Here is a 133,095-nt window from a genome sequence, read left to right on the forward strand (position 1 = left end):
TCAATATTGGGTTATAAAAATATGAAAGCTTTTAGAAGTTCCTTCGTTTGTATCTTTTTTCATGCGGTGCGGTTCAAGAATTGTCGCAATTTGTATTATATCTATAACTGCTGGAAATTTTGCATTTCAATTCTTGCAAACATGTTGGGAGAATAAGGGAGAATATGCTTCCAGCTTTGTCATGTTTGGGTTTCACGGTTACGCGGTTTCGGCCCGTATTTCGGCTCGGTTTTCGGTTTCTGCATCAAAATCTGTACAGGTTTTGCGGTGTTGAATATTGCTTCAGTGAAAAGTTTTTGACGTTATTTGGGTCAGTTTTCCGGTCTGTATTGCAAAAATGTGCGGTTTTTGGATCATGGTCTTGACGAATTTGCATGTTTCTCGTACATAAAGAAAGGTGACGAGGATACAGTAAAAACCCGCGTAAAAGAAACTGGTTTTTTCAATTAGCCTAAACAGGTTCTTATATGAATCGTACTTGAAATTAACAGTGGCGTCGCCACGGGGTGGACTGGGGTGGACATGTCCACCCCAGTTTTCCCAGAAGTGGATTTTCAAATTTCTCGAAATCCGTTCAAAAAGCTTTGGTGGGTAGTTGGGCTGATCAGATCGATATTGATTTTTGCACTGGCAAAAAAGCCACCGTTAGTCTACCAAAGTTCTTGAAATAGGTTCTTACATTTATGTAGCAAAATGTTAATTTTCATATCATCCAATAAAATTGTACCTAAAGACAGAACAGACTTAACAAATCAAATATATACTCAAACGAACTCACTTAAAAGACAAGGCTTACTGTAAGATGGATCAATTTATTGGAATGATGGAAACAATAGACACTGTGTTGTACTTTGGCTTCAAAGAAAAATTGTTTTGCCAAGTTAATTTTATATATAAGCAGATAATGAAACTTTATTCAACAGTTCCATCTAGAAACTTTTACAGCAATTTTGCTGGTAAGAACCTAACTTTAAATTTTAGCCTGAAAAGGTCATTATGGGGAGGAGGCTTAAATTTGAAACTTTGGCCTAACAGACTCTTAAAATCAAGGTTCTTATAAGCGGGTTTTTACTGTACAATTTGAAAAAGCGAGCGACACAGACGTAAATGAAGACGAGTCTGATCAAAAAAGTCACGAAGGAGAGGATGATGGGGGATTAGAATGTCCACAAGCCAATCCAACACGGTGAATTTGGTAAATCAACAGACAATCTTTTGGTGGTACAAAACTTGAAAATGGCTTTGAAAAAAACAAACATTTAGTAAACTAAATCTTTTCGTCTGACAGTTCGTAAAACGTCAGAACATAGACCGAAAACTCGACGTTAGGAAATATATATACCCAGTTGTGGATCGAAATAGGCCAATCAGAAACACGAGCACATGACTGTTGAGGTTGAAGGTGAAAACGAACTCCTCTTATCTACACAGTAGCGGTTTTTTCGTGCTTATGTAGATAGATTCCAAAACTGCTAGGTGGAACGACGATCGGGCTTTACTAAAAATCCGAAACATGTCGCCATTATAGCTTTATGCACAATTTCAAGTTTTGTGCCACCAAAAGATTGTTTGCATATTTCAAGCAGAGGTACAAAAAAGATGAGATTGAGGATCTCAACGCATTGGTTAAGCTTAGAAGTAAGCTGAGGTCGGCCAGGTTCTCTTTATCCTTTCTCAGTTTGTGTTTGACTAATCGGGTTGCACCTAAATTTATCACCGCTCGTATTTCTAGGTCTGGTGTTAGACACAACCATTGAGCGCGCTTTTCTACAAGATGAAATTTAGAAAACTAAAACTAATATTCTGAATCTAAAACGTTTATATACACGCCAATGGTCTAAAACGCGTCCGTTTCTCACATTCTTTGATAATTTTCGACTTTGCCGCTACATTTCTGAAATTGACCAGCGAAAACAGACTACGGAAAAACATGATAGGAACATTGTGAACAATTTTTTTGCGGTACAGAATTTGAAAATGGCTTTGAAGAATACAAACATTTTACGACATACTAAAAGCTTTTTCGTCTGACACTCCTCAGAGCATAAAACGTCAGAATAAGGTTCCGAAAGAACACGATGGAAAATATATACCCAGTTGTGGGTATATATCTGCCAGTGTGATTCTGGCTACGTAGGACGCACTACCCAAAGATTGGAGGATGGAATAAAACAACATGTTCCGCTTAGTCTTAGAAACAAAACTCGTCCCCGAAGAGAACAGCCACCTCGGTCTTGCAGATTTTAAAGTACAACTAATACCTGCGATTCTGCTATCGGGCAGCATTTACTGGAAAACCCAGATTGTGCAAAAAACTATAATAGCGACATGTTTCGGATTATTGGTAAAGCCCGATCGTCGTTCCACCTAGCAGTTTTGGAATCTATCTACATACGCTACTGTGTAGACATAAGGAGTTCGTTTTCACCTTAGGACTCCATTGGTAACATTCTCAATGGGCAAGTGGCACTGATTGGTTAACCTCAACAGTGATGTGCTCGTGTTTCTGATTGGCCTATTTCGATCCACAACTGGGTATATATATTTCCTAGCGTAGAGTTTTCGATCTATGTTCTGACGTTTTAAACTCTGAAGAGTGTCAGACGAAAAGCTTTAGTTTACTAAATGTTTGCTCTTTTAAAGCCATTTTTAAATCAACCGACTTCTCTTGGGTGCACTATCCCGATATGGAATACCCTGGGTACCAAAGTCACATGAATTCGAGCGCAGAAATCTGGACGCTCCTCTGCTTGGATTTTGTGGCTTTGGTACCCAGGGTAGATATGGAAGGACAGTAAAATTCAACAACAAGTTGCTTTTACGGCAACCGCAAATCTATTTTTCGAGTTGTAGGTAATTTTAATTATATTTTTTGGGTTTAACATCCTAAACTCTACAACTTGCATGCATGAAAGAACAATCTACACATTAAACGTATTTATGATGATGTTCAAGGTGGAATTGCAGTAAAACGTAGTTGGAAATAGATTATTTTTAAGCGGTTTAAAAAAATAATGCACTTTTTTACGGTTTTTGGAAAATTTCAGGAGGTTCTACGGTTTCCGGATTCCCCAAAAACCCCCCTGTGATGCCCCGAGTTTCCCTAATCTTTCCTTAGTTGTGATCGTTGCTAGTATTAATTTTTATCGAATTATCTTGCTGCACCTTTATGGTTAGATTAAATTGCCGATGATTTATGCTGGTATCAGCCAAAACTATTCGCTCGAAAGTTTCAAGTAATTCTACAAAATTTTTATTGGAAATTTCTGTCCGAAAATTTGCGATTTTATTGGCTTGCAAATTTCTTTGAGGTAAGTAATAAAAAATGTGACACTTGTACCAATTTACGTCCAAAAAAAGGAGACGACGAAAAAACTCAGTGCTAACCATAAGATAATTTTTAATTCAAAGTAATTCTTACAAGGAATGGACACAATTTTTTTAGATAACTATAAAATCAATCATTTTAAAAATTAAACGACAATACTCGACCAAATAAATGTAAGCTAGTAATTAATCAATTCCAGAGAACTGTCCCAATTTAATAATACTAATGAAAATATAATTGTCACTGAATGAAATTGTTCATTGGACGTGTGCAGTACATTAAATTAGCACGAAGAACTTAGATTAAATTTCCAAAAGACAAAGTGCCTCAGAGACGGCGGATGCAGCAGCCGATGCGGGAACTGCTGTATTTGGAAAAGTCGAATAGGGACTCTCAGGGTGTTAATAGCTACCTTGACCCGGCATAACCGAGCCGAGTAGGAGCTTGATATAACATTTCATTCTTAACGAAAAATTAGAACAAACATGGCACTGTCTTGCTCAAATGAAATCGAGACTTACATCCAGCACTGCATGCAACACCAGGCATCTCTGAACATTAATTACTCGTCACAGAAGTAGTACAGAAAGACAAATCAACCCTGGTACGCCAGATACACACAAATATACAAAACGAATTCAAATTTTAAACGGCGAATGAAGTTACCGCATTTCCAATTATATCAAACCAGTTCCAAGACCTAAAAAAGAGTGAATATAATTAACTAAATAATAAATAAAAAAGACACTTATTTGATAAATCAATATCAAATTTCATGATTTCAAAATTTCATGCAATATCAAAGATTTCGAAGGATTCTAGATAAAAAGAATAAAAAGTGATCTTTTAAGGTAATAAAGAAAGATTTCCGACCTTGATTGATCCTTGGCTATTTGCAGCAACAACGATATTTGAATCCTAAAAGTTGTAAAGCGAAGATTAAGAACGCTAAGAATTTGGAACTTACAAATAACAAGTGGCTTTATAGAGAATTAACATGTGGCCTGGGTTGCCCAGGAAGCACTTTGAAGAACATAAGCAAGGCTAACTGTGAAGCATTCAAAAAATTATAGAGAGAAAAAAAGAAGTCCACATTCAATCTGCCTAACTTGAAACTTCTGCCGTATGTAAAGAAGCTTTCAAAAGGCGATATGCATTCCATAGTTTCAGGTATATTCTTAGGTCTAGAACCGAGTGCGGAACGAGCGTGAGCTTTTTTTTCTTTAGTTTTTACCTTGACTATTTTAACAAAATCGCACTGGCTTAATTGAAGAATTTTAAGTCTTAATAAAGGTTAACTTCGACTATTTCATCTTCATACAAGACCAAAGAGATGAAAAAAAACTTATTCCCAACGAATTAATAAGATTCAATAAAGATCATCGTAGAGCATAAATTCATGTGAAGAGATTAGCAGATAGGTCATTGGACGAATCAGACCGAATGCAGCAAAAAAACCTACGGGTTTCCAGCACACAGCAGACACGAACTCATTGACGTCATCTTCTTTCTTATCACGCTCCTGTATGCAAAGGAAACGATTTGAGGGGTATTCAATGACAATATTTCGACAAAAGCGAAATAAAAATTCTTCAAATATACGGGGCGCATAGTTTCATATAGATGTTCTCATTTTTTGCAAATTTTACAAGATTGCTGGATTATCAACATTTATTGGTAGAGACTCATTTCTGTGCAAGATTTTTACAAGCCAAAGCTACTTTGAAAATCGCTCAAACATCGAGTTTAATGTTGAAATAACTTCAACAAGAAAGTGAATGAGATTGACCTATTTCCTTCAATTCTTTTCGCAAGATTTTTTTACCGGTTTAATGCCTTTCCTGCATGCACAATAAATCGCAACAATTTACATTTAACCAAAAGAAGTTTGCCGAAGAACTAGGAATAGGTAATTGAACTGATGTGCAATTACCTAATTCAGGAAACAACCATGTTAAGAAGTACATGTGAAGGTCTCTGAAAATCCATAAAAACTAGGGTAAAATATTAAAAAGAAAAGAAGCACATGCATCGTCAATTGTAGGAAGATAAATAGGCAAAAATACCTACCAATACACTGCGAATGGTGTCGAACTTGAATGACAGCAGTTGTTTGGAAACACCTTTGTAGTATACACAGAGGGAATTATTTTCGCTTCCTACGAGGCAACAACAATTGCTCGTGAACTTGACAGCCTTCGAAAAAGTTTATTGAAATATCGTCATTCTTGTGCAACAAGAAATGATTTCAAAATACATTGCAAAAAATGTCTTACAAATTTCGAAGTTGACTCAATACGTTTTCAGCTAAGTGTAAAGTGTAGCTAAGAAGCAACCGGCTGCACTGAAATAAGGGCAACAACGATGTTTCAAACGTAACAAAAATGACCAAAGGAGGGTAGATTTTACGGTCAATTCAAGCAGGTATTTTGCTTTGCAAATGGATGAGTTTCTGATCAAAAGAGTTTTGAAAAATAACAGACACGTCGGTCAACGTAGAGACGGTTTCTGGGGGTCCAAAATTATTGCAGAAGAAATGAAGATTGGAAACGTGGCCAAAAACAACAAAATGTGTCATAGGCCCAGTTTAAGAGATATATGGAAAATAGGTGAATAGATAAAAGTCGTGTTGGTTGAGCGAATGGTGTGTTAAAGACGTACAAGAAGTGGCAAAATTCCAATGATGATGTCAAGAATAATGGATTTAAAATGCCACATAGCGCTTCTATCAAAGCCAGTCTTTTAGGTACATCCACAATCATTCGGTTTTTTCAAATGAAACAATGCATCTCCAATTCATTGCCTCCAAAAATCATAAACTCATTTCGAGGCTTATGATTTACAGAAAAGATTTTTGAATCGATATAATCGTCAACATCGTCTGGATAAGAGTGAGGCAAAATCCTTGGTGTATACATTGAAGCGCCTGATTGCCTTTCGACTTCGGTGGTGATGTTGTTATTTCAACCATAAATGCTCAAACAAAGGTCAGCCCAATTCTCACAAGCATTCCTATCTATGTGCTTTTATACATTTTCATTCAAAGCATGTTCTATGTTGTTCTTATCCCTCATAAAGTAGCCTTTAACAAGCTTTAACTTAGCTACTTTCAGACATGCCCTACTTACCAAAAATTGATGATAAACGTAACAAATAATTCGGGGTAAATGTAAATTAAAATGGAGTAATGTTTTTAGAAATTAAAACGGACGCTAAGAAAAAAGAAAAGCAAAATGTTTTACAGAAAAATTTCTAAATCATTTTGGTCAATCGAAATAACAATTCTACGGCCGTCCTGGCAAAGCAGAATAAATTAGCAAAACTGCCAAAGCATTCAAAACGTACCGCAAGCAATGTAATCTCCATTAGTTGCAAGTCCTACGAAATTTTTCTCATTCATGTGACCCTTGAAAGTCTTTAGGCACTGCTGTTTTGAAATATCCCACAATTTTAACTGACTGTCCGTCGATCTGCAAAGAAAACAATACTTGAAAAGGCAAAACTGAGACGCAGAAAAGACTAAAGTAATGATTTTAAATCAACAAAAGTTCACTGTTTCATTATCACGATGTCTTGTATGTGATGAGGAATGTGTTAAAATTGTGCGTTAAAGTAATGAGAAATGTCTTGGCATCCTAGTTGATCAGAAGTTAAACTGGAATCAGCAAGCAACGGTAGTATCCAAAGTCTTTGGTGCAACAGAAAAAGGATCAGGACAATGAGCTATCTTTCAACGAAATTATATTAGGAAATTTACTTTAAAACAATAAAAACAGCGGTACTGTAGACAGTACTGGTGTAAGGGAACAGCTCCCTAAGCACGTGAAATGAAATTGAAAAAATACATATATCTGTGGCAAGGACGATTAACAAGTTGGACAAAAGAATACCACCAGAGAGGGCATTAAAGAGTGAAAAATGGGATTTCAGGTTTTATATGTACTAGTAGAGACTGAATATATTAATGCTAAAAGATAAAAATGACAACACGGTCAACCTGGTCTCTGAAATGTTTGAGAAAAATAGAAATCGTTAAAGTCTAGGGAAACAAAAGAACTTCGACGAGTTGAAATGCCAGAATTCAACAAGATTAAGAGATCCAGTCATATGGAATTCATTCGATGGCTCATGGAAGGATCTTAGTTATATGCAACTGAAGGAAAATGCAAAAATTGAGAGAAAATAAAACAAATTGATTTTAAATAATGAACATGCGAGAATATGAATCGGTCTTGCATCTGTCTAGACTATTAGCATTTTAAAAGCTTAAACCTATAAGCTATGGACACAAATATTATTGAATATTTGAACTTATGTAAATGATTTCCTTTTTAAACATTTTAGAATTCATGTCCACAGCTGCCATTGATCAACCTGTTTAATATGAAAAAAGTTGATAAAACCCTGAATGCCATGTACCATTATTGCATGCAATAACTTGAACACTGAAAAAACTGATACGAGGAAAACAGAAGTACTTAAACCCTAACCCTAAACTTGGAGGAAAAAATCATTTCCGCCTTAGGATTAAATTTATTGCGAATATCCTTGTGAATAATCTCGATAGTTTTCTATATTTATATTATATAAATATATAAGAGAAAACTTTTGCAATCTTCTCACACAGTATAAACCATTAATCACCTTTTCTGTTAGCAAAATTGCTATAACTTTTCATACAGATAAAATCTTTACCATCCTTTTTACACTGGTCTTATCTTTCCTTTTCTCTCAAACAGGGCAAATTTCCGCTCTCCTTTACAACCAGCAAAATTATTCCTCTTGTTTTTTAGTAGAGGATACATATTTTGCATTTCTTCAACAATAGTTTAATCTAAGCGTTCCTTTTCTTTGTACAAAAGTACTTATTATCTGGACTTAAATTGGACACTTCGCATAAAAACACCATGTTTGATGAAGTAAACAAACATTGTAATAACCAATCCAAAGGAGTAACACATGAAGCTTTTTCGAACAAAAGTTAATGCTTAGAAAACATACTTACGCAGAAACTACTTCGTTTGGTGTGACAAATTTTGCGTATGAGACAGCCTTTCGATGTCCTTTGAAAACTGCCAAAGGCTTCCTGCTATTTCGGAGGTCATAATAATGAACACAATGATCTGAAAAAAACAGTGCAAAACTCAAGGAGCAAGTTAAAGGATCATAAAATTCAAGGATCGTAAGAAGAATGCGCTCAATAAAAAAAACAAAACTATATTCTTGTAGCGGACCAGTTAAGCAAAAGTAAATTGCGTCAGCAAAGATATGTTAGTATAACTGGGACTTTCATCAGTACGATGAGCTGATTGAATCAGTCTAAAAGGAGTACTAAAATGATAAATTGTTCCAAACATAACCAAAGACTTCACGACAAAGTCACATTGGAACCCGTAGCTTCTCACAAGCAGGCTTTAAGCTTTGAATTAAACAATTCCGAAAACGATGTATATTTCAAAGTAAGAGCAACAATTTTAAACTAATTTTTTCAGTGAACCAAAATAGAACAGATGACGTGACTCTAGCCTTCGAGAGGGAGAGGCCATATAACTAAAACTATTTGCGATCTTCAAAGCAATAAGAAGCAGCTGGAAGTGATAATTGTGCAAATCTTTCTAAACACAGAATTCGCCATCACAGTATACCAGATACAGGAATAACAATTAACAAGAAACATTAATTGATGGTGCTCCTTCAATATTGCAATGTCAGTTGTAGACTCAGAATGCGAACGAAGCTTAGCAGAACTATTCACTGTGGAGGCAAGAAGATTTCACTGGCATGTCTTCATGCTCTCTCTGAGATTCCAGCCTCGAGTCTGCTGAGTTCTGAACCCCGAGCCTGATGACATGCTAACATGCATCATTCGAAAGAAGTGTCTGAATTACATATTGGATTATCACTTTGCTGAAGTCTGGAAAAAGGCGACAGCCATCTGTATATAGATGCTTTCAAATCCACATACGATATGTTGTAGAAGTAACAACTTTCACGTTCACACACACACCTGAACTCCTTGTAATATCTAGACATCGAATAATCAAGAATTCGGATTTCAGCTTCGACACGATATTGAATTTGTACCATTTTCAAATGTGTCCACCCTCAATTTCAGACATCTGGGCCTCAAGAATGATCGATTCACCAAATACGTACTGATAACATTGAAAAGAAAAATTTGCGGATTCAAAAAAATATCTTTACCTTTACTAAATCACTTAAAGATGAAATAGACTTTGTGGCAAAAGCAAACAAAAATAGATAATAGAATACCTGCAGATCCAAAAGCCAAATGATATCTACTTTCTGGATTGAACTTAACACAACAAACGTTTGCCTTAGCTTCCAAAGTTGACACGGAATGATCCATATTGGTTGCCCAAAGTTTTACTAAAATAGATTCGGAGGTAATTACTATCGGAGATGACTTCTTTGCAACATAGAAAACTGCAAGAGAAATGACGGCTACCTCACAATTTTGACCTTAAATCGCAAAAAACTCAAGAGCACCGTCAAGCTATTACAATATCACGCATTTTCTGCAAAATACTCAAAATAAATAATTGAAAATCACAGTGCAGTACTATAAAGAATAATGTGAAACAGTTTCCATGGGACAACAATATAACAAATTACCTGGCTTTTTAGCTATGTCGAGTTAAAATAACCAAAACATAATGGGATTCTTGCATAAATAAAACAATCTTCGAGGGAAACCAAAACACAGTTCGTTTTATTAGGTTTGTTAAAGAGAGGGAAAACGTTCAATGAAGTAGTTTTAAGAAAACGGTGTTGATAACCTCTTAAAATTCTTCCAAGAATCAGGCACATCATCAATTGAAAGAAACCAGGTAAACCTGGGCACCGGAGAAAGGAAGCAGGTTCCTTATGATGACAGCAAGAACGCTAAGTACATCCATATCATAAAACAAAACGTCTAGAAAGGATATTTTAAGTGCACATTTCTTCTTGTTTCCACTAAAGTTTGTTTGATATATTTGCATTATACCTTTTCGCATCTACTTCTTCACGAATAGAATATTGCAATCTAATTGTAAAAATATTATGGGCTTAGAAGAGTGATCATTGGTTTCTGGCACTGCTTCTTGGAATTTGATTCTGTCAGTATTTACAATCGGGTAGCAACTTCATAGGAAGAACTGCTCTTGTCAGCTCTATTCTACTGAAATATATTGAGAGAATCAATGGCATAAAAACCTTTAGCATCGTCAGACCCTGAGGCGATAAGCTTTGGATCCACAGTATTAAAATCAACACTCCAACATCGTTTTTCATGTTCCTAAACCAAAAGAAAACTGCTATATACTGTTATATAATATGCAGCTTTCAGGCAGAACGTATGCAAACCGGTTTACTATGGTGCATTAGACACGAAATAGAATAAAATAATTTGCTAACAGTCACAATGTGAAATAAGCATTGATTACAAGTTTCTAAGCGGTTTATACACTGAACGTACTTGAAAGAGTCTTGTATGAGTACCAGTAAATGCGTCCCACAGGGTCACGGAACCTTCGTAATCGCTGCTAGCAAGCATACCTTTGTGATAGTGGTTCCAAGCTATGGAGCTATAAAATTAATAGCACTTTAGAGTTTATAGAGCAATGACGAAAACCAGTTCAGCTTAATGAATTTCAGTTTAAAGACTCATTGCTAACAATGAGCCATTGCGCTACGCAAGCATCCCATAATGCATTTTCAGACAGTCTGAAATCAATTATGGTTAATCAGTAGAAGTTTTCTACCATTGTTTGGATTGTCGCCTGGATAATTTGCCACCCTCGCAAAGGCTTATTGTTAGCAATGAGTCTTTAATGAATTTTAGTTTAATGAGTTTCAGCTAATTTACAAATATTGCTAATGGAAAATATCACGAATCATGACAGGATAAAAACGAATGTAAATAGAAAGAGTGAGATACCTTATTTTAGAGTTGCAAGTCATTTCATGCACAGGGTAATGAATATCAACAACATCCCTGACCACCTGATTATATTCAAAAACCTGTCAAGAAATACCAAATTTTAAAGTACGGGGCAGAAGGCATCGGCTACATGTCGGACTCATAGCTATAAGCAAGTCATCTTATGGGTATAAATAAGTCATCTTATGGCTATAAGCAAGTCATCTTATGGCTATAAATAAGTCATCTTATGGCTATAAGCAAGTCATCTTATGGCTATAAGCAAGTCATCTTATGGGTATAAATAAGTCATCTTATGGCTATAAGCAAGTCATCTTATGGCTATAAATAAGTCATCTTATGGCTATAAGCAAGTCATCTTATGGCTATGAATAAGTCATCTTATGGCTATAAATAAGTCATCTTATGGCTATAAGCAAGTCATCTTATGGCTATGAATAAGTCATCTTATGGCTATAAATAAGTCATCTTATGGCTATAAGCAAGTCATCTTATGGCTATAAATAAGTCATCTTATGGGTATAAATAAGTCATCTTATGGCTATAAGCAAGTCATCTTATGGCTATAAATAAGTCATCTTATGGCTATAAGCAAGTCATCTTATGGCTATAAGCAAGTCATCTTATGGGTATAAATAAGTCATCTTATGGCTATAAGCAAGTCATCTTATGGCTATAAATAAGTCATCTTATGGCTATAAGCAAGTCATCTTATGGCTATGAATAAGTCATCTTATGGCTATAAATAAGTCATCTTATGGCTATAAGCAAGTCATCTTATGGCTATGAATAAGTCATCTTATGGCTATAAATAAGTCATCTTATGGCTATAAGCAAGTCATCTTATGGCTATAAATAAGTCATCTTATGGCTATAAGCAAGTCATCTTATGGCTATGAATAAGTCATCTTATGGCTATAAATAAGTCATCTTATGGCTATAAGCAAGTCATCTTATGGCTATAAATAAGTCATCTTATGGCTATAAGCAAGTCATCTTATGGGTATAAATAAGTCATCTTATGGCTATAAATAAGTCATCTTATGGCTATAAATAAGTCATCTTATGGCTATAAGCAAGTCATCTTATGGCTATAAATAAGTCATCTTATGGCTATAAATAAGTCATCTTATGGCTATAAGCAAGTCATCTTATGGGTATAAATAAGTCATCTTATGGCTATAAGCAAGTCATCTTATGGCTATAAATAAGTCATCTTATGGCTATAAGCAAGTCATCTTATGGCTATGAATAAGTCACCTTATGGCTATAAATAAGTCATCTTATGGCTATAAGCAAGTCATCTTATGGCTATGAATAAGTCATCTTATGGCTATAAATAAGTCATCTTATGGCTATAAGCAAGTCATCTTATGGCTATAAATAAGTCATCTTATGGCTATAAGCAAGTCATCTTATGGCTATGAATAAGTCATCTTATGGCTATAAATAAGTCATCTTATGGCTATAAGCAAGTCATCTTATGGCTATGAATAAGTCATCTTATGGCTATAAATATAAGTAAGTCACACTCGTGGCTATCAGCAAGTTGTACTTGTGGCTATAGGTAAGCCATAAGTTGAACTATTGGTTATTAGTCGTGGTCATATGTCGTACCCGTGGCTATAAGTTGTACTCGTGGCTATAAGTCGTGCTTGTTGCCATAAATCGTATTCGTGCTGTAAGTAAGTCGTACTCGTAGCTATAGGCAAGTCATCAGTTTCACTCGCAGCTATAAGTTGTACTCGTGGCTAAAAGTCAAACTCGAGGCTACAAGTCAAACGAAAATCAACGTTTTATAAATATATATATATGACACAAGCACTGAATAAAATCAAAAAGAAAATAATAAAATAATTTTTCACCTTGATCTTTTTTGTAACTCCAGCAATAGCGAAAAAATCGCAGTCACGGTCGAACTCAATGCTACAATAAATAAGATCATCAATTACATATAAAAAAAAGAAAGCCTTTAAACAAAGATTATAAATTGAAAGTCTTTCGGAAAAAATAGTTTACATTTCTAATGTCAAAAAGTGAGCTGTTTGAAATCAATGTGATATCTGAAACTTGCCAAAGAGCCTGGATATCTTCACCATTATAAACTGGTCGTTCATTCTTCTTCATGATTTTAAACAACCATATCTTCCATATCATATCATTATCATATCATATCATATCATATATCATATATCATATCATATATCATATGATATGGAATATCATATATGATATTCCATATCATATCATATCATATCATATCATATCATATCATATCAACCATATCATATCATTTCATATTTTAAACAACCAACCTTCTTCTTCATGATTTTAAACAACCATAAATTTGAACAACCATATCCAAGCTCTTTGACTTTACATCAAAGTGTATCTATTAACCATTTTGTTTCTGAATTTTTTCGAGTCATGTTTGCTAACCCGACAAGCAAAACCTAAGCAATATAAAGCATGACGAGCTGCTTTCAAAAAACGGCTTTACAAAGCAACTTAGCCTTGTACTTTAGAACTATAGTTCATTTATGATATTCTTATTTTACCCTTTTATTGTTAAAGGGGTTTCAAAAATTTACAAGATCTTTACCATCGTCATGGCGTACCCGGCTATCCCTAGGAACAATACTTTCCCAATTTTTCGGGCCGCCTGCCATAGTGGCAGCCTTCCCTAAACCCTTTAAATTTAGAGATTTTGGGAAATGATAAATGTAAATTTTCCTAGGATACTCTGCGGGTCTTTATCTGTGTTATATTTATTTTGAATGAGTTTCGGCCATTCTAATACGTCATACTTGGAAATTTTCTTGCCACAAGCCATGATGGCGGCCTTCATTGCGTAGAATCTTCCTTCAGTCTAAATCGAGGTTGAAAATGAAAACGAACACCCTGGCACAATCTTAGCATGATAGCCCCCCACTTTCAATCACGTTTCACACGCCCTGATAAAGTTCTATGAAGGATATAAATCTCTGGAGGCGCCATAAAGGCGTGTGCCCCCTAGCCAATTTCGAGCCACCACGCCACTGGAAACAAGCATGCAAAAGTTAAACGAAATGAACGAACCTTGAAACGATGCTAGACCCATTGTAGATATCGCTTGCGTAGCTCAAAGTTGCTAGGGGTCTGAATTCGCTGTATCGAGTAAACTTTAAAAGGTTGTCAGCGAAAGTTCCCAAAACATCATCTCCTTTATCACCTGTGTAAAAGTATAAGCTGTTAGTCCCTTACAGCATGATTCGTTTTGCTCTACTTTCAACAAAAAGGAACCAAGCCCTATGCAAAAGAAAATTGTTGTCCTGTTGTGCAATGGATATTGTTCTAATCAGCTGGAGAACGTTTCCCTTGAAAAAAAATTGAATGCAGGTCAACTCTGTCGAGCCCCTGTTTAAAAGCAAAAACTTAAATAAATAAACTTCAGACTTTAAATGCGTTGGCAGTCTTGAAACCAAACACTCTTGAAAGCGGTCTCATTGTTTATCTTTATAATTTTCAAGTTCGTATAATGATTCTTGTGGCTTTTAGTTGTCAACCTCCTCAAAGCGGTCATGAAATACATTTGCAGAATTTTTTGTTCAAGCAGTTCAACACAGCAGTTAACACAAAATCCGCACATTGGATAATGGCGAGAGAGCGACTCTTCATTTTCCTATTAATGACGTGCTCAAAATATGACATTGGCAGCTCTTTTCTTCAACATTTCAATCTGCTATTGTCCTTAACATGCTTAACGGTATGTTGTAAATGACTGTATTGTTGCTTTACACAAGTAGAAGGTAGCATGGATGTTAAATGTTGGTCGAATGCGTCTAGCTTCTTTAGCGAAATCAATTATTTTGTCACTCTGGGATAATGATACCGCTCTATAATAGATCGATATGAATCCCTGGGTATTTGTTATTGTCAGTATTCTTTATGGGCACAGAAATTATTTTTTTTGGTATTTCATTTCTGCCATTCTATCTTCTTCTTCATTACTGCTTTGTTAAATTCGATAAATCTAGCTATCCTTCGGCTTGTGTTCTAAACGAGATTGATATTGCAAAACCAAGTATTGCACGAGTATTGCTGTGACTGAATCCCTTATTCATCTCAGCCTGTCATTTATCCGAAAACAAGAGATCGTTGTCATCAGCAGACATTGCAGCTTTGCATTTATAAATACAGAATTAGATGTCGTTTATATGAGTGAGGAAAAGTTCTGCTGAACCGTAGGGGACGGCATCTGTTATGTTCTCTTTTCGTTAGAGCTCCTTCAAAGCAAGTAACTTGTGTCATTGTGTAAGTTAACTCTGTTGAAACTTTTGCTATGAATCTTCCAAATGGAATATGGACAGTATCAACAGCATTTTCAGACCTAGATATCGGGCTTCTGTAATTTGGCCCATGTCCATCCCTTTGGGCAGTCGAAGATGCTGAATGGTTTCGTCTGAATACTGACCGTTGAAATGGCAGAAAGTTATACGTTTTTAAATAGCTGATTGAGATTACTTCTCCAGTAGTATTGTAGATGGTCTTTAGGAGTTCTTTTACATAAAACTCTTAAATATGGGGGTACATCGTGCTGGACAAATGTGGAAAATGACTTGGGAAGTTCCTTTCGCTGCTCCCTAAATGGAGTCTGAAGAAATATATTATATTCACACAGATTTTGATCTCTTTAAGAACATTTCCTGCTGAGCTACAACAAAACTTCTGATAGCTAAACTGGACTCATCTAACGTCTAAAACAGTCAAAACGTTTGATTTGGGGTCAGTCAAAAGTCAAAAGATTCAAAAGATTCAAAAGAAAACAGTCAAAAGATTTGGGGCTACGTTTACAAAAGGCCATTGAAACAATTTGCAAATGAATATATGCTATCAAAAGCCTTATAAGATGCAAGCAATCGAACTTTGTTTTTGAGCTGTTTGATAAATAAGTTCTCGGCAGCTATGTAAGCAAGCATCTAAATATTCTGTCTCAAGCGCCGTCCTTGATCACCCAACAATTTAGATCAGAAAGAAACTATTTTTGTCTGTCAAAATACGGTCTGTGGTCAATTCAAATACATCTTGAGAGGAAGGTGTATCTTTAAACGTGAAGCACTACTTACAACTCATTTTGCCGTGTCTCAAATTGAAGTAGCACGATTCTAAGTCTTCGAAATGCATGTGGACTCGCTTGCGTCTAGCGGCCAAAGTTGCTGATGACATGGCTGGCTGATTACCCTAAATAGAAAGATCACACTGTTGAAATAAAATCATACAACTGGGTAAAGGACAAATGCCTATCAGAAGAAAAAGGCAAAGCTTCTCTGATTACTGTTCAAGAACCATTAATAGATGAAATTCAAAAGAGACAATGTTAAAAATACCTCAAATTGACAAATTTAGGGATAGACATGAAAACGACCTAGGAAGGACCTGTAAACAACTCACGCATCGGCTAGCATTGAATCCTTCCTGGCAATCATACGAAGATTCATCAACTTGAAAGCTGTAAAATTGCAAAATAGTAACTAATAAGCAACCGAGACACGTCTTTGACAATTTGTTACTCCTATTATTTGCCGTAATTGTTGGGCAGCTCGTGCGCAATAAAAGCGAAGTCTTATACACTTAGAAGTCTGACAATTGCAATAGTTATTACTTTACTTAACCATTATGTAAAACATTGCCCTCGCATTACACCATCCCTTGTTTGTTCTTTGGTCAAGTTAACTGCTTGCAATTTTTTTACCATTTTTTGCTAGCTGAACTAAATTTCAGTTTATCATTTTTTGGTCTATCTACTATTATATCACTGAATCACCATTCTACGTAAATTTTTCAACTAACCATTTAGCCATTTTAGCACATAAAAGTTTAGCAGCATTTCAGTTTAGATGATTACATCAGCATTCTTTAACCTGTGCAACGTCAACATTTGCTGTTGTTCCATCTTTTCAACTTTAAAGCCTGCCATTGTGCAACCTCATTACAATATCACTAGTTTGATGCCAGGGTCGGAGGGTTAACTGAAGAAAAAGTTCTTACCTGGAGCTTGAAAGGCTAAGCGGAGGTGGTCCAGTAGGTGTAGTTGGCACAACATGTGGCTACAAAAATATGAAATTTAAAGTAGTCATCAGACATGGGAAAACTGACAGGTATCCGAATGACAAAATGGTTGAACTACTAAAAGGCTATGGGCATGATTTTATATTTCAAACGACATACCAATGAAAGGTTTTGATATTCCGTGTTGTGGTTCGTAATTTTCTTCTACAAAACAAGAAAAAGACTTTACTCCATTTAAACCTGGAGCACATTTTATTAAAAAAGACACCAGAAAAAAGGTTCAAAAGAAAAGAATTTAAGGCAAATAAAAAACAAATACAAGCATACCCTAACTCTATCTAAATCTTCATCCAGCCATTTGACTTCCTTCATTAACCCATCCATTTGCTAAGAATAACGACATATACCCGAATTATACAGATGACTGTTTAAAAAAGATTAATCAATGCTGCAAGGGTCGTAATAAGATCGCAGAAATGATTTTAACATAACAATATATAGAGACCACGTAAACATTTGCCCTGAACAAACGCATTGCTCTTATAAAGATTAACATAAGAAAATAGTTCGTTATATCGGGAGTTCGTTAAACTGAAAAAAGCGTTTTTTGTGTTTTTTTGCAGTACACGCCTAAAAAAATACGGTGGGCTTGTTTAGGCTATTTTAAACTTCTGAGGACATTTAACTCCAAAAACTAAGCTGAATTCAAATATTCGTAATGGTTAGTCATAGAAAATGAAAATCGTCCCGTGCCTCTTATAATCTAGGACATGGACATTGGCAAAGTTGATATCACTTCACTTCTAGGTGGTGGCTGAAAGACATTTTTGATTCAGACTCTATTTGTCTTTTTCTGCTTCTTTATCTGAGTCTCTCAAAAAACTTTTATCGTCGCTCATTGCCAATGTCCCAGTTGTAAGAAGTTATCCAACACTGTCAATGTTTAATCCAATTTTTATCTCATTCTCTGAGTCTATCAGCCAGTGATTGAAATGTATCGCTATTTAGGGATTCGTTATATCGGGGATTTACTTATGCTTAATTTGGCTGCTGAATAATCAAAAATACCGTATAAAATTCATGCTACCAAAAGCTGTATTGCTGGTGAAAACGGAAAACTACCTCTTGTTTGTGCTGCTTAACTTGATTAAGAAAATCTTTTAAGATCTCCAATTGTGCAGCTTTACCATCCTTGAAAAAAATTGCAAGAAGAATGAAAATTGACCAGAAATGGCATCGACATTGCTTACAACAAATCCCTACCTACCGTTTAGGATGGCACCCCCTGGCATAAAAAGTTGTAGAAAGTTGAAATCAGGGCGGGTATCTGGGAGACTAAGGTGAGATATTTAGCGTATAGCAGGATTCACGTGAAAGCTAGCCTATAGAAGGTGCCTGAACGCGACTAGTAGTGATAACACAGTGGCCAATGTGAATAAACATCTCTGCCAAAACGTATTTGTGATGCTGAATACAATATATGCCGAAGAGATACTGCTTGTCCCAAATGGTTTGGCTTAGGCGAAGATGAAAATTCAAGATAAGATACAAGCGAAGGTACAAGCAAATGTAAAAAATACACTGACGTACAGATTCGAGTAAATCTCTTCTCCTTTGCAGTGCACCAAGCAAAAACTTTACATCAGAGAGTTCCAGGCCTTCAGCAGATATCATTTCTTTCAATTCAGCAACATAATTTGCCTAAAACATGATGGAGTAATACCTAAAATGTTGGTAGCAGTATGAGCTATAGACTTTAAAAGTGTTTACGAAAATGGCATTTGCACTAATTAAGGAATAATCATTATACAGACTGCAGGACATTGAAAGCTTCAAGCAAAAGTATAGATATTTGTGGGAATCTAATCACGAACAAAGAAGAAAAACTAGTAACTGTATTTTCTGATGCATATTCATGGACTTTGAAATTATCTTTAATTGGCTCATCAAAGACCTGCGATGGTTCACTGTCTTTTAATTAAAAGAACTATGAAGCAGCAGCTATGTCTACATTTATATCAATCAGGTGGGGAAAGGGAAATGGTACTCTGACCTCTTTGGATACTCCTTAGCTCTTAACTTAGTTCTTAGTTCGTAGGCCTGGCCCCCCCCCCCCCAAATGACAGCCTGAATTTCCACCACTGATGCTGACAGCATCACCATAATCAGCATCAAATCCAATGAAACATTAAACAGCAGTTGATAAGTCATATGCTAGAGGTATGTAGCAATGGTAAGCAGCAAAGATAGCAACATTGATAAAAACAGACATGGACTTTGAGCTGATCCTTGATTTAGCCAACAGCAATGAAAGGAAATTCAGTTTTCTTGAATTTTCAGTTTGATTCACATTCTGCTATACAATAATGAAACAAAAGTACTTACTGCACCTTCCTTTTTTCTCCTTTTCGGCAAGATCTTTCCTTGCTTATACTTCAAAATAACATCATTTACTACAACGAAAGATTTGACTAATAAGATAGTTGCATGTAAAGCTATTGCTGTGGCACTTATTCCAACAGGAAGCCCTATGGTCCAGCAGCTTAGATACACAATTCTTAAGGCTAGTGAATAAGATATAAATATTTCCCTATACAAACATATATGCAAGACATGGGCACCGCACACATTCTTACCCATTTCCTAGCAAGGTGAAAGTTGAAAAACTTTTAAAAAAGATGGTCAAATATTTCCTAAATTACAAATTTTTTCAGGGAATTCTGGTGACATAAAAATATCTATATTGCAACAGAGGCTCAAAAATTTACTGAATTTACTTTTTCAGAATTGAAAATTGTAAATACAAAAGAAGTAGAAAATGGAAATAGAAAAGAAAAACAACTGTTTGCTGGCCTTGAATATATGCGAATCTAAGATGAGTCTTTCAGATTTCATTTAACAACTGAAACATTGATATAAAATGCAGTTCTACTTTACTAAAATTGGAGGAGGCAGATAATTTTGGTTTTTTTGTCACAGCCTAATTCTAATCTCCTAAAAGATTTCCACATGTTCTGAGGTATACTCAGTCAGGGCAATGCTATCCTGCCTATCAATACATTCTTGATAAAGCATGACTACAATAAAATAAAATTAGACAAAAAAGACACGACTACTTACAAAGAAAATTTGGGAAAATTTGATCTTTTCTCTCAATGATGCAGTTGCATTTTGGGCATCTGTTGCTCTCTTCCAAACTACTTACAATGCACTGATAACTATAAAGAAACATGCTCTGAAAACAACAGTGTGACCATAATATGTTAAAAAATTATTCAAATAATGTATATATGTATTTTAAAATTTTTTGTCTCTGTTGCCCTTTAAAACTTCTAGTACAAACGTTGTAATTGTAAAAGCAGATGGTACATACCAAAAACTATGTCCACATTTGGTCATGTATGCTTCCTTAATCATTTCAAAGCAAACTGGACTGAAAATAATTAACAGATATTGTTAATCATCAGTAACCAAAAAAATTCCTGCATAAAAAATAGTTTAAATTATCCAGTTCTAAAATATATTATTGAAAGGCTATAAAATTATTTTGTCCTTTTAGAATCTGACATTGAACATTGCAACATGTTTTCAATTTTATAATTCAAGTTTTTACTTAACAAAACTAAAAGCATGGCTCATTTTATCGATTGTTTTGGGTGGCCTGATGACTTTTTTGCATTCAAAATACAAGGCAGCTTCTTAATTGTTTAAGCTGTGTCAAGTGTAATTGCATGGGACTGTCTGCTATTTCTGCATGGAATGGTAAGATGAAACTTAATGAATCAAATGATGTCAAATGAATCAACTGTGAAATCTAGAATCTTTCCAGGAGCATCAGGCAAAAATATTTTGCAATCTGGAAATGGGTGAGTGGTTAGCAGCTATTGATTGATCAAACATGCAATTTCCAATGTTATTTTTGATTGGTTTTCTCCCAAATTCTATTGAATATTTAAATGTTTTCATGTTGATCCATATATGGTTAAATTGTATTTGTTTGTCTGCATATTACCACATTTTCAAAAAGGAAAAAAGCAACTAATTTTTAATCTAAGTTTCCAACAGCCTTCGATGTTGTATTGAATTTGATTATAGTTTACTCTTACAAATTGATATCAAGGAATTCGCAAACGTAACGAAAAAATTTTTTTCGGATTTATAGAAATTTTAAAAATTATTCAATAAAATTTTGGTTTAGGTCTAAATAGTGTGCACAGGAAGGATAATTAATAGTTTGCATTTCGAGGAATCTTACCAAACAAAATCATTATTCTTGTCTGTGAATGTATTCGAAAATGTACTGAAAATTGGCGGTTCTTGCTTAACTTTCCTTTTACCAGACCGTTTGGACGAGTTAGAATCGGAGCTGAGTTGTACCGATGCAGAGGCAGTTCCTGCTTGTGGGTGCGTATGACTTTGACTTTGGGGCACAGCGCTTGCAGTTGTTGACAAACCAGAACTTACAGTAGAGTTTGTCGCCGACATATTTTAGCTTTTTTTGACGAGGCAGAAGTCTAAAAAGACAACACCTAACATTCAATGCCGCAAACAACTTTTGGATTTCGTTGCCCTAGAGCAATGCACTCAACTGCCTAGGCCCGGTATACAAACGGTTTCGGAACCTGACCCCAATACGAGGCACGATGGATAGGAGATCGACTGTTGCTATAGCAATTTCTGTGTTGACTGCTTGTTGCTATTTGCTGCAATTTTCTTCTTTCTTAGGGATTTATTTGGTAATCGATTCTTTAGTTAAAGAGTCTAGATCATTGGACTGGTTTGTCATTTAAGCTGTTTATAGTTTTTTAAGGAAAAAGCAGATATGGATTCAAATGGAGGTATGATGCTTGGCATTCAGAGGGAATCCTTGAATAACAATCCACTACTGATAAGGGTATGTGAAGCTTGTATTTTTGAAGTGCAATTAATGCTCATTCTCGGAAAGTTGTCATGGATTATCTATGTGTCCTTTCAAAAGCAACGAAATGATTAATTTTAATATCATCAAATGCTTGAAGAGGTGGCATTACATTTTACTATCTTTATTATGTTTAAAATTAATCCCTACACTGATAGCTCAACTTGGCAAATAATTGAAGAATAATTTTCATCATGTTCTTTGCAAAGGTGTTTCCACTTTGCAATAAATTTCTATGCACTCGAGGTTTAGGAGTTTAATGCACTCTTTAGTTTCTTCTTCCGAGAGTTTCAAGGACATTGTGTTTATTTTCCACATGTGCCACAATGAATCAATCTAATGAAAGGACACTTGGCAATTCCAATCTAATGCAAATCTTGTCCCAGTTTGCCGGCATCTGTAAATTGATGAAAGATGGCTCAGTGTTTAGTGTGGTTTGCACCCCTGACAGGACAAAATTTTCACTCAAGAGTGAGAAGAGTTGCAAGTGCTCTGTGGTTCCAGGTCTAGGGATCACAAACACAAGCAACAAAAACATCAACCTCTACGCCAACACAGTATTTTATTCTTTATTACACACAAATACATCACAGATAATAAGAATGTCCACATTCTCCAACCTAAGTTACATTGATTCCACTCTGGTTTAAAGTGGAAATCATTTGCCTGTGTGTTGATAAATTAATACATCCACCAATTGACCAAGGTACCCTGTTATTGTGCTTAATAGATTGTATAAAACATGTCAAAAATATAACTGCTCATTTTTTGTAATCAGTCAGAGCTGGGGAGACCATTAAGGAGGTGCTTCACATTGCCACCAGAAGATTTTGTTTATGGTAAAAGGAGTTTTGGTAATGAAACAGGAGCAGCTGATGGTATGTGCAATTTACTTGCCTTGCTTTCCAGGGTTTGTCATTCCAAATAACTGGACTCTTTGCACTTTTTTTCTCCTTTAGAGTACTTGAACTTAAAGTTCATAAGCTTCTGGGACCCATAGGATACTAATAATGCAGCACTGTAAATTCAGTTAAGGAAGAATTAGATCATCCTCCTACAGGCCCAACTCACTTTATATTCAAATTTTTAGGATTTTTTAGTTTACCTAACCAACTTTAAGTATGTTCTATGCTCTATGTTGATACAATTTTACTTTTGCTGTAATTTTGTCTCAAGCTGTTTGCTATACACCCTGTAACTTTACATTATATAATATATATATATATATATATATATATATATATATATATATATATATATATATATATATATATATATATATTTATATGTACTCTGATAGATGATATATTGTCAAGCAAATGATTGCATTACTATGTTTGATATTGCTTGGAATGACTAGATAGAATAATCTCGTTCTAAACATCTAATAATGTATGCCCTGCCTATACTGCACCAAGAACTATATTAAAATAAGTAAAACAATAATTTTCATCAAGCAGATAAGATATAGATGATACAAAATACTGATCTGCATCCTAAAAAGTATGATGTTTCAAGCTAATATGCTGCTATAACATGCAAATGATAATGTTAATTATGGAAGATTTTAGACACATAGATTAGATATCCATGTTTCTTTTTGACAGCACTATCTTCATGGAAACCTTCGAACCAAAAATTTCCCAACAGAAATGCATCAGCTCGTACAAGGGATTTTATCTCTTTAAATAAAGCAGCAACACAAGCTGGTTTAGTCACTGCCCAGGAGCATTCTCAGTACAGGGCAACACATGATGTGAAGAGAAAACCTTCAGCAAAGGAACAAAATATGAAACTGCCCAAAAGGCTACCACCAACAATGGTCTTTGGTGTTCCAACACAGTAAGTATGACAAAAGCTTTGTACTTCCATGTTAAAAAAACCCTTAAAAATCATTTCATTCCAAAGAATTTTAAAATCATGGCTTTCATACCAGTCCTGTGCTTGTTATTCTGATCAGGCAATTTTGATTCTTAAATGGGTAAATATATTTCTTTGCTTAGATATTTTGATATATGTTTTTATGTTTTAAAATATTTCCTTTTTTTTCAGAGCCATTTTTAGATTTTTATACTGCAAAAATTGTCCACATAAAATTTTTCATACTTTATCACACCCCCCCCCCATATTCCATGTCTCAAATTTCTTGCCCCTCTAGCAGACTGGCACAAAAATAGTGAGCCATGCATTCAACATTTCCATTTCAGGAGGACAGCAACACCTGTCTTTGATTTACTTGAACACAGATACCAATCCAAGTGGTTGAATGAAAGAAAACAAGCAGAACTTAATAGTAGGAAAAATAATGAAACACAGGTAATGTCATAAATTTGGTAAACAGTTTCTTAACAGTTTAATCTAATGTAAAATCGGTTCAAAATTATATTCATTGGTTTTTTCTATCTTAATTGCTGTTTAAGTTTACCAATTTATTAACATTTTTTTATTAGACAAGATCAGGAAGTGGAAAAGGATATTATGAAACCAGAGCATCTATGATGAGAAGACATTCACCTCCAGTTGATCCTCCTCCACTATGGCAAATGAGACGGTTCAAGAAGGTACATTTGTCCACATATACTGTTTTATCCTCTCCTTACCCTAATCAGTAGAGTTTAATAAGATTTTCTAGAATGGCACTGCATCCTTGATGGGAGATTGAGGAGGGTAGTGAGTACTTTAAAAACTGAATAGTGAGTATTTTCTAATAATCTCTTGAGGTGAGTAACACATGATCTTTTCATGATTATCAATTTACATTTGATTTCAACCAATGAAAAACCCCCTGCAAAAAACACACAGTTTTTCCACATTGTTCAGCCTACCTAAAATATGTCATGTTCAATGGTTTTCCATCTTTGCATCTGTTTTTGAAAAATAAGATGCTCTGTCCCAAATACAAGAAGATCTACAAATTTTTTGCCACACTGAAATGCACATGCTCAAAGTCTTTTCTAGCTGCTGATAAAGCTAATTTTATAAAAACTCACTTTGATAAATAAATAGCATATTTTTTCTTTGTATGTCGATTAACTCAGCTCAAGAAAGTTGATCTGTAGCATACTACCTATCACTTGGCATTACCAAGAAGAAGCTCTTTTAACATAATTTGCATAGAGCAATTAGCAATATGCTCTTAGTTTATCTGTGACTCTTTAATTCGGAGCTTAAATATAGTTTTCCTTTTTTGTTGTTCAGTGACGTCGCCAGCTCGGAAAAAAACTAGGGTGGACAAAAACAAATTTTCTCAGTCATGCTGCTCAGACACTTGGAAAGGCCTTTTGTAGTATTTTTTGATCTATTTCGAAATTTTTAGACAACAACTATCTCAAGAATTTTTCATAACAGTGCTATTTTGCAAGTATGAAATCGAAATCCCTCCCTCCCCCCTCAATGTTTTTCAATGGTTTTCAAGGTATTAGAAACAATTTACGTCTTCATTTGGAGTTGACATGTCCACCCCGGTCCACCCTGTGGCCCCGCCGCTGGTTTTGTTTTATACCGATCTGAGAATACATGTCTCAAAATCAAACTAATCAGCTTAGGTCATTACTTTTGCCAACCATGCTTCCCTTAGTTTTAACCACTACCCTTGAAAAAGCTCCACTCCCCTCTCCCCATTCTTCTATGCAGTTTAATCGAGATGCAGCATAAAGTACTCCCTTTCTGTTCATTATTAAACTGAATTCAGCAAGAAATAGAAAAGGGCTAAAATTTACGAGGTATTAACGACAAGACCGCCGAAGGCAACAAATAGATCAATAATCCGAAATAAAATGTCCTTTTATGCTTTGATTTATAATTTAGGCTTGATTTCTTAGAATCTTTTTGAATGAAATTGTAAGCGAAATGAGCTTGAAAGTTCAAAACCAGCTATTAACATACCCACCTGAGGACCGTTTTTATAACCCACACCTTTCTTTAGCCTTCCCGCTCGAATTAGCTCGAATTCAGTGAAAATTTCCTGAATTAACAACCTCTAGGATTGTTAATTCGATTATTTCATTAGTTTTCTTCGGAGACCTTTTTCAGATTAAAGCTTTTTAAGCGAATTTCAAGTTTGTTCAATAGTTCAATAAATGAAAGCAAACTAAAAACTTACTTCCACTAAACTGTATTTTTGATAAAAAGCAAGATCAATTGCCTTTTTGTTCCACTGGTCATCATTTTCAAAAAATTAATCAATTATGTCCAGAAACACCGTAAAATACGGTAGAAAGTGCACACACTTCTTCAGGGACGAAAACAAGTTGCTAATTTGGAGGGGCGTGGAAGGATGAAAATTCCAACTTTAAGTGAGAAATTTTTCATTCGACCAGTAAATCTACTGTACCTACTAAATAGATATTTGTTAAAAGCCCGAACACCATAGTTCTATTTTCATTATGATTACCAAAACTTTACTCAATAATTAGCCTAAAGCATAAAAGCCTAAATCTCTAAATTTTGATTTACATGAAACAAACATTTAAACCTACTGTAAGAAATAAAGCAACATTTAAGCAAAACCAGTATTAGATATACTTAATGATTAGTAGTACTGTTTCAGATCACTTGATCAATTTTATCTAAATTGATCAATTAACCAATTTATGCAGATCAATTTTATCTAAAATACATTTTTTCACGATATAGAAGCACCAAGAATTTGAGCCTTTTATTTTTGTTCTTGATCGAAGAAAACGTCTAACAATTTTCAGAGGCCCAGATGCCTTTTCGTTCTTTACAATTGAAATGATGATTTGAGAGCAAACTTGTGCATATGCCTGATTCGAAAGATGAAACACTCTTCTTTGATCAAATACTTCTACTGCAGCTTTTGCAATGTGTTCTTGCTTCACAGCAGTTTTGTCATAGGTCATAGGAATAGGTCTTATGATAAGGATATCTAATTTTTAGTACTGAACGATTCTTAATTTTTTATTGGATTAACTACTCGTAGTTTATTAAAAAACTCCCACTCTAATATTTTCTGATCAATACGGGTATTATCATTCTAAACTGTAAAGTTTCAAGTTTCTTATCCGGAAATTCACCTTGTCTGTTCGTAATTTGATTCAACTTCCGCCAGAAAGCAAACGGGACAATTGTGCAATTTGGATCCAGTGGAGACGGGATTCACAATAGAAAACGATTACTGGATGGGTCAGCTTCAGCCTGTGAATTTTAATGTTTAGAATTTTTACTTTTAATATAAAAAAACTTCTTAAAATATAAAATTCAAAAGTTTGGTCTAAAGAAAAAAATTCCAAGTCAACCGTTAAGTTTTCAAACTGTAACTCGATTTTCCAAAAATTGGGGGGCGTTTCGCTTCCTGACTGACAGCATTGACAGAAAAATTAATAGAATACTCGGAAATGCAACAATTTTAGACCGGATTCGAGGAGAGTTAGAAACTAGGCACTTGTATTTGCTTTAAGGAATACATTTTATATGTGATTAAATACAGCTTCCTTGTTTTTTAGATTCCTGGACAGTTAGAAACATTTAGATCAGACGGCGCTCGAGGCAAGGCATTTTCGCATCATGCAACTGACTGTACCTCCAGAACAGGCGTATTTGGACATGGAATATATGAAGGAGCAAAGAACTAAAATTTTTATTGAATTGCTTATTGCCCTAACTGTATATAAAATTAATGTAATTTAATGATATTTATGTAAGATTTTATGACAATTAGGTTTAAATCGATAACAAAGATGAGAAAAATGTCAGCTAGGTTCTGTCAAGATATTTTGTACTGAGATTTGGATGCTTCATTCTTATCAAAGTGTATCAGAAAAAGCAAAGTCTCTTCTTGCAAACACTGTCAGAGCTCAGCGGTTTAAAGCCCACTTCAGAACTTTGAGTCATTACTTTTCTTTCCTTTTTTTATATCAGGGAAAGGGTGTGAAACTGGTTCTTAATCCCGGTTTTCCGATTCCTTAACCGGTCCCTAAGTTTCCTAAGCAGAAAATATCATCCTACAATGCGATATCAAGCATATTCCAGTTTCGATTCAATAAAACAAATTCATCAAGCCATTACCCTTCCTCCCTCCTTGAAAAAATCAGCCTAAACTGGTCTTTCTTTAATGCCGTCTATCGACATTCTCCAAGGCCTTCCATTTAAATTTTTGCATTTAATATTCCTCCCATGATGTTAAGGAACAGGGTTCAATTTCTGCCTCTTTTATGTTGCCAAATATATCAGCTTCTCTTCCCCCTCAAATGTATCAATTGTTGTAGCTACCTTTATCCAGCTAATTTTCAATCTTCTTGGATAACACCATGTTTCAAATATATTAGTCCTCCTTGTTGCCCCCCCCCCTATTTTTCATGCCTCACAGGCCCCTGGAATGATTTCTTTGCTATTCCAAATCTCCTTTTTATTCCCTAAAAGAGTTTAGCGTATTCCTTAATAAGTGTGCCAAGATACTTATATAGCTTTATTTGTTCTAATGCTATCTCGTTTGATTTTATTTCAACTTTCGTTGCTGGATGTTTTCTATGGCTTCAATCTTCCTCGCGTTTAATTCCATAACATATTCTGTACAACATTAATTTATCTTTTCAATAAAGCTTGTACATGCTTTTCTATGGTAGCCAGTAATTCAATGTCATCACTGGCATGTGTTTTATTCAGTTCCAAGCCCGATTAATAAAAATGCTGTTGCTAGAACATAGACTCTATACTAACACGACACCTTGACATTTTTAGGTAGTGAATTACTACTCTACTTTGGCTCAATCTGACAAGTGCTTTATTGTAGTCTTTTAAGCATGCCAAAATTTTCTGTTTTTGAAGGCCATTCTCTCTGTAATTGGCCTTATTTGACATTCTGCATGTCTAGTTCCTTACACCTATCTGGATCCGTTTGGTTTCAATCATTCTTTTCTCCAATGTTGGTGGACAAAATGTGTATAATAATAATAATGGAAACTTTTCATTTTCAATTCCAGTTAAAACTACAATTACAAATCTCACTATTACAAGGTAATTTGTAACTGGCTAGCCTGTTTTTACAAAATAAGACTATTACAATCGTAGTAAAGAGAAAAGAAAAAAAAACGTTAAAAGGGGAGTAGCTCTGGGTTAGTCCATGTTTTGTTCCTACAGCAAAAAATGTAATAGGTGATACGAATGGATATCGTAGAAAGCTTAGAAATGAGATATCGTTTGTGTTGATCATCGATGGAAAGAGAGTCACACATTTCAAGGAATGAGCTGCATGAGTCGCCGAAGATGCCAAGAGAGCTGATGGAGAGATTTACAAATATCACAGATTTGAACCTTGGTCTTAGATCTGAGACAAGGCGAGCATATTTTGAACGTTTCCTTTCTGCATTGCAGTTAAGGTTAGTTTCAAATCCTATCGTTAGTTCCAAAACATAAAGAATGTTTTCCTTTGTACGCAGAAGTAGATCTGGGCGCAGATTGTCTCCAGTTATGATGGATGGTGAGGAGAAGCCAGGTATATCGGCAAAAAGAGAGGATCCCTCTATTGCTTTCAAGGAGGTTGCAAGAAAATTTAGAGCAGAATTATGACGCCAGGTATAACGACCTTGTTCGAGATAAACTTTGCAGCCTGCAACGACATGGAGTAAAGTTTCGGGAAGAAGGCAGAATTCTCAATCAGATGATTGGCTTAGGTTCCAAAGGCTTAGATTTTTGCGCGTAGGGAGAGTATTGTTCAGGTACTTGATGGTGAAGTTGAAGATGTTCGTGGGTAGGTTGCTCTGCACAACAGACCAAAGACCATTGAGCTTTTTAAGAGAGTGGTCCAACAGAAATGAAATAATAGCACCCTGGGATAGTAATTGGTATGCCAAGCGCTCTCTACTGTCTGATTTTACTGCTTTCAGTACATCTTTGGTGTTACGGTAAATGTCGTATTGCAGATTCATCCTACTACTGGTGTTTTTCCATAAAGCTTGAATGTTTGTGTTAGGAGAAGTTCGGAGGGCATTGCGTGAAACAGTTTGGCATTGAGTGAATTTGACAGAAGGTAGCTGAAGATCGAGACCGAGAACGAGACGAGAAGATATAATAATGAAAACATTTTTTATTTTATATTCTTCTACTTACAACAGTAACCTCACTTTACAGGTAGTTACTATCGGCTAGCCTGGTGACAAGTTTACTAATTTTACAAAAGTTATAACATTTAAATAAATCATATGAGTGCAAAGAATCTTTAGAAGGAGAGCAGTTCAGGGTTTGTCCAAGTCTTATTGCGCATACAGAATATATAATAGGATGTGCGTATAATTATTGCTGACAGTTTTTTAATTATAAAATTACGGTGTTGGTAGTCAAGTTTTAGTTCATCACACATATCGATGAAAGAATCACAGGAGTTACCAAAGATACCGAGACAGCTGATAGATAGATTAACAAAGTTTACTTTTTTGAACTTAGGGCGTAGTTCCTTTAGAAGGGAACGGTACTTCTCAGCTTTACGCGAAGCGTTATTGTCCAGGTTAGTCTCGAACCCAACAGTTAATTCGATGACATACAGACAGTTAGAAGCAGTTTTAATTAGCATGTCGGGACGGAGCGAATCGCCAGTTATGATACATGGTGATAAATAAGCGGGAATGTCAGCATAAATGAATACATCTCGGATACATTGAAATGACGATGCAATGAAGTGCAGGGCAGAGTCGTGCCTCCAAGTAAAACGCCCTTGCTCAAGGTATTTGTTACATCCAGCTACGACATGAAGAAGTGATTCAGGCTGAAGGCAGAATGAGCAATCTGGAGAAGAGCTAATTTTCCATAAGCAGAGGTTGTTCCTTGTGGCTAGTGTGTTGTTGAGATACCTTATCGTAAAGTTGAAGATGTTTTTTGGAAGTTTACTTTGAGCTGCAGACCAGAGTGAGGTTAACTTTGTATATGAATGCTCAAGCAGGAATGAAATGATGAAGCCTTGAGATGTTAACTGAGTTTTGAGCTTTTCAGTGTGTTCATCCCTTACACATTTCAGTACCGCCTTAGTGTTCTTGTATGCGTCGAACTGTATATTAGGTCCATAATTGGTGTTCATCCATAGGGATTTGATGTTTTCGTTGGGCGAAGATTTGAGTGAGTTTCGAAGAACAGTCTGGCACTGTTGAAACTTTACGGAAGGAAGCAGAAGCTCAAGACCAAAGTGTTTACGAGAAAGAACTATGCCACTCAATGTCGAAGATATTGGAAGCTCGAGCCACTGTCGAACGAATTTTGTGACAAGCTGATCTAAGTTTTCGCAAACCCACGTTTTGGAGAGATTAGCAACTGTGAGATCCCAAGAGAGCTTTGAAAGGATGTATTGATTAAACAGTAGAATTTTGTTCCGCGGGTGAATTTTCAAGGAATCGATAACTTTGAGCATCTCACGGAGAGAAGAGGTCAAGTGATCCTTGTGTTCCTGGTTCTTCATATCATAATTGAAGAAACGACCCAGGTATTTGAAAGATTCGCCATGTTTCACAAAAGGGACAGGATCGTTGTTAATGAAGAGTTTAGGCTGAAACTGTGCAGATTTAGTTGCAAACTTTTTAATTCCAAAGGTGATGCACTTGTCTACGCGGATGATCATATTTGCCCATTGGCACCATCTTGTAAAACAGTTTAGCAATAATTGATTTTCGCGTTCATCACTTGTGACAACTGCAGCATCATCAGCGAATTGAAACCAGTGAACCGGGTTAAACAAGCGATCATTGCCGTCATGAGGAGAAAATCCAAGTTGTTTATATTTGTCTTGTTTTACCAGCTGAATAAAGGTGTTGAAACATAAATTGAAAATGAGAGGGCTGAGGCAGTCCCCTTGCAGTACTCCTCTTTTGACTGGAATGGCCGGAGACCTGAAATTATCTGTTATAATTGAAGTGTGGAAATCAGTATAAAGATTAGACACGAGATCTTGAAAGTGAGCAGGGATGTGATGATAGTCCATAGCTTTAATGATTAAGTTATGATGGACCTCTCCAAATGCGTTCTTTAAATCCAAAAGAGTGACAACCACAGAGCGTTGCTTTATGCGTGCTTTATTGATAATATGGGCCATCAGTGAAGTATGTTCCAGCACTCCAGAGATGTTAGGAGTGAACCCTTTCTGGATCTCGTGTTCAATGAAATTATTTTGTTTGAGAAAGGAAAACAGAACATCACGCAGGCAAGAGGTAAATATTTTTAGCGGTACAGACTCGAGGGTAATAGGTCGAAAGTTTGCCGGATCATCAATGCTGCCTTTTTTATAGACTAAGACTGTACAAGCTTTTTTCCATTCGCTAGGAACGTGGCCCGTGGTCCACACAACACGTATTATTTCAGTCAGAAATGACCGGAGGTAAGGGCATCTCTTGAAACAAATAATAGAAATCTTGTCCAAAGGGCATGGAGATCCTGCTGACTTCATTTTGCGAATAACTTTTGTCACTTTTTCATAAGACGGGGGTTGTGTATCAAATGGAACTGAAGGTTGAGAAAGAGAAGGAATCCATGGAGGTATGACAAATTGCCGGTCTGGGAAGACTGCTGAAAACATTTTAACGAAAAATTGTGTACAACGGTTAACAGAGAATGATGGCAGAACGGCAGATTGTTTTTCGATAACATTTTTTACGAAACTCCAGAGGTTCTTCGAGATGAGTTTATCGTAATCTTGGGATGTTGTTGCAGAGCTGCATATGTTACGATCCTGGCTGAGTTTTGATCGAAGAAGGCGGGATACAAATTTAATTTCAGTAGGTGGAGCACTTGACAATTTCAGACGTTTTAATTCTTTCTTGAGTGATTGTTTGGAGCAGTCCTTATATTTGTTAAGTAGATCATTATCATGAGTTCCGTTGACGGTTCCGTATGAATGTTTAAAATAGTTGTAAATTGAATCGTTCATGAATTTAATCGTGGAATCAAGAGAGACTTTCTCAATTTTTGTGTTAATAAAGATAGATTTAAAATAATTGTTAGCAGTATTCCATTGATCATCAGTCTTAGGCAGACGTACACCAGGTTTGATTTCATAATCACAAAGTGTATCCGTTGTCACTTCCGTATGGCTGATCAGTGATTGGTTGGCGCCAATATTTGAATTTTCAAAATCCAACGGTTGATCCTCTAGGCCTTCAATTACTCTGCATCGTCTTTGGTGCATTTTCAGTCCTTTAGCACCCGAACATTCTTTCCCACAGACACATTTAACTATACCCGACGTCTGGAGGGCATTTTTGTCAGATTCTGATGTGATATTAATCGTGTTGTTTGGTCCAGCACTCTCGGGCAATCTTTTTCTGCAGCGCCATGTGTGGCGGCCTAGCACCTGAAAATCCTTTCCGCAGTACGAACAAACCACCGAAATTATTAGAAGCCATAGTAAGCGAGGTCGCAGCATAACGATTCTGGCTCGGTTGAATACAATATACTAATTCGTATCTTTAAATAAGCGTTGTAGACATCCAGGCTGTTTGAAAAATCGAAGAAACGAGATCGTGTACAATGTGCGTGTGAACGCCACTGCTCAACGATAATCATTATGATAATAATAATAATAATAATAATAATAATAATAATAATAATAATAATAATAATAATAATAAATAATTTGTTTAAAGTTGGCGTACTAAATGAACGGCTGATAGCTATAAAGAAGCTAATTAAGGCGAACTATCTATAAAGAGTTAGTATTAAATAAATATATGATACAATATTAAAAAGGTTTATGCAACGATTGATATAGTATATGGCTAAAATGTTTATGCAGCGTTACAATATTAAAAATGTTTATGGTATAATGTTCTAAAAAAAACCTAACCCAGCAATAAATTTTTTACACAATCTACAGTCGCATTCTATAGGGTGTGCTCTTAATTCTTTTTTAGATGTTGACAATGATTGGGACTCTCTTATACTGTGAGGTAGTGTTTGCCACAGTTTTTGACCTAAATATCTCACAGTTTCTATACCATAGGAAGTTGTCCTGGCATTTGGAATGCAAAGATTATTTTTAGTTCGCAAATCATAATGTACATTTCTTGTTTCAAAAATCTCACTCATGAAACTAGGGTTCAAGTTATGTTTGGTTTTGTATATTTCTATCATCAAGTACTGTAGATTGCGTTGGTGAATTGATACTGCATTATCCAAAGTCAGCAATGCTTCGTAGTCAGCATGACTGTCTTTGTAAACAATTCTGAGTGCTCTTTCGTGGATTTTATTTACTTTAGCATTCAGACATCTGTCATGGAACATCCAAATTAGGGGGCAGTAGCTAAACTGAGCTTTTATGAAGCTGTTCATTAGGAGACGCAGTTTATCAGAACCCATAAATGGCGAAACTCTAGCAAGAGCATGTGTAGTAAGATCATATGTGACACAATGCTGATGTATGTGCTGTGTACTGTCTTGGGAAGTTAATTGTAATCTGATTTAAGGCGATATTCAGGTTAAATGCACGTATTTCAAAATTACTTTGTTTGCCATCGTCTTTGTCACCTCTTCATTACCCATATTCTGCAAAAGTTCTGCTAGGGTTTTGTCTTATCTAGTGAATTTTCCTTTTGGTTGTTTAGCGACGAATTGGCCTCATTTTCATCTCTAAAATGTTCACTGTATTATGCAGGTTATTTGTTTTAATAAGTAAAGCAGGACTCTCAGAAAACAGTTCCTTGTTCATCTTTGTTCTTCACATCTTGGTCTGATTGTATTTTTTATGTTCACAGATGCTTAACTTTCGTACAGTTTTGGATTGTGTGGATAATCAAGCAATTCACTTATATTGCATATATTCTTAAAGTATTGGACTATCTTTGACTATCTTTTGATCAAGTCTTGAAGCATTCCACTTTTTTTGTAGATGTGTTCTTTTTTCATTCTTTTATATGTTGTTTTATACTTATAACGACCACGCTATGTTATGAATCACAATCTTATATTTATTTATCATGATGCGATCTCTTTATTTCTGTTTTCCCTCTTTATTTCCGTTCAAATTTTTCCGTTGTTTGAACTATGTGTTGCATACTTCATATTAGATTTAATTTAGATTCTAGGGTTCAATCCAGTTTATTGTTCCTTTTACATAGACTATATGATCCCACGACCTCCTCCTTTTTTCCGATCTTGGCATGAAAATCACTCTTCAATAAAACTATATCGTCACATATCTTGATTTCTTCTATTGTGTTTTGAATTTCTTGTAAAGTTTTCAATCTCCTGAACTTAATTTTTTGTAGTTTGTGCGTTAATTTGACAAAAGCAAATTTCCTTGGCTATCATCACTCTTTAGATTACAAGTTTTATCTTATCATATTTCATTTTGCAATGCCTCTTACCGCAAACAACAATTTCTTGTTATAGTAGCTCTCTCTTGCAAGATTTCCTAAACAGGACTTGTGTGCGTTTGGATATCACATCCCCCGTCGGCATCATAAACACGACTTTAACATCAGGAGGCTTTGTAAGTTTGTATGATGCGTAGGACGGGGACTCTAGTACCAGGAGAAAGGTTTTAATTCTTTGTATCCACCTGTTAATGGCGCAAGAGCCCTTGAGCCCTCCCATATTCAGCCTGCAAAAGTCCATGATGAAGACTAAAAGAGATTCCTCCACTTAACCACAAACTGATCGCTGCATTTTTAATCATAACACTTATAAACAATGCATGAATAAAGATAGCCCAACGTAATATGTGCAAAGAATGTAATTTAACGCTATCGTTGTATTAAATCGTTTAATATATTGAACTCTCTTTCTTTTCAGAAAGAGGTAGCTTTGAAATTTTCCGTATTCTGTTTCCGTTCTTATTAACTGCAATTCAAGACTTCACAATTGCTTTATGAAAAATCTAAAATTCCCGGATGTTAAAATTCTTAGAAAATGTTTCTGTCACATGTGGAATCCGAGTTTGGCTTCTTCTTCTTAGTTTGGCTTAAAGTCAGTTAGCGCTCAATGCGCTGCTGTGGCCATTACCAGAGCACGCCACCCTTCTCGGTCAACAGCCTAATGAACTGAAACAGCCAAACTTCCTCAACCAATTTAACAATTTTAGTGGCCTTCCTCTCCTTCTCCTACCCTCAACCTTTCCCTCGACAATTTACCTTTCCATACCTCTCTTTCTTTCAATTTGACCAAAGAAACGCATCTTCCTCAAGATCATGACTTTTCTACATGGTCTCAATTTTATCTAGCACCTACTGGCTTGCCCTTTTATCTGTCCACGAGACTCTTAATAACCTTACATAACGCCATAACTTCTCAAAGGAGTCAATCTTTTTCCTGTCTGTTTCTGTAAATATCCAGGACTCGCACACATATGATGCTACAGCAAAGGCAGTGGCATGTAGCAGCCATAACAGCAGCTTGGTGGATACTCCTCTGCTTTTCAAGATGTTTATCACACTCTGCACAGTGGACTTGGCCATAGCCAGCCTTTTTCTTATTTCCTTGCTTCTTTTTCATGACGTGTCAATAACTGATCCCAGATGCACAAAATTATCAACCTCTCCAATTTTTCTCTTCATCTAACATAAACTCCTCTGTATCCACTCGATTACTGTCTTCAACCATGAACTTTGCTTTTTTGGTGTTGTAAAGCAGACTTTATTTCTTACTGATCTCTTTCATTTCCTTCAAGAGCTTCAGTAACTCTGATTTTGAATTGCACATTATTGTTGTGTCATCTGCGAGTTTGTCTACCATAAGATTAATGATGAAATGTAATTGACTTATTTGCATGCGATATTTTCATTGTCACGTTGCACAAAAGTAGGTTTTATGATGGCTTAAAGAAGCTGACAATAAAAAAAATTCTAAATTTTAGTTGCAATGGGAATTTTGACATTGTTTACCAAACGTCAACAGCTGATTAGAGACTTAATTGACCATGATGGGAATTTCTTCTGAATTTCAGTGTCCATTCTAGATAGAATTATGGGCAAATTTCTATGAGTGGAGACAAGTACACTTAGTACACCGAGAAAGTTATTGGCAAAATTCAATGAATTGAGAAAAATTATTGTTCAGCCTTATGTTTTACGTTAATGCCATATAAAGGGTTAATGCAATAAAGATTCATTCGATGCTTAGATATTATAGAAGCCATTTTTTTATCTGTCTGCTAATATTAACAAGTAACTTGGATGAAGACTGACAGATTTAATTGCAAATTGTAATTAGGCATGTATTGGTTGATTTGCTGGCCTATCGTGGATTAGGTTTTGAAGGTGCAGAGCCAAGAACAAAATAAACCAAATGTCAAATGTGACAAAATAAAGAAAATTCTTCAAAGTCTATGTCAGTGATAACATACAGTCTATTTACATTACCACCAATACAATAACAGGCAACTACAGAAATATGTTTGCATATTTGCATGACTGACAAAATGCAAGTATAGCAATCTTAAACCATTGCAGCTTCTCACCCAACGAGAGAGTGTTCTAAATTACAGTTCATTCTGAAATTCTTATTTTTGAAAAAATTTTCAGTCATACGTTTCAAATTGATTTCACGTCAAAGAAGTAAACATTTACTTAGGGAGAGGAATTATTCGAAAGAAGCCATTTTGAAGTTTACTTTTAGTCTTTTAATGCCTATTATATTCCATATTTAAAGTTTATACGATTATTATCAAGAGAAGCTCTATGAATCGTAGCAAAATAGGCGCAAATACATGGGCCTGCCATGAGAACAATTCGCAATAAGAATGGTTTTTGCAATTGCCGTTAAAAATTAATGAATATAAGGCAAGGTCACAAGATTCATAACTGCAATACTTGTGCTCGTTAACATATAGAGAATATATCTTTTTATTGAGAATAATCAATGAAAATCGATATAAGCGTTCTTTGATTTACATTCTTCCCTCTTGGCAGCTGCCAGGTCTGACACGTGATCAGCAATTGGTCCAAATGAGATTTCATTATAGAAAAAAGGCAGCAATGTTTGCCAGGCAACACTGCTTCTTCAGCCATGCAACAGCAGCCAAAATAAATTCTTCTTAGGACTTGTCTCGATTTGAATTCAAACCAGATATTGGTATTCAAACTTACGTCAACACCAGTCACTCTCTTCGTCGTCGTTGGCGGCATAGACAGCGTATGGACTTTGACCCCTCTCTACCGCTTTTGCAATTTTGTCATTGATTTGTGCAATCATTTGATCATAGTATTGCTGAGTTTGCCTTCCATCTAGTATTTCTTCCTCGTCTTCAAATGGCAACTTTGCATTAGGTACACCTTAAATGAGATTTTCAAACTGCAATTTTTGTTGGTGTTACAATAATGATTGCTCTCCCACTGAAAAGATTGCTTTCGAACTTTTCTTAATTAATTGCTTTAATCTATTTCTGTTTTAATTTGTTTATATGAAACAATGAAAAATACTTTTTAGGAAACTGAGAAGCTATGTTTATTAAGCAGTGTCCTGGAACTTCCTCTATCCCTCTATAGAACCCCCTGATCCAGACCCTTTGACACTGAAATTTATCAAATAAAGCTGCGTTGGAAGATCATTTGTTCATTTTATCTGAATGTGCCCGAAGTGTTAAACAAGCAAACGCATTGTTTACATATAAGTATGCATGAAATCATCAAACAATGCTATATATATTTTATGTTTCTTTCTTCCAAAGAAAAATCTAAGCGAAATGAAACTGCTGTAATGAAACTATAAAACTAGTAATGACAATAGCACCATAATTAATTTCAAAGGTGAACCATAAAATTATACCTTTGCGATTACTGTTGATATGACTACTATTTGGATCTGCGGCCAACCTTGATGCCAATGCTGCATTTTGCTGATTATTTAACCTTGACTGATCCGCACTTCTTTGACTGTACTGCATGTCATTACTACTGACCATCGGCGCGCGTGCTGTTCCTTGGCGAATACCCTGTTGGGACTGGGCATAGCCAGGCTGCATCTGGGAAACAGGTCCGTATGGTGCTGAATTCCTAGGTGCCGGCCCTGGGCGAGAATTTTGTTGTATTTTGGGAGGATCCGCCGTGTTAGGAGGTCCGTAAAATGGTGGTCCTGAATGCCAAACTTGTGGATTAGGTTTATTATGTACAGGAACGGTGTGTGACCGATAATCATTTGAATTAATGACGTCCATTGATACTGGGGCAGATCGTGTTTGAGTTGTAGCTTGACTACCCGCCATGGTTGTTGCAGAAGAAGCAGGATATAAATTGGGCAGCGAGTGAATAGAATGTTGAGATACACTGTTCGATTTTGATAGACCTATCATTGAAGAGTGTGGATTTGCATTGGCAACCGAATTTGAATGCTGTTGCCTTGCGACAGCGGTAGGATTTCTGTTATAATTTGGAGAGGCGATACCTCTTGGGTCATGTCTATATTGATGAATATTGGACTTCTGATAATCCGCTGCACCAGCAGAGTAAGATCTTGTAACCGGCTTTCCACCAGAATACCCTGATGTTTGCGATCTTGAACCAACACCACGATGCTGTTGGTCTCTGTTATTGCTAAAGCGTACCATTCCATTGCGATTGACGTCTGCATGACGGTAGCTACCCATCTGTTGCCTGCCGCCAGGCCCCAACTGAGATGCTGTCGAGCCAGCTGTCGCACCGGAGCTAAAAGCTCGTGCTGTTCCTTTGTGATTGCTGATACCTTGTCCCCTTCCAGTGGCATTTCTATTTTGAATAACAGTGGACTGTGCCTGTGATCCTTGAGGCTTGTTCTGCAAAAAATTAAGAAAAATGTGTAAGAATAATTTTTACCATGGAAGTTAATTAACGGCAATTCAATTAGACAGACAACCTCTTTGTGATCAATAAGTTATTTCATATTTGGCTCATCCTTTCTAACTTAATAAAAGCAAAGCATGCGCAAAAAGTGGAATCATGTCTTGTTAAAAAAACTTCAAATGAAAGCTGAAGCGTACATTTGCGTCGACAGCATCTGTGCTGTTTACTTTTGGGTCTCCAGCCTCGAGTGATGCTCCTTCCTTCTGACGAAAAAAGCTTCCTAGATCATGCCAAGATGAACGTCGTCTTCCTTCTCTGGTCAGCTGTCCATCTGCAGATTTACTGTCAGACCTGCGATAGTGAAAATATATAAAAATATACAATTTATAGTATAAAAATTGTTCACAACTAAAACAATTCAAGTTCCACATTTGGCCAAAATATGCAACGCTTGTAGATCAATACAAAATAGTATCATCAACAAATATTGAGAAAAGACGTTTAATTTCTTTAGATTTAGCAGAGATAATGACAAAAAATGACGAACACATCTTGCAAAGCATCCTTTGCTGCAGATACGACAGAGCTCATTACTAAAAATTATGAGTAGCCTTTTGGTGTCCTCTCACTAAGAGTAATTTGAACCTCCACTTTAACATATTCACATACCCTTTACGATGAATTGTGACACCTGATATCAGGAGCCAAACTTTACTATTTTCATTAGGGGGGTACTATTTTCATTAGGGGGAAAGACAAGGTAACAATTTACCAATTCTGCTTTATTGTAACAATGTGTTCCTTCACATGGCACCATCAAAAAAGATGGTGTATGAGAACATTCAGAGACGGGCACTGAAAGTAATAAATGGCAACAGAGACAGTGTACAGCTGGAGAAAGTCAGTAGTATACGAAACAAGATGTGTGCTCTTGAAGTTTTCAAAAGTTTGAATAGCGTATCGCCACACGCCTTTCGAAACTACTTCACTAGAGTAAAACACAGGCAGTGTACTCGTGCTAATGCAAAAAATATTGTTTTGCCCAAAGTACAATCAGAAGCAGGCAAGAAGGCCTTTTACTTTCAAGGAGCAAAGATTTTTAATAAACTAACAGACGAAATGAAGTGTGAAACTTCAATCCTAAGATTTAAAACTTTTTGTAAAAATTTTAACTTCGACTTTTAAGATTTCATTTTCATTTTATTTTAATATTGTATTTAATTTTTATTTCGGTAATCCATGTATATTTTAGACAGGTCCTTTATTGATAACAGCACGTTGTTGCTGACCAAAGTTAGCCTGTATAAATATGATATTATTATTATTATTATTAAAGCTTTGATGCCCGACGAAAGGGCGTGTCATGCTGGATGAAAGGGCTTTTCATGCCTACACATCATTTTTAGAGCACATCGCCTCGAGGGTTGAAATCATCGGGGATCCCGAGAGAGGGTCACTAAGTATGTTAGGCCTTCAGACTCAGGCTCTTTTTCAAAGTCAAAAAAATATGCCTCTAGTTTTTCTGGTGTTGGCTATAAACATTTGTTTCCGAAAAGCAAGCACTTATAGACCTGTCTTTTCTATAAAAGAAAAATAGTCTTCACTTTCTAAATCACCTAGCTATTAAGAGAGCAATTCAAAAAAGAAATTGAAGTAGGGTCTCAATTTATCACAGTGGAACAACAAAACACAGCTTTGAAATCTCGGAATTCAGAAACAGCTACGCAGATTACAATGATTCAACCAAAAAGGGCTCCAGTTTCCTTTTTTTAGTTTGTTTTCAACTTTCGGTTGCTCCGTAAGGAATTTAAATATTTTTAGACACCAAAGCACAACGTAAGTATCTCTGAATTTACCATAACAAAATCCCTCAAGCAAAGAAAAGTTTTTTTATTGGAAGTATCTCACAGGTACACCTATCATTAAAGCTCAATTTTCGTGTTTTCCTAATCATGGATATTGTTCAGAAATAGAAGAAACTCGAAAGTTTTTTGCAATTCATACCTTAATTATAATCCCTTGGTAAATCTTATATTATTTCCCGCTTGAACTGTCAGCTTAAAACTTTTTTTGCGAAAAGTGGGAGGGGGGCTACCCTGGGTACCAGACTCACTATATAAAATAATAGAGAGTCTGGTCTAGTGCGCCCCATTCTCGTTCTGGTGAACTTACTTGAAAGAACTGAAGTCTATTTAACAGACTAGGCCTGTGAAACAAGACTGTCGGATAAATAACAAAGAAACTCAGTAGTCAGAGGAGTTTGGGAAATCTCAAAGCAAATGTGTTTTATATAGTTCTGTAAAGTCGACATTATTAATACAGCGGTAATAGACTTTTCTGCCTCAAGATTCCAATCAAATCAGATTTAAAACGCCATTTGGTAGCAAAAAACATATGCGAAGCATGAAATTAAAGTTAGCACAATGCAGTTATTTAATGTTAATCATTATTAAATTTCGTATACAACTTAAAATAAGTATTTTGTAATTTTCCTCATAAATTTTGTGTATATCAAAGTCTACTTCCTCACTGTGAAGGCAGCGCGGTTGGACACCGCGGCGGTTAGAATCATCACGTTGGAAGTTTACCACAGCAAATATGGCCAATATGACAAGCGAAGCCCCGTATGCCGGGGGAAATATTAGCCATAACTGATTTACTTGTGTTTGTTGTTGTTTGTTCTCGGCGCCTTGCGGTGTTTCTTATTATTTACTGCTTTTCACTACAAGGCCTAATTTCTTTCCAAGGAGAGGCACAGCCTTAAATATCAGAGACTTTCCAAAGCCAGTTGGCAATATGGCGAAGGTGTCTCTTCTCTCTACAAACAAGGCTTTCAATGCTGTTCTGTGTTAAGTTCCACAACATGCGGAAAATATTCTTTGAGTACAGTTATAACAGCATCTTCAAACTAAATCGTTACAGTCGCTAGCATTTATTTATGTTCTGTTCTGTTCAATGTTTTACACCAGAGCTAAGTTTATTGTTCCGCTGTGACCTTTGAACGTACAGAAATCTGTACACTCGCTCCTGATTGGTTAATATCAGCACACCAGAACGAGAATGGGGCGCACTAGACCAGACTCTCTATTATTTTATATAGTGAGTCTGGTACCCAGGATAGAGGGGGGCATGCCCTGTGTTCATTTCTTTCTTGCATCAAACACATTTTACTTTCCGTCTATGATTTCGCTGTCGATGAATACTTCAGACTCTACTTCCGCACCTCGAGGCGAAGATAAACATGTACATGTCGAACTCGGAACGAAAGACAGAAATATATATATGTTGCTGTTGCTTGCCTCGTTTCTGTTTTGTTTTCCCAACTGGGCGGAGAGTGAAAAAGGACCATAAATTAAAAAACCAAGCTAGGGCAAAAAGTAGTAGTAAAAGTGCGACCTAAAGAAAATTTCTTGATTTGCCTGACCGATATACTGGCAGCCATAAATGTGCCCGACACAATCTTCTTTTTTAAAGATTGGGGGGGGGGGGGGGGGTGGGGGATGCAACACTCCTATACCCCCAGCAGTTTCGCCCATGCCTGATATAAATGTTTTGTACAGGCCATTCTTCACTAAATGTTTCCAGAACAAAGGTTAGTTTTTTGTTTATGTAAGTAAAATAGATACACTGGTGATTGCAAAGGTAATTTCAAATGAAATTGCATTAGTTTGATTTAAAATATCCACTATCTTTTAAAGTGTACAGAAGAAACTGGCTTGCGCATTAAGGGTGGCATGATCGTTGCAGATAATACTGGTGGGCTGTGTTTAGAAAGCTGAATACGTATAATCAGTGTGAAAATTACAGACAGCGTGCAAGGCTTCTATTGACTTGGCGTGTTTATATTATTAATTTTTCGAAACAAAAAGAGCAGGTTTATTACAGGAAGGGTGCGTTCATGAAAAAACTTTGGTTTTTATCAATAATTACCTAAGCAAATTCAGTTCCTATGAAAAACAACAACTAGAAAAATATGTCAAACAGCTAGCGTAAATAGAAGCACTTTGGCTGTGAAATGAATCAGTAAGCAGAAATATTATAGAAAATCATGTAATTGATTAGGTGCAAGGCAAATAATGTGTCAGCCACCAGCAAAACGCACAAGAACATTTCTGCTAACACACTAAAATCAACTTTGAAAAGCACACTATGCCAGATCTTTGCTAAATATGCTGTTCTGGTGATAATGGTTTTAAGGATTTTTACGAATTTAATTACAAAATGCTCGTTCTTTGTTGCTTGAAACGCCTGAGAAGTACAAAAGATGACCAACCATATTTGTTTCTTGTGGCCATGGAAAGAGAACGCTATTTAGGCCAAACAACGACAATACGTAGTCTGTTTTCAAATGTATTTCGCACTTTAAAGTTACAAAAATACACAAAAGTAGAGGTTAACAGAGTAGAAAAAAATAAAGATATTGATAAAATATAGATAAAAAGCAAAGTAGAAAAAAAACATTCACAGCAAGTGATATTTTAAGCCTTATGCTACACATTTTATTGAAAAGCAAACTCTGTGGAAAGTTATTGAGATATAATTTGCTCAACGCTATATAAATAACGAAGAACCAGCGACGAAACGATTTCCGGATTCTAAAATAGGCTGAGTGAATGAAGGATTGATACCATTTCATGTTGGTAGGATTTGGTCAGATAGTATGGTATGCGCACCCACAATTTCTCATTTAACAAAAAGCATGAAATAATTTTTTTTCAAGTTCCAAACAAACATGGCCAAAACCAAAAAAGCTTTTGGAAATGCAAAATTTGAGGCTGCACGTTTGGGGGTATTTTGTGTTGTCTTTAAATATAGCCAAAACCATTGCCTGTTTAAGTTTCATAAAATTTTAGGTGAAAAAAATTACAACGATTGCCGTGTTGTCATCAGCTAAAAATGGTTTAAACTTATATCTAGAATTAAAGTGCGGTATATTAAAGTACCATTATCAAATGCAGTACCGTAAATTGTGCTGTTTTGATTTTCGATCTTAAGCAGTTTATAAGGTTTCAGGATGTTTACGGAAAAATCCTCGATCTAAACTCGAACTAAATTAGTCCGGTATCCAGCAAGCTATGATGTAGGTGAAAGCAGTCACAGCAATAAACGACAACCACAGCTAGATTTAAATAACTGTTTGTAGCTTCAGTCATTGCTCTGGTAAAATGAATGTGGCAGTATGGCATCATTAACTCACCAATACACGATGCAATGATGTAAGTGATAAATAGCATCTCCCTTTAAGCATGTTGTACGCTGAAAACATGGCAGCTGCTGAATTAAACATTTGCGATCAAAGATCGAATACTTACGAAAATGTTGTCATTTCATTGATACTTGAACCAATATCGTTGAAAAATTCTTTAAACTTAGCAAACGAAACCATTTTTGATAGATTCGAATTAAAACAAACCCAAGACTCGTTCGTAGATGAAATTGGTCTTTGAAAAAACACTTGCCTGAACCGTTCTAAGTCTCATCATTGTGTTGGCTAGGTATGAAAAATTAATGACCAGAGGAGAGCAGCTTGGCCGCGGCTGTTTCTTTTAAAACGCATGGCTTGGTATAAATGAAATTCTAAACAATGTACTGTCATTTTCATGAATGCCTAAAGTCAGCACATCGCTTTTCTTCATAAATTATTCACAATATCGCCGATGTTTATAGTTACCTATCATAGAAATTGCAAGTCATTCTCTCTTTTGTTCGCTTATATTTACAAAAATTTTAGGTCATGAAGTGTCCATCAAAGACTGTTATTAAAGCATATCCTATTAGCTCACCATAAAGGATAAATGTGAAATTTAAAACAAATCAGGCTGATAATTCATATCAAAGATCCTCACGGAACAAAAAATCTACTTGTAATTTCTTTCGAACCGTATTAAAACGTGACCCTCGAAACAGACGTCAACATATTTTCACATGTGAGGATAATGAGTTGCTCGTAAGAAAGTTGAGCTGAAACAACGCAAGAAATTGGATCAGAGCAAATTTATGCTTTCTGCTGTCGGTTACTTCTTCAAACTGTTTTTTTGACATGAAAGCCTTTAAGAAATATTTCTGCTTTTGTCTTTATTTGACGAATTTTCATGCTGAATAGCTAAATCCTATAAAATTGGTGAAAGGATTTCACAGGCGATATTTGCATCCCTCTGCTCTCAATAAATCACTTCGAAAAATAGTATCGGCCTTCTGTTTACCTAGTAAGCATTTTGCTTAGATTGAGTTTTCTTGTGGCCCTCAACTCATTAATAATTAATTTAGCTATCTAAAACCTCCATTCACATAAATTATGCAGCTAACGGAATTTGAGCCTTGTCTTGATGGCAGGTACTTCCATCTATGTTCTTGGAAACACATTATTTGCGCCTGGAGTACCTCCGTTATCTCTGCAGCTGTCTTTAAAATCCGGTTATTATATTATCTTTGAGGCAAATTTTTATAGCTTATTCGAATTACTATTTTTATATCAAAAGAAAACAGAATCTTGTTTCTTTGAAAAAGAGAAAAGACGGCAGCATTTTAATCTCTAACCTGAAGATATACCTAAAAACGAAGAAAATTTGACTACATTAAAACATTTCTTGAAGCGTACACAAATCTTTGAAAGCAAAGAAAATTCCTTAAAGTTAGCTGTTTTTTCTGTTTCTAAAAATTTAATCGTAGAGAAAATGGCGATAGTCAAAGCCACCCCTCTTTCTTCAATAGTGCAAAACGTAAATGAACGTACTTTTACAGAATTCATTACGCCAAACTAGGCCTCCAATTTCAGTTTTCTTGCGAATCATTTTTAAAAATATCAGATTTAACCTAATCCTCAGTTATTGTCGATATCTTTTAGCAATTTTACCAGTAAGCGTTATTTTATCAATGTTTTAATTTTCCTGCCGAAATCCGACTTTCGTGCATCTAGATCTACTCAATAATGTTTTTTTGTGAATTTATCTAAAAAAGGTTAACGTACAGTAACGATAGGTGCTCAATGGCTTTGCATATTCTTGCAAACAAAGTCTACAAATTTTTATGCATGTATCTATAAGCTATGCATTGGAGAAAAAACAATTTGGAGAAGGAAAATATTTACGCGTATCAGTATGGAAAGGTATCGCCGCATATAGTTTAGAAAATTTTTAAAAGGCAGGACTGCGGAGAAGGTTCTCTGAGCGTAAAAAATTTGTCAAGAACGATACCTTTTAAGTTAGATGAAAATATCTATATGACGATTTTGCAAAGATGTTGAAAACCAGCTGTCCAGTTTCAGCAGGTACTAAAATGACGTCACTCGAAAATTAGCGCAAAGTTTTTTACGATAAATGTAACACCACAAATTTTTATATCATCTGCGCATTAAAAATTCACAGCTAATCGTAATAGATTGCATTCGTAGATGTCAAGCTTAACTAGAAAAATTAATGCAGTATACTTTTTTAGGCAGCAGGATTTGTAGAAAGTGACAATGAACAGAAAAAAAGCGAGCAGACGTGTCGCTCTGCAGTTAAAGCGCACGACTCGGATCAAGGGCTGACGAGTTCGAGGCTTCTGTCCACCTGAGATATCGATATGTTCAAGTGGAAGCATAAGACTTTCAAATGCTACAGTGCTTCGCTGGAAGTTCTCTATAGACTTATTCCTAAGCAATAGACTAACGTTTCGAAATCACAAAATTCGGAAAATGATGCATAGAGAAGATGCGATGGCCGATGATCTATCCGATATCAAAATCGCTTTTTTTACTAGTTGCTTTTTATATGCAAGGCCGAGAAAGCTGTTCTTTTTGGGGAAGAGTTTTGTTTCTAATGGTGGAAGGAACATGCTATTGTATCCTCCAGTTTTTGGGTAAGGCGTCCTACGTGACCAGAATGACACTGGCACGTAAACTCATAAATAACGAAACGTTTTAAGAACACTATCCTTTTGAATGGATGGAAGAGCCATTTTTTACTGTAAGAAATTACGCAGATTGACAGCAAAGAAACAATTTGTAATGGCCTGTTTAATTTGACTTTCAAATCGCAAGGAACTGTTACCGATCCAGGGTAGTTTTAGATAACCAGGCACTTTTGGGGACCAAAATTTATTTCGGCCGAGAAACTTGTGATTTTTTTCTTCATGTTAATCGAAATGACATCCTCTGGATAGCCGTTCTCCAGAAAAATCTTTTTTTGGAAAAATTCTGAGTCGAGTTTAGATTGGGGACAAATCACCAGTGTCGAGTTCGGCTTTGGCTAGCAATTTGCCTTTTTTGCTTAAGAGCTCCAAGAATACTTCATCATTTCTATCGGTTGAAATATCATAAGTTCCAGCCTCTATCGATTCTACTAGCCTTTATCGATATCACAATAAAGAAAAGATCCCACAAACTGGATGTCACTATGAATTGCTAATGTGAATTGACGTCATGATAAATTTGCTTTATTAATGCAAGATTGCAAAAAAATCCTATTTTAGACAACATAAAAAGTTTGTAATTCGGCACAAAATAGCGGAAACACACTGGAGAACTTTCCGTCCAACACTTGTCTTGAAATTCTGCGGTACCACAAACTTATCTAGCATAGAAGAATGGTTTACCTTTTAAAAGAGAATGTTCTGGATCGTTGCAAATCTTCTTGGGGTCTTGATCTTAGTTCAATTCTTTCCTCGTCTTTTGAATTTCTTTTTGAGCCCTTTCTTCTAAACGACGTTATTATTCTTTTGAAAACTGACGGCGTCCCCTAAACAAGACAAATAAAAGCAACTGTAAGTTTAATTCCTTATAAGCATTTCCTTTGCATACAAAGATTTTTTTGCACTAACAAGTATCTGAAGATATTGGAAACAAAGAAGTAAGTGTTTAATAAGGGTCTCTCGGAAGTTCTTACGATTGTTCTTGCTTGCATAAAATCGGAAAATAATCTAATAGATGTTCTTACCTGTGGTTCGTCTTTTTGCGAAACAACCTCCTGTAAAATAAGGAAATAAAAGATTTGTTACTTTTATCAAACATTAGAAGGAGCATTGGTGATTTGAAGGATTGGAAACATTAGAAAGAACAACTGAAATGCCTCTTTAAAAAGACTGTATTGATATTTTATAGAAACCTATTTGAGCGAAATATCCCCTAGTTGGTCATATAAGAATTTGAAAAAATTAGTAAATATATCAAGATACCTTCAAGAATTTCCACAAAAATCAAAAATTCTGTTTTTTGCAGCTTTAATTTTAGTAAGTTGTAGCTACATGCTTTTTTAGGTATTTTCGATTCCATCTGCTGAATATCAAACACTAAACAGCTTTTTCATATCTAAAGACCACACTAAAACGAGAAGGTGTCTCCAAATGGAGACTATACAAAAAAGGAGAATGAAAGACTTGAAGGGAAGGACAACTTGATCCTACATGTTGGAAGATTTCCATATAAAATAGAAACCAACAAAGAGCGTCTCACAGCGACATGAAAAAAGAAAGTTATATAATCCTGGATGTAAACAATTACCTCTTTGGCTTTGGTTGCCCTGTAATTGGTCACAAGTAGTTTGACGCAATAAATTTTTCCGACTGTCATTTGCTGGCTAGATGCGGCTAACGATAGAAAAACTTCATTATTTTTTCTGAAAGGAAGTTTTACATTGTCAGAAAGGAAGTTTATTTGATTTTATAAATCATTTTAGACCACGCGGAAAAGGCAAAAGCTTCACCCATCGGATACTTTAACCCTATCCAGACTAGGGGGGGGGGGGGCACAAAGTGCCCCCTAGTTGGTTTTTCTTTCATAACTTCAGGAGTTTCAAAGCAATACCCCTCAGACCTCCTGACTTTTAGTTTTAACCTATCTGACACATGTTCATATAAAAAGATAATTTTTTTATTATTAATCAGGGGGTTGTGTAGGGGCATTTTCAAAACTAGTCAAGTAAAAAATAGTTCAATCTGCCACGGATTCGCAACAAAAGTAGATATAATGATGAAAATTAGTATCTAGGCAGTAATTTGTGCTCTTTTCATGATTCTGACCAGAAAATTCAAATTCAACATCCTTTTCTATGATTTTTCTGCTGCACATGCGCACCCATTTGTTGACATATTTATAGGTATTACATTAATAAAACTGCAAGTTTAGAATAATTTGTCTGCTAAGGCATTAAAAATGAACTCAAACATGACATTTGGTTGTATCGATCATTAAGTTATATAGAAAAAACTATAGCCAAATACAAAATATGTTGAGTTCTTTTGTTAGGAATGTTAATAATTTTGAGAAGTAACACTAAAATTGTGTCAATCTTCTTGTTTCTATTAGAAAATGCATCAAATTTGCTTATTTTAATATTTTAGCCCGATGCTTTGGAATTAATGAATATTTTAAGATTTTCTAAAATTTTCTAAATTTTTGCTTCACCCGGCCACCATTATGATGACGTCATCGTAAAACCACGTACTTAAAAATTGAACAATAATACTAAAATGTGGAGAAAAGATAAGAGTACTATCCAAACAAAGTTCATTGTCCTAGCTAGAGGGACAAAGAAATTACGGAGGGGGTGTCCCCCCCTAGTCTCACAAAAGTTTAAAAAAGCCTAGTCTGGATAGGGTTAAAACTGTACGAAGCTTGGTAATTTTCCGAGTGCTAATTTCTATATGTTCGGTACCTACAAAGACAATTTTCTGGAGTATATAACCTCGTCTATTGCATGTTTTGCGTACTTATAGTAAGAGCCAGATTACTTGGGTAGCCTCTACAATCAATCAATTGTTAAAAATCTGCATTCTTCTATCTATTTAGATAATAATAAGAATCTAGAGAATGATATCTATATGATGAATCATGGGCATGCTGCAAAACTTTCAATTAAAAAAAATTGAAAACTGATTTACTGGAAACCAAAATTTAATCAAAACAAACCTGTCTGTTTTGGCAAAATTTTCTCTATGTTTTTCTCTGGCATGTTGGGCCAAATTAGCTGTATCGATCTTCTAAGCTGTTGGTCATTTTTGAACATGTTTCCTTTCATTTTGATATCCAGACTCGTTCTTATCAATGCAAATAAAGTTGCATGGAATGTCACCGTTTGATCACCTCCAACAGGCATGTTCATCCTGATCAATCGCTGAAAAAAATTTTTGATTTTGTTGTATTTTGAATTTATGGATCAACAATGCAAAAATTAAGAAAATTATGGATCTCCGAAAGATTATTCTGAAGTTTATACTGCTTCGAGAAAGGTATCATTCTTACATCCTGAATTTTATCATGGAATAACACCTGGAAGTCACTGAATAATCTGAGAATATTGCAAAAACACTGTTGACCAGCCACATACCTTGTACCCCAGTGACTTAGGGCATTTCTTTCCAAATCCAACGGGAGGTGCCATGTGACACATAAAGGTGTAAAGCATTTGATGATGGAGTCTTTCACTACAAGATTGAGAGACACGCCTTTAAAATGTGGAAAACAATTAATTCCTTAGCAGCTCCACATAATAAACTAGGTCCAGAAAATACATTTGCAACAGATTTTATTCAATCATCATCCTTAACGAATGATTTGAAATAAGAATGGAGATGTTAATTTCTTTGCATAGCATCATATGAAAAGCAAGATTAGTTGTATCGAATGCGAATACTATCAAAGATATGCCAGTGATTATACTTCTCTCAAATCTTTTATGTATTTAATCACTCATATCGAAGACGCAAGAATCTACCAAATGTAGCATTTTCCAAACAGTTTTGACGCATAATTAAGAATTATAACAAAGCAAGGAAAACGAAAGTTTATCTATTTTTGTTTTGTTTTGTCTATATAGAATCCAAACTACTTCTCTGCTTTTACGATACAGCTATACTAGGGGATAAGAGTGAAATTTATACCTTGCAGTAGGGTCGTATTCAGACCATACGCGAACAAATTCATCGAGATGATGAGGCCCGAGGATAGATGAGTCTCTCGTTAAATATTCAAAGTTGTCCATAATGACAGCGACAAAAAGATTCAGCATCTAGAATAAGAAATATGTCGAAAATTAAGAAAAAAGTATTCCACTGCTTGATAGTAATTGAACGCTTTGAAAGTAACAAGAAATTTAATATGTATATTTCAAAAGAATTAAGCAAAATTTGAAATAACTGGTACCTGATGTTATGAATAAAGCAAAATGACTCCTAAAGTCTAGGATCTATGCACCTTGAATTTTGCTTTGATAAAGATTAAAATGAAGATTAGAATAAATGACAATCCATCTATATCCGTATGTTATTTCACGCATGAACATAATACTGTATTGTCGTCTTTCAAATGCGTTGTATTACAAAAACAAGACACAAGCCGCATATTTTGGGTTATAGAACAAGTCTTACCAGAAACATGCAAAAGAATATGAATGTGGTGAAGTAGAATATTGCCATGAACGTGCTTCCACAAGTCGTATTGCTGCCAGAAGTCACCTCACAAGGAGCTTCATCGTAGCATGCACGCATTATACTGTTCCAGCCTTCACCTGTAGCAGACCTTTAAAAAAATTCGTATTAGAGTTCTTGTTTAGTCAAATGCGGGGTTTCGTGTAACTGAAAGCGTTGATATCATTATGAATTCACCAGAAAAGAAGCACATCTAATACAAAAACTGTGTTTACCTGAACAGTACTTGCAAAGCTTGAATGATAGTGCGAAAGTTGTTATATTCAGTTATGACATCACCATATTTTATCTTTGAAAAAACCTGAAAGAAAAAATGCTATAGGCATTGAAAAAGAAAACATATTTCTAAATCTTAATGATGTACGATTGTGATGTGATGTTCGGCTATCGGCCAAAATTTACTCAACAAATACACAAAACATGCAGGTGAAAATACAGTTTCTAAATCATTAGACAAGCAAGGGCGTCCTTTCGTTAGGGTGTTTCAAATCTTCCTTTCGCGTTATTTTCGATCGACATATTGATATATGTTTCTGTTTACTTTTAGTTATTACCTGAAGTTAAAACCGCAAGAAATGTCCAATCGTTTAAAGTTCACAAAATTGTCCTGCTTTCCGAGCTTTGTTCAAATCTGTTTACTCATACAGGTAGATTTAGGTCACAAATGAGATATTTGAAGTTCTTGTTTAGCATTAGTATTTAAACATTAACAGTACATAAACTGATCAAAAAAAGATCGCAACTTTATGTTGACTGCATAAAATATGTTCTTTTCTGTCAGCATTACTTTTAAAGGAATTATGGGAAAAGGCGTTTTAAACTTAGAAAACTAATATGGAAAAGGAATAAGATCCTAATATTTATATGCAGAGATACTGAATGCTATTTACCTGCATGCCAATTACAGCATACATGTAGAAAAGTAATAATATCAAAGCTGTGACGTATGGTAAAGCCTGAAAGATAAAAATTCATCATCAATAGATAGAGATTTTGAAGCTTTTTCGTAACTAAGCTGCTTCACAAACATATTTCTATGCAATTGTTGACTTCTGTTAATTTTTGGCTTCTATTATGCAATTGATGCATCAAACAATTGACATGCTAGTTTATTCGTTGAGATTTGGTAAACAGTTTCTCAACACCAGTAGATTTTAACATAATTTGATAATGTTACAAGCTGCACCTGAATAACAACATCTGCTTGTCCTTTGGTCATTTTCCAACTAAGTTAATCTGGTAATCGGACGAGAAATGTTCAGCATGCTAAATTTTTGTCTTTCTGTTTCAAATTTCCGCGTCTTGTAACGAGATAAAATTCCTTACATTTTGATCAGTGGATCAAACCAACCTTTCTGTCATAAATTAGGCTAATATTTAATTATTGATAACTAAAATGTTAGGGTTAGAGAGCAGGCATTTCAAATCCAACACTTATCAGCAAATAAAGTTTACTTGTACAATAAAGAAATCAAAATGTTTTTTAACCTTAAAGGATTGGAGGAATGTCCACAGCATGAGACGGATCGATGTGCCAGATCGAAGAAGTTTTATGATTCTGGCTGCACGACATAATCGAAACATACTTGGGTCTAAAAAGCTTCTTGGATTTACCTAAAAGGAAACACCAAGGAAATGATTTGGCAATCATAGAAGGAATGCGGAAAGATAGTAATGAGGGGATTGAAAGAAGGGAGGGGTGTGGGTGACATGGAAGCAAGCAGGCACGCAAGAATATCCTTTAAACTATCATAAGCTCCTAAAACAACCTCAAAACTAAAACAGAATATACAACTGGGATACTCACGTAATTAAGAATTATATCCAGCACACTTCCCAGCACTACTAAAAAGTCGAAAAGATTCCACGGGTCTTTGAAATAATTCTGCAATTTAAGACAAATTCCTAAGTTGTTTATCTTCTCCAAGTTTTATTTTCATTTTATAGTTGGTAAGTGTTAAATCTTTTACCACACTTATAAATGAAGTTTAACGTCAAAATATTTTAAATATCATTAGTGACAAAAAATTGAACTTTTGAACTCATTTGAGTCACTTCAAAAGTGGATGTGAAATGTTTTAATGAAATAAATCGTATTGATGGATTTACTGCTGTTATGAAAAAAACGTGTCATTAGAAACATGTGACACGATGTGTATAGTTTCTTGAAATCCTATCTTTGCATGTTGATATATCAGAGCACCAAGGTTTTTTTAGCAGCAGTAACTACACAAAAGAGAATCAAGCTGTCCCCTGGCCAAGCTGCCGCAATGTGCGCGAATAAACGTTTGGTGCATTGGAGAATGTTTACGCGATGTTTTATCGTGAAATGAGAAATTTCAAAAATTTGCAGTTAATGCTCATTGTCATCAAATGGGATGAATGTAAAAATGGCAATATCAAGATAAGCTTATGAACTTCATTAAAGGCAAACTGTATTTACCACACGATATGCTATAATCTTCAACGCCGCCTCCAGGCAAAATAAGACAGTGAATGAGATATTGAAACCAGTCAGCATATTTTTATATGTAGTAGGTGCTTCATCATACTGAAATTAATATATGTTCCATATGAACTTCTACTTCCCGATAGTTTTAAAGACCTTGTATGGCCATAAATATGAAAAGTTTGCAAAAAAATACAATAAAACTGAAGCAAAGATTCTTCATTTGAATTCATGCTGTCATTTGTCAGTAAGCTATTATTGATCTTAGAATTTAAGCTTTTGATAAGCTTCAATTGATAATGAAACAAAATTGATCTACAGCTGAAGTAAATTTTGAAAGGTTTTACTCAGATGTATACAAAGCAGGTCATTTTACAAAACAGTCAAGGTTGGATATTTGCATAAACACACAACTTTAAAATTTCAACATAATGAAATAAATGCTGATGGATAAAGTAGATTACGATGAAGACATCAATCTCCTTATTCAAGCTGTAGTTCAAGTATACAAAAATTCTGCTCTATAAGCCAAAACATGCACAGCTCTGCCTATAAGGCACTAAGCAAAATATAAAAGGCGGGTATACATTTATTATCACTAAATTAAGTAAAATGATATTTTACCCGCATCATCAGTTGTATTGTGTTCAGCACGATGAAAAGCATAATACAGTATTCGAATGGCCTCGAGTCAACGACGTACCATACACGGTACGAAAATGAATGCTTGTCTTTTGGCATGTATCGATGTTTTGCCTTCGCTGTTAACGCAAAATGAATGCAGTCTCTCTGCAAAGAAGAAAAATTGGGTTCAAAACCTAAAACGATTTTGTTTAGTTTTACACTAGATTTATTAAAGCTTTTTTTTGCAACATATTACAGCCTCATCGTTGTTCTATTTTGCTCCTGCCTATTATCTATTTCATGTCACCCATATAAATATTCACGGAGTCCGACGGACAGCATGTCCTGCGAATCCTCTTTTTGATGTAAGCTACTTAATTTTTTTTAAATGCACAAAATGAAATATATATATATACCAAATGCTAAAACAAGCTGGAAACATACGATAAAGGTTAAGATTTCGCTTTGAAAAACTCTACTTTATTGTTGCAGTCAAAGTTGGTCTTACCTGATTTCTATCAAGACCGCCCTCTGTTAACTCTCTTTCCCCTTGCCGTTGAAATGTAAGTATGATTAAAGCAACGTAAATGTTGATAATCATGAACGTAAATACGATCACAAATACAATAAAGTATATGCACAGCTGCGGGTTACTGTTTGTTATAGGACCCTGGTCAATTTTTGTTGCATCAATCGTCCTATGCATAGCCCTGAAAATTCAAAGTAACAAAAATTTTAGATTTCATGCCTTAAGATTAAGCAGTGAATGTAAAATAAATTTGCCAAGAATAAATTAAAAAAGACTCACTGATCTAATGGAGCAAGTATATATGAATATATAGATATGGAATTGCAGAAAAGGAATTCTTAAAGTTATGGAAAGAGCTTTCTGTCAGCGTAGTTAGATGAAAGTTAGCTTATCTGGTTTTTTCAAAGTTTTGATAAAAAAATATTTCGGTGGTAAAATCAAGCATATTTCGATAAAATTAGCCTCAAATCTACTTGAGTAAATATTGATAAAGGCATGTTGAATATCTTAGATTTACATAGTGTATTAGCAAGTATTCTTTTAAACCTAAAAGTAATTCTTAAAATGAGCTAAAAATCTAGCTTTTATGTTTTGAAATACTTTCCACATGTATAAATGCGTTATTATGAATATCTGTTGAAAGCTGCACTATCTGCACATGCAAATACAGCGATTAAAAACCACTTTTTCAGTCTTGCCAAACCAAATGAAATCAATAAAATGATTTATTAAGGCCATATAATATCTGATGCTGTAACATCTATAATATAGGCTCGAGCATGTATTTGGAATGGCTTAACTGGAAAATGGCGAAATATAGAGCTAAGCAAATTTTCTTTTTAACAATTCAAAAACAGGTTAAGAATTACCCAGGCCAGCCTTCTCCAGTTGATGAGGCATAAAGGGTTATCATGGCATGAAAAACATTGTCAAAATGAAAGTCGTAATGCTTCCATTCTCTTTTCTTTACCTGGAATGAAAAATATTCTTACTGGTAAGCTGTTCTAATATTGCTGATATTTTATCATCTTGAAAGGCTCGAGTACATCTCTATTCATTCTCCATTGATGACCAAATACTCTTTTTTAAAAAAAAGGTCTTCGTAAAGTGAAATTTATTATAATCAGCAGCTATTTGAAAATAATCTGAAGTAGAGTGATGTATGTTGGTATTAGAAAAAGGCATATTAAGAAAAAAAATGATAAATCAAAACTGAATTTTAACCCTCATTGTCTTGTTACAGTTGTTCTTGATTGATACAAAGCAGTCCAATTTTTGAAACTCAAAGCAATAACAACTAGACAATAGAAAGATTATTTCGCTTACTGTTGGTTTGTTATCAACAACACTCTCCTTGGATGGAAACCAGTAAAAGTCGCCTCTGAAATAGAGCAAAATGAAAACATATATATTGCTGCTTATTAAACATTCCAAAAAATGACATAAATGCATCGAACTTAAGATGTAAGATTACCTAAAAAAGTACAAACATTGCAATATAGTACCAAAATTGTAATACCGGGTATATATAGAAAAATAAAGAGATAGCTAAGAAAAACCACTATCAGAGTAATTTGTGAAAATATCATTTATTTTAGGATTATGACGCCACAGAGATAGAACAGTTACTCTATCTAAAATTAAATGCCCGAAATGTTGGTATATAGCATCGTCAGTAAAAATAACCTAAACCTTTTATTGTCGTAATTCTATCATATTTACTCTACCATGGCAAAAGCTAATTGCAAAACAGTTTGTGCATTATCAACAGATTGCTAAAAATTTATCAAAACATTGAGAATAAATTTTTTAAAAAATGGTTTGTTTTTCTGTCAATTACTGAAACTTGCTTATGTCAGAATTCAGATAAATGAACAAGTTTTTAAGTTCAAAAAAATTTCTCACTTGCAGTCTTCTTTGGTCATTTTTGAAGTATCAGTGCAGTGGAAGAATTTTCCCTAAAAATACAGGAATAAAATAAGACATACAAAAGGCAGTGTTACAAAAAATCAGCTTGCAAATCAGCTTGAAAGCTACTACAAATCTTTAACTCATATTCAAACTATTCAAAGCCCCAAAGTCTATGCTGACGGTCTTGAATGTAATGATTTCAATTGTTAAGGCTCGTGCAAACGATTGGGCTAAAAGAATCACGGCTAAGGATTAGCACAGTCTGTTTCGACAAGCATGAATGTTGGATCTGTAAAAATTGGTATTGTTTTAACCCTTCACTTCAACCAGGTATAGGAATTTCACGAAAAAAATTGCTTTTTGTTCTAAAAACAACCTTGGTTATATCTTGACAATTTGTTTTTGTATGTAACAAAAATCATGCAAAATCTTTGTACAAATGTAGATTGTCCGAAATGGTAGAAAAGTAAAACTTATTTGCAATGCTGGTTTTATAAACTGGTTTTGATTTCATATTTAAGGCTGATACTGTCATCTTTTTAAAAGGTGATGAAGAGCGTTACCTTGAATAGCTGCACACCAATGCACGCAAATATGAAGAGGAAGAACATAGTTATAATCAGCACAAATGCCACATTCTTCAACGAGAATATCATGCACTGAAAAACGGCCTAAAACAAAGTAGCAATTACTCTTAAAGCGCAGTTATACAGTGAGAATTCTTGAAATGGGAAAAAACCTTTCAATAAAATCTACACTTGTTATTCCTTTTTATGCATACAGAAATATTCAAAACTTGATTGTCTGAACAAACAAAACAACAAGTTATTTGATGAATTAAACTGTGATTGAAAGTTGGTTTGCCTTTAACTTTAAGGCCCTGTTCACACCGATACCGGATTCATTTCATGTCGGATTCACTCCTGTCACACGATGACGCTACGCTTTCACTGCTCCGAAAATTCCGTCTTGAAGCAGTTGCATAGCGTGGGTCATGGCCGCAGAGAGAATTTATGGGCCCCGGGTCAGGACAAATGTTAAATAGTAAAGCATGCATAAGGCAGACGCTTCTAGGAGGTATAGGAAATGCTCTCCAGAAATGTTTGAAAATTATGGTTGCTTAAACTGTTCGGGTGGCTATTTTGGTTGCTAAAATTGACATGTGGGCTAAACTGCGATGGTGTCATTGGCGTAGAAAAAAGGGGTCAGAGGGGGCAAAACCCCTTTGTAGAGCTAAACTGTTTTTTTTTCGGAAAACCTCTGGTCTTGTCAAAAATTCAACACGGTTGTCTATGTTTATCTAATTGCTATGTTTTGATGGAAAAAATTTGAAGCTAAATAAACACAAGAATAATTAATATATCAAAAGATCTTTTTTCAGTTCCGATGTCGTTATGTCATTTTAAAATTTATGAAAAACTAAAGAAGCTGATTAGATTTTTATCGGAAAATCCATCTTTCTCACCTCTCCTGTGAATTAGAAAGAAATAGAAAATAACAGGTACAAGATGATACGTTTCAATAACTGAAAATAATAAACAAGTGGGTTAGGCACAAGATGTAGGGATATTTAACCCTATCCAGGCCGGGCTTTTTGAGCTGCTAAATACCTTATTCAGTCCCCCCCACTCTAAAATCGTTTTTACTAAGTACACGTATGTTGCCAAAAATCACCACAGCTATAGCAGAGGTCATAAATCATTTTTTAAAAAGGAAGTCCAAAAAAAGATATGACGTCATAATTATTGAGACAATGTACACAAAAATGCAAAAACATCTATTTTTTAAATTTGAATAATTTTCAAAGATTGATTCCTGAAACCAAGTTATGTTTATCGAGGAACTGCTAAAAGGTCACACTTTTTTTAAGTTGGTAAATTTAATTTTGGCAAACTCAACATGGCGGGCTGACGGACTTAAGATCTCGTTTTTAACACAAGCAGCACAAATAGAGCATTTCTCGATATTCAACGATATACTTTACATATCTTAAATCCCAGGCCAGATGTGCACAGCGTAATGAAAAAAGTTTATCGATTTTTCTGTTCAAAATTCTATGCAGAAACCCTATTAGCTAATTGTCGGCTATATGACGTCAAAGTAAAAGTCACGTGACACATAACTGAAAATTTTGTAAATAGAAAAATAAAAAAGACCATAGAAACATAAGAAGTAACAAGGATTTCATAAAAGGATTATGAGATGAACCTGAATTCGGTGCATCAAAAAAATCCACTGTGAAAAAAATCAGCCCATTCCCCCAAATTTAGTATAATTTTAATCTTGTACACAAACTCACACTTCATATAGATAAAAGCTAAGCTTTGTGCTTGTCGAGTCTATAAATATGGAGCACTGCTCGATTAAGTAAGTAGGGGGAGGGGGCTTAATGATCCCCTCAGTCCGGATAGGGTTAATGAAAGAGATATAATTTATCACAAGTACATATCAAAAGTATTAAACTTATGGCAACTGTTAATTCTGCTTCTTCCCAATCGCGCTGCCTCATTCGATCTCGCACTTCTTAAACACGATCGAAATACAATGTACGCGTCAAATATCATACCATACCTGATCCACTGTTTGATATAATTTGAACATATCTGATATCTTAGCACCATAATGCATGAAAATGAAATTTTCTTTCGGTTAAAATCGTTAACGTTAAATAAGAAAAAGGTTAAATTCGTTAACTAAATTGGACTACAACCGACAGACTGTTGCAAATAGATGCGAATGCCACAGTGTAAATCTGTATGACATATTGCCCTGTATGTTGCCATGCAATCACATTTTTGGTAACATTCAGAAGCTTTTGAATTTCTTTAGCCCAAGCCCATAAGATGAGAAATTCTTAACAAAATTATTTTCTTAAGCTAAATAACTCAAGCATTCAACACATCATAGACTTTTGTCATTACTGTCTCTAATACAGGTTATGTTAATGGAGAGGCTGGATAATTATTCAGAAATGTTTTTTCAATTGAGTTATTATTTATGGGCCTCTAAAGCTAAGGGCTTCCGGGCCAGTGACCCCCCTGTTTCCCCCTCTCCTCAGGACTGCGTGGGATTTTATTCGTTGTTTTGCCCTTTTTCGGAACAAATGCATTCTTTGACGTGACATATCTGATACACTGTTTTCTTCTGAAGAAGAAGAATTTCGAATAAGTTTTTTAACAATCAAATCTTCCATTAATCTTGTGAAACTCATTATCATCGCAAGGAGCATATTTATTGTTTCACTGAGATCCACTGTCATTTTGCGTCTTGAAAAGAGTGCCAAACTGCTTTTGAAAACCCCGAAAGTGAAGTTGCTTTTTTGAACAAACAGAGTTTCCAGAGCGAAACCATATTAATGCGTTAACACGAGCTCAAAAGTGATCTGATAAATTTCTCGGCTGACGTAAAATTTGGTCCTCAAAAGTGCCCCGTCTATCTAAAACTACCCTGGATCGGTAACAGCTCCCTACGTTTTGAAAGCCAAATAAAACAGGCCATTACAAATTGTTTCTTTGCGGTCAACCCACGTGTTGTTTATAGTACGAAAAGGCCCTTCCGTTTATTCAAAAGGACTGCGTTCCTGCAACACAAAAAAGGTCTGTTATATATGAATTTACGTGCCAGTGTGATTCTGGCTACGTAGGACGCACCACCCAAAGATTGGAGGATAGAATAAAACAACATGTTCCATCTAATATTAGAAACAAAACCCATCCCCAAAGAGAACAGCCACCTCGGTCTTGCAAATCTAAAATTGCAACTAAAACCTGTGATTCTACTATCGGGCAGCATTTACTAGAAAACCCAGATTGTGCGACATGTTTCGGATTATTGGTAAAGCCCGATCGTCGTTCCACCTAGCAGTTTTAGAATCTATCTACATAAGCACGAAAAAACCGCTACTGTGTAGACAAAAGGAGTTCGTTTTCACCTTAGGACTCCACTGGTAACATTCTAATAGGCAAGCGGCACTGATTGGTCAACCTATACAGTCATGTGCTCGTGTTTCTGATTGGCTTATTTCGATCTACAACTGGGTATATATATTTCTTAGCGTAGAGTTTTCGATCTATCTTCTGACGTTTTAAACTCTGAAGAGTGTCAGACGAAAAGCTTTAGTTTACTAAATGTTTGCTCTTTTCAAAGCAATTGATATGATTCCATTCCACATTCACAGCGGAATGGTTTAACTCCGCAAAAACGATACGGAACGTATCGGATTCCAGCGTCATCGTGTGAACAGAAAGTCTATCCTATTAAAAAAGTGATCCGATGCAAATTTAATCCAGTGTTGTGCGAACAGGGCCTCAGTTGTTGAAACAGTCAAAAAGGAAATTTTTTAGACAAGAATGTGCTGGTTATATTTACTTTCAGCTTTTTGATTTTGCTAATAGCCTTCAATGGTCGAAGAACTCTGAGTACTCGCAAAGCTTTGACAGTCTGGCTTGTTTTTGTTCTGGAGTCAGCACTCTGTAAGCTGTGGAGAGGAAATTTTCAATTAATTGACTTGAATGAAGCGGCAAGATGAAAGCATTTCAAGAAGCAACACAAAGAGGAACGGGAAACTATTGAGCCCCACTCAAAAAGGATATTGCCGAATAAAAGACATATATCCTAAAGTTTTTTTTTGGGGGGGGGGGGAGGGAGCGGGGTGCCGTCCATTCCTAAATAAATGTGCTTTCTCAAAATAAACTTTACATCATGTCAAACAATACCCAAAAATTATCGCGACTATTTCAAATCTTGATTACCACTATAGCAGAATATAATCAGTAATTGAAGATAATTTTTCAGTTTTTCATACTAAATCCAAAATGTGAGGAACTTTTATGGATTTTTCTTTGTCAGTCTGCCCATACTCAACAATATTGCTTTCACTGATCCTGCATATGCAGCCAAATTTACCATTCCAATATTTCAAAATAAATCTATAGAATCCTTCACCCTTGTTTTTATGCAAAAAACACGATTCCGATAAATTATATAAGAATGAACATTTTGCAACTACATAGCGAAGTTTAATTTCCCGCTGTGACATCACAGTGATGAGTCGAGTCGAAACCGTTTAGTCAGGCCTGTTAATTCACTTATTATGTCGAATTGTGCAAATAGTGATACTAGCGTGAAACTATGCAACAAGGGACAGTTTGATACCCTGAAAGTTGCCCCCTTCAGCTATTTTTAGCTGGGGTACTTTGCCCCAAGACTCTAGCTGCGATTTTACGATATCACTGCTGTAAGTAAGCACAATAACATGAAACTTTGTAACAAGTGAAAATGTGATACGCTAAAACGATAGGATATAGACCCCAACTGAAATTTGCCCCCTTTTTCTAGTTTTAAAATTGTGGTTCTTTGCCCTAGACTTTAATTGACAGAATTATCGTATCTCAGTCTCACTTTGGCACAATACATAAAACTTTGCAATAAGGGGCAGTTTTATACGCTAAAAAAATAGAATATGGACCCCGACTGAAAATTACCCTCTTTTTTTTAGCGTGGGGTATTTTATCATGGACCATTACAGACGGAAATATCGTATCTCAGTCTCACTTTGGTACAATAGCGTGAAACACTGAAACAAAGGCAAAAAGGATAGGATATGGACGCAAATTGAAAAATGTACATTTGTGCTATTTTTAGACAGGAACAAAGGATTATGAGGCCCCTCATTCATATGCCATTGATGATAAGAAAAACTATCAGTTGGTCATGCCAAACTGCTAGGTAACCAAGGGCACGCAAGGACACGCCTTGGCAAGAGTAGGGAGCCTAGATTTTTTTCATCTTTTACTGCAGCTATAAAACAACTTGCTTCGAAGAAAGTGGCCATCTCGGCCCCCTCGGTGGCGTGGGCCCTGTCATTGTTTCTTGGTTATTATTTGCAGACTCATCCGTGCAATATATTGTAGTGACTATTCTTGGGCCATTTTGCACTCACTTCTTACTAATTCATCGAGCATGCCATCGTCATCCCCCTACATAATTCACGGGATCACATACCATAAGGACATCTCCTTCACCACTGTTCTTACAGCGTCACTCATCTAAATCAAGCTAACTCAACGTCTCTATGCCTAGATCTTTCTTTATAACATTGCATCATCCTTTCATCATCCTAACTCATCCTTAATTAGTATTTTGATTTTTATATATAAGCTTGTTAACTCTCTCTCTCTCTCTCTCTCTCTCTCTCTCTCTCTCTCTCTCTCTCTCTCTCTCTCTCTCTCTCTCTCTCTCTCTCTCTCTCTCTCTCTCTCTCTCTCTCTCTCTCTCTCTCTCTCTCTCTCTCTCTCTCTCTCTCTCTCTCTCTCTCTCTCTCTCTCTCTCTCTCTCTCTCTCTCTTTCGCTCTCTATCTGGCTCCGTGTTCTCCACACGGTAAGACAGACAGACAAAACTGACTTTTATACGAGCGCATTAAACGAATGCCTATTATGTACAATCGCAGTTGTCGACCCGACTCATCATTGTGACGTCACAAACTGGCCTTTGCATGTACTACCTAATTTCAAACTCTGATTAAACACACTTTCGCTGGTCAAATTTTGAAAATTTTGGTTTCAAACATATCGGAAAAGATGAGAAAATACAACTCTCAAAAAAACACGAAATAAAATTTCGCTGCATAGACGCTGCTTACTAAACTTACTTGCTAATGCTTTTTCTCATTCAAGCACATGGTATTTTCAATCAATCGAATATTTAGATATATAAGTAACTATTTAAAAAACTTTGAAACATTCGATTAGATTGCTGTTTGTGAAAAGATTATTTGAATTTCTTCTTGTAGCAGAAGCACCCATGTAAAGATAAGGATGAAATAAAGAAAATAGATCGAATAATAACCTCACAACGATAGATGCAATGTTGCATGCAACAACGAAGAAATCAAGGATATTCCAAAAATCCCTGAAGTAAGCGCCTTTGTGAAGAAACAAACCAATATCGATGAACTAAAATTTAATACAAATTAATCAATTTTCTGGATATTTCTGATGAAATTTTTTTTAAAGTTTTCATGTTTAATTGCAAGAAGCAGTTTGATTTGCAAATTGGAAAAGCTGTGAATTCAGAATTAACTTTCAAGCTTCTGCTTTAGATATTGAAGATTTGGTAAGTTTTAACAACCATTTACAAGATGCAACAAAATTCAAATCATCAAAAAAGCAGTTATGTAAATACATATTTACGCCATGACATTAGAATGAACAAATATTTATCTAAGCCATACTTGATATAAATAAAATATATAATTTATTCGATATAATATTAAGAATGTTTCATCATGTTGTTTGGTTTTTTAGAAAAAAATATAAAATTACTCAAAATATTTCCACTTGCCTTCAAAATGACTTCTAATGAAAATATCGCGGCAAATACGTAATCAAAGTACTTTAGCACCTAAGATAGAAGAGAAGGAGAATTTTAATGAGTGGCTGACTACCTTCTATGGCTAGCTTAAACGTTTATTTTGCCTTTACCATTTTAAATGTTTAGCTTATAATTTGATGGTTATAAAATGCACTTTGAAAAATGGACAAGTCTGGATTAGAATTTCCAGTAAAAGTAAATAGAAAATGAAATTCTTGCTATATTTTTTAGATCTTGGTAAATATTACGAATTGATTAGATAACTGACGAGGAATCGATTCAACATTACCTGATTAATCTTGCTTTCATCATTCAAAGGGTCTTCTATAGCAAGGGTCAATGAGCTGACAAAAATGACTCCCATGATAAAAGGATCGAAGAATCTGTGATGAACGATTGCATGGCAAAATCGTCGAATTCTAAAAAAAGGAAAGCCAAGCATTTCAGAAAAAAAGAGGCTAAAAGAATTTAAAAGTTAAGAATATTGAATTGGTATAAAAAATATGACTGTTATAAAAGGTTTTCTAATGTCCAATCTCCATCATTAAATCTATTTCAAATTAATTTGAAAGAAATTGGAATCACAACTTACAACTGAAAAGTATTCATGTGAACCAATAACCGTTTTGATCAATAAACTAAACTTACGGATTTTCTTGCGTAAAGATAAACATTGAAACCTCCCGAAAGGCAGGGTTTTGCTTCTGCACTCTTCTTCTATCTGCAACATTTGTCTTCATAACATTTAAAAGGCCATCCTCTCGTATCATTTTTTCAACATTGTCACCTACAAAAGAGTCGAAGAAAGTCGTATCTCATTCCATCACACGCAACGAAATTACTAGCATTTTCACTATCACTAGCTTCTGATGGGCCAATGATACAAATTTACATCACAGTTGGGGGAAGATTCGACCAAATAGATGAATAATTAATTACCTGTGTCAAAATGACGTTAAAGAAACTGTTAGTGAAATGATGTGTGAAGGTCGTACAAAATTTTAGTTCCACTTGTTCCTATTCACAAGATTTCAGATTCGGTTATATCGATAAAAGGTTTTGTTCTAAAAGTTAGGATTTGTAAACAACAAATTCGGTTGGCAAAGGAAAGCTGCTAAATGTCTTAGGCTATTGAAGCAATGGGTGCTTTCAATAGAAAACATTTGTAAACTAACTGAAAAATGTATGCAATATGTTGATACAGTCGCGTAACTACCTCTTTTGCTTTTAGTGTCAAAATTATTTGCTCGACATTTACTGAAACTGCCCGACAAAAATATTTTAAACATTAATTTGAGGTTAGTCCAATGGATTCTTGATAGAAATGCACCTATCATTCTCGGGGTTTGAAATTGGCCTCAATGAGGTAAAAGCTGTCTTATATTTGCAAATCTTCCATTCCTGCGTGGTCTTATACAAAATCGTCGAAAATGACATTGAGTAGAAATTAGCCCTAAAATTGAGTCTTTGTGACTGGTGTATTGTTGAAGCAGTTCTAAATCATTGATTAATCAATGACATAAAGTTAGCTCAAGATGGTGAAGTCATTTTGTAAAGAGCGCAAATACCCAGTACTGTAAAGGATCAGCGGGTAGTTATATTAGGCCTGGTTCAAACTTCGCGCTTCTCATGTGGCAAAATTAACTCGAGAATTAAGTACATGAGGGGCGCGACGTTTGAATCAACTTGGTACGGCACATTTAGTTAGGAGCGGCAGACTAGTTTGGATCGGCAGAGCTTGCCGAACTGCACGGCTCCAGCACGGTACGGTTTCAAGCGTCGAACTTGTCATGTACCAAGCTCAATGCATAAATATATTTAATTTATTTTCCTTCCCAGAATTCATTTCTTTCTTGGAGGGCGCATGCGTTTCAAACAAATATTTGAGATTGCGTGCCTTAACCAAGATACTTCATGTAACAATCCTAAAACCCATTTGGCGCGACATAATTAAGTTCGACGTTTGAAACGGGAGTCGCGCTAAACATGCTTAAGTGTCGCTCCAAACAGAGTTAGGTTCGGCACATGAGAAGTGCGAAGTTTGATCCAGGCCTTACACTTCCAGCCTTCTACTAATGAGTCTAATTAACAAATCAAAGAAAATTGCTTTTACAAATTCTCATCATCCATATTGAAAACCACTAGCAAAGACTTAGCATGTAGTTTACATGCTTTTTTTGATTATCTAGAATGCCTGCTTTATTTGACATTTCGAATTAATCACCATTCTGCAGGGACCAATGACATATCTCTTTTTAATCATTCGCACAGACCCTCTTGTTTTGGAATTCATGGCAAATTTGCATCGCAATAAGGTGAAATGAATAATGCCGACAGTCAATTATTTTCCCATGAAACTAAATTGTTAGAGCAATCTAATCAAATATTTACCTTCCTATGTCAAAGCGGAATCCAATATCAAAGGTAGTATGAGTATTGGCAATCCATTATTCACAGAAAACGTACTGAATTATAAAAGCTTTATATATAAATACAGTTATGAAAATCAATATAAATCTTCCGTCAGAGTCGAGTGGTTTTTCTGGAAAAATAAGCTCAAAAGTAAAGGATGGTTGATAAGGAAGGCTAAACCCCCTAGCCTTCTAAGCTCTAGCTCTATCCCGTCGCTTCGCATAATATTATGAAGCATGCATCCGAAATTTATTTGTATTTCTTGATTTTTTGAGATTTCAAAATTTAAACCTTTAGACAAACTCATTGCTATGTTTGAACTATATACAAATTTGAAATGAAGAAGCATTTAAAGGCATTTGACGCAGGTAAAAGCATTTAAAGGCACACAGCCGCTCGGCCACTAGCAGTTGATCAATCAAATTTAGCACAGAGAGAAACATGTGAACAGTTCCGCTTGTCTACAAATTAGTGAAATCATAGAGCAGCACACAGTGGTTTCACGTGAAGAATTTTTCAATTTCTTCTATGCGAGCGTGCTCTGGTCAATTTGGCCTAAGTTATTTTGGATTTGCTGTACTTATGCATGTCGAATGCCTTTAATCATTCGCTGAATATAGAACCAGCACAAAGAGGAAACTGAAAGTTGAAGAAGAAGCACCAGACGAAGAAGTACCAATAAAACAGTCATGCTACAACAAGATAAAATTATGAATTTTTGAGTTTAACTTTAAATTTTTTTGGCCCTAGATTTCATTGAGAAAGGAGTCTAACAGTCTGTCACTGCTCATTGTGGATCAAAGGCAAATTTCAATTATTTTCATCTTGCGAAATCTTCTTTAATCTTAAGCAATGTTGCCTGCCATGTACTCAGCTGTCGCTGCTACAAATAAGTTCTCGTTTATTGAGTTACCAAAAATAATTTTTGCTTATTTATGATCTATTTTTTGCTGATTTATGCCACCTCAATACTAAGAAATGTCGATGTTGTTTTTAGTTTGCCAACTTCCCTTTGGTTTTTCAACGCTCTACAGTAGAAAACAGGTCCAGTCGCGTGACTAAATTTCTAATGAATAGCTTGAGCATCGGCCAGCACATTGATGAAGGTCACGAGGGAATGTTGGTAAAAAATATCGCATTTTGTCAGACAAAGCCTTTTGCACAAACGGGAAAACAAACATGATACGAATACTGGTTTATTGCTGAATACAAAGCTCTTCTTGCCCAACGAACAGCATAACTGGTTTAGGTTTTGCCCAAAAAAATAGAGTTTTTCGATGATTGGTGGGGGGGGGGGGGGTTGTAACTTCATGGACACCCCCAATTTATACATCTCTGGTTGACTAAGGTTTGTGCTATTTGATTTCAAGATGCTTGTTTTTATGAATAAACTAACGTATGAGCAGCTTCATATCTGAGTAAGGGTTGTGCTAGTTAGGATTCATCAAAACCTCAGTGAGCGAAATTTTGGATAATTGCGAAAAGTAGGGATCCGCAGCAATGCGAATCATTCCTAACGAAAGTAAACATTAAACTAAAATACTTACATTGATCTGAAACGTCCCCATTAGCAACCGCGTTAGTATTTGATCTGGCCGAGCTGTTATTCTCAATATTCTTATTCTGGTCCTCATTCACAGCAACATAATTTTCCACAACCAGTGGAACAGATGATTGTTGCTGTAGAATCTTGTTCCACTGCAAAAAATTACACAGGTTTATTACAGAAAATGTGAAAGTGAGAGACTGAAATGTGTTTGAATGTGCTGTTTCACACATTATAAATCACGTATAAGTTGATAAAAATATGTCTCTGCTGCAAATCGTGATCGAAAACACATTTGTTGAGGGAGATTCTTCACAAATGGGATTCACATTGAGCCCAAACCACTCTGTTGTAATTTTCATGTGACATATAGAGCGTAGAGAATTTCATAAAGATTGACGCAGCGTTTCATACCAGATAATTTGGGTGCATTGTGAACAGGAGCCCTATGCTAGTGTGAGCGGGGTCATTGTGAAAATGGGTCCACTTTTCATATGAAAAATTTAAAATTATACTAAGAAAAAAAACTTTGACAATTTACTCGACTGGAAATTAATCTCTGGATTGTATCAAACAAAAGGCAGCTTACTTGCGAATAGTAATTATTGCTCAGTGAAAATTAATATAATGTATTTTAGTGCAAACCAACATCATATTTATCAGAGCTTCATGCAACGTAAAGTCTGGGAGGAAATCCACTTAAATTCGTTTCATTTGGTTTTTCTTTATGTATTTGGTTTCCACCGTATATGTCAGTTGCTGATATGTCGTTGAACTATCATCATAAAATGTTTGAAATTTGATAAAACTAAGCTTATTACATTGGGCATTTCTTTGGTAAGCTATGAGGTATCTCAACGGAAAGTATTATCATGTCAAGTTACCTTTCTTTGAATCTCAGCACTGACTGGGTTTCTGAAAGAAATGATGATATTAAAATTATAAGCAACAATACAGCGGTGTGCCAAAGGCATTTCAATCTAACAAGATCAAAAAAAGTTATTTTGATTCTAGTAGCAAAAATTTCTGTATTTGATTAAGGCAGCAGTTCTATGCAGTTAGGTTTGAATTTCTATCGTATCATATCTGTTAGTAGAGAAAAGACAAGGAAAGACGCTGCCTCGATAACGATGTGAGGTGGCATTTGTCAAAGTGGAGTCGAATTTAAGCAAAATCACTAAATTTTTCATGAAACACTTTCTACTGGTATTTTAATTCATTCAGAATGTGTTTTAACTGCAAAGATAATATTTAAATTCTTAACGTAGACATACACTCTTTTCTCCATCATATTTTTGTTATCTTTCTCAACTTTCTCTCCTTCATTAGAAACCAAGTTGTTGGCTAAAACTGATTTTTCCATATTGGCACGGTTTTCTTCCTCTTCTACCTGCCTTTGAAGCGTTCTTACAAACGAAAGTGCTTTTAACTTGGTCCAATGTGTGCCTGGTCCTGTAAATCCAGCACGGGCAGTCCTCTGCCTTGTTAACAATTTCTGCTCATCTTCTTCATCTTGTGACAGGATTTCAGCGTTTGTTAGATTATCAACGGCGATAGCAAGAAAGACGTTCAGCAGCGTGTCTGAGTTTGCAGTTAATTGTAAATATGCAATTTGAAGGATTTTGATAAATCAAATAAAACGAAAAGAATTCTAAAATATTTTTGCAGAAAAAGTTTGATCTAGTTATCACATGCCAAATTGAGCCACCAAAGTCATCAATTTAAATAATTTTTTATTAAAATTACATGCCAGCTTAAGGGTGAGCTGTTGTGAATTTTGTCGCTGAAGAAATGGGGGAAAACAAATTGAAGCCAAATTTAAACAGAAACGTAAAGCAGATTTTTATTTCGAGGAAAGTAAGCTTTGAATAGCCATTCTTCCTTAGGTAAAAGAGTAAGCTAATACCTATTTATAAAAGTATCTTTCACACCGTGATGCTTAATGAAAATATTTGATTTTAATTTCAAAATTAATGTGAAATTAACAATTTCATAATTCAAGAACTCAGATACAAAATGTGCATGGCAAATTGGATTCTTGTTAAAAAAAGGCATGATCGGAACCTGCCATTTTGTAGAAATCGGTACAAAATTTTTTTGTTAGCAACGAATGGTCTTCTATATTAACTAGAAGACATCAAAGCGAAGAAAAATTCTTATTAGATAAATATTATGTCAGCAAGGATACAATTCCCAAAAATGACTAACAGGACAAAATAGAGAGACATCACTAGCCCTTCGGTTTTCTTCGGACCACCATATGCATTAACACCATTGTACATCACAGCATTCCAGTCTTCTCCTGTCATGATCTGCAAGTAAAATAAGTAGAAATTTGCAATTTAATAAGAAAATAGTTAGGCGTAGGTGTCGTTCAAAATGCTAAAGGTGTTAACTTAGTTCAACAGCATTAGGTAACTTATGCCAAAAATACAAAATATAAGCTTTGAATTAACTTCCATGTCTAAATATCAACTAGAGCTTCATTGAGAGCCATGGCAACATGCTCTGTTATTAGATGCTAAATTAATTTAACGTTGCAAATATATAAAATTATTGCGAAAGTCTCGTCAAGAGGATTTATGAGAATGCTTTAAATTTATCTAAGAATATAATGTGAACCTGAAAGACTGCCATCAAGGAATCAACAAATGTGTCAAAGTTAGTTCTTGGATATTCCTCTAACTTTTCAAACCTATAATAGAAAAAAGTAGAATCAGAAGAAATAGATGAAAAAGTGATAGAAAACAGATAAAATGAAATAGTGACACTTCTAAATAAAATGAAGAATGTAGGTGATATGATATTCATATGAGCAATCAATCTAGCTGTGCTAATCTTGTCTTTCGATCATCTAGCAGGCCGTTACGATTCTTTTTTACAGGAGATATAATTGCATTGCTCTATGATAGAAGATTGAGCATCTTAACATCGTTGTAATTTTTGTTGAAGAATAGATCTAAATGTTGTAAATGACAGCCTTTTATCTAGAAAGCTCACCTCCCACCAAATAGCTGCATCCCAAGAAGGGCTGATATGACGATGAACAGAAATAGTAGAAATATTAAGCTGAGAATTGATTTCATGCCATTCATGAGCGAACTGATGAGGTTTCTAAGCGATGACCAATACCTGAAGAAGAGAAAATTGACAACTATAATACAATGTGTAGCCTGTAATGTTAAAAACAAAGAACAGGACTGTACGTTTCTATCAATAAAAATCATGATATGAATAGCAAAAACAATAAAATAAAAATTCTAACAATGAATACTCAATTGATCAACTTCAGATGGTCTTTGCTGCCATAAGTACAAAGCAATATAGTGGAAAAGGTATTTCAATTTGATTGTGTTGCTTAGCTATATAAACTAGAAAATTGTTACACAATGATGAAAATGTGGTCCGCTCTATTTCGTTAAGATCTCCAGTGATTTATTGCGATCCGAGCTGAGTTCTTTCTACTTTCCCTTGAATTCAGTTGTAAGTAGTCATACCTAATTCTGAGTTCATAGCCTTGAAATCTAGGTTAAAAAATTTCAAGTATCTTCTTTCTTTTATTGGAAGCCATCCTAACCAAGTATATTCATTGTGTTCTCTATACCGTTAACGAAGGACCTTAAGATGTCTTTTGAGCATCACAGCCAGAAGCGTGTATCGCATTCGCTGTAGTCAATTCTGATAAGCTAAATAAATGCTCTACTTAATCTTCAGCAACAGTGTGATTACAGGGCCCATGCCACCTGGGGATCCGGAGGGGCCATGGCCCCCTACTTTTTTGGTAGGCTAACATATTTCCAAGGACTTTTGAAGCACTAAATTCAAGTTCGATTTATAGAACTTTGCCCCTCCACTTTGAATTTCGTGGTGTTGGCCCTGGATTGTCGTATATTTTCAAGAAATAGACAATCCGAAAGTAAACCATCCGTTAAAACATGAAACTGGCTACCAATCCATAAAAGAATTGAGCTATGCGGTAATAATGTATCAAATTTTTAATTGATCTGCGCTACCTTACATGACTTTTTTGTTCACTCTTGAAAACCGTTCATAGCCATAACACAAGGTTTGCAGTTAGAAACTCCATAAAGAAGGCATAAACAGCTTTTAACTACTACGGTGTGAAGATCCGGAACTCTTCATCATTGAAGATTCAATCCAGCACAATTGTAGAGGTATAAGCAAAATCCAGCACAAATGAAATGGAAACAAAATCTCACGAGTATTGTATCAGCCAAAAAAAGTTTAGTATAGTTGGACTTAGTACAATTGAGTACATTCTCATTCTCACCCATATTCGATTCATTTTAGTTGCGATGTATGATTTTCAACTATGGATAACGATGTTGAATTTCCGATTTCGTAGCATAGATATCATACTACAAATGGTTACTGCGGGTTGAGAATGATTTCTGTGAATTTGAATTTTTCGGGTACATTGAATAAGTGTGTATTTGATAGGAAAATGAAAACGCTGTCGGGATCTTTGCTAGCATCTAGTATACAAACAGAGGCATTGTGGCAATAGCCTTGATAACACAGTAACCATTTGTAAAATGATTAGTATTTTCATGCTTTGGAGATTATTTGTGCTATCAATATTGCAGTTGCAATAGCCCTTTTGTTGGCTTCATCAATTGCTGATGAACGTTAAGAGTCAATGGCATGTTCAAGTACAGCTTTATTCTAATTTCAATTGCTGTTGTCTAGATCAATATTAATATTTTCATGACAACTAAAAGACCGTTCCAGGTAGTTAAAAAAACTCAAAAATATTAAATAGAAAACTGTTCAGATTACTAGGCATTCCTAGTCCAAAAAAGGAAACTTAGAAACTTACTTTGTGACCTTGAAAATTCTTAGAAGGCGCAAACTTCTCATGACACTTAATCCCAAATCGAAGTCGTTGGAAAAATTGACAATAACTATCTCAAGGATGCTTAAATTTACAACCTAAAGAAAAAAAGATTTCAAGCAGATAATTCATGCAGCAAATAAAATTGACTAATTAAAAGAATAATTTTTAGAAAAACATATTAAATTTACATTTAGAGTTCTTAATTGTTAACAGTAACACTTCAGAATTTACAACGCAATAGTTTCTTCATATTGACAACTCGATAACATCAAAACATGATACAAATACAAATATCCAATCAAATCTGTACTATGTTTCTACAAAAATAATAACTACTTACAACGCAGTCAAAAACATTGAACATTGAGTGAAAATACTGTTTTGGACCAAGGCCATACAGTTTCAGCAGCATTTCAGCAGTGAATATTGTAACAAAGAAGATTTCAGATACCCCTGAAAAAAATTAAATGTCGAATAAAATATATTTGTATCTGTAATTCAGATTCTCAAGAAAAAGAAAGGTTTTTAAAAAGCGCGAGAGATTCTGTAAGCATGCAAGAGAGTACGATTTTGTCCCTCAGTATTTTTACCTCCAAAGATATTGTTTCACATATGTTTAGAATCACATAGAAATACAGCAAATTCTGTTTTCCATTGTTACTAGACAACTTGTCTTCTTAAGTATCTAAAAATCAATGTATTTAACGTTTGTATTGCTGATTTAATGCTGTAGTCATATCGTTTTTAAACTGTAGTTGCGTTATCTTTGTAAATTTGTTGTAATAAAATTGTAAAACTAGATTAAGGGCCATGTCAGCCCTGATATCTATAAAAAAAAAAATTTAAACAATAACTGTCAGATCATAGGAAAATAGCAAAGAAAACAGCTTCGTAACCGTGGAAACCTTAAAATGATGTGACTTCTATTCATGTCATCAGTGAAAATATTTCTAACTTACTTTGAAAGTCAGTCAACCACCTTGGTTGGTCATAATGGTTCGTAGCGACAATACAAGTGTTTAAGAATACCATCATCAAAACACTCCAATAAAATGCACCATGCTTAACAAAATATCGTATCTTTATTCTTGAAATTTTCATTTGCTCCTTTATCCTAGCAAATTTGGATTTCCTAGAAAAGAAAGATTGAAATAATAATCTGATTTCAAAGTCGTTAGGAAAAATCTGCAACAAGAATAAAAAAGTCTTCCTGATACTTCAATTGGGGTCGTTGAATCATGACTAAAATGAGCAATTTTCTTTTACAAAAGGATATCACAAAGCCAATTATTTTTTTACCCTTTTAGGTGATTATTGAGTTTTAATGAGTGATTCTTCGATGCTGCCATGACATTATTTGAAAACTGAGTTTGGCTAGAATTTTGCTATAAAATCATTTTAATGCTATAGCTTTGGCAAAATACAAAAATATCTCGGCTTAATGAAAATAATAATTCAATCCTTCTGTAAGATTAAGCATTTTAACGACATGGGACGAGGGCCATTTTCCTCCACTACCTTTTTGAATCATTACTGAAAAGTCTTTTGGTATGAGGCAGTGCTGTCTAATAAAACTGGTCCAATTGCTGCATTCGTTGGTATTTGTTTGTTTTTTGGAATATTCTATGCCTTTGCTATCCCCACAGGCATTACAACCAAACATCTTAAAGGTCCTAGTAAAGGATAAGACATGGTACCTATGACTTGTTGAAGAATTAAAAGTGTAGCGATTTGCAGTAAATACAATGGCTGGGTTGAGAGCAGCATCAGCGATCTTCTCTGTGCTCTCCTTAGGAGAGCTGTTTGACTCCTGTGATACCTCCTGCGCCAATATTTCCTCTATGATTGAACAAAATGCCCGTATCAATATGCGAAAAGTGAAGGATGATACTTGTGCATTCATAGTTAGAGTTGGTAGAGAGAATTGATGCAATATTTTGATTAAATTTAAGATAGCCCAGAAATGCAAAATAGAACAAACATGATAACTATTATTCTTATTAACAAGATATGATGCTAAAAGGGAAAGCTAATTAATGTCACCTAACAAAAGCATGATGCAAACATCAGTATTTTTTCAGAATGTGGTTTCCTTCAATCTTTCAAACTCAAAAAAGTAGTTGGTTCATAGTAAAGTATACAAATAACTCGCTAGAGAAAGACCTGTAATTATTACTTCTTGCAAAATTTTGGCAATGCTGCAACGCCCCTTCGCAAAACAAAATTTTATGAATATCACAAGCCAAGTAGATAAATACACTAGCATGAATAAAACAAATTGTGTATCAATATCGTTATCTGCTGGGATATTTCATACGCTCAAAGAGAAAATAGTAACAGCTAGACCAGCTAACTCATTCAAATTGATTTCTGTAATGTAACTATTGCTCCAAGTTAGGGAAAAGAGGCTGAATTACCCCCTTTAAGAATCCACTCCATGTAACAATCATACTGTCTTTCCACCTGTTTGCTTTGCCTTAGCTTAAGAAAGCTTCTTCTGTTCTCGACTTTCTCTCTTTCTTTCGCAAATTCACTGGAATAATAACAAATTAAAACGCTTGAAATGATTTATAAAGACAACGCAACCTTTTTCACTTCATTATTACAAGACATATCCAGACAACTGTTGTAGCTGCAATGAATTTGTTAGTCAAAAAAAGCAGCTTGCAGGTCCCTTACCCCCTGAACAGTCAACTATACTGCAGGCAATAATGTGCAAACTATTCGGTATTTCAAATTATAAATATTAAACAATGTCCTTAAAAATGTAAAGCAAGTTACGCAAAAACTATTTAATTTCAATCAAATTTTCAGCTTACTTACCCACTAAGAACTCCAAGGAAGAGATTTAGCATGAAGAAGGAACCAATTACTATTAACGCTATAAATAAGAAACTGTACATATATCCATGTTCATCGATTGCATAGAAAGTCTAGAAAAGGAAATGATCAATTTGATTAATAAAAAATATCTGTGAGAGAGAAAAAGATTATTCTTGCGAACAAAGAAGGCGTCTTATAAAGTTGGGCTCTTTTACCGAAACATACCGATGCTAGACTATATGCAGCTTACCATCTCTAAGATCAAAGTGAATTTTTCGCATTTTCCTTAATCAATAATCAAATGTGTAAGAAGATGGCATCAAAAATTTAGCATGTTAATATTTGAATAGGTGAAATTGAAGAAAATGCAAAATATGCTGCTAGTGTAGAGGCTAACAGCAATAAAAGCTGCATTTGGAAAGAGAAAACCTTTTCAGTAAGTTGAATTGGGACAATCTAGACCTGGTTTGGCTCCAAGATGCCACAAGCACCAGAAATTTAAAGGAAATGTTACAAAAAGGTCATTGAATAACAAAACAATGATTAGGAAGACGATGCTGAATCTTTAAGGAATATCATATGGAATTTTATTTAAGAAGAAAGAAAATAGCCTATAACCTGTTTAAAACAATAGAAAGTCATTGGGACTGCAGGAGCAATCGCATCCCCCCCCCCTGCCTAGTTAGTATCTTAAAAAAGGCGATGTTTAGTGTTGATGAACTTAAAAAAATTAAGAAGAAATTAAATTGAAATTCAGTCCCCGTTTGGTCTACATAATCATCTAAATAAACCGAATGTCTCGCAGTTTCACATATTTAATAATTCCTTTTTTTAAGCAGGCAACGGGATATTGCTCTTTAAAAAATTATCTAGGCCTTTAAAAACTGTCCTTAATATTAAAAATAAATTATTATCTAAAGATAAATTATTTTGAAAAAAGCGCAAAAAAACAAAACATTTCAACTTAAGATTCTTGTATACAACTGAATTTCACCAGTGAACAAATTTTACCTTATTGCTAAAGCTAAATATAAATTGTTATTCAAATACGCATAAAAAAGGCGAGATAAGAAAATTGACCTGTCGTCAGTTCCTTGTTTTTGAGACTGTTGATACCAAAATAAACAAGAATTTTTCCAATTAGTGTCATTTTGTCACTATCAAAGGTTCTTGAAAGGCTATTAAAGGTTTGTCACTATATATTCCTGCTGTTTTATGGAAAGAGTCGTATATCGATCCTTTGCATTTCTCAAAAAGCATAGTACACGGCATGCTCTATTCGTGTTGCTGAATAGCGTTATAATCGAGACCCTGTTTGCTGTGTGATAACCATAACAATATTTTTATTCAAATAGGGAACTCAAATAGAAATGAAGCGATGCTACTATATTTCAAATTTAAAGGCTATTAAAATGATTGTCTTTTGGATGTTTTAACCCTATCCAGACTAGGCTTTTTGAAACTTTCGGGAGACTAGGGGGGGGCACAAAGTGCCCCCCCTCCGTAATTTCTTTGTTCCTCTAGCTAGGACAATGAACTTTGTTTGGATGGTACTCTTATCTTTTCTCCACATTTTAGTATTATTGTTCAATTTTTAAGTCACGTGGTTTCACGATGACGTCATCATAATGGTGGCTGGGTGAAGCAAAAATTTAGAAAATTTTAGAAAATCTTAAAATATTAATTAATTCCAAAGCATCGGGCTAAGATAATAAAAAAAGCAAATTTGATGCATTTTCTAATAGAAACAAGAAGATTGGCACAATTTTAATGTTACTTCTCAAAATTATTAACGTTCCTAACAAAAGAACTCAACATATTTTGTATTTGGCTATAGTTTTTTCTAAATAACTAAATGATCGATACAACCAAATGTCATGTTTGAGTTCATTTTTAATGCCTTAGCAGACAAATTTACCTAAACTTGCAGTTTTATTAATGTAATACCTATAAATCTGTCAACAAATGTGTGCGCATGCGCAGCAGAAAAATCGTAGAAAAGGATGTTCAATTTGAATTTTCTGGTCAGAATCATAAAAAGAGCACAAATTAATGCCTAGATACTAATTTTCATCAATATATCTACTTTTGTTGCGAATCCGTGGCAGATTGAACTATTTTTTACTTGACTAGTTTTGAAAACGCCCCTACACAACCCCTTGATTAATAATAAAAAAATTATCTTTTTATATGAACATGTGTCAGATAGGTTAAAACTAAAAGTCAGGAGGTCTGAGGGGTATTGCTTTCAAACTCCTGAAGTTATGAAAGAAAAACCAACTAGGGGGGCACTTTGTGCCCCCCCCTAGTCTGGATAGGGTTAATGATCATGGTTTCTGTTTTTGATATTTTCAGTTTTACTAGAAGATAAAAGCTATGAAACAAAGTTTTGAAGCTGTAAAGTAATAAGTGGAATCATCGGCATAAAGAGTGTTCGGGACCCATATAAATATCACCCGTCATGCCAAAAGAAACCCTTCCAATAAGTGAGATGTTATTTGTCGCTGACTAGTCAGAAAAAGGGAACAAATGTGCCATTTTCTCTTCGATTTTACTTACTCTGAGCACTTTTAGATGAAAAGTACTTGAGGATACATTTCCCCCACATTTCCTTTGCTTTCTAAAACTTACGCAGCACACTTCGCATTAGAACAACTAAACTTTACACAAATAATGCTTTTTTTAATACGAATTCTTTTGAAAACTTTAGCTTAAAACAGTACAAATAATACATGATGCTATTGCCTTAATGCTGTACATCTCACTATCATAGCTTAGCGAAAACACTTACGGTCATCAGAGTTGTTATTATTCAGCTTGAATGTTACTATTCTGATTAAAAGAAAACAATAAGATTATCACAGTCAGAAGTTTCTTATCATGTTGTAATAACTTGGCACAATGAAATAAGGTGCTCGATCATTTTTTCAATGAAATGAACAGCTTGAAGTAATAATCTGATTTGTTATGTTTGAAATGGGTTCATTTTGCGACTTTTTTCAGATGCTTTATAAATAAAGGTGTCATTAAAGAAGTGAAATTAAATATAGTGGTCTTTATCTATGCGTGCTGTTTCCAAACTTGAAGATATTCAAAGCAATAGAAAAGTCCATTTGTTGTCCATGTATGTTATCAACAGCATTCTTAGTCTAGGCTTTTCAAAATATTGTCGTGACCATTTTCAAGATTTCAAAAAAATTCACTTGAAGATTGTAAAAATTCGTTCTGGCCGAGAAACAATAGTCAATACAGTTGTTAGGACGATTCCTGCTCGAATTTTTGGAGCCAAATGTTCCAACCAACGTTCAATTCTTTGGAATTATTGATTGGTTTCAATCGTTTTCTCTGCTGTATCGAAGAAAGATTTGTTAATTGAATAGAAATGCAATATCATATCATACTAAAGTACTTTTCATTCGAAAATCATTAAGTTAAAATCGTTGAGCAATGAGAAAGATATGCTGAGATTTCTCGGTCGATGTAATGTTTAAATCAATTCATGCTATTGAAATAACCGATTTGCTTTGAATAATGCATTGACATCGATTCATTATTTATGTACTTCAATAAAAGTCAACGTAACTTGGTAGCGACAGTTTTATCTGTCTCCCAAATTAGGAAGAAATACAGCAGTGTTACACCGACACATTTTCCTCACCTAACAGTGTCTTTCTTAATCTGGCAGCAAAATAGATAATCTTGAAAGAATAGTATTGTTTTACTTAGTCGCCTGGAGAAGTAAGAGGCTGGTTCATGGGAAAGACCCAGGGGAGCAGATAGGTGATATGATGCAACACAGAAATATAAGCTAGTGAAAAAATTCTCATGCGAATATTTTGGGCATATGTAGCTTAAAAAATTTCAAGTATAGAAGTATTTTAGGCAAATAAAAAACTTTATGTGAGATAAACTTGGATATAAAACTCGCAAGGTCAAAGAATGCCTTGATAATTCAAAAAGCATCCTAAAAATGTCAAAATTGTGAAAGATATCTGATGGGCATTAGATGCTGCTTCTTTACTGTGCGTTAGTTTCTTCTTTGTCACAGTTTCACTTTAGAGGTTTTCCCTCACTGATTGACATATCAAAGTTCAGCAGCTAGAGACTTATCTGAGCGACCAGAAGATAAATGTTACTTCAAACTGTTATGTCGACAGACAACAGAATAACTCAACAATAATTGATTGCTTGCCAAAATGTTCTTGAATCTCTTTTATAGACTTATTGCTCTCAAAAGCACTACTCTTTTTTTTAAGAAATACAGAATTAACTGCTTTTTTCTAAAACAAGGTATGCAGCTAAATATATGACGTCTGTTTTGCATATACTCGCTAAAACCAATCATTGTATGCAATTGACTTGAGAACAAGGGGCAGTTTTTGCGCAAATTGACCGAAAACAAATGATGAGAGCTCATATGTTATTTTAGACATTTGAAAGAGGCAATATCAACTGGAAAAATCAGCAAATTTGATATTCAATGTTATCCTCTATAATCCTTTAGAAATTTTGAAAAGCGCACGCGTTACGCATTCTTTATTCAAGTATTCTTTCACCATGGACATCACATAAAAGTTTCATGTACTTTTTTTAGATGTCTTAAAAAGCATATAACATCAATGCGAAGAAGAATAGCATGTTGTGATTCTAAGTGAATAGAAAATTATTTCTTGCAATGCATTCTGTAAATAACCAATTGAGTAATATAGATTCATGTTTATTTGCATGCGAATTGATGTAAATGTGCTGCGAAGTCATTTGCATTTAAAATGTCTCGAAAACAAGCAAATTCAAAAAGTGACCAGAAAATACAAATAAAGAATAAAAACTTGGTTATTTATTTTCCACAAAAAGTGGGTTTTGTGAAAAGAACTACTGTAATAAATTTACAAAAGATTTAAACATGATTCAAGAACTTAAGTAATTTTGCGATAAAATCTTATTAATTTTTTTTATGACAGATGAAATATTGTCACGTGAGTTTGAGCAGTTTGAAAAGCTATATTGAAGCCGACCACGATTTCAATATTTGCAGATCAATCTGACAAGTTTATAATCTGACAAGTATCGGATGAAATGTACTTTTTCATTGTAAATGTTTGCTTCTTTTGCAACTTCAGATTTTGCAGTATCAAATGCCTGCATTGGTTATACCAATGTAAAAGTAGAAAATGATAGGAGTCAATGCAAGGTCACTGAATAAAACATAGCGAAATTGAAAGTTTTTACTTACATTATACATGATATCAGTCCAGCCTTCCATCGTAATACACTGGAAAACTGTAAGCATCGACAAGAAAATGTTGTCAAATGACGTAATGCCAGAGTTTGGACCGGTCCATCCTCTTTTGCATTCAAATCCTTTGGGACATCGCTTTCCATAAACAAATACTGTTTTGTTTAAGTTTGGATCACATGGTGTTTTCGGATTTTCCCCTTTAAGAAAAAGTGTTAAAAAACTAAGTTATTCCCCATTGAATGAGGTTTAAAGCTAGTAGTGTTCTCAAATCTTTGAAAATTCTGAATATGACTTGACAATGCAACTTTTATAGTGCAACTCACTTTCGGTGCCTGTAGAAAAGTTAATAAATATTGAGGGCTGTATATGAATATCTAAATCAGAGACTAGACAGATAATCACGAAGGCAGGAAATAAATTTTTGTCCAATTTAATATTTAGTTTTGGAATTATTAGTCTAGTTTGGTGTCGTAATTCAACAGCAAATAATTTATCAGATAACATAGCACATTGCGGGAAAATTGCAGTTGAATTGTGGTATATTATCGGTAACCATTTAATGTGACATTGATTTGAATTTCGTAGTTAAAGGCTTGCAATACTTTAGCTCTGTTAGCAAAAGCTCATTTAAGCAGAATAGACAAATTCTGAAAAAAATTTCAAAAAATATCTTGGCATTTCAAAAATTGCTTCAGAAACAATGGCGATAAAGATATAAGCTTAGTGTGAAAAAGTAGTTTTATTAGTGTGAAAAAATTGACAAGGATGTAATTGGACCTGCCTGAAATGAAAATGTGTATTACTGCATTGAAACCAAATTAGGATAGGTAAGTGGATCATTTTGAAAATTAAAGTAAATCAGATATCTTAAGGAGAAATTTCAAGTGATTAAATTCAAATAAAAGAGTAGCAAAAAGAAAGAGGCTTGACAGAGAGCTGTTATCTGTAAACTGGTTTGAAAAATATGGTGGCCTACTAATATTTACTGTAACGCCAAAATTCAATAGGAACCTGGAAAGACACCGAAATCATGTTTTCTCAACTTTTATGATTCAACTCCCTTTTATTTTACAAATGCTTTCATTACTGCGTCCATCAATTGGATTAACGTACAGAAAAAAGTTCTGTGCTTCGCACCAGGCAAACATCTAAATTTGGTACTGAAATCTTGTAACTATACACATAACCAAGGATAGCCATGATAGTTTTAGGCATTTAGCGGCGAAATTGTGTTTAACAAAATACATACATTCATTTTCTTGCAATTACACAGAATTATATGAATGATTATACTGAACGGGTCTGGTGTCAACATCTGTATGAGCGTTGCTTCTTAAGGTAAGGTACTGAGAACCAGATCTAAATAAAATGTCCTTAATAAGTATATTCTTAATATCATTAGGATTGTTGAGCTCAGTTCTATTAATGCATATCAATCGATGTATTAGCAATTTTCAGGACAAAGTAATGTCAGCAGTATAATGTAAAAGCATATGTTCAGATTTGCTGTTTACAGCTTTTGGTAGCATTCTAGTTCAAGGAAGTTGTGAAATTTGGATTGTAAAAATATAATGTTTGATGTTTGATGCTTTAATGTTTGAAAAAAAACAGCTCAAAATGTAAACTAATTGTTACTTGTAGCATACTCACACGTCTTAGAAGTTTGATTGAAGCAGGCATAATGAAATCTACCCATCAGAAACTCAAGACCAATGATTGCGAAAATGATAATCACGCAGCTTATTAGAAACAAAACCTGCATTAGAGGAAACATGGCACGAACTACAGATGTCATAACAACTTGTAGACCTGAAAATTAGAAAAGGATTTTATTACTTCAAGATATATCATTGTTTTCTAAAAATATACAAAATTGACAATTCATCGTTTACTGATTAAAGATCATCACAAAAAAATAATAACGATCAATTTCAAGTAAATTTTACCGGGAATTTTTTTTTTAAATAATTAACGGCATTTCGAGCATAGCCCGTTATCAAGTAAAATTGAAAGGCGCTGATAGAACTAAAAAACATTAAAGGAATATGGGATTCAACAAATGGAATAGGAAGACGGATGTAAGAGCATGGAAACAAATATATGGAAAGAGCTAATAAAAATAAATATATACATACATATACGCAAATACAGAATTGCTTACTTGGTATTCCAGAAATGAGTTTTAGTGGTCTCAGTACGCGGATAGCACGCAGCGACTTGATGTTTATATTGCTAGCATTTCCGTCTTTTGAAGAGCTCAAAATAAGGATAACCACTCTGTACGGGATGAAATAAAAAGGAAAATATAAAAATGGCCTTGATAAGCAAGCATTTTAAAACATACTTAAGCTTTTTGTCCAACACTCTTCTGAGTATAAAACGTCAGAAAGTAGATAAAAACACTACGCTACGAAATATCTATACCCAGTTGTGGATCGAAATAGGCCAATCAGAAACGCGGGCACATGACTGTTGAGGTTACCCAATCAGTGCCGCGTGCCTATTGAAACGTTACCAATGCAGGTGAAAATATACTCCCTCTGTCTACACAATAGCGGTTTTTTCATATTTATGTAGATAGATTCCAAAACTGCTAGATGGAACGACGATCAAGATATACAAATAATCCAAAAGTTTGCCGTTAAAATTTTTTGCAAAATCTGGGTTTTCCATTAAATGCTGCCCGATAGCAAAATCGTAAGCTTATTATATACTTTTAGACCTGAAAACCGAGGTGGTTGTTATCTTTGAGGGAGAATTTTGTTTCTAATGCTTGAAGGGACATGCTGTTTTATTCTATCCGCCAATCTTTGGGTTGTGCGTCCTACGCTGACAGAATCACATTGGCACGTAAATTCATAGAAAATGGAACTCTTTTGGTGGTAAGAGCACAATTCCTTTGAATGGACGGTAGGGTCTTTTTATTATTGTGAACAATAAGCAGATTAACAACAAATATGTTGAAATTTTTTCTTTAATGTAAGTAACAATGACATCCTCTGGATAGCCGTTCTCAAGAAAGATCTTTTTAGTCTGTTAAGTTTTGTGTCGAGTTTTGACTTGAAACAAATAATAAACACTTGTTTTTTATGGTCCACTGGTTCAGTTACCGTTTTAATAATAAAGATGACATGTATGTAAATATGTTTTGTCCATAGGCCTAAAAATTCATAGGCCTGCTGCACTACGTTTTATTTTGATTCGGTTAGCCAATAATGTTCTTGATTGCTCTAGGGGACGCTCAAAATAATCTGCCAGATCTTCAATACCAGAAATATTACTAAACTACTAAGTACGAAGCTAGACAAATTCATCTAGACTCCATTAAAGTTGACTTCTCTTCACAGTAAGCAACTTCAATTTTTTCTGAATTATGCTTTGCTAGTTGTACAGCTACGTAAATTTATCCCATGCACCGCTGTACTTAAGAAGTAATGTGATGTTCTGTTTTTGCTAACTAGAACTAGAGAAAAAATGAAATAATTCAACTCACCCAACAACAACTACAGTAAAGTCTAAGATGTTCCAGCCACTTCTCAGATATGCTCGCGGATGAAGCACGAATCCCATGGCGACAATTTTTACTATTGCTTCGAATAAGAAAATGACAAGGAAGTAGTATTCAATTTTTTCCTGAAAGAAAAAAAAAATTATCTCCTGCTTAGAAAGTCCCATATAAATCAAAAGTATTAAATTGTAGATCAATTTAGAGAATCAATTAGAATTTGCAGCTATTTGCACGACTGTTTGCTCCAGGTAAAGGGAATACAGGAGTATACTAGAGTCCAATGTGCCAATTTTGCAGATAATCAGTAGCATATTTCCTTTGAATAAATTTTCTTATATTTATAAAATGCAATACATTAGGGTTTAAAGTTGAAAAAGCGTTCAGAAGACCAGGCCTGTTTGATATCTTTTGCTACGTAGAAAATCTTTCATGTCAATTTCTGCTGTACATTTCATTCAACAAAAATTTGTAGTACTGGACAAATTTATCCTACCAAGTTGAACATGTTTTTTGATTTTATTAATGCATCTCTACTATATGCAGTTTCGAGAAAAACTTTTCAAGGATCCCAACAAAATCCGGAGCCTTTACATGCTATGAAAATCATCAAAAGAAAATGAAATCTATTTAAAAACTCACAGCAACTTCATTCATCCGAGACTTGTCATTTTCCGGCAGTGGTGCATCAAAAATTAGCACAATGCAGTTGAAGAGTATTGTGAGCAGGATGAAATAATCGAAAGCTGTAATTATGAGTTAAGGATTTTTCTGCAAAGACAATTCAATAAGTTTAAAATATCTTATTCCATTTTTAATTGAAGTTATTGTTTAACCGTGTGTCATCAAGCTTTTGACGTAGTATAGGCAGAGCTGTGCACGTTTTTGGTTTAAAGAGCGAGATGGTTCTAAGTTGCTTTTCCGTTCCATTTAATTTTTAAACTAATTCAAAAGTATTAGTCAGTATTTTTGTGCTGCAGTTATGTAGCTCTTGAACCGATATGTGTATAACCAAAGAGAAGATGTTTATTGCTATTGATTGCTTACCGTGGAAAAACAGAGCTAGCTCTATCTTTGCTAGGTAGAAAAAAATTCCTATATGTTAAGAAATATTTCAAAATCAGATTTAGACGTGATTAATCTTCTTAAACAACATCAAAGCTTCTTAAACATCATAATGGTTTTGTCTTTTTACTGAGAAGACAAAAAGTTTTGATTTGAGTGCCCTTTCTTGAAACCAATTCTATTGCTGACAGATGAATTTTTTTGGGTAAGGGCTGATTGTCATATTCAAGTATGGCTAAAATGTTTTGCAAACTTAGTGTTGATTAATAAGATAATATTTAATAATTTCGCTCACGTTCAATTTTATACCGATTTGTAAACATTTTTTATTTGACCTAAGCAATTTATCTATCAAAAATTACTTTAAATTTACTCTAACCTTTAAACTTCAGCTTTGATGCTCTTTATGTACCCACATATTGCAATTTTACTACACTAATCTTTACAATAAATTACCAGCTTGAAAACTCAAGAAATTCAGTGGCCTAGATGCAATAATAAACAATGAGCTTTTTTACAAAGAGATAGGCGAGAATAACTAGAACCTTACTGTGAGTTGCTGTTTTGGTTCCTTATAGATTGTGTAAGAACTTTTGCAAATTAGGTGAAAAACAAACGGAAAACATTTGATCAAATAAACGGTCACCACGTGATCCAAAACTAGCTACAAACATCTGTTGCATGCTTCCAACAGATACTAAAATTAAAACAAAGGTGTATTTGTACGTGAAGCTGTGATAAGGCTTACGTGGAGAGCTTCAATATTTAATGAAGCTACACGAAGCTATGATCAGTTTTAGCAAGAAAAATATATCCATAAGACATTGTGCTTTAAGTTAAAACTAACCTATGGCTTTAAAAATAACATCTAGCCAGAATTTATCTTCAGACAATAACATCCATTCAATTCCTTTCTCACTTTTTTAATGTCAAGCAAACATAGGCAAATTGATTTTAACTTTTATTCACGTCTAATTTTGACTCCCATTGTCGGCTTTTTCTTTAATATTAAGTTAGCAAAAACAATCTACGTAAAAGAGATACAGCGAGTCTGAGGCCTTGTAAGCAGAAGAGTTTCTTCAAAGATCCTTATGAATATCGATACAAGCATTTTGAACTTTTTTAGCTTAAAATAAACCTTAAAGGCAGCAGTAATTCTCATTAAGCGCATTTCAAAGCAATACTGTCATCATGAGTATGCAGAGGGTAACCTCATTATTTCATTAACAACTAAATAGGCTTGATTGATACCCGTTTTAGGCCTAATTGATTCCCGTGTTGTTAGAAGGTAGGTCGAGCCTGAAGCTATTTATGATACGTTGCTTATACAGATCATAAATATTAAATTAGCATTAACCAGCAGAAAGCGCAGTCTAAATAGATGCAAGCAAATTCTCAATTGTATTGAAACATATCTATAAAACAGGTTTCAAGTACGAGGATAAAATTCAGAAACAAAGCAAAACGGCGACAAGAACCCAACGCTATGAGATAAACTTTCAAAATAGATTAAATTAAATGAATACTAATATTTCGCCCCGGCATTCAGTGCTTCATCCAGGTTTCAAGTACCATGAATGATTTGAAGATTTGTTTTTTGTAAAGAACCACCGCAATTCAAAATTAACAATGCGCTCTAATTTAATAGTTAAGTTAAATTATTTGAATCAATCAGTAAATGTCCAATGTAACATGATTTCAGTGAATTTGAAACGTGCGTTTAAGAGGCCACCAAATCAATGTAATAGAGACTCTAGCGCCTCTAGCGTTCAAATGCCTCTAGCGTTCAAAATAACAATTGTAGTTAAGATAATTATAAAAAAGATTATTATTAACATCTATGAAATCCAGTTTTCTTTGGTCGGATCCAGAAAACATTATAACTGTTTGTATATAATTGTTGTGAAGCAAAAACAATTCCTGAAGACGAAGGATAATCAAGAAATGTAGACAAGCAATTTGCTTTTTAGACGTTTCTTGCTATAAAAACTGAAATTGAAGGTACCCCATATTTATGGTTGTAATTTTTTACGTCGAGGGTTTTTTTTTAAAATGGCTTTGAAAAAAGCAAACATATAGTAAACTAAAGCTTTTTGTCTGACACTCTTCAGGGTTTAAAACGTCAGAACATAGATCGAAATTCTACCCTAGAAAATAAATATACCCAGTGCAAAAAACTATAATGGTGACATGTTTCGGATTATTGGCAAAGCCCGATCGTTGTTTCACCTAGCAGTCTTGGAATCTATCTACATAAGCACGAACAAAGCGCTACTGTGTAGACAAAAGGAGTTCGTTTTCACCTTAGGACTCCATTGCTAACATTCTCAATAGGCAAGCGGCACTGATTGGTCAACCTCAACAGTCATGTGCTCATGTTTTCTGTTTGGCCTATTTCGATCCACAACTGGGTATATATATTTCCTAGCTTAGAGTTTTGATCTATGTTCTGACGTTATAAACTCTGATGAGTGTCAGACGAAAAGCTTTAGTTTACTAAATTTTTGCTTTTTTCAAAGCCATTTTCAAGTTTTGTACCACTAAAAGATGGTCTTTTTTTCGAAAATGAATAAGAAGATAATAAAATCATATGCCTAACAAACATTAAGTGAATGGGTTTTGGCTTTGCCTGTTCGATAAGTTTTGTAAGAAGTTCTCAGAAGGAAGCACTTGCTCTTGTTGAAAAATTTGAAAAAGAGCCAAAGAAGTTCTGTTAATCTGGCTGTGAATATTCGGCAGATGCTGATAGACACAGGATGAACCCCTTGAAATAGCATTTAGTTCATGATATTTTTTATTGAAGAACACAATTCATTCTTTTTTTCATTCTGCACTACTTTCTATCCAAAGTAAGATACAAAGCGAGGCAAAACCTTCTATGGCCAAAAGAATCTGGCAGACATGATTGATCCATTGTTAAACAGGCATTACATGGCAAAGCTAAAGAATGTCATCTTTAATGAAACCTAAAGAATGAAACCAAAACATGAGGTTGAGAATTGGTCAGAGCGATTGATTCTATTACCACACGATTATTATGATTTGGTGAAAGACTGCAAAGCCAGTTTCAAGCCCTCACACTTAAAGCAAGTAAATTGCACCTGTCACGAGATTCCTTCGCCTAACGTTATTGGCTAAACAAACGCTGAGTGCCTAATAGAGAATGCTGTGTTTATAAAGAATGAGACTTTTGAGAGGATAAAATGTTTAAACAACCAAAATCTTATTAAAGGTCTTTCCTTAGAATGCAGCAAGCAAAAGTGACAAGCAAAAGTGACAAGCACAGGTAACTTTGTTCGCAAACCAAAAAGGCAGAGTGACAGGTTGACCTTCAAACAAATAATTTCTATTATGGTGTTAGTCTGCAATGTTTTCACGCTCTTTCCAGATCCATATTTTTCTAATCCTTTATTTGATTCAACAAATATGCAAAGTTAGCTAGTACAACATTCGTGATTGATCACTCTAAAATTTATTTGGACTATTTTGCTGGTGGAAAACTTTAATTTTGTGACTGGTCATGGGCTTATTATTGAAAGAAGCATTGCACATTCACTACAACTATTATCTAAAAGACGGAAGTAAGAATTGAATGATTCTAAGGTGTTAGCCTTAGAATAAAAAAGTGCCACAGGATTCGCATACAACAACTGAAATTTGCAAATATTATTGGAAAAAATAGAAAAAGTGAATGCGAAAGAATGAAGGAGTATTGTGACCACGATTCAAAATTGCTTCCTGATGTTTTTGTTGACTTGACATCAAGGACAAAAAATAAATGCGGAGAAAGAACAGATTGTCGATGCAGTCTTTGAACATGCTGCAGCCATGCATAAGCTACAAAATCTCAGTATTTTAAGCTGGTACTGCACGATTTGATTGAAGATGGAACCAGGTTATGCAGTTCTTTTACAAAAGTAGAGAAAAATATTTTAGTTAGACGCTCGACGGCTGCAGTTGCATGTTCAAGTTAAAATCTCATAGGTCTAACAACCGTATTTGTTATGTTTCTTGCTAATATACTGGTTAACAGATGGAGATTTGCTTCAGTAAGATGATACATATGGTTGAAAACATCGCTTTGCTAGCGTACTCTGTAAATATAATATCCATTCTAAAGCTGCATTCTAAGAACGGGTTTTGTTTGGTTTTAGTCATGATTTTCGAATGTCTTAGCCGCAAATCTATAAATAATTCCTGCGATAATTAATCATTTCCCCCATTAAAATTCCTGATTTCTGAACTGAAAGCAAAATATAAACATATTTTCTAGTTTTCTTGCGGTAAACGGGTCAAAATTGTTCGGCAATAAATAATAAACATCACCAATCGAATCAATTTGATAAGCTGCAAAAGATTCTAGCAGGTATTTTGGTAGTTACACGCAGCAATCGTTTTATCTCACTTTTATCAATTGAATAGTTGGACAGCTTTTGAAACCTTTTGTCTATATTTTCAAACCTCTAGCCTTTGATAAATGGAATATCAAGAAATTTATTTCTCTAGATTAAAAATGAGAGCTTCGTGCGCAATCATAAATGTTCGATTCAGTTCTATATAAAGAAAGCAACAGCAGCGAAAAACATCTTCGAGATAGGACCATAGTGGAGGCGTCCATCTTAGAGTTGGCAAATGATAATGAGAAGAGAGGGAAACAGTGCAGTGGCTGTGTGAAATTTCCTCTAAAGAACAATTCTTCAGTTCTGAGGAGCACCGTAAAGACATTTCTTATTGATGTTTACAAATTCTATCTTTAACTTCACTAAATTTTTGAAATTTTGCAGTGAAAACGTCTCCTAGAAATTAATTGACGCTACTCTGAATATTATCATATTTTTAACTATGGTAAGCTACTAATTCAGAATTATCAATAACATATTTATGAAAACATAGACAGAACATCCCCTGCTAGTTTTTGCCTAAATGGCACATAGCAGGTGACTTAGGCATTCAATAGGCACCTATATAAACGTAAATAAGGTCAACCTGTACTACTAGAAACAACGCACATGAAAATTTTTCAAAAATAATGAAAGGATATTTTGACTCAGCGACCAATTTTGCATACTTTCTGATAAAGTTTCTCTCGCGAAATATGAAAAGTGATGTTGCACCCTCCTTTGGAAAGACTTTCTGCACATCCTTAAGCGTCCATACACTTGGTCTTGGCTGCGATAATCTTGCCTTCTTAGGTTTGTTATTGACAGGCAAAAATCTCGACCCATTGCTGACATGTTTACTGTTTCCGTTGGGACTAACTCCGTTGCTATCATTTTGAGGATCCTTTGAGATCACCTCAAGATTCATGGTGTAACGATAGATATTTACAACAAGGTTCTTGCATCTTTTCCGTCACGGTAATACGGTGCAACGCGGAAATTCCTCATATTTCCATACAGAAGAAAATCCATTAGGCATCATGCCTTGTTTTCCCAATAGAGTCTTTTCTTAAGAATCAAATCATCATTTTTATACCACGCTTAAACGTTAAATTGATTAATTTCTTCCATACGAGGTGAGCAAATTTGGTTTGTGGCTAGGTTCTCCGTTCTTCAGTACAGGCAAAAAGTGGCGAGCACGATTTCAGTTTTCCATCTAGTGATTATCTAGTTGGCAAGTACTTTGTGGCTATCAACCAATCGGTGCTCACTTTCGCGAAGCTCTGCTTTTAGCGGCTACTTTGCAATTCAAATAAGCAGTACTGACCAGATGTATTCAATAAAGGGTTGTCTAGGAACAGCAACGCTCCTATCCTCAACAATAACGCACCTGTTCCCTTCATTATGTGCAAATGCACGGAGGAAGAAAACAATTATTTGCCCGATCAGTTGTTTGATTAGGAATTTTGTGAGGCAAGGACAAGCCCCCGTCAACAGAAACCTGGATTTTGCATAGTTTAAAAGAATTATGTTTAAACAAGTGAAGCTCCAGGGGTTTCGGTCAACGCTATAAAATGCAAACAGTTCCTTGTTAATCTATGGACTACAACTATAGCATAACAATTGAAACAGGGTCGTCATTATGTTGCAATTTTTTATATTGTAGCCAAACATTCAAGATTTTTGGTTAGAGAACTCATAGAGAATTCATTTAGAACTCTTATGCCCCTAAGCCAGCCCCAAATCTCAACAGTTTCATTTACAGAGCTTTTCTCAGTGCACAATTTGCGCATAAAATTAACTTTTCTGTTTTGGGTGTAAAATTTTATAATCTTTTTGATTGTCTAAAATTTTCCCAGAGATGTTGTGACATTCAAATTAACATAGATGTGTCATGATAATCCGAGGCCGAATGGAGGACCATTTGAAAAGCGTTTATGGCAAAATAGTTCTTTAGATTTAAGTACCAGTTCATGTAAGACTGGTCTAGTGTCTTAAAAATGCTTGAAGCTTTTCTGAATTGGAAGACAATAAAAAAAACAGCAATGAAGATTCCTTTACTTTTTAACGAACTTCCAATAGACATACGTTCGCTGAAATCGATTGTGGTTTTTAAATGCAAGCTGAGAGAAAACTTTTTATCGTAAGAGGGATCGCAAAGTAGAGAACAATTTTTTAAGCTTTAATTTCAAGATGTTAATTGTAAGTAACTCCGTTGGAATTTTAGGATTTTCTAAGATTGTATATGTTATAACAGGGCCCTTATTCATAACCTTTGTGGATTATATTTAGCAATTATATTATCATTATTATAGTTATTATCATAATAATAATAACAATAAAGAAAACTTTTCATTTTCAATTCCAGTTAAAACTATAATTACAAATCTCACTATTACAAGGTAATTTGTAACTGGCTAGCCTGTTTTTACAAAATAAAGCTATTACAATCGTAGTAATGAGAAAAGAAGAAAAAAATTTAAAAGGGGAGTAGCTCTGGTTTAGTCCAAGTTTTGTTTCTACAGCAAAATATATAGTATGTGGTGTGAATGGAGATGCTTGTAAGTTTGGAGATAGCGCTTTTGTTGATGATCAATGGACAGAGAGTAATGATGATGAAAAATAACAATAATAATAATAATAATAAAATTAATGAAGACGGAAGATGGAAGGCCTTATCATGGCTACACAAATTCAAACATTAAGGACAAATGTAGTGAAAGCGAAGATTGACAAAAACACTTCCTATCCATCGTTTAGAGTTTGTAAACAGGTAGATGAGACGGTTTATCATGTTGTCAGTGGGTGCTCAAAGTTTGCTCAGAGATAGTGAAAAAGACGACCATGACTGTGTGGCGCTTGCACTGTACTGGGACTTATGATGAATGCATGACCTACAGACGACTCAAGAATGGTATGAGCACCAGCCTGAAGGAGCTGTGGAGAAAGAAAATGTAAAGATATTGCGGGACTTCAACATATAGACCGATAACGGAATTCAAGCAAGAAAACCAGACATTGTAATCAACGACAAGAGTAATGAGAGCTGCTACGTTATTGATGTCGCAATTCCAGGTGTTGCAAGAGTTCCACATAAAGAAGTTGAGAGGATTGAAAAGTACAGTGATTTAAGGAGAGAATTGCAAAAGCTCTGGAAAGTCAAATCAAAAATTGTTTTGATCGTAGTTGGTGCTCTTCTGACGGTGTCCAAATGTCTAAATGGCTACCTGAACGAAATTTCAGTGTCAACAAAGAATTAAGCGATTCAAAAATCTCCTTTGCTCGGCACCGCAAGAATTCCGAGAAAAGTTCTAAAAATCTAAGTCTTTGGGTAATGACTTGATCTTTGGAAGTCACAAGAACATCCAGTGAACATATTATCATAACCACTGTGAAAAAATCAACATAACAATAACATCGGACATGATTTGACAAGTTAGAACAAACAGTAAAAAATGTCTTATAGCCAAATATGTTCCTTGCACATCACCAAAAATTGGCAGTCCTACTCTCCATGAACTTTTTTTCACCTTTTTTGCCATACGATGCTACCACAAATCATGTTTGATACACTGCATCACTTCATTATTTCTTTTGCCCCTTCCCCTAATCAAGCCTTTTCAAGTTTCCACTCACATTCTTATGTACGGTCCCAAGCAGAGTGTTATTTTTTTAAAGACTTCTTGTGACCGGAAATCTTTTGAAGAAAATTTCCTGTGAAGAAGGTCTGGAAGTTGTGGTTTGAAAACCTCAACAATGCAAGATAATTATGTTCTTGAAGACAAGAAGTAATCATAAATAAATATAAAAATTTTAGATTTTTGCAGAAGTTTTTTGCCATATTAATAATCACAGTAGCAGAGAATCGTTTTAAACATTTTACTTTTGCTACGTTTGATTAATTACATTCCAACAATGGAATTCAATACTTTATGACGGCCTTGGAGCAATTTGCCCCCTTCTCACCCCTCTCAGTGGCCCTACATATAATGAACATTATTATCAAAACTCTCTCAAAAGGTAGGCAAGTCATTCGTGCAATAATGAGTGAACTATAAAATGGCAATTCCTACGTCTTGATGAATGAAGCGATTTTATGAAAGATTGATTCCAAAAACTTCAATTATTTACAAAAGAGATTTATTTTTACTCTTGTGAGTGAGCTGCGAGCAGCAAAATCTTGCAAAAATACATATGATGCGGGTGGTTGGTTCTTTCTGTATAGCACTTTCTGCATAACCCAGGGCCACCGGACGCAGGTTTGAACAGGGGGGGGGGGGGGGCAAAACGAAAAAAAGAGCACGAATATATTTTTCCGAAACATTGGTAAGTATCAAAAATGGTACAGATTTCATGGTAATTTAGAATTTAATAAAAATAATGACACATGCAGGACATAGTGAGAACTATCTTCGCTGAAAGCAGACATGGCTATTTACTCCATTTAGGGACCACGGACTCTTGATCATAATTATTTGTATAGCTTCCCATCTCATGGCCTTCAAGTTTTTTTTAGAGTTTAAATCTTCTTCTTTCTATGATTTATACCTTTATTACAATAAGCTGTACTTGTTTTCCTTATAATATTCATTGTAGGTGAATTTGGCCCCGGGTAAGAAGCAGGCACACATCGTTCTTTAATACTTGTGGCAGGCGAATTATACTTAACAAATACCAACCAATCCAATCAAAATTATGAACTGAATGAAATTTTTGAAATACTTCAAAGCCAATTCCAGTCCCTCTTCCTTTCAAAGCAAAGTTTCAGTCTCTTTGATTATCGAAAGCCCATTCCAATAATGATTTTAATTTATTTACTTTTATATACAATCTAGCCCCTCTTGGTATTCACGCCTTCCCATCGCCACTTAAACACATAAATTTATTCGCCTCCACGGAATATTTTTTAAAAGCTACAAATTTTTATGTTTAAGTGATCTTTACGCAATCGGCTGAAGGTGCGGATACATTTTTTACTGCCACAGAAAATTCAATTTGCAACATTGATTAGGTTCATCTCATCAGTCTTATGAACGAAACAAGTTTTCAAATCTCCTTAGACTTGATCCCGGTGGGCTCAGTCAGTTGGTCAAACGTATTACATGTGAGTTCCAAAAAACTCTGAGAAAGTGTGGTCTGTAAACTAGAATTCTGGGACATCGAATCTTGAAAATAGGATTGCTTTTTTAATCAGTCAGAGAAAACACAAAAGGGCAGGAATTATATTGAAGTATAACAAATTCAGCATCTAGTCTTGTATGTTGTTCTAATCTTAGATAAGAAATTTTTAATCCTAGATAATAAAAGAAGTCTTTGTTTAAAAACCCTTTACTGCTAGCATTTACTCGTTGCAGGGACACAACTTTCTCATGTCTTCATAAAAACATCTAACACAATTTTGTGAAGTAAGCAATATGTTGCAGTTATAGCTTTACAGCTGTCTGATTTTGTTAATATATATTAAGAATCATAAGGGATTTTTGTTAAAATCAAATTTAGTGAACTCTGCTTTTTAACTTGCCTAGACATAAGTTTAAGAAAAGGAATGGTTCTAACATGAATTGGTATAAAAAATTCCTGCTCAAGCTTGAAAAATCTCAGTGAAAAGAGTTTCAAAATTTTTGGCAAAGTGGCAGAATAGGGTACATTTTACTTTACCCAGAAACAGAGATAGGGGTCCAGTTTCTTCCTTCAGGAACACACACGATATACATTGCACCAACTGACTGTGCCCGCCGGAGGCTTGAAAACGGCAGTCTCCTTCACAGTTGATATCATTTATCACAGGAGCTTGAGTTTTTTGCATCAAGACCAAGAAAAAATTCAAGGAAAATTCAGCGAATGGTCCGCCAACAACGCCCAGAGTTATTTTACTTAGTTTCTTAAAGCAGAATATCTGGCATTGAAAAAAACACGCAATTTATTTATCGAAAAGGGGCACTTTTTGTACTTTTTGCAAACAGGGGGGCCTGTGCCCCGTGGCCCCCCAGGCTCCGGCGGCCCTGTAACCTGCATTTGAAAAATATCTCAAACACTCGCAACAGTAGGGATCGTAATGACAAGCAAAATTGACCTAATTTGCCACTTTTTGCCCAGGAAGCTGATCCCCTTGAGCTCCTCCAGCACATTATTTCTATTATAAAAATAGTCTGGATCTTTCTCAATGTAATAAATGTAATTTTTTGAGAGCATTTATTTTAATTGCTTCACAACTGCCTAAGTTCTTGCAAAGTTTATAAAACCGTTCAAATATTTTTTCCATGGTTGAAAAGTTTCTGTGAGAAAAATGTTTCAACTTTGATTGCCTGTGACCAATGGTCACACGGTCACGGGAAAAATAACACTCTGATCCCAAGTGATCCAAAACACATGGAAATGATACTTGTTGATAATAATAATAAATAATAATAATAATAAAGGAAACTTTTCATTTTGAATTCCAGTTAAAACTACAATTAAAAATCTCACTATTACTAACTAATTTGTAACTGGCTAGCCAGTTTTTACAAAATAAGACTATTACAATCGTAGTAAAGAGAAAAGAAAAAAAACGTTAAAAGGGGAGTAGCTCTGGGTTAGTCCATGTTTTGTTCCTACAGCAAAAAATGTAATAGGTGGTACGAATGGATATCGTAGAAAGCTTAGAAATGAGATATCGTTTGTGTTGATCATCGATGGAAAGAGAGTCACACATTTCAAGGAATGAGCTGCATGAGTCGCCGAAGATGCCAAGAGAGCTGATGGAGAGATTTACAAATATGACAGATTTGAACCTTGGTCTTAGATCTGAGACAAGGCGAGCATATTTTAAACGTTTCCTTTCTGCATTGCAGTTAAGGTTAGTTTCAAATCCTATCGTTAGTTCCAAAACATAAAGAATGTTTTCCTTTGTACGCAGAAGTAGATCTGGGCGCAGATTGTCTCCAGTTATGATGGGTGGTGAGGAGAAGCCAGGTATATCGGCAAAAAAAAGATCCCTCTATTGCTTTCAAGGAGGTTGCAAGAAAATTTAGAGCAGAATTCTGACGCCAGGTATAACGACTTTGTTCGAGATAAACTTTGCAGCCTGCAACGACATGGGGTAAAGTTTCGGGAAGAAGGCAGAATTCGCAATCAGATGATTGGCTTAGGTTCGAAAGGCTTAGATTTTTGCGCGTAGGGAGAGTATTGTTCAGGTACTTGATGGTGAAGTTGAAGATGTTCGTGGGTAGGTTGCTCTGCACAACAGACCAAAGACCATTGAGCTTTTTAAGAGAGTGGTCCAACAGAAATGAAATAATAGCACCCTGGGATAGTAATTGATGTGCCAAGCGCTCTCTACTGTCTGATTTTACTGCTTTCAGTACATCTTTGGTGTTACGGTAAATGTCGTATTGCAGATTCATCCCACTACTGGTGTTTTTCCATAAAGCTTGAATGTTTGTGTTCGGAGAAGTTTGGAGGGCATTGCGTGAAACAGTTTGGCATTGAGTGAATTTGACAGAAGGTAGCTGAAGATCGAGACCAAATTGATTTTTAGAAAGAACTATACTAGTTAAAGTAGCACTTATGGGAAGATCAAGCCACTGGCGAATGTATTTAGAGACAAGATTATCGAGGTTCTCAATGACCCAGGTCTTCGATAGGTCTGCAACAGTGAAGTGCCAAGAAACTTTGGACAATACATATCTGTGGTACAATAGAAGTTTATTTTTGGAATGCAGAGGCAAGTCTTCAATTTCTTTCAGAAGGCTGGGAAACATTGATAGCAATTTTTCTTTATGACTGCCTTTGGTCATTTCGAAGTCAAAGAAGCGGCCAAGGTATTTGAAAGATTCTCCATTTTAACAACAGGCACGCTTTGGTTGTTAACGAAAAGCTTTGGCTGGAACTGAAGAGATCTTGTTGAGTATTTCTTAATGCCAAAGGTGACACATTTATCAACCCTTATTACAAAGTTTGCCCACTGACACCATCTTGTAAAGCAGTTTAACAGGAGCTGGTTCTCCTTTTCACCACTAGTAACAACCGCAGCATCATCAGCAAATTGGAACCAATGCACATGCGTGCTGGAACATGCGATCGTTTTCGTCGTGGGGAGAGGAGCCAAGCTGTTTATATTTTTCTGCTTTTATGTATTGAATATACGTATTGAAGCTTAGATTAAAGATAAGAGGGCTGAGGCAGTCACCTTGAAGAACACCACGACAAACGGGACTGGCAGGGGTTTGGAATGTATCTGTGAGGATAGAGGTCTTGAAGCCCGAATATAAGCTGGAGACCAGAGCCTGAATATGAGATGGTATATGATGGTACGAAAGAATAGTGGGAATCAAATTATGGTGGACCTCGCCGAAAGCATTTTTGAGATCAAGCAGGGTAACAACCACAAGAGCGCTGTTTTGTGCGAGCTTTATTTATCATATGACCCATCAGTGCCGTGTGTTCTAAAGTACCTGATATCTTGGGAGTGAAGCCTTTTTGAATTTGGCTTTCAATGAAACCATTTTGTTTCAGAAAGTTGAAAACAGAGTTTAATAATAATAATAATAATAATAATATATTCGTATTTGCCCTAGTGTCCGAGCTAAAAGCTCAGTTAACATGAAAGGTATGTTTACTAGGCTTGTGTTATCCACTACATACATAATCACTTCATATAAACTGTGAGACACAAGATTCAGAAGTCATCCAATGTGAAAAAAGAATATAGAACTTATTGTATCTGTTCATATGCAAGGGCCGAGAGAAAATAGATTCACATGAACAACTTCTTAACCCTGTTCCTCCATATATAGTTGGCCATTATCAAATTTGATATCGAGCACCACTGTAATGTGCTCTTTACAATAAACTTATCTACTGACAATGATCTCATAACAGTCCAAACATCCTTTTCTATGCAACCAAGTGAGCCAAAGCAAAGCACTTTCAGATCCACCTCCGAACCTAACGACTGCAGCAGACTGCACAGCGGCTGATACCGTTTCTCTTTGGTGTTCAGTGCTTGCTCAAAATACAGATCGTAGCAGACAGTCACCTCTAAGATAATGCATTTACGTGACTGATTGTCAATGATAATGATGTCAGGTTTACGATGCGTAATACGCTGTAATTCATCACCATATTCCGTTATTATTGATTCTGCAAGTTTGTTTGCATGAAACTGGAAACCACTTATACTTCCTGAGATCACCTCAAATATTTTGTCAGCAATTCGATTGTGACGTCGACTATAAAAGTTGTGAAACTCTCTACATCCATTCATCAGATGTGCGACACTTTCCGTGTGCTGATGGCAAAAGGGGCAAGAAGGGTCATTATCACGATTCCATACATGCTTTGTGAAGTTTGTTGGAAGTAGACTCAACCGTGCTTTTATTGCAAACTTCACCAGTAAATCACTTACTTTCCAGTTGTAAAAAATTGAATGGGAGGATTTCAACTGAACATCAGTCATGCAGAGAAAGGGGCCTTGAACTGACAATTGCTTTGCTTTTTGCAAATCTCGATTAACTGTCTGTTTGAATAGCAACTTCTGAAGTGGAGCACCTTCATCAAAAAATTCACCATTAATAATTACTCCAGCCTTTCCTTGCCTGAACTCAATGGAAACATCTAGCTTTCTAGCATATCTCAGAAGATCTGGCCAATCTGATTGACACCCAAATTTGGTACGACTATTCAGGTAGCCGTCTTCACTAATCTCAAACCCAAGGAAGTTCATATCATTATCTGTTGAAGCAACTTTCCGTTTTTCCATATCCAAATTAAGGGATTGACGTGCAATGTTCTTGAACTGTAATTGGGGATGATTCAACATCTTATGAGAGATGCAACCCTTGTTGACCTATACACATCTGACAAACGCTTAACTCCAATCCCTCCGTGCTCGCGTGGTAAGAAGATGATGAGCTGTGTTGTTGTTTCATACAAATCGTACATATTTCCAACTGCCTTCACCAATGACTTTTCCATGAGTTCCAACTGCTCCTCTGTAAACCTTGTATTGTGAAAATGGTGGAGAATCTTCGCGAGAGCCAAGTTATTTAAAGCACTAGCCTTTAGAGCAAGGGGCAATTTGCAGCTTGTTATTTTTTCCAATAAATCTTTATAACTTTCTATAACTTCATACACTTGCAAAGCATCTTCGCCGGAAAGTGAGAGAGACTTTCCAAGATACTTATAGGACTTGTCACGGGGATAAACTTCGATGGCATTTCCTTGAATTGACACAGTTGGCTTTTTATCTGCCTTGCCTTTGTACCAGTTATTCCCAGACCTCCTTGCATACATAACTGCACATTTACTGGGTTTCACTTCCAAACCTGCTATCTTCATGGCAACTTGTCCGATCTCAAACATCTCATTTATAATCGTTACGTCATAACTGACAACAACAACATCATCCGCAAAAGCTTGCAATGGACATGGATTAATCCTTCTTTCATCTTCGATGCCGTGCCTGATAACAGCCTCTCTTACCATAGGCTTGCATACTCTGTCAATCACCAATATGAATAAAAGTGCACTCAAAGGGTCACCTGTCTTTGTTCCTCTGATTATATTGAACTCTTTACTCAATTCAAACCCACAAATCACAGAAAACGAAGAGTAACGGTATAGATCTTCGACCAAGCAACAATAAATCAAAGGAATGTCAAATTCCCGGAGAGTTTCAAAAAGGAAACTATGCTCAATGCTCCCAAACGCATCCGCAAAATCCACAAAAACTGCACAAAACTTTGTACTTAAGTGTCTGAAATCATCCATTGCGGCTTTCAAACTAAAAATCAATTCCTGTCTGTCACGATCGGGCAGGAAGGCACGCTGCCAAAAAGCAATCTCATTGGATATGTGTGGGGTGATTCGTTTACAGATTGCTTTCGAAAACACCTTGTAATAAGTGGGTAAAAAAGATACATCCCTAAGCGTTGACAAATCATTGATACTAAAATTCTTCTTGGGGATTCGCTGAACAATTGACTTTTTCCATGATGTTGGTATTCGCAAATTTACAAGCACAACGCTCAAGATATTCACAAAAACTTACCCATTTTTGCTAAACATTTCCTTCATGTCCTCGTAAGTAACCCCATCGGCACCACAACTCTTCCCACTGGGGCAGCCTTTCACAGTAGATTCAATCTCATCATAGCTGAAAAAATGACCATAATTCACAGATGCCAATGCCTCCTCACGATCAAAGAATGGAGGTACAACACCTTCAAAGCCATTAGAATCAACACATTTGCTCGACTGAGCGTAATAATCCTCATTCCGTTGCACTGAAATTATAGCATTCTCGATGTTAGGCCAATAGCCGTTGTTCCTTATTACAGCTATCGCCTTCTTCCTTCGCTGTAACCACAAACAGGTTAGCTTTTCCTTTGATACTTCGTCGCTATTGTTATTCCCTCTTCTTTTCGACGAAAAGAATGGTATGATTGATGGACCTCGCCGAAAGCATTTTTGAGATCAAGCAGCGCTGTTTTGTGCGAGCTTTATTTATCATATGACCCATAAGTGCCGTGTGTTCTAAAGTACCTGATATCTTGGGAGTGAAGCCTTTTTGAATTTGGCTTTCAATGAAATCATTTTGTTTCAGAAAGTTGAAAACAGAGTTTAATAATAATAATAATAATGAAAACAGTTTTATTTTATATTCTTCTACTTACAACAGTAACCTCACTTTACAGGTAGTTACTATCGGCTAGCCTGGTGACAAGTTTACTAATTTTACAAAAGTTATAACATTTAAATAAATCATATGAGTGCAAAGAATCTTTAGAAGGAGAGCAGTTCAGGGTTTGTCCAAGTCTTATTGCGCATACAGAATATATAATAGGATGTGCGTATAATTATTGCTGACAGTTTTTTAATTATAAAATTACGGTGTTGGTAGTCAAGTTTTAGTTCATCACACATATCGATGAAAGAATCACAGGAGTTACCAAAGATACCGAGACAGCTGATAGATAGATTAACAAAGTTTACTTTTTTGAACTTAGGGCGTAGTTCCTTTAGAAGGGAACGGTACTTCTCAGCTTTACGCGAAGCGTTATTGTCCAGGTTAGTCTCGAACCCAACAGTTAATTCGATGACATACAGACAGTTAGAAGCAGTTTTGATTAGCATGTCGGGACGGAACGAATCGCCAGTTATGATACATGGTGATAAATAAGCGGGAATGTCAGCATAAATGAATACATCTCGGATACATTGAAATGATGATGCAATGAAGTGCAGGGCAGAGTCGTGCCTCCAAGTAAAACGCCCTTGCTCAAGGTATTTGTTACATCCAGCTACGACATGAAGAAGTGATTCAGGCTGAAGGCAGAATGAGCAATCTGGAGAAGAGCTAATTTTCCATAAGCAGAGGTTGTTCCTTGTGGCTAGTGTGTTGTTGAGATACCTTATCGTAAAGTTGAAGATGTTTTTTGGAAGTTTACTTTGAGCTGCAGACCAGAGTGAGGTTAACTTTGTATATGAATGCTCAAGCAGGAATGAAATGATGAAGCCTTGAGATGTTAACTGAGTTTTGAGCTTTTCAGTGTGTTCATCCCTTACACATTTCAGTACCGCCTTAGTGTTCTTGTATGCGTCGAACTGTATATTAGGTCCATAATTGGTGTTCATCCATAAGGATTTGATGTTTTCGTTGGGCGAAGATTTGAGTGAGTTTCGAAGAACAGTCTGGCACTGTTGAAACTTTACGGAAGGAAGCAGAAGCTCAAGACCAAAGTGTTTACGAGAAAGAACTATGCCACTCAATGTCGAAGATATTGGAAGCTCGAGCCACTGTCGAACGAATTTTGTGACAAGCTGATCTAAGTTTTCGCAAACCCACGTTTTGGAGAGATTAGCAACTGTGAGATCCCAAGAGAGCTTTGAAAGGATGTATTGATTAAACAGTAGAATTTTGTTCCGCGGGTGAATTTTCAAGGAATCGATAACTTTGAGCATCTCACGGAGAGAAGAGGTCAAGTGATCCTTGTGTTCCTGGTTCTTCATATCATAATTGAAGAAACGACCCAGGTATTTGAAAGATTCGCCATGTTTCACAAAAGGGACAGGATCGTTGTTAATGAAGAGTTTAGGCTGAAACTGTGCAGATTTAGTTGCAAACTTTTTAATTCCAAAGGTGATGCACTTGTCTACGCGGATGATCATATTTGCCCATTGGCACCATCTTGTAAAACAGTTTAGCAATTATTGATTTTCGCGTTCATCACTTGTGACAACTGCAGCATCATCAGCGAATTGAAACCAGTGAACCGGGTTAAACAAGCGATCATTGCCGTCATGAGGAGAAAATCCAAGTTGTTTATATTTGTCTTGTTTTACCAGCTGAATAAAGGTGTTGAAACATAAATTGAAAATGAGAGGGCTGAGGCAGTCCCCTTGCAGTACTCCTCTTTTGACTGGAATGGCCGGAGACCTGAAATTATCTGTTATAATTGAAGTGTGGAAATCAGTATAAAGATTAGACACGAGATCTTGAAAGTGAGCAGGGATGTGATGATAGTCCATAGCTTTAATGATTAAGTTATGATGGACCTCTCCAAATGCGTTCTTTAAATCCAAAAGAGTGACAACCACAGAGCGTTGCTTTATGCGTGCTTTATTGATAATATGGGCCATCAGTGAAGTATGTTCCAGCACTCCAGAGATGTTAGGAGTGAACCCTTTCTGGATCTCGTGTTCAATGAAATTATTTTGTTTGAGAAAGGAAAACAGAGCATCACGCAGGCAAGAGGTAAATATTTTTAGCGGTACAGACTCGAGGGTAATAGGTCGAAAGTTTGCCGGATCATCAATGCTGCCTTTTTTATAGACTAAAACTGTACAAGCTTTTTTCCATTCGCTAGGAACGTGGCCCGTGGTCCACACAACACGTATTATTTCAGTCAGAAATGACCGGAGGTAAGGGCATCTCTTGAAACAAATAATAGAAATCTTGTCCAAAGGGCATGGAGATCCTGCTGACTTCATTTTGCGAATAACTTTTGTCACTTTTTCATAAGACGGGGGTTGTGTATCAAATGGAACTGAAGGTTGAGAAAGAGAAGGAATCCATGGAGGTATGACAAATTGCCGGTTTGGGAAGACTGCTGAAAACATTTTAACGAAAAATTGTGTACAACGGTTAACAGAGAATGATGGCAGAACGGCAGATTGTTTTTCGATAACATTTTTTACGAAACTCCAGAGGTTCTTCGAGATGAGCTTATCGTAATCTTGGGATGTTGTTGCAGAGCTGCATATGTTACGATCCTGGCTGAGTTTTGATCGAAGAAGGCGGGATACAAATTTAATTTCAGTAGGTGGAGCACTTGACAATTTCAGACGTTTTAATTCTTTCTTGAGTGATTGTTTGGAGCAGTCCTTATATTTGTTAAGTAGATCATTATCACGAGTTCCGTTGACGGTTCCGTATGAATGTTTAAAATAATTGTAAATTGAATCGTTCATGAATTTAATCGTGGAATCAAGAGAGACTTTCTCAATTTTAGTGTTAATAAAGATAGATTTAAAATAATTGTTAGCAGTATTCCATTGATCATCAGTCTTAGGCAGACGTACACCAGGTTTGATTTCATAATCACAAAGTGTATCCGTTGTCACTTCCGTATGGCTGATCAGTGATTGGTTGGCGCCAATATTTGAATTTTCAAAATCCAACGGTTGATCCTCTAGGCCTTCAATTACTCTGCATCGTCTTCGGTGCATTTTCAGTCCTTTAGCACCCGAACATTCTTTCCCACAGACACATTTAACTATACCCGACGTCTGGAGGGCATTTTTGTCAGACTCTGATGTGATATTAATCGTGTTGTTTGGTCCAGCACTCTCGGGCAATCTTTTTCTGCAGCGCCATGTGTGGCGGCCTAGCACCTGAAAATCCTTTCCGCAGTACGAACAAACCACCGAAATTATTAGAAGCCATAGTAAGCGAGGTCGCAGCATAACGATTCTGGCTCGGTTGAATACAATATACTAATTCGTATCTTTAAATAAGCATAGTAGACATCCAGGCTGTTTGAAAAATCGAAGAAACGAGATAATAATAATAATAATAATAATAATAATAATAATAATAATAATAATAATAATAATAATAATAATAATAATAATAATAATGGAAGGAAGTGAAGCAAAGAAAGAAGAATATTGCAATGGGCTGGCTGGATTATAGAAAAGCTTATGATCTAATCCCACATTCATGGTTGAAGGAATGTTTGAACATGTTTGGAGCTGCAGAGAATGTAAAAAATTTGCTGACCAACAGTATGAAGAAATGGAGCACCATGTTGACATCTTGTGGGGAAGCGATTGGTGAGGTAAAATTTGCCAGAGGAATTTTCCAAGGAGACAGTTTATCACCATTAATGTTTGTGATTGCTATGATACCACTAACGTTAGTACTGCGTAAAATGAAAGCGTCCTATAAGTTCAGTTCAAATGGAGAGCAGATAAATCATTTAATGTTCATGGATGACATCAAACTTTATGCGAAGAATGAAAGTGGACTAGATGCATTGATACAGTCTGTCAGAGTTGTTAGTAATGATATAGGTATGGAATTTGGAGTAGAAAAATGTGCAGTGTTGGTTATGAAGCGAGGGAAAGTAGTCGAGTCTAATGGCATTGACTTACCAAATAAGGAAACCATTAGGTCTATACACGAGGAAAATGGTTATAAATACCTTGGAGTTATGGAAGCTGATCAAGTATTAGGTGAAAAGATGAAAGAAAGTCTAAAGAAAGAATATAAGAGAAGAGTGAAAAAGATACTGAAATCTAAGCTTAATGGAGGCAATATGATAACTGCCATAAACACTTGGGATGTTTCAATGATGAGATACACGGCACCTTTCGTTGACTGGAGAAAGGATGAGCTGAAAGAAATAGATCGGGGTACTCGTAAAATGATGAATATGTACAGATCACTGCATCCAAGAGATAGTGTAGCAAGACTCTACCTACCCCGTAAAGAAGGAGGACGAGGACTTGTAGAAATTGAGGATTGTGTTCAGCTCGCAATTTTGGGGCTTGAAAACTATGTTCAGGATAGCAAAGAGAGGATATTGTCATCAGTGAGATGCGAGGCAGGAGAAAGAGTGTCAGAGAAAGATTTCAAGAAGCGAAGAAGAGAAGAGAGGTGATCAGAGCTAGAAGAAAAGGCGTTACATGGACAGTTTTTCAGGCAGACAAAAGAAATAAATGACCCAGAGTCATGGGGATGGCTCCGGGACGGGGAATTGAAAAAGGAGACTGAAGGACTGATAATGGCGGCGCAGACCCAGTCATTGCGAACAAATGCAATTAAAGCAAACATCGATAAGACGCAGAGGGACTCGAAATGTAGAATGTGTAATCAGAAAGAGGAAACAATAAGCCACATTGTCAGTGAATGCCCAAAACTGGCACAGAGAGAGTATAAACGTAGACATGACTGTGTAGCGAAAGCCCTCCATTGGGATGTCTGTCGCCTGTATGACATAGATTGTGGAAATAAATGGTACGAACATCAACCAGATGGAGTGGTAGAAACAACAAATGTAAAGATTCTCTGGGATGTCAATATTCAAACAGACAATGAAATCTAGGCAAGGAGACCTGACATAGTGGTTGTCAATAAGAAAGAAAGGAAGTGTTACATCATTGATGTTGCAGTCCCGGGAGATGTGAGAATAGCTGAAAAAGAGATAGAGAAAATCGAAAAGTATGACGAATTAAAGAGAGAAGTGGAAAGATTATGGAAAGTGAAAGCAAAAGTTATTCCTATTGTCTTGGGAGCCCTTGGAACAGTAACACGAAATTTGAGCAACTACATCAAGGAAATTGGAGTCAAGACGCAGATAAAACTAATACAAAAATCTGTACTTTTAGGAACTGCAAGAGTGTTGAGAAAAGTTCTCGAGATCTAAGATCATGGGTATTGATCCGATTTCAAGAAACATCAAGAACAAGCCAGTTATAACATCAGAACTGTGTACATCAGCATAATGGAAACTTTTCATTTTCAATTCAATTAAAACTACAATTACAAATTTCACTATTACAAAGGTAATTTGCAATTGGCTAGCCTGGGTTTACAAAGAAAAAGACTATTACAAGCACAAACAAAAGAAATTAACAAACAAAAAAAGGAAAAAGTATGTTCGTCATTGTTTGTTTTAGAAGTCGTCAGTAGCAGAGATCGTTAGAACTGAAGAAGTTCAGGATTATTCCAAGATCTATTTCTGCGGCAGAAAATGTAATAGGTGGTACGGATAGTTAAGTTGGATAGTTTGGAGATCATGAAGCGGAGATGATTCTCGCTGATATCTAGAGCGTTGCACATGTCGATGAAAGAGGAGCAAGAGAGACCAAAGATACCTAGGGAACTGATAGAAAGATTAACAAACATGATAGAGGAATAGGCTGAGCTTAGGCTGTGAATGAGATTCGAGTATTTCTCTCTTTTGCGGTTAGCATTAACATCCAAGTTAGTTTCGTATCCTACTGTAAGCTCGAGTATGAATAGTCGATGGTCAGAAGTGACTAGAAGTAGATCAGGACGGAAAGAGTCTCCTGTTATGATAGAGGGTGAGAGATAGCCTGAAAGATCTGCGTAAAGAGAGCAATTAGGTATAGCTTTTAAAGATTGTGCTAGGAAGTTCAATGCAGAGTTATGGCGCCATGTGTAACGGCCTTCTTCGAGGTATGTTTTGCAGCCTGCAACAATGTGAAGTAACGTTTCTGGCATATGGCAAAAAGAGCAATCGGGCGACTGAGTAATGTTCTATTTAGATAGGTTTTTTCGCGTGGCAAGGGAGTTGCTAAGATATTTGATAGTAAAACTGTAAATGTTCTTGGGCATGTTGCTTTGAACCGTGGTCCATATTTTAGAGGCTATAGGAAGAGAGTGGTCAAAGATGAAGGAAAGAACGGTACCTTGAGATACAAGATGGTTTTGAAGGCGCTATTTATGTTCTGATCTAACAGCCTTCAATACTTCTCTAGTATTCCTGTAAACATCATATTGGATGTTCATGCTCTGGCTGGTATTTTTCCACAAAGATTGGATGTTTTTATTGGGAGAGGATTTCAGTGCATTACGACAAAAAGTTTGACACTGCATGAATTTAACAGAAGGAAGAATCAAGTTAAGACCGAACTGGTTTTTTGACAGAATAATGCCACTTAAAGTAGCACTTATGGGTAAATCGAGCCAACGGCGGATAAATGCAGAAACTTGATTATCAAGGTTTTCGACGATCCAGGTTTTTGATAGATCGGCTACTGTGAGGTGCCACGAAACTTGTGAGAGAAGATAGCTGTTATAAAGAAGCAGCTTATTCTTTGGATGGAGAGGTAAAGAATCAATTTGCGTTAGGAGTTCTGTGAAGATGGAGCTGAGCTTAGACATATGTTCTTGGTTGCTCATATTAAAGTCGAAGTGACGCCCAAGATACTTAAAAGACTCTCCAGTTATGACAGGAGGGACCATTTCATTATTGATGAAGAGCTTTGGCTGATATTGTAGGGAGCGTGTTGAGAATTTTTTAATACCAAAGGTTGTGCATTTGTCTACTCTTATAATCATGTTAGACCATTGACACCATCTTGTAAAGCAGTTTAAGAGTAGCTGGTTTTCTTTCTCCCCATTTGTAATGACTGCAGCATCGTCTGCAAACTGAAACCAGTGCTCTGGGGTAAACATACAGTCTGGTTGGCTATGGGGAGAGAAACCAAGTTGTTTGAATTTTTCTGCCTTTATGTATTGAATGAAAGTGTTAAAGCACATGTTAAATAGAAGGGGACTTAGGCAATCACCTTGAAGAACTCCACGTTTAACAGGAATAGCAGGGGTAACAAATTTATCTGTGATAATAGAGGTTTTAAAATAGTAATAATAATAATAATAATAATAATAATAATCGTGAGAAACAAAATTAACAGGCTATATGACACAGACCAAAGAAAAGTATACAACACGTTTAGAGAAATCCTGAAAAACGATGACTGAGATGATGTGAGTTTTAAGACAAGAAGCGCCAAAACCGGAAGCCAAACAACACTTACCAAAGAAGATTTTGAAGACTACTGGCCAAAAATTTGGAGCAAAGAATCGAAGGTAAATCTGGAAGCAAAATGGATCAAAGACGTTGAACAAGCCATTAGCCAGTCAACAGCAGTCAATGATGATGAAATCGTAAATATCACAAAGGAGAAATTCACGAATATGCTTAAAACGAAAAAAAACTGGTCGTCACCCGGTAAAGATAAAATAGTGAATTACTGGCTCAAAGCGTTTACAACTACACACGAAGGTATATCGGTAGCAGTCACTGAACTGATTAACAAGCAGACACCTATTCCCACATGGTTACTTGAAGGAAGATGTAGGCTACACCCAAAAAAGCTCCAGCCAAAAGCACCTGACCATCGTCCCATCACCTGCTTAAATACGATGTACAAGTCAATCACTTCACTCGTAAGCGAATATCTACCATTAAAGACCCTACAGATGGATCAGAGAGGAGGTAGACCTGGAGTAATGGGATGCACTGACAACATGTTAATTGACAAAATGATCCTAGAAGATGCAAAAATGAATAAAAAGAATTTATCAATGGTTTGGACTGATGTAAGAAAAGCATTTGATTCCGTGACACACGCTTGGATTCTTAAGTTGTTATCAATGAATAAGACAAACAAACGAATCATAAAGTTTGTAGAAAACATAATGAAAGGCTGGAAAATCTCAATAACCGTCGATACAGTAAATGGAAAGGAACAATTGGAGCCAATAAATGTCAAGAGAGGTATGCTGCAAGGAGACAGCTTTGTTGTCAAGCTTTTTGTGCTATGTCTACCCAATAGCTTGGACGATTAGAGGATATGAGGGTTACCAACTGACGCACGACAGGACAATGAAGATAACACACCTATTATTTGTTGACGATTTAAAACTCTATGCAAAGTCAGAGAACAAAATATCAGTCGTGACAAAGAAAGTTAAGGAAATGTATGAAGATATTGGGATGTCCTGGGGCCTGGAAAAGTGTGCTTCTTTGCATGTAGTTAGAGGGAAAGTATCAAAGAGCGAAGATTTACCAATAGGAGCAAAGGATTCCATCTCAGTTATGGAATCTAGCGACAAGTACAAATTCCTTGGAAAGTATGAAAATTTCGAACAGCTGGACAAGTTCACGTTCCAACAAGCAGAACAAGAGTATCTACGAAAATTGAATGTTATATGGTCATCACCCTTGTCAGTACCAAGAAAACAGACAGCTTGCATCGTCTTTGCTTTGCCTACATTAGAATACTTCATGGGGACAAGTAATTGGTTGATAGCAGATATTCAAAATCTTGACAGGAAAAGCAGAAAGGTAGTCGAGATGCATAAAGGAAAACACATCTCAGAATCAATAGCAATGCTCTATTTGCCACAGAAATGTTGTGGAAGGGGCTTCAAGTCTGTAGAGGATACCTATAAGATCTCAAAAATTAAGGTGGCACATCACATTAACATAAGCAAAGATCCAAGAATAAAGCCGGTACGCTCGTTCCAACATTACAAAAGCAAAAAGAACTGCAAGTCAATTTTTGTTGAAGCAACAAGGTACGCAAAGGAACATTTCAAAGCTGACTTGAGCCTTTTAGAGGAAAAGTCTGTATTAAGCTATGAACAGGAAAGAGTGGAGTTAAAAGATAACAACTATATACAGATCCAACGCAGACTAGGGAGTATCCTTCAAAGACTATATGAAGAAAGAGTTAGAAACCAACCTTGGTTAGGATTCTACACGGTTTCAATACTAGATAGTGATGAAATATCAAAGAACAGTAGAAACATTTTTCGAAGCTGGAAAAACATCCCAGATATAGTCTTATCGACAAATGAATCAATAAAGCAACAGTTACTACCTACCAAAGCGTATTCAAAGTACAAGTTAAAGATGGAAACTGCAAATACAACATGTAGTCTATGTAAGCAAGCAGAAGAAACAGTCGTTCATTTGCTGTGCTCCTGTGCAGCATTAGCACAAACACTCTACAAGGCACGACACGATAGAATGTTAAGACCTATTTATCATCTAATACGAGCAAAGTTTGAATTTGATGGAAATAATCGTGGAGTTCCATGGTACAAGTAAGCATTACCTCTTGCAAGCATCGAAAATGATCGTGCTAAGATTATGTGGGACATACCGATGCACTTAGACAAAAGACCAAGCAACAATGCCATTAAGCCTGATATGCTGATAATTGACAAAGTAGGAAAAAAGGTCAGTTTGATAGAGGGGACTATATGTGCACCTGGATGTATTGCCAAGAGAGAGAAAGAAAAACAAGACAAGTATTCTGAAATGAGAAAGTCACTGGAACGGTTAAATCGTGGATACGAAAAAGATCAAATCAATGTTGTATTTAACGTTCTAGGCTGTTACAGCAAGCAATTGGAGTGTCATATCAAGAGACTATGTGAAGGAGAGAAGGAGGCAAAATTAGTAATCGAACAATGTCAAAAATGGGTACTCAGCCAAAACTGTGAAATTGTTAAAACTTTTTATGAAAGAAAATAGAACAACAAAAATAATCTGCCTAGGCATTAGCCAGCAGTATAGTGGACACAACAAAAAGCAACAGAAACAATTTTGACAATATTCGTATTTGCCCTAGTGTCCGAGCTAAAAGCTCAGTTAACATAAAAGGTATGTCTACTAGGCTTGTGTTATCCACCACATACATAATCACTTCATATAAACTGTGAGACACAAGATTTAGAAGTCATTCAATGTGAAAATGTAATATAGAACTTATTGTATCTGATCATACGCAAGGGCCGAGAGAAAATAGATTCACATGAATAACTTCTTAACCCTGTGTCTCCATATATAGTTGGCCATTATCAAATTTGATACCGAGCACCACTGTAATGTGCTCTTTACAATCAACTTATCTACTGACAATGATCTCATAACAGTCCAAACATCCTTTTTGATGCAACCAAGTGAGCCAAAGCAAAGCACTTTCAAATCCACCTCCCAACCTAACGACTGCAGCAGACTGCACAGCGGCTGATACCGTTTCTCTTTGGTGTTCAGTGCTTGCTCAAAATACAGATCGTAGCAGATAGTCACCTCTAAGATAATGCATTTACGTGACTGATTGTCAATGATAATGATGTCAGGTTTACGATGCGTAATACGCTGTAATTCATCACCATATTCCGTTATTATTGATTCTGCAAGTTTGTTTGCATGAAACTGGAAACCACTTATACTTCCTGAGATCACCTCAAATATTTTGTCAGCAATTCGATTGTGACGTCGACTATAAAAGTTGTGAAACTCTCTACATCCATTCATCAGATGTGCGACACTTTCCGTGTGCTGATGGCAAAAGGGGCAAGAAGGGTCATTATCACGATTCCATACATGCTTTGTGAAGTTTGTTGGAAGTAGACTCAACCGTGCTTTTATTGCAAACTTCACCAGTAAATCACTTACTTTCCAGTTGTAAAAAATTGAATGGGAGGATTTCAACTGAACATCAGTCATGCAGAGAAAGGGGCCTTGAACTGACAATTGCTTTGCTTTTTGCAAATCTCGATTAACTGTCTGTTTGAATAGCAACTTCTGAAGTGGAGCACCTTCATCAAAAAATTCACCATTAATAATTACTCCAGCCTTTCCTTGCCTGAACTCAATGGAAACATCTAGCTTTCTAGCATATCTCAGAAGATCTGGCCAATCTGATTGACACCCAAATTTGGTACGACTATTCAGGTAGCCGTCTTCACTAATCTCAAACCCAAGGAAGTTCATATCATTATCTGTTGAAGCAACTTTCCGTTTTTCCATATCCAAATTAAGGGATTGACGTGCAATGTTCTTGAACTGTAATTGGGGATGATTCAACATCTTAATGAGAAATGCAACCCTTGTTGACCTATACACATCTGACACACGCTTAACTCCAATCCCTCCGTGCTCGCGTGGTAAGAAGATGATGAGCTGTGTTGTTGTTTCATACAAATCGTACATATTTCGAACTGCCTTCACCAAGGACTTTTCCATGAGTTCCAACTGCTCCTCTGTAAACCTTGTATTGTAAAAATGGTGGAGAATCTTCGCGAGAGCCAAGTTATTTAAAGCACTAGCCTTTAGAGCAAGGGGCAATTTGCAGCTTGTTATTTTTTCCAATAAATCTTTATAACTTTCTATAACTTCATACACTTGCACAGCATCTTCGCCGGAAAGTGAGAGAGACTTTCCAAGATACTTATAGGACTTGTCACGGGGATAAACTTCGATGACATTTCCTTGAATTGACACAGTTGGCTTTTTATCTGCCTTGCCTTTGTACCAGTTATTCCCAGACCTCCTTGCATACATAACTGCACATTTACTGGGTTTCACTTCTAAACCTGCTATCTTCATGGCAACTTGTCCGATATCAAACATCTCATTTATAATCGTTACGTCATAACTGACAACAACAACATCATCCGCAAAAGCTTGCAATGGACATGGATTAATCCTTCTTTCATCTTCGATGCCGTGCCTGATAACAGCCTCTCTTACCATAGGCTTGCATACTCTGTCAATCACCAATATGAATAAAAGTGCACTCAAAGGGTCACCTGTCTTTGTTCCTCTGATTATATTGAACTCTTTACTCAATTCAAACCCACAAATCACAGAAAACGAAGAGTAACGGTATAGATCTTCGACCAAGCAACAATAAATCAAAGGAATGTCAAATTCCCGGAGAGTTTCAAAAAGGAAACTATGCTCAATGCTCCCAAACGCATCCGCAAAATCCACAAAAACTGCACAAAACTTTGTACTTAAGTGTCTGAAATCATCCATTGCGGCTTTCAAACTAAAAATCAATTCCTGTCTGTCACGATCGGGCAGGAAGGCACGCTGCCAAAAAGCAATCTCATTGGATATGTGTGGGGTGATTCGTTTACAGATTGCTTTCGAAAACACCTTGTAACAAGTGGGTAAAAGAGATACATCCCTAAGCGTTGACAAATCATTGATACTAAAATTCTTCTTGGGGATTCGCTGAACAATTGACTTTTTCCATGATGTTGGTATTCGCAAATTTACAAGCACAACGTTCAAGATATTCACAAAAACATACCCATTTTCGCTAAACATTTCCTTCATGTCCTCGTAAGTAACCCCATCGGCACCACAACTCTTCCCACTGGGGCAGCCTTTCACAGTAGATTCAATCTCATCATAGCTGAAAAAATGACCATAATTCACAGATGCCAATGCCTCCTCACGATCAAAGAATGGAGGTACAACACCTTCAAAGCCGTTAGAATCAGCACATTTGCTCGACTGAGCGTAATAATCCTCATTCCGTTGCACTGAAATTATAGCATTCTCGATGTTAGGCCAATAGCCGTTGTTCCTTATTACAGCTATCGCCTTCTTCCTTCGCTGTAACCACAAACAGGTCAGCTTTTCCTTTGATACTTCGTCGCTATTGTTATTCCCTCTTCTTTTTGACGAAAAGAATGGTATGATTGTATTGTTAATGTATTTCAATTGTTTACTTATGTACTCAATTCTATCCATAGCGTTATTTATGCAATAATTGTCATCCCTTGGGAACAGTCGCAAACCACGGCAAACAAATTTCAAAAAGTTCACGCTCCACTGCGACCCATTCACCCTCTTGGCCAAGAACTTGTTGTTTTGGTAAAATATCCCCGATAATATCTTTGCAACTTTAATCCAGTCACCAATAATTCCACGACAAATAAAGTCTCCGTGGTTCGTCCTTTTCGAAGCAAAAGGCGCTCTGAATTTTCGTTCCCTGTCCTGAAAAGCTCCCCACTCGTCTCCATTCAATAACCTGATATCATCATAGATTTCCTCGCAATCAAAATTTGAGTCGAACTTGGTTCCAACAAAAAATATCTTTCCTCCTCTTATGGCTGATTTAATTGCTCTTTTTAGCTTGACAATCATGAATATTAACTTGATGTAGTGAATAACAGCATTAACGACGGCAGTTACGACGGATTACGTGGAATTTTTAAACTTCAGACAGACGCACCATTAGGCCCGACTGCCCTCCATCGTCACCCAGGCTGGTAATGGGTAAACAATGTCAAAAATGGGTACTCAGCCAAAACTGTGAAATTGTTAAAACTTTTTATGAAAGAAAATAGAACAACAAAAATAATCTGCCTAGGCATTAGCCAGCAGTATAGTGGACACAACAAAAAGCAACAGAAACAATTTTGACAATAATAATAATAATAGTAATAAGAATAATAATTTTGTTCAGATTCCAGGTCATCAGTCCTTTAACGAGGTCCAAAAATAGTCCTGAACACATATAGTGAGCGCTTGCTATTTGAACAATTATTTTAAAATCAGTTGATAGATACTTGCAATTTAAGCTTCAGCCAAACCAGCGCAACATTTGGTCTAACAAATCCCAACAATGTTGGGTATAAATGTTTGGGCGGTTTGGCCACCTATGCTGGACGATGTTGCATGATGTTGGGTGATGTTGGACGAAGTTTGAATATGGTGAAAAATGTTGGGTGATGTTGGACGATGTTGGGATGGTTTAGCCACCCTGTCCAGCAAAATCACGCTCACGCAACCGCGATAAGGAAAGGCTGCCGCAATTTGATTTGTTATGTTTTGGTTAGGAAGCTGCGAATGCGACTTATAAAAGATAGAAACTTAACATCAAAGGAAATATCAGCTTTATGAAACATGGCAACTTCTGTTAAACAAAGAAAACAATGAAAGAATGTTCTTTTGTTTGATTCAGTTCTCAAATAACCCCCTTTCGTTTCTTATCTTTATCTATTTTCTACTCTTGCATCGCTTAACCATGCTTTTGCTCTCTTCATGGCCATGAACAAAATTTCAAATATATCCTCATCGTTTTGTTTGTAATCAAGTCTCATCGCCATGCTCAATAAGTAAATTAGGTTAGGCCCAGTGGATGGTTGATGATAAATCGACAAATGTTGGATGAAATGTTGGCTTGCTTTGGCCAGCCCTGCCTCCAACAATGTCCAACAATGCCCAAAAGTTGCCAACAATGTTGGGATTTGTTGGACGAAATGTTGCGCTGGTTTGGCCGGGACTTTAGATTTAATCGCAGAAATAGCACACTGTTGTTACCGGTTTTATCTGATCGTGCAGAATCTTCAGCCAATTTCAGTATGGTCTCAGCAGTCTATTAAGTAAGTAAGAATATTGGAATGGAATTCGGTTTTCTAAAGTGTGGAGTGTTAAAAATGAAAAGGGGAAAACCTGTAAAATCCCAGGAAGTAAAGCTAGGAGACGAAGTTGTGGTTAATGTAGGAGAAGATAGATATGAATACATTGGTATTTTGGAATGGGGTAAGATTCAGGAAAGTAAAATGAAGGGGATGTTCGGAAAGGAATACCTCCGGAGAAGGCTGATCCTCAGTATCATGAAACTTGGGGCTGATTGAGCAAAGGCGACCTTAAATGCACAACTGAAGCATTTATATGTAGTGCATAGGAACAATCACTGAGAACAATTTATTTGAAATACCATATTGAAATAATGTGTTACGTATGTAAACAATTTTTGATAAACAACTTTTGTGTCAAATTGATTGAATTGTTGTTTATTATAAATTGAGGCATATGGTTGATCAGATGGCTCTAGGCATACTTGTTTAAAATTTCGCTTATTATTTGTTATTCAATTGCAAGCACTCGAGCGAAAAAAGGCCCTTGTCCAAAGGTGATAGAAACAGCATCCTGCCCGGCTCTTTTCATTAATTCTTACAGAATGGTAGATAATCATTTCTGACAGACAGATAAATAAAGTATTAAAAGTTAGCTGTATGTTGCACACCCTGCCATTGCTATATTTCATACTTCTAGATTATACGTTTTCCTAAGCAATTAGACTTCCTCAATGCAAAAGGTGGGCTAACCGTCCAATGTTACTTAGGGCCACATTATTGGCTAAGCATAGTAAACAATCCATAACAAACCCCGATCATAATGTTATTCTAAAATTGCCGCTTGGATGACAGTTTTTCTTAGGATGTCATTCTCTCTCGTTGGTTCGTAACTTAAAATTGTGTAGTGTTAAATATTAACCTTTGCTTGTAGAATTAAATTAAATTATATTTATATGTTAGAAGCAGAAGGTCTTGAATTGCCCACATATATCGAGGATTTGCCAAATTTTCAATGGAATTCGGATGTCAGGGGATTGCCTTATCTAAATGAATACGATATTAACGAGTAACTTACTCAAACTATCAACTCAAGGTACTTAACTGTTTCTGAACTGGCGTCTTTGAGTTCTAATACTAAACAACACTCAATCCTACCTACTAACAAAATAAGTCTCTCTCGTCATTGCGATGATTTGATAACTCTGTGTGTTCAAGCTAAACAATCTTTTGATATCATCGGATTATCTGAATCCTGGAACTCTATACAAAGCAAAATACTTACTAATGTTGATATAAATGGCTATAAGCTTTATGATACAGTATCAAAGAGCTGAAAAGGAGGTGTTTGTTTATATGTTGAAACATCTCTTAATTCTTGCACTCGTGAGGGTCTAAGCTGAAGTTGTGATGGCTTTGAAACTGTATGGGTTGAAGTTTAAAATAAGAATAAAAATAATTTCTTATTCTCTTGTGTAAACAGACACCCAAATTCTGACATAAACATGCTACTTTCTCGTCTTAATTTCGTTTTGCCAAAATTAATTAATAAAGAAGTTTTCATCATGGTGATTTCAATGTTAGTCTACTAAATTATGACTCGCATACGCCTACGATTGACTTCATTAATACTTTCTTCTCAAATAACTTTTTTTATCTTGCATAAATCAGCCAACCAGAATTTCCAATCTTTCATCGACAATCATTGATAATATTTTTACAAGCTTAACTAATGCTCAAATCACAAGTGGAAAAATTTAAACACATATATCGGATCATTTCCCTTAGGTTCTAATAGTACAAAATGCAAAAACCTCCAAAGATAAAGACGACATTTTAAAACATGCTTATTCATCTTTTAATGAGAGAGATTTTATAAATGATTTCATCGGACTTGATCTGAACTATCTTAACTCTGTCTCTGATATTGATAAGGTTTATGATCAATTTCTCAATGACGTTACTTTACTAGTCGAGAAGCATGTTCCTATTAAAAAATGCTCTAAAAAAGAATCAAAACTTATGGAAAAACCTTGGATTAACAACAGATTACAAAAAATGGTGAAAATTCGCGATCGACCTCTAAGGAAGTTAAAGAAACATAGCTCAGAGAGCAATGCAAATCTTTAAAAAGATTTCGAAATCTCTTAGCAAGTGAACTGAAGAAAAGTAAAATTAACTACTTTCAAGACTTTTTTGCAAAAAATTGTAGGAATATGAAGAAGATTTGGAAAGGAATTAAGTCAATAATCTCACATAAAGGCTCTGTTCAGTCAAAAATTTCTCAAATTAAAGATGAATATGGAAACACAATATCTGATCCTACCCAAATGTCGAATATACTTAATGAATACTTTGTTAATGTCAGAAAACATAACTAAAACATAACATCCCGAAAACACTAAAGTCTCTCCTAAAATATCTAAATAATAGAATTGCAAATTCTTTGTTTCTTTCTCCAGTCACTCATTTAGAAGTTGAAGGTATAATATCAAATTGTGACTCTTCAAAATCTGTAGGTCCTCACAGTGTTCCAATAAATTTAATAAAAATTCTTCAACAACATATCTCTCATCCACTTGCTGAGTTCATAGATCAATCTTATCTTAACGGAATTTTCCCACGCAAATTAAAGTTGGCTAAAGTAGTCCCTCTTTTTAAAAAGGGAGACCCTGAAGTTAGATCCAACTATAGGCCGATCTCCTTGTTGCCAATTTTTAGTAAATTTTATGAAAAAGTATGCACAAAAGGCTCTACTCTTTTGTTACTCATAATAAAATCATATATCCTTTACAGTTTGGCTTTCAAGAAAATCATTCGATTGATCATGCATTAATTAGTATGACTGAAGCTATTGAAAGTAGCCTTGACAACAAAAAATATGGGTGTGGTATATTTATTGACTTACAAAAGGCCTTTGATACTGTAAAACATAACATTTTGCTTTCCAAACTCGAACACTATGGAATTAGAGGGAATGCACTTGGCTGGTTCAAATCGCATCTTACAGATAGAGCACAGTTTGTTTGAATTAATGGTAGAAATTCAGAGCAACTGAAGATTACATATGGTGTGCCCCAAAGATCAGTGCTAGGACCCTTGCTCTTTCTTTTATACATCAACGATTTGCCAAGAGTTTCAAAATATTTAAAATCTTCCTCTTTGCTGATGACACAAATATCTACTTGGAATTAGAAACACTTGAAAAGCTCACTAAGAAGGTAAACAAAGAACTAAAATATGTCAAACATTGGCTTGATGCGAATAAACTTTGTTTGAATATAAGTAAAAGTAACTTTATAATTTTTCATTCTTCCTCAGCTTCATTACCACTAGACATTATAATCAAAATCGGTAAAAAGCACATTTCCAAGGTAAAATACATCAAATTCTTAGGACTCCTCTTGGATGAACACCTTCGTTGGAAATATCATCTTGCTGAACTCTCAAAAAAACTGGCAAGAACCTGTGGCATTCTTTTCAGGATTAGGAACCTCCTCCCAACAGTTACATTAATATCAATTTATAATGTTTTGTTTATGCCCTTCTTACAATATGGTATTATTGTTTGGGGACAAACGTTTGATTCAAATATTGAGCCATTATTTAAAATTAGAAAAAAGAGCTGTTTGAGCTATATCCTCTTCCTATTATTAAAAACTTAAAATTACTTAGAATCTCAGATGTCTTGAAACTGAAACTATTATATTTTGTTCATGAATCTATCAATAAGCTAACCCCAATACATCTATTCACTGTCACGGCACAAGGCAATCAACACGTGGTGACCTCTTCCTCACTATGGCAAATACTTTACAGTACGGCTTGAAATCAACTTGATATATGGGGGCAAAATTATGGAACAATCTACCTGTAGAAATAAGAACTACCTCTATAAATTCTTATTCAAATATATTTGAAAAAATATCTTCTAGAAACTGTTTGAAAATCAGTGAGCTTTGCAAAATTTCTTGTTTGGTCCATAAAGTAATTTAATTTAATTCAACTTGATAAAATTAGAAATGAACATATAGATCACTGAAACAAAAGGGGGGGGGGCTTCATATCTTTAGTTAACCTACTTTGAAGGCTCCTCCTTAAGAATTCTGCTTCATTTTGGCTTTTAAATAATGTTATTATTGTTGTTGCATTCTTTAGTTGATTTGTTTATAATATATATAACTAACTAGCTTTTAGAAATGTAGTATAATTTGAATTAAATCAAATCAAATCAAATCAAATCAAATCAAATTGACCTCCCAATAAGTGCTACCTTGAGTAGCATTATTCTTTCTAAAAACCATTTTGGACTCAGCCTAACTTTATCATCTACCAAATTCCTAAAGTGTCAAAAAGTTTTACACAACGCATTGATATCTTCACCAAGCGATAACATTCGCTCTTTATGGAAAAATACCAGCAGTAGCATATATATACAATATGATATATATAGAAAAACAAAAGAATCATTAAAGGCTGTCCAGCATGAGTATAAAGATCGTCTGCAAAACATCCTAGCCTCCAGAGGATCTTCATTATCATATCTCTTTAACCAGAATCTTCCACAAATAAACAAACTTTGGTCCAAGATGCAAAGTAGCATGCCTCAAAATATTTTCAATTTCACTATAAGGTACCTGAACAATAGCCTGGCCAGACAGAAAAACCAGAAAAAATGGAACTTGAGCCAAACCTCTGACTTTTCTTTCTGCTTTCTGCCAGTAATCCTCCTTCAGGTTGTTGCTGGCTGGAAAACATATCTGGAACAAGGCCGATACACCTGGCGACATAATTCTATCTTGAACTTTCTAGCTAAGTCACTAAAAACTGTCAATGGATCTACAATCTACGCTGATATACCTGGTTTTCTTTCACCATCAATCATAAATGAAGAAAACCTTCGCCCTGATCTTCTCTTGAGGACTAACAACAATTACCCCTACACTTTAGAGCTAACTGTTGGCTTCAAATCCAATCTTGACACAAATGCAACAAGAAAACACAGCAAGTATGTTCCTCTCTTATCTGGTTTACAGGGGCAGTTCAAATGTGTCTCCAGGGGCGCAAATGCAAATTTTTTTTAGGGGGCTGTTCTTTGAAGGGACCGATTTTTGCGATATAGATATTGTCGTGGCCGCTCTCCAGGGCCGTCGCGAGGCAGGCCTTGTTGAGGAAGGGGGGGGGGGGGGGGTGGATAGCAAATTTACCTGATTGAAATATGATTGCCTGAAATTATATAGTTGCTGTCACGAGCCTCTGCAATATATTTTGTGAATCTAACTCTGTATATAATTCGCCACATATATTTTTATATGATAGTAACGGACTTTCCTAATAGTTTTGTTAAATCTCTATATCATATAGAGGTCATACTTATTGCAAATCTCCCAGTGAACTATCCGTGCTACGTTGTCGTGGTGTCGCTTATATTCCTTCTGGGCTAATTTGCTACATTCACATATGATATGGTTCACAGTTTCCCCCTGTTGTGAAAGACAATGACCTCAACCTTTCTTTATCTTACTCAGGGGCGGATCCAGACAAAAATTTGACATTCTCAAAACCCATTATGACCGACCGACCACGCCCATTTTCCGGAAACGCCCAAGAAATTGTTTTCTGTCTTTTATGGATGCAATGATTAAAATTATTGAAATTTTAAGAGGAGAAATAGAAACAAACAATAAGAAGTGGCAGACACCCAGGGGAGATGAAGGGAGGTAGTTGTTCCCCAACATTTTGGGAAGACAGAGGTCTTTTATTCTAAAAAGAATGGACAAATGTGATGTCATCTTATCAAAAAAATAGGCTTGCCCCCTCATATTATTGCCCAAAAAACAACAATGATGCAACATTAAAGAATTACTTAATAAGCATAGCAACACTAGTAATTGAAAATTGGGTAATGCAGGGAATAATAACACAAAGATCAAGACAAAATGTGTGTGGCAAATTGTGCTTGGTTTTCTAATGGTTTAACATGTGGAATTTTATAGAAAGAAGTGTAGTTTTGTGGACATCCAAATGATTGATAAAAATTTAAGGGCACAAGACTCATCATAGAAGAGAATTATTAACGAAAGTTGACCAATGAAATTACTAAAAATGCAGGCACTTTCAGAGTATACAAGCCATAGAAACTTGGACAAAGAAATGGGCAAAAACCTTTTCTAGCAACAAAAGTAGACTGCTAAGGCTAGTCAACTTCTTTCTGGATGCTAACTCTCTTAAATGCATCATATCTTTTGGCATATGATAATTGCACTGCTTTAGAGTAAAATATTTCTGCATCAAAGTCAAAGTCTGTATATCTGTTTCAGATTTGTTGTTCATCATTTGGAAATACATGGAAGAAAAATTACTTTGGGATGACTGTCTATTTAGAAGATCCATCAAATTTAAATTTGAATCTTCTGAGACCTGACACTCTATACTAAACTTCCCTTTGCTTAGCTTTCAGATGCACTTTCTTTTGTCAAAGAAAATGATAATTTTTTGCCTTCATAATATTTCCTTCCACAGGAATGTTAACCAAAATTAGCTTTTTATCCAAACCACAATTCCATCAAAACTTAGTCTGGTAATAGGCTTGCTAAAATAAGCAAACAAATGCATTTCTCATCATTTTTCTTGTTGAAAGACTACTCCATTACTCCAACTCCTGCCATACTAGATTACATCATACCAAATACTGCATTTTAACATCCATTAAAAACAGATTCTATCTGCCTTTACTGTGTGTACTAACTTAATGTAAAACATACTTTATTGGACAGCATTTTCAGTTCCTAGTACCACCTTGCTCAAATAAATATATCTCAAGATTTTGACTTCTGTGTTGCATTCTCAATAAACCTTGTTCGTTATTGGCTTAGTATCAATAAAACAGAAAAGGAGATGCATCTCCAAAACAAGAGTGCAGTGTATGACAATAGGCCCATGTAGCTCATATGATTAACCACATCAAAATTTCCAAAGATGCAACATGTCAAATGGTTTCAAAATAGAACACAACAGCCCACCATAGCATAAAACTTTTCACCAAAGGCTGTGACAACAAATCCTATTCTGCTTGGTAACAATATCAGTAACAAGACTGTAAGAAAGTAATGACTTCTCTAACTGTTAAAATCTCTCTTAACTTTTTTACAGCTAGTTCTTTAAATTAAATTACAGCAAAAGTGAAAATCAACTTGCAAATAAATAACATGTTATTTAAAACAAATTAAATAGCTATTCAAACAAACTAAAATGTATCCATAAACATTATATTACAAAGATAGGCAACCATTTAATCATTGAATGAATATTCTAGTTCTAGTTAAATTCAGAACAGTGTAATTTTTGTGAATTCTACATTTAAATCACATTACACAAAAACAGAAAGACAATGGTAAGGTATCGGTGTTAAATTAAGTATTTTACCAGCATCCAGAGGGGCCAGTCTGCAAACTAAACAAACTTTTTGCAGAATTTACCACCTGAGCCTCTAGGCCCAGTAGCAGCAGCACAAAATGAACCCCTATATAAAATTTTTCAGCAGTACCTCAAAGTCTGACCCTTTCTCGTTCAACAAGATTCAGCCATCAAAATGAAAGAATTCTTTTGCCACAATAAATGTCGAAGGTTGTGTGTTACGATCTGGTTCTGGCGCCTAGGCCCTCCCGGCAGACTTGTAAGTAACCATTCCCTAGTCAGCGAAAAAAAATACTCCTCGCTGGTATCCAAAGCACAATCGGTCAATAACTGTTTCAATTCTTCCAATACATCCATACTTGCAATGGGTTCTTGTGAAATTATTCTCTAATCAAGCACAAACACAAATCATTACCAGGCACTGCCACTGCCACAGCCACTGTAGTCTGGATTCTTGATCACGTGAAGTTGGTGTTCCCTGTCAAATTTAGCTACTTTGTGGACCAGCCCACTAACTTCTCAAGATTCTCAAACTGCGACGTAGGCAAGACCTCATAAAATATATGTTAAACATATGCCAGATATACCCTATTAAAAGTGAATGGGTTTAATACATCATTCTGGCGAATTTTCCTCTCGTTAAAATCTTTCAGGTCGACCTCTTCTAAGTGACAAAAATGAATTGAAATTCTCTGCGTGCGCATACAGAAACTGCGTACAACTTTCTAAAAATGCGAAGGAACTTCTCAAAATGCATGGCAACAGTCGATAAACTTTCAAAAAATCATGCCTAGATACAGGACGCGGCGCAGCCTCTTACTACTCTCCTGGGTACTAGGTTCAATGAAGGAGAATTTGGTTTTTCATCGGAGAAGATATAAAAATGTTTCGCAAAGGCAAAACGGAGTAAAATATAGCAAATACGACGATTATGTAGAAATAAATACCTAAAATACATAATAAAAAGATGTATGCTTATCTTGAATCTTAAATCTGAGCTCATTCATTACTTTTAGCATTTTATTTAGAATAATCAAACTGGGAAAATCTGACATTCTAAATTGAGAATGTTGAGAATGTCTCGATCCGCCCCTGTCCTTACTACAATAGAATACGTGCTATTGCGTTTTCTATTGAGTTCGTTCCTTTTGTGTATGTTACCTTGTTTACGTTGATTTGAGTTGAGACTAATTTTGTTGAATAAAGCCACAAATGTGCTTATCTCAGATTTTGTTTTTACTCAGTTTACTTCTCTCTCATTACAATTTATTTAACAAAATTTAATGGATAAAATACTGCGACCAGAACGTTTTAACGCCGATCCGAGCGACTCGGGAGCTACGAAATCATGGATTCATTGGAAGCGAACTTTCGAAAATTTTCTCGCTGTGTTAGGGGAAGCAGATATTGACAAGTTTGGAGTTTTGACGAACTTTGTGTCACCTACAGTTTATGAATACATAGAAGAATGTACCACCTACGAATCAGCAATCGAAACGCTTCAAAATATTTACGTAAAACCAACTAACGAAATTTACGTCCGACACGTACTTGCAACTCGACGGCAGCAGGCTGGCGAAACTCTAAATGAGTATTTACAGGCTCTCAAAGTGTTAAGCAAGGAATGTAACTTTCAATCTGTCAATGCTGCAAAGTACTGCGAAGAATACATTCGAGATGCATTCATTACGGGCTTAAATTCAAACCAAATTCGTCAGAGACTATTAGAAATAAAACTCTGGATCTAAAGACAATGTTTGATCAAGCTCGAGCTTTGGAATCAGCGATGCGAAGTTCAGAAAGCTATTCAACTCCTCAGCTATTCAATGCAGTAATTCCATTCTTCGAAACAACTACTCAGCATGCATCCATGACCGACTTGACACAAACAGCCCCAACATTGGCTGCAACTAATGCAAAGTGCTTCTTCTGTGGGAATGCTAAACATTAACGTTCCAAGTGCCCAGCTCGAGATTCTATCTGTTATAAATATCAGAAAAAGGGACACTTTGCGAAAGTCTGCAGAGGAAAACCCGTAAAGACCGATCAAGTTTCGGCTGCACTATGGTCACCTACCCTGGCTACTGTTGGAGCTCCTGAAACACTACAAAAGTCAACTGCTACAGTGGTTGTGAACTGTGACTGGAGTGTCCAAGCCCTCTTTGATAGTGGGAGCAGTGAGAGCTACATACACCCAAGCTTAGTGCAAGTTGCTGCTATACCTGTCAGTCCTTCAACTAGCACAGTCTCAATGGCTACAACCTCATCACACTTAATTACCAAGGACACACATATAAGGATTTTCGTCTGTCGGTCATGCCAGGACTATGCTCGGATCTTATTCTGGGACTCGATTTCTAATCTCAACATGACAGTGTCACATTCAACTATGGTAGCACAAAACCTCCTTTGTCCGTTTGTAGCTTTACTATGCTAAATATTGAGCCACCTTCACCATTTACAAGTCTGACATCTGATTGCCATGCTATTGCCACAAAGTCCAGACGCTACTGTAAAGAAGATTTAATATTCATTATCGATGAAGTGCAGAGACTACGTAAAGAAGGCATCATAGAGCCTAGCCAGTCTCCATGGCGCGCACAAGTTGTAGTTACAAAAGATGACAACCACAAAAAACGTCTAGCCATCGACTACTCTCAGACGATCAATCGATTTAAACAGTTGGGCGCATTTCCGTTACCAAGAATCAATGATATAGTCAACAAAATCGCACAGTACCGAGTCTCCAGTACAATTGACCTTGAAAGTGGCTACCACCAGATACCTTTGAAAGATGAAGACAAACTTTACACTGCCTTTTAAGCCAAGGATGGGCTTTATCAATTTACTCGCCTCCCTTTCGGCGTAACTAACGGCGTGGCATGCTTCCAAAGAGAAATGATGAGATTTGTTCAAAATAATAATTTAAAAGCAGTGTTTCCTTATCTTGACAATATAACTATCTGCGGAAAAGATCAAGCTGATCATGATACAAACCTTGATCTGTTCCTGGAAGCTGCTCGGAAGACTAATCTACAATTCAATGAAAGCAAGAGTGTCTTCTCAACTCGGCGTCTTCCATTACTGGGATATGTCATCGAGGAAGGTACAATTTGTCCAGATCCAGACCGGCTAAAGCCTCTGCTAGAGCTACCTCTCCCACGAAATTCAAGATCTCTGAATAGGTGTCTGGGACTTTTCTCTTATTATTCTCAATGGGTTCCAAATTTCTTTGATAGAATAAAGCCCATAACCAGTCACAAGGGTTTTCCCTTGTCTCAGGACGCAGAGAAGGCATTTGAAGAATTATTGCTAAAGCTGTGGTATCTGCTATAGATGAAACCATTCCTTTTGAAGTGGAGACTGATGCCTCTGATGTCGCTTTAGCAGCTACTCTATACCAGAACGGTAGACCAGTAGCATTTTTCTCTCGCACCCTACAAGGCAGTGAAATAAAACACTCAGCAGTGGAGAAAGAAGCTCTAGCAATTGTCGAGTCCATAAGACACTGGAGACATTTTCTCACAGGTTCTCATTTCACACTCAGTTTCCTACATGTTCAACCAGCGTCTTAAGGGTAAAATAAAGAACGACAAAATAATGCGCTGGAGAATCGAGCTCAGTTGTTACAGCTTTGACATTGTATATAGGCCTGGTAAACAGAATTTTCCTCCAGACACATTTTCCCGAGCTAACTGTGCCACAAGTACAAGTGATTCTCCCTATAAGCTACATGACTCTTTGTCTCATCCCGGTGTGACAAGATTCTGGCATTTCATCCGTACTAAGAACTTGCCATTTTCTCTAGAAGAAGTAAAGAGAACAGTTAACTCTTGCCAAATCTGTTGTGAGTGCAAGCCAAAATTCTTCAGACCAAAGGAAGCTCATCTTATCAAGTCTACTCAACCATTTGAGAGGATTAACATTGATTTTAAGGATCCATTGCCCTCAAACAACAAGAACAAGTACTTCCTAAATATCATTGATGAGTATTCAAGATTCCTATTTGTCTTCCCTTGCCCAGATGTATCTGCCGCAACCGTTATAAGGTGTCTCACCAAATTGTTTTCTCTCTTTGGGATGCCCGCCTATGTACATTCTGACCGTGGATCGTCATTCATGAGTAAAGAGCTACGAAAATTCCTTACAAGCAAAGGTGTAGCTTTGAGTCGTACATCAATTTATAACCCCACCTGTAATGGACCAGTAGAGAGGTACAATGGTACCATCTGGAAAGCAATCAATATGTCATTGAAATCAAAAAATCTTCCAATCGAACACTGGCAATTAGTCCTTCCTGATGTATTGCCCACCGTTCGTTCTCTCCTTTGCACCGCAACGAATGAGACACCTCATGAACGTCTCCTGAGTTTTTTGCGTCGATCTTCTACAGGAAGTTCTATCCCACCATGGTTGGCTGAGAACCGTTCAGTTTATGTAAAGCGCAACGTTCGCCATAGCAAATTTGACCCTCTGGTTGATGAGGTAGATGTTCTTCGTGTTAATCCGCATTATGCACATATCCGGTTTTCTGATGGACGAGAGACAACAGTATCCACTAAAATTCTTGCGCCTCGAGGTGAAACCCCATCAGAATCGCCAGAATCACTAGTCAGTGAGCCAGAATCACCCAGTCATGCATCAGCTGACCCAACCCAAGAACATGTAACCAAATTTGTTGAACCTGCGTCATCTTCAAATGCTAAAGAACAGTCTCCTGTACCAGTTAGATGGTCACAACGTGAACGGCGCCCTGTGGATAGGCTTGATCTATAGACAGGGGTGAATGTTGTGAAAGACAATGACCTTAACCTTTCTTTATCTTACTACAATAGAATGCGTGCTATTGAGTTTGCTATTGAGGTCGTTCCTTTTGTGTATGTTACCTTGTTTACGTTGATTTGAGTTGAGACTAATTTTGTTGAATAAAGCCACAAATGTGCTTATCTCAGATTTTGTTTTTACTCAGTTTACTTCTCTCTCATTACACCCCCTTTTCACTACACATTCTGCAAGTTGGCGAGTCTCTTGATTTGTCAATATGATGTTTGACGTAATTTGTACGTATTGCTTGCTCTTGTGCCGCCATAATTAGTGCTTCTGTCCCTTTCTTCAAGTCTCCGTTCTTTTGCCACAACCACGACTCCTTCCTGTCTATTATCCCATGTGTATCTCTGAAAAACTGACCATGCATTACTTGTTCGTGTCATTTGACTTCTCTTTCTCTTCTTCTTTGATCTTTATACTCTGATGGCTTCATGATGTCATTGTTCATTTCCTGTTGTTTATGTACTGCTTTCAATAACTGCTCTTGCCTGTTTTTAACGTACCATCTAAGGCTATTTTCCTCTGACCGGACGGTTTCTAATACACTTTGCAATCCCCTTCCACCTCTTGCAACATACAATCTTTCGACGTCACTTTTTGGATGTAACGGTCTATTCATTGTCATAATTTTCCGTGTCTGTCTTTCTAGTTTCTCCAGATCCTTATTTGTCCATTTCATTATCCCAGCCCCATATCTCATCACAGCAACTGCCCAAACATTCATTGCTGAAATTGCATTCCTGCTGTTCAAGTTTGATTTCAATATAAGCTTAATTTTTCGCTTGTATTCTGTCTTCTTTATCCCATTTAGTTCTACTATACCCAAGTACTTGTAACCTTTATTCGTTGACGCCTTTTATCTTCTCTCCATCTGGTAGCTCAATTCCATCACAGGTAACCATCTTTCCATGCTTCATGATGATAACACCACATTTTTCTATACCGAATTGCATGCCAATGTCATGACTAAACCTATGAACTGTGTTTACAAGTGATTCTATGTCTCTTCCACTCTGTCAAAATAACTTTAAGTCATCAATATATAGGTGATTTAATTGTTGTTGTTGTTGTTGTAATTTTATTTTAAATCGAAATATAAATTTTAAGCTACACAAAAGTAACTTGTCTAATTCGATTATTTACAAAATATACAAATAAAATTAACAATTTTTTATAGTTTTTAAATACAAATTTACAATAAAGTCATTAAGTTTTTCATACGTTGCATATACAGGTTGCCCCGTCCCAGTTTTCAGATTTTCTGCAGATTTTATTATCTGTGGTAAGCCATTCTAAATTTGTGGTCCGAGGGACCTGAGGCTGTTTGTACCGAAAGTTGTTTGGCTGGGCCTGTAATGCTGCAAGTCTTGTGGACGACGCGAGGATCGTTCAGAGGTTCTTTGTTCGAAAATATTTTGCATGAATTCAGGATTTAACCTTTTTACAGTTTTGAAAATTTCAATACAGAGGTTCCTTTGCCGATTTACATGCATTGTGCATTTTTGTGATTTGAAAAGCAGATCTCTATAAGAAGAATCATGGTCATCGTGAAGGAATCGTAGGGCTCGTTCCTGTATTTTTTCGATCTTCTCCATAGATCTAGCCGAAGAGAAGAACCACACTAAAAGGCAGTAGTTAAAGTTAGAGAAAACAAAGCTTTGGACCAATACCTTTTTCTCATCAAAGCCAATGAAAGATTTAAGTCTTTTGAGCACATTTAGCTGGGTTGCTGCCCTTTTACAAAGTTCGGATATGTGAATGTCAAAATTAAGTTTGTGATCAATAGTTACGCCAAGCAACTTTACTGAATCTTCAAAATTTATAGTTTTCCCTTGAATAGAAATGCTATGTCCAATGGTACCTTTATCCATTCTGACGATAAGAACATGAAATTTGTTTGGGTTAGCAAACATTTCATTCTGATTGAGCCAGGCAAGGGCGGTGCTTGCTTCTTTTTCCAAGACGTTAATTGATTGAGGCAGGTCTTTTGAAAAATGTGTTAAAGTGTTGTCATCTGCGTAATTCACAAGAGAAGCCTTTTTAATGAAATAAAAAAGGTCATTGATGTAGAAATTGAAAAGAATAGGGTCAAGGACTGATCCTTGCGCTACTCCTGACAAAACAGATTGAAAATCACTGTAAGTATCATTTATTCGAACTGCTTGTAAGCGCCTTTTTAAATAGGGGAAAAAAGGACTAGAGAACTTTCATCAAAACCATAAGCATGAAGTTTTGCAATAAGAAGGTCATGCGGAATACCATCGAAGGCCTTTGATAAATCCATCAGTACTGATCCGACAATGTAATCATTGTCCAATTTCAGTTTCCAGTCTTCAAGCATCTTAATTAAGATATGCTGTTTATTGTAAGCCTTCATGTAGGCAGCAACGAAAGCGGACAGGGTTTTATCGAGATGAGGACTAATTCGATATTTTATTATCTTTTCGTATATCTTGGAAAAAGTGCTAAGCACACTAGCTGGACGGAAATTTTTTTCTACTGTTCGAACAGGTTCACCTTTGTCAAGAGGTGTGACTGCAGCCCGCTGTTTGGAAATCTAAAATTTTTTATACTGGTATTTATAGAATTTTCATACTTGCAATCAACGAAGAATTAACTTCAAAACAGTCATAGTAGTCTACAAGGCTCTAAATGGAATAGCTCCAAAATATATGACTAATTTGTTTACTCATCAAAAACAGATTAAACAGCGATTGACGAGAAGTTCATCACACAAAAACTTGTATGTGCCCAGATCAAAACTGAAAAAGGTTGACCAGTCAATATCAATAAAAGGAAGTAAAATATGGAATGAACTTCCACTTAACATTAGACAGTCAACATCACTGGGAATTTTCAAGAGAAAAGTGTATCAGCATTACCTTGACGTTTCAGATTAAAATACTTAAACTTTACTTTAAAACAAAATTTTTACTAGGCTCTTTAGAAACTTAAAGGATGCTTTTTTTAAAAAATAATATTATTTTATTTTAATGCGCAGTTAGTAGAGAGGACCCTGGTGAAGATTAATTATTAGGCTAACCAGGTTTATCCTCTGTAAATAAAGTTTATCTATCTATCTATCTATCTATCTATAGCTTTTGTTAGCGGAATTGATAGCTCCTTCGCAGCTAGACGGACAAGTTTAGGGGTTATTTTGTCTTCACCAGTTGATTTCTTATCATTTATTGAAGCAGGAGTTTGAAAACATCCTCTGGTTCAGCTTCATGAAGAGAAAATGAACCAAATGAATTTTCTCGATTTTGAATGATGGCCAATATAATAGGGTGATTTTGGTATTCCTGTAGAATCAGTCTAACTGTATGCCTATCATCTTGAAAAGGTGCGTTTTTCGCAATACTGGTGGTTTTTCTTCCAGAAGATTTTTCTACGAAATTTATGTAATGGTGATTAAAAGCTTCGGCAAGTTCTTTATCTTCAAATATGATACTATCTTCTTTAACAAGGGTAATATCGTTATCGTGTAACCCCCCTTTATTTGAGAGAAATGGTTAGACAAGATTCCAAAAGTCTTGATTTTAAAGTAGACCGTTTTTGGTTGCATTTTTGCAAGTGATTTTGATCGCCTTCTTTCTTAGTGAAACGCACAGGTTTTGCTGT

At 35.6% G+C, this 133,095-nt stretch overlaps 7 protein-coding genes and 1 pseudogene across 7 annotated transcripts; 4 read left to right on the top strand and 4 right to left on the bottom strand.

Moving 5' to 3' along the window:
* Window positions 1-3,383: 3,383 nt before the first annotated feature.
* On the bottom strand, window positions 3,384-21,949 carry LOC135694022 (E3 ubiquitin-protein ligase COP1). The gene is made up of 23 exons (XM_065212653.2): window positions 21,577-21,949; window positions 20,695-20,754; window positions 20,442-20,539; window positions 19,707-19,774; window positions 18,912-19,022; window positions 18,444-18,512; window positions 17,649-17,708; window positions 17,481-17,525; window positions 17,301-17,359; window positions 16,704-16,761; window positions 16,379-16,493; window positions 14,352-14,484; window positions 13,139-13,199; window positions 11,271-11,353; window positions 10,809-10,917; window positions 10,547-10,628; window positions 9,602-9,718; window positions 8,334-8,451; window positions 6,674-6,798; window positions 5,399-5,487; window positions 4,791-4,850; window positions 4,202-4,246; window positions 3,384-4,028 (listed from the first exon to the last, which is right to left on the bottom strand). The coding sequence occupies exons 1-23, from the start codon at window positions 21,804-21,806 to the stop codon at window positions 4,011-4,013; spliced, it is 2,013 nt and encodes a 670-aa protein (XP_065068725.1). The 5' UTR covers window positions 21,807-21,949; the 3' UTR covers window positions 3,384-4,010.
* Window positions 21,950-22,003: 54 nt separating this feature from the next.
* On the top strand, window positions 22,004-30,098 carry LOC135694023 (cilia- and flagella-associated protein 77). The gene is made up of 6 exons (XM_065212654.2): window positions 22,004-22,215; window positions 23,018-23,117; window positions 23,847-24,081; window positions 24,447-24,555; window positions 24,690-24,800; window positions 27,705-30,098. Exons 1-6 carry the CDS (start codon window positions 22,144-22,146, stop codon window positions 27,831-27,833), a joined length of 756 nt encoding a protein of 251 aa, XP_065068726.1. The 5' UTR covers window positions 22,004-22,143; the 3' UTR covers window positions 27,834-30,098.
* A 7,360-nt stretch (window positions 30,099-37,458) lies between these two features.
* LOC135694020 (muscle calcium channel subunit alpha-1) lies at window positions 37,459-92,359 on the bottom strand. The gene is made up of 44 exons (XM_089111663.1): window positions 91,699-92,359; window positions 86,236-86,340; window positions 85,582-85,721; window positions 84,250-84,365; window positions 83,739-83,897; window positions 82,083-82,285; window positions 76,850-76,959; window positions 76,444-76,559; window positions 75,724-75,865; window positions 74,986-75,158; window positions 74,367-74,479; window positions 74,009-74,121; window positions 72,169-72,300; window positions 71,791-71,863; window positions 71,357-71,480; window positions 70,443-70,749; window positions 70,053-70,083; window positions 69,170-69,320; window positions 65,859-65,997; window positions 65,500-65,629; window positions 65,181-65,240; window positions 64,686-64,792; window positions 62,207-62,315; window positions 58,402-58,509; window positions 57,833-57,885; window positions 57,254-57,308; window positions 56,797-56,897; window positions 55,907-56,108; window positions 55,399-55,563; window positions 54,769-54,876; window positions 54,133-54,210; window positions 53,814-53,939; window positions 53,216-53,281; window positions 52,541-52,626; window positions 52,266-52,416; window positions 51,780-51,907; window positions 51,227-51,323; window positions 50,809-51,013; window positions 49,402-49,487; window positions 48,839-48,868; window positions 48,498-48,640; window positions 40,121-40,274; window positions 38,935-39,916; window positions 37,459-38,441 (listed from the first exon to the last, which is right to left on the bottom strand). Exons 1-44 carry the CDS (start codon window positions 91,963-91,965, stop codon window positions 38,257-38,259), a joined length of 6,429 nt encoding a protein of 2,142 aa, XP_088967789.1. The 5' UTR covers window positions 91,966-92,359; the 3' UTR covers window positions 37,459-38,256.
* Window positions 92,360-102,065: 9,706 nt separating this feature from the next.
* Window positions 102,066-104,189, bottom strand: LOC148959085 (uncharacterized). The gene is made up of 2 exons (XM_089111440.1): window positions 103,014-104,189; window positions 102,066-102,377 (listed from the first exon to the last, which is right to left on the bottom strand). The coding sequence occupies exons 1-2, from the start codon at window positions 104,187-104,189 to the stop codon at window positions 102,066-102,068; spliced, it is 1,488 nt and encodes a 495-aa protein (XP_088967566.1).
* Window positions 104,190-104,228: 39 nt separating this feature from the next.
* On the bottom strand, window positions 104,229-105,986 carry LOC148959086 (uncharacterized). The gene has a single exon (XM_089111441.1). The coding sequence runs from the start codon at window positions 105,984-105,986 to the stop codon at window positions 104,229-104,231; it is 1,758 nt and encodes a 585-aa protein (XP_088967567.1).
* Window positions 105,987-107,308: 1,322 nt separating this feature from the next.
* Window positions 107,309-107,950, top strand: LOC135693594 (uncharacterized; annotated as a pseudogene).
* A 2,991-nt stretch (window positions 107,951-110,941) lies between these two features.
* On the top strand, window positions 110,942-112,171 carry LOC135693207 (uncharacterized). Its single transcript, XM_065211606.2, has one exon. It carries the CDS (start codon window positions 110,942-110,944, stop codon window positions 112,169-112,171), a length of 1,230 nt encoding a protein of 409 aa, XP_065067678.2.
* Window positions 112,172-125,930: 13,759 nt separating this feature from the next.
* Window positions 125,931-126,395, top strand: LOC135693577 (uncharacterized). The gene has a single exon (XM_065212107.2). It carries the CDS (start codon window positions 125,931-125,933, stop codon window positions 126,393-126,395), a length of 465 nt encoding a protein of 154 aa, XP_065068179.2.
* Window positions 126,396-133,095: the final 6,700 nt, after the last annotated feature.

This window comes from Rhopilema esculentum, chromosome 11, assembly GCF_057945365.1.
Source record: "Rhopilema esculentum isolate cy_ngs chromosome 11, ASM5794536v1, whole genome shotgun sequence".
In the NCBI taxonomy this organism is placed as follows: domain Eukaryota; kingdom Metazoa; phylum Cnidaria; class Scyphozoa; order Rhizostomeae; family Rhizostomatidae; genus Rhopilema; species Rhopilema esculentum.

Excerpts from the sequence above, each read along its gene's own strand:
- LOC135694022 (XM_065212653.2), bottom strand. The coding sequence starts at position 21,806 with ATGTCGGCGACAAACTCTACTGTAAGTTCTGGTTTGTCAACAACTGCA. Across the intron at positions 17,526-17,648 it reads AAGATTTAGATAGAGTTAGG|AAGAAAATTACGAACCACAA; the intron begins GTATGCTTGTAT and ends CTTGTTTTGTAG. Across the intron at positions 6,799-8,333 it reads CCAAACGAAGTAGTTTCTGC|ATCGACGGACAGTCAGTTAA; the intron begins GTAAGTATGTTT and ends TTTTCTTTGCAG.
- LOC135694023 (XM_065212654.2), top strand. The coding sequence starts at position 22,144 with ATGGATTCAAATGGAGGTATGATGCTTGGCATTCAGAGGGAATCCTTG. Across the intron at positions 22,216-23,017 it reads ACAATCCACTACTGATAAGG|TCAGAGCTGGGGAGACCATT; the intron begins GTATGTGAAGCT and ends TTTTGTAATCAG. Across the intron at positions 24,801-27,704 it reads AAATGAGACGGTTCAAGAAG|ATTCCTGGACAGTTAGAAAC; the intron begins GTACATTTGTCC and ends CTTGTTTTTTAG.
- LOC135694020 (XM_089111663.1), bottom strand. The coding sequence starts at position 91,965 with ATGAATCTTGAGGTGATCTCAAAGGATCCTCAAAATGATAGCAACGGA. Across the intron at positions 70,084-70,442 it reads AATATGATGGAGAAAAGAGT|AAACCCAGTCAGTGCTGAGA; the intron begins GTATGTCTACGT and ends CATTTCTTTCAG. Across the intron at positions 51,014-51,226 it reads CTAAGTCACTGGGGTACAAG|CGATTGATCAGGATGAACAT; the intron begins GTATGTGGCTGG and ends AATTTTTTTCAG.
- LOC148959085 (XM_089111440.1), bottom strand. The coding sequence starts at position 104,189 with ATGATCATCCGCGTAGACAAGTGCATCACCTTTGGAATTAAAAAGTTT. Across the intron at positions 102,378-103,013 it reads TACGCCCTAAGTTCAAAAAA|CGAAGGAAGAAGGCGATAGC; the intron begins GTAAACTTTGTT and ends TTGTGGTTACAG.
- LOC148959086 (XM_089111441.1), bottom strand. The coding sequence starts at position 105,986 with ATGCTGCGACCTCGCTTACTATGGCTTCTAATAATTTCGGTGGTTTGT.
- LOC135693207 (XM_065211606.2), top strand. The coding sequence starts at position 110,942 with ATGAAGATAACACACCTATTATTTGTTGACGATTTAAAACTCTATGCA.
- LOC135693577 (XM_065212107.2), top strand. The coding sequence starts at position 125,931 with ATGGATAAAATACTGCGACCAGAACGTTTTAACGCCGATCCGAGCGAC.